The sequence below is a fragment of the Varanus komodoensis genome, unplaced genomic scaffold (genome assembly GCF_004798865.1).
Source record: "Varanus komodoensis strain SLA01 unplaced genomic scaffold, ASM479886v1 scaffold46_3, whole genome shotgun sequence".
NCBI lineage: Eukaryota > Metazoa > Chordata > Lepidosauria > Squamata > Varanidae > Varanus > Varanus komodoensis.
Genome location: NW_025336044.1, coordinates 1178557 through 1319342, shown reverse-complemented (window position 1 = coordinate 1319342; position 140786 = coordinate 1178557). Strand labels below are relative to the sequence as shown.

General features: G+C 48.8%; 4 protein-coding genes across 14 annotated transcripts in view; 2 read left to right on the top strand and 2 right to left on the bottom strand.

Annotated features, from left to right (window-relative positions):
- SV2B (synaptic vesicle glycoprotein 2B) overlaps window positions 1–45471 on the bottom strand; it is a 54530-nt gene extending 9059 nt beyond the window's left edge. The window contains exons 1-9 of the mRNA XM_044445023.1: window positions 45257–45471; window positions 15637–16522; window positions 6800–6980; window positions 5839–5990; window positions 4733–4866; window positions 3990–4079; window positions 3089–3199; window positions 1823–1911; window positions 1359–1523 (exon numbers count right to left, since the gene is read on the bottom strand). Of these exons, the coding sequence (XP_044300958.1) occupies window positions 1359–1523; window positions 1823–1911; window positions 3089–3199; window positions 3990–4079; window positions 4733–4866; window positions 5839–5990; window positions 6800–6980; window positions 15637–16129 (1415 nt within the window). The 5' untranslated portion in view covers window positions 16130–16522; window positions 45257–45471. The remainder of the gene's footprint in view (window positions 1–1358; window positions 1524–1822; window positions 1912–3088; window positions 3200–3989; window positions 4080–4732; window positions 4867–5838; window positions 5991–6799; window positions 6981–15636; window positions 16523–45256) is intronic.
- A 27184-nt stretch (window positions 45472–72655) lies between these two features.
- On the top strand, window positions 72656–92210 carry ANKDD1A (ankyrin repeat and death domain containing 1A). 3 transcript variants are annotated; one of them, XM_044445046.1, is made up of 15 exons: window positions 72656–72742; window positions 76274–76377; window positions 76775–76873; window positions 77557–77655; window positions 80402–80506; window positions 81926–82024; window positions 82853–82951; window positions 84755–84853; window positions 84986–85084; window positions 85831–85929; window positions 86423–86521; window positions 87858–87953; window positions 89323–89524; window positions 90383–90514; window positions 91965–92210. In XM_044445046.1, the coding sequence occupies exons 1-15, from the start codon at window positions 72709–72711 to the stop codon at window positions 92024–92026; spliced, it is 1527 nt and encodes a 508-aa protein (XP_044300981.1). In that variant the 5' UTR covers window positions 72656–72708; the 3' UTR covers window positions 92027–92210. The 3 variants fall into 3 exon arrangements, 2 of the variants coding, with proteins under 2 accessions (XP_044300981.1, XP_044300980.1); XR_006416169.1 differs by lacking the exon at window positions 89323–89524; XM_044445045.1 differs by lacking the exons at window positions 89323–89524; window positions 91965–92210 and having other exon boundaries at window positions 90383–90544.
- A 1916-nt stretch (window positions 92211–94126) lies between these two features.
- On the bottom strand, window positions 94127–107179 carry SPG21 (SPG21 abhydrolase domain containing, maspardin). 7 transcript variants are annotated; one of them, XM_044445051.1, is made up of 11 exons: window positions 107096–107179; window positions 106244–106339; window positions 105397–105431; window positions 103482–103573; window positions 99496–99657; window positions 98485–98565; window positions 97525–97670; window positions 97048–97156; window positions 96391–96498; window positions 95449–95589; window positions 94127–94827 (listed from the first exon to the last, which is right to left on the bottom strand). In XM_044445051.1, exons 4-11 carry the CDS (start codon window positions 103542–103544, stop codon window positions 94699–94701), a joined length of 939 nt encoding a protein of 312 aa, XP_044300986.1. In that variant the 5' UTR covers window positions 103545–103573; window positions 105397–105431; window positions 106244–106339; window positions 107096–107179; the 3' UTR covers window positions 94127–94698. The 7 variants fall into 7 exon arrangements, with proteins under 7 accessions (XP_044300986.1, XP_044300984.1, XP_044300982.1 ...); XM_044445049.1 differs by having other exon boundaries at window positions 106244–106351; window positions 107096–107164; XM_044445047.1 differs by lacking the exon at window positions 107096–107179 and adding an exon at window positions 106775–107088 and having other exon boundaries at window positions 106244–106351.
- A 215-nt stretch (window positions 107180–107394) lies between these two features.
- Window positions 107395–139351, top strand: CLPX (caseinolytic mitochondrial matrix peptidase chaperone subunit X). 3 transcript variants are annotated; one of them, XM_044444923.1, is made up of 14 exons: window positions 107395–107618; window positions 115067–115227; window positions 116810–116924; window positions 123386–123540; window positions 124224–124383; window positions 128391–128432; window positions 129699–129875; window positions 131467–131631; window positions 131929–132017; window positions 134124–134288; window positions 134933–135232; window positions 135511–135603; window positions 136374–136480; window positions 137588–139351. In XM_044444923.1, exons 1-14 carry the CDS (start codon window positions 107549–107551, stop codon window positions 137676–137678), a joined length of 1890 nt encoding a protein of 629 aa, XP_044300858.1. In that variant the 5' UTR covers window positions 107395–107548; the 3' UTR covers window positions 137679–139351. The 3 variants fall into 3 exon arrangements, with proteins under 3 accessions (XP_044300858.1, XP_044300857.1, XP_044300859.1); XM_044444922.1 differs by lacking the exon at window positions 107395–107618 and adding an exon at window positions 109643–109892; XM_044444924.1 differs by lacking the exons at window positions 107395–107618; window positions 128391–128432 and adding an exon at window positions 109643–109892.
- The last annotated feature ends 1435 nt before the right edge of the window (window positions 139352–140786 follow it).

Below are 140786 nucleotides of genomic sequence, written 5' to 3'. Positions count from 1 at the left end.
CACCAGATTTCTCTCTGCACTTGGCCCTGGCCAGGAAGTGCCCTGAGCCAAGAGCCAGTCTGTGAATGCTTCAGAATGCTAACAGCTTCTTTGCAGAAGGTATGTAATTCTTTGCACAGAAGCACACAATCATTTGCACTAAGTATACAAGTTCACAAAGCCCATGGGTCACAAGCGCGAAAGGAGAATTCCACCTGCGCAGCCATGGGCAGGGTGTCCACAAGGCAGACCTGCTGGGATGCACTTCCTGCTGGACGTCCGCAGGAACGCGCAGTGCAAGGACTTGCCTGGCCGCCATTCCGCCTGCAAAACGGCCAGACGGACGCTCGCTGTCAGGCATAGCGATCGTGTCTTTGCAGCCGTTGGCGGACCGGCTGCCTTCTCCACTGGCTGGCCTGAAATATTTAGCCTCCAGTTTATTTATTTTATTTATTTATTAAAACATTTTTATGCCGCCCCATTCGCCGAAGCCTCGGGGTGGCTTACAACAATAAATTAAAATAATTATAATCTTAAATTAAAAAATATAAACATTAGATTAAAAATACAAAAATACAGTATAAAATAAGCCGCCCTGGCCAGATAAAATCCAATAATATTAACAGTTAAAATGCTGCTTAAATAAAAAGGTCTTCGCCTTGTGCCGAAAAACAAATAACGACAGTGCCAGGCGGACCTCGCTGGGGAGCGCATTCCATAACTTAGGTACCACCGCAGAGAAGGCCCTCCTCCGAGTACCCACCCTCCTAATTCCTTTCACGGAGGGCTCCCGGAGAAGGGCCCCTCCCGCCGACCTCCCACCAACCAAATCGAGGTGGATGTTGCCCAAGGGCAACCAAGTTATTCAGCCACAAAGTCCACCAAGTCTACCTGCCACTAACTAATAGTTGGCCACGCTTTGAGCACATTCCAAAGATCCCCCTTGTCTAACAGTAGGGCCACCCGTCGATTCTTACGCGACGCACAGACTGCAAACTGGAATCCTGCAGTGATGTCCGCCATCTTTGGGCTGCCAAACACACGCTGAAACCCAAAGAAACGACCCCAAGAACCAGCAAGATGTTCGTGGTTTGCCCCATGTTATCCCATCTTTCCGCCAGGAGGCCCTCCTTGCTGTTCTACCCTCGCAACAGCCCAGCGGGCGAGGTGGGTGAGGCAGAGAGTCTGGGACTGCCCAACGTCACTGAGGGAGCTTCTTGGCTGAGCCAGGACCAGAACTCGACCTCCTGAGTCCCAGCCCAGCACCCTCACCACTTCGCCACACTGCCTCTCCTACACCAAGCGAGGAGATCGTGGCGAGGAGATCGCGGTCCTCGTGCGGTAGGCCAGGTGCGTGGGTTCTCGGCGGCATCTCTCACCTGTCATTATAATACGTCCCATTCCAGTGGATTTGATTTTCCAGGGTGAAATTGAAGGTGATATCTTTCACGCTTTTCCCATTAAAAATTTTCACATGGGACTTATACTCCAGCTCTTGGTAATAGCGAATCATGTCAGGAAACCAGACGATAAGGCCGTAGTAACTGCAGGAGAAACAGAATTAAAGGGGGGCGGGGTTCTGGGCCTTCTGTCAGGGGCTCTTCTTAGGCCTTTCATGATTCTGCTCGGGAGGCAGGGGCAGGGCCAGGCCTGACACAGAGAGCAAATCCTGGTGAGCACAGCGCAGGTTTAGCCAGTCACTGGTCTGAGGCCCTGAAGCCCTAAGCGATGCAACTGCGGCTGGACTCCCCCTTTACCCTGCACTCTTGCCCCCCCTGGGGGCAGGGGCGTTTCCAGACGCTCTAGAAGGGTAGTCCCAGGGAGAGGTGCTCGAGACACATACCTTAGGGCCATGGAAAACCACACGATTGCCAGGAACAGCGTGTTCATCCTGTGCTGGGCCGTCAAGCAGTACACCACGTTGTCTATCACCTGGGAAACCCAAAGGACTGGTCACCGAACAGCGGCGAGGCCGGCTCCTGAGCGCCGCGTGCTCCTGGCAACCACGCACCAAAGATAAGCATGCTGCCAATGGGCAGGAATGGGGAACTGTCACCACGGGAGGATCTGGGCGTTCCTTTTTATTTCATAGCACGTTTCGGAAGCGTTAAACTTTTACGGCGCATTTTATCACTTTGCATTTTATGGCTGTATTTGTTGTGAATGGCCTGGGGAGCCTCGCTTGTGCATAAATGCATTCCTATGGGAGTTTTCCATCAGAAGCTCAGTCTAGAACAAAAAAAGGAAGTTTTTCAGTCTGCGCTATGAAGCAGACTGAGAAACTCAGTCACTGGGCTTAGTTGTACACCAAGGACTTCCTAGAAGCCTGCACCTTGGGCTGAGTTTGTTCTCAAAATGCATTTCTTCGTTTTACTCAAGCGAAAGCGTCCTTGTGGTTGGAAGCAAAGCACCCCAGTGGCACGTTGCTTCGCAGTTGAATCCAGGAAGCTGGGTAGTGCACAGCCAGATGCTGCTGCTGTGCTGTTGCCCGTTTTGGGACAGCCCTCCTGGGGGGAATGAACTGGACAGTCCCCACCCTCGGGGGGCTCCAGAGGGGCCCCATCGCGGGGGCTGTGCGAGGAGGGCCGGGGGCATGGCTTCACCCAGGCAAGGTGGGCGCAGTGGCTGCCGTGCTGATGGCTAGTGCATTTGCTCGCAGGCAACATGGCGCCCAACGGCCTCGCTCCAGCCCAGGCACAGCTGGGTCCAGTCACTGCTGTGTTTCGCCCGTGTCTGGATTTTGGACCGACTTTTCCTGAGTTGCACGTTTTTTGCAGATTGTGGACCTGTTTTCCTTTACTTGCTCATTTTGCTTGTTTGTTTTCTTGCACTTCTATGCCACATCCCTTAACCAAAAATTGTAGCAAATTTACTCACAGGAAAACAATGATAACCACCCCCCCCCAAAAAAAAAGGACTGGCTGAAAATGTGCATTCTTCCACTCTCCGTAGATTAGAGCATTAAGATGTGATTGCAGGGAGATCTGCATGGCTTCAAAAGTGCATTCACATCTGCAGAAGACGCCATCAGATTCCATCGGTGAACAGAAGATGGATCAAAGGGTGCCTGAACACAGGCAACGGGGCTAGCAAAGCTCATGCACCCTACCTGTTTAAAGATTGTTGTAGCTCTGACTAGAAAACGCTGGTACCACGTCCCTGTGGAGCTCTGTATTTCGATGAATTCATCCAACTGCTTTGGAGTTTTAATGCTGGCCACCTGAGGGAGTCAAACCAAGCCAAAGTTTAGCCCTTCACATCTCTGAGGGCATCTCGGTGGGGTTTTAAGCCATTTCACTGACATGATCCAGTGCAGAACTGGGGCACCAGAGCCAGAAGTGACATGGCTAGAATCCTCTGGAAAGCAAAACTGCATGTGTGGCCCAAGGTTTGGCCATCTGTTCCGAAGCAGGTCACACCGTGTCTAAGTAAGTGGGCCAGAGGATGCCTCTGGGTGGAGCTCTCTGCGGGTTCGGGCTAAAATACTGCTAAAACACCAGTGGGTCAGCTGCCTATGTGCAAACTGATTAACTGATCCTGGGAGCAGCCTTCCAGCCACATAATGCCACCCAGTTGTGTTGGGCTCCAGTCCCATCATCGCTAGCTCATGAAGAGACAGGAGGTTTAGCATCCCTGCCTCGGACTCGGGCCTGTTTGGAAGAAAGCACGGATTCCAACCTGGCTCCTGAATGCCAATACCAACGAAGCACCCAGTCAAAGGTGGCCTGAGCATCCATTGTGCTGCACGAGTGTAAATGCATTCTAGCACAAGGCCAGTAGGGTCAGCTGAGCTGGTAAGTCTCCCTGCTGAGCACGCACATTGCTAAGCTGCAGCGAAGTTTGTGTGCCCTCGAGCAACGCCATTTAAGCCAGTGCTCGGGTCAGCTTGCCCCCATCCTTGCTTTTGGGGGCAACTTTGTGCAAGTCTTTCGAAGCAGTTGCCCTGAGAAGCCTTGGCCTGGTCCCACCGTGAAGGGGAAAGCATGTTTCCAGGACGTAACCGCACTTACCGTAAACACTCTCTCTGGCTCGCCTTTGGCTCTCATGTTGGTGTCATGGACTTGTTTGAGGACCATCCAGGCTTCATCGTGCTTCCCTATCTAGGAAAACCAAAAGAAGGGACCTCAAGAGCAGCGTGTCCTCCAGGACCTCAGGCCATGCCTGTTCCGTCAATCATGCCGTGACCCTCTTGGATGCCACATCCCCCGGAGCGCCAGGACAGCCTGACGGAGCAGAGCCGCGTCTCAGGACGCACACGCATTTCCTTGCCGTTCATTTCCCAGCAGAGCATCTCCTGTTCACCTCTGCACACCCAACACAAGCGCTTTTGGGGGGCTGAGCTTCCCGGGCGTGCGGTCCAATGTGCCAAATGCACGCTTCGGGGGCAAGCGCCCCTCAAAAGACGCACATTTGGGGGGAAGTGCGCGTGCTTTAAGCCAATGTGCACGTATCCCATTTGAGCCACAGCAGCTCACAGACAGCGATGGGGTGGACCAGCATGGGGAAACTCCAGCAACAGACCCCAGCGGTGGCTATTTTGCTTCCATTAGAAGCGTGGGTGAAATCCAGCACGCCCGTCCTGAAGGCAAGGACTCATCTGCTCAAGTGCCTTTCTTCATGCTGCGGGGCACAGAGGTTTTTCTCCCCACACTTGGAGAGAAGGAACGGACAGCTAATGTCCATCTGGTCCACCAGCTAATCCCGTTCTGCACAGCGGCACCGGTAAAACAAGCGCACCCTCCCCATTTCTTACCTCCAACAGAAAGCGTGGGCTCTCCGGCATGAACTTCAGGGCCACCAGAGACGCGATGCAGGGCAGGGAGCAGACCACCACAAAGACCCTCCAGCTGTGGAAGTGATAATTGGTCCCCATGCTGAAGCCCCATCCTGGCAACAGGAAAGGGGAATGGGTTAGCCTCAGGCTTGGGCTCGGGCACAGCTAGGGCTGCCTGAGGAGTTGCATCTCGGTTAACGACACGACACGACACACCCCGCCTGCGTGGGTGTAGCCACATGGGTCTCCCCACAGCTTGCTGCATGCTGAATATTTGGATGCGGTCCTTGGAGAGTCAAATGTATCTGAATATGCATTTAAAGACATCATTTGAGAGAGAATGCACATTGAATCCCGGGGATGGATGACTCTGCCAAGTTTGATTCTGCTCAGTTTGTTATTTGTCCCGAATTAAGTTCATTCCATCTCATTTCTGCATTCAAAAATTCTTCATTATCTTCCTAAAACAGTACGCAGGAAAATGTGTATATATTTTTACACATATTTCTCTCAATGTATGCATTTTTGTACATACATTTCTAAATATGTTCATTTCCCCAAACAAATCCCCCTAATATAATGCATTGTATATATACTTTCCTTCAATATATGCTACTTGTTGTGCTTGCTCCCTCCCTGTGATAGGTCTTTTTGTGACACATTTGTGAACTCCATCGCAGAGTTTGGAAAAGGGAGAAAAATGCTGTGTGGCTGCATCCCCCGTTTCCTCTTCCAGATGTGCAGATCTGGTAATTTTGCATGCAAATGCAAACCCAATAACCATCTCCCCAGTTTGAAGATATATATTTAGGGCAGTTTGTTTTTAAACATTCAGCTGAATGCAGAAATGGAATGAAATTATGGACAAAATTTCCATCATGCAGAAATGATTCAGGCTGGAAGCTGGAAGGTCGGGCCAACCCTGGACTTCGGTTTCCTCCAGTGAGAAGCCCCCAGACCACGAGAGCAACAGAAGCGCTCGCTCTTCCCACAACTCTGCTGGGCCTTTGCCTGGCCACACGGGCAGTGGAAAGTCTGTTAATCCCTCAAGCTGAATTAAAACTTGGACCCTGATCCAGGCTTACCATAATGCGGAATGATGCTCCAGGCCATGATGGAGGCATAGAGGCCGCCGATCATCCAAAACATGCAAAGCCAGCTCAGGTGCTCCCCTCGCTTCTCCCGCGAGAGGAATTCCGAGAAGTAGGCAAAGACAATGGGGAGGGAACCCCCAATCCTGAAGAAGAGAAGGGGCAGAGGGGAAAAGTATGACGATCAAGAACCCACAGTTCACCCTGGAGTATGGCAATGCCTGTGAAATTCAACAACCAGGAAATCAAAAGTTCCTCCACTTCTACAAGTTTAAGAGGAACAAAGCAACTTTCTAGTCCCTGGTGACCTTCCGGTCGGTCCTAGTAACGGAAGTGCTGGGTTTGCCAGATGTAGCTGCAATGTCCAGAACGTGGAGTGACATCCTCAGCCCTGAGGGACCAGAGAAATGGGTCAGCCGGATGGCACCTGGCCACACAACTTGGCTACGCCCGCCCAGCCGCAGGAAGGACGCCTGCTGGTGGGACTCTCAGCTGTCTCAGAAAATGCACGTGCGTGTCGGAAGGCGGGCTCCTCCAAGGTCATTCCCGCAAACGGAGCCCTGGGAGCTGGGGGGCTGATTCACAGGGTAAAAGTGGGGGTCTTTTCCATTAGGGGCAGCCTCACCCGGCATCCCACTCTGACTGCCCCCATCAGCCGTTCTCCCAGGATGGGGGGTGTGCTTCCGCGTTTGGATTTCTCCAGCCCCATTGGTTGTTTGGACGGCCACAGGCATGCGGATACAGCACCCGCGCACGCAACCATTTCTGTGCAGGCACAGATCCACACAGTGGCCTGCGGTTCTGGACTCTCCAGGCCGGGGGACTGCCAGGTATCCAAACTGAGCACTGCCCCTGGCCCGGGCATGCAAAGCGCATGGCGCCTGCTCGATCACAGCTGCCTGGCTCAGCGGCGCCCCACGGATCAGACACCCGGCCCAGGAGAGCCGCTACCCACCCGAAGCCGGAGATGAGGCGGCAGAAGAGGAAGGATCCGTATCCCTGAACGAAGGAGGAGAGGAAGGCAAAGGTGGCGTTGATGCTGAGCGACAGGAGGAGGCACTGCTTCCGGCCCGCTTTGTCAGCCAGGCCGCCCCACAGAATGGCTCCGAGCATCATGCCCATGTAGACGATCAGCCCTGTGGGAGAGACAGAGGCTGTTGCCGGGCGGCGAGGCAAGAGGCGACCGGAGCCCCCCCCCCCCCCCCGGCCTCCAGCCCCCTGGGAGCACAGGGCCAGGGGCCGACTCGTGGTCATCGACACCGCCTTGGGAGCCTTGGAGGCAAAGGCAGGCCAGAGATGCCCTCAAAACACCTGCCGATTCCGAGACGTCCAAATGCCGGCAATGAGTCTGCTCCTCGGCTAAGAAGTGTGCCAGGGCTCGGCGACCCGCATCCTTTTCCGACCATCTGTGGGGCCCTGCGGCTCTGGGAGGGAGTGGGTCCTGCTAATGGAGCGGCGCTTTGCACACGGAGGGGCCTGGATTAAAGGCGGCTTTTGCAGGACTGCACACCCAGCCTGAGCAAGAGCTCTGTTGAACGGCAAAGCTTGCCCTGTGCTAAGAAACCTCCTGCCCGGCTGCAGTTTGCCCCTTTGCACGCACCGATCCTGCAGGCAGTTGAGGCTCAAATACAGGTGCGTCATCTCCTCCGAAACACACAAGATGGCCTTGCCAGATAGGCCAGCCACCTCCAAGCTGGCTGGGGATGATGGGAGTTGTAGTCCAGCACATTAGGAGGGCGCCAGATCGGGGAAACCTGCAATCAAATTCTCAGCCTAACCTACTTCACAAGTTGTTGTGAGGATAAAAATGGAGTGAAAGATAACTATGCTGGCAAGCCTGGGTTCCTTGGGAAAGGAGAAGAGGAGGAAATCGAAGTAATGAACAGAATGGAACGGGACCAGATGGGACAGAACAGAAAGACAACATCAGCAAAGGCTTCAGCAAGACCACGAGTGCCTCCTCTCACCCACAGTTCCCTTAACTGCTGCCCCTTCTCCATGCCTTGCACTCAGGGAGCAGAAAAAGGTACGTGCGCCTGAGGACACCTTTGAGGTATGCATGGTTCCAGCACACACAGCTCACATCGGGTGAGACGTCACAGGGGGACAGACAAGCAGACGTGCGCGCAACCCTCTCCCATTTCAGCGGTGCCGAAGAGCTCCAGCTGCTGCCAGGAACTGCGGCGTGTGGAAATCGTTTCAGCTCAGCGATCGTCCGGACACGAGGGGGCAGTCGCTGCTGAGCTATCCTCTGAGGCTTGCTGGCCAGAATCTCCCAGTGGAGACGGGAACGGCACTGACCGTGTGACAGCCTAGGCAGTGCAAGCATGCACAGGTGTGCGGTGCCCGCCACTGGCCGCAGGGCTGGCCCTTGATGTCTTGGTGACGGATGCTGGGTTCCTGAAGGCCTACGACCCAGAAGAAAACGGAGAATCAAAAAGCTTTCCAGGACTGACCAGGACTGAGTTTTTTTCACAGCAAAACGGAGGGGCTGGGAGTGGTTGGAGAAAGGAACAGAACAAGATCAGCCTGCCCTGTACCATCCAGAGAGAACGGAATGTGAGGAAAACCAGCACATTCTGCATCAGCTCTGCTCAGAGGAGTTCACTGTTCGATCCAGTGGGACTAAGCGGATGACGGCAGCTTTAAGGTATAAGATGCTCAGGCTTTCCAGCTCCCGTGTGTTCCAGAACAGCACTGAACTGCTCACCCACAGTCCCGATGGATCACCGCCTGGAGAGGGTCTGCTGGCTGTATGAGTGGCATGAATGTGGGTGTGGATGAGGTCTCTTGATACTGTTGCTGATGACTGTTGAACTTACATTCTTATGCTTCTGCATTCTTTATATCATAGAATAAATGTCACATGCATGGTGTTTAAAGCCAGATCTGGCATTCAGTCTCTCTTTGATAAGGGCTCTCCTTGGAAACCTGATAGTCTCCTCTCTATTGAATCAAGGACCGCTTCGTTCCGGTCACAGGAAGCACCAGCAGGATGAGGAAGAAGGTCTGTGCCTCTCTGCTGAGAGCATGGAAGCTAAAGGACGTCTCTGTGAAGGTCTCACACTTGGCCTGCGTCTCACCTTGTGGGACGATTCAGGTGGAAAAGAAAGGTTAAGAACCTTTCAAGGTCTGGACCAGTTGCTTGGACAAAATAAAGAAAGGAACTTTTTCCAATAATAGCTTGGGCCACTCTGGAGAGCGAGAAGGCAAAATATTTGTTGTGACTGGACAGCAGGGCCAAAGGAGGGCAGAAAATGAGTGCCGGAGTGCAGGACACGGAATAATCAAGTTGCAGCAACCCAGGTTCAGGCTGGACATCAGGAAGAGCTTCCTCACGGCCAGAGCAACGCGACAGTGGGACCCGCTGCCTGGGGAGTTGTGGGGCTCTCCCACACTGGAGCCATTCAGAAGAAACTGGGCAGCCACCTGAGTGGGATGTTGAAAATTGGTGTCCTGCACCAGCAGGGGCTGGACCTGAGGGCCTTCAGGGCCCCTTCCAACTCTACAGTTCTACGTAGGATTCTATGAGGTGATGGGTGCGGAATTAAGCTTCCTGAGATCGCCAGCTTTCTTTTCATTTCCAAGCAAGTTGCGTGCACTTTGGGCTGCAATGCTACATTTGAAAGTGGGTGAACAGACCCTTATTTTGCCACAGAAGCATCCAAGGAAGGTTTGTGAAGCCAGGGGAGGGAGAGAAGTAAAGGGGATATGAATCCAGGCCTCCTCACATGCAGCCCCAGGCCCAGGAATATATTTGTTGGAGGACTCCTTTGGGGCGTGTGTGAGGGAGAGGGAGAGGGAGAGGGAGAGGGAGAGGGAGAGGGAGAGAAAGGCCTCTGCCCCACACAGCATGTACCCATCGCTCTGATTCTGGTCCCTCCCTGTTCTGACATGACTTCAGTTCACAGAACTAGTTAAATATTTTGCCATTTGGAGAATACAAAATGTCCCAAAGGAGCAAATGGTTGTGCACCTGGTTGTGTGTGTGTGTGCATGTGCGCATGGGTGTGTGTGCATGTGCGCATTGTGCACCATTCCACAACGTCCTCGATCAGCTCAGAAGACCAGTAAAAAATCATATTTCTCAGCTGGCTTGTTTATTTTACCCAATGGCAAACCGATTTATCTCCTCTGAACGCCACCAAAAGTGCTTCCCTAAATTAAAAGTCCATCCTCCATTACCAAAAGCAAAAACAAACACACTGGCTGACTTTGCAAGAAAAGCCTTTAAAGCTGCTGGCACGTCAGGCCTAGGAGCCCACGGATCCTGTCGTTTCTGCTAATCGGTATAGAAGCAAACCCTTCACAGCGAATCGAATCGTGCAGCATTTATCCTTGTTGAGCCCTTGGCTGCAGGCCAGCCCTGGTCCCTTTCATCGATTCATTATTCAATGTTTCACAAAGGGGATTATTATTCAATGGATTGATTGTGCCTGCAAATAATACATGCGCGTGTGCGCACACACACACACATGCATGCACGCAGAGGAGACTCCATAAATGAATCGTGAAATCCAATTAGCAGCATGTTCATCAGCTCTCCCCATAATAGGGCAGCCTACAGATCACTGCATAGATTTTCAGACTCTCCAGAGGGCTGAGGCTGCAAGGAGTCCTTCGAGTGTTACCATCTGTCATCGGTCTACCAGCGCCCCCTACAGGTGAAAACACTCACAACTATTGAGGGATTTCTGGATGGGTGAGAAGGGACAGGAGGGGCATGGAGAAGGGTGGAGTACCAGGAAATAGGTCCAGGGCCACGAACCCTCATGAATCAAAGAGGAAGACCTTGCTGTGCTTCTCCGCCACTTCCTCTAGCAGGATTCGACATTGTCCTCCCTCGATCTCTACCATCAGCCCTTCCAAACCAAGACCAAGATCTATCAGAGCCCCAGCAATGGAGCCCGCTGCCTGGAAGCATGGCCAGCATATCTCGCGCCTGCTCTTTATGAATCCTGCCTCAACTGTGAGGTCGCCTTAAGCAAAGGCAGCAGAAGGGAAGGACAGCATGGGTCAGACCCCGAGGGATGCAGAAGCCACCCGATTCAGCAAGCAGGGCTGGAAACGATCCGGGGAGAAGCCAAAGGCAGGGGTGGGTGGGCCAAGCTCTGACTCAGGACACGGCAGCTCCCTCGAGGGGCAGCCGTCGGCAAGAGCCTCGCGCCAGCATGACTGGCTTTCTCCACCACACCAAGTCACCCCAGGAGAAGGCCAGGCTCCCTGGAGAAGACCACCCTGCTGGGGAGGTGGAAGGCAGAAGAGGGGGAAGGCCGAACACAAGGTGGACGGACTCCACCAAGGAAGAGGCAGCCTTGAGTTCGCAAGAGCTGAGCAGGAGAGGACATTTTGGGGGCCCTGCCTTCACGGGGTCCCCAGAGGCTGGAGACAACCGCATGGAGACAGCAATGCACGATGTGGGTAATAATGCTGGCCCCTTGCGCAGGGCGGTTGCCACACGACAACGAGCCCACGTCTTTCGTAATCCCTTGGCTTCTCCCCAGAACCCGCCAACCCACCCCACCCTTCGCGGCGCTTTTGCGCCATCCCACCGGGCTTCACTCAACGCCGGCGCTGGCTGTGACCCGGCACTTCCCCCCTCCGCTCCGGTCCCCATCATTTCTCTCCCTCCTGCCAAAACAGGCTGGAAATCTCCCTGGGGCAGACGGGCACAGTTTGCTTCTGCCACTCTGCCAAGCGAGCCCTCCTTGGAACGGGACCTGTGACAGAGCGACATGCTCTGTTTCCCCCCCATCCTCGATCTGGAGGGCTGCCGCCTTTGAAGAGTCTCACAGTTGAACCCGGCTTCTCTGTGAAACTGAAGGACTGAGAAGAAGGGTGAGCAGGCCCAGATGTTGCCCCCAAGAGCATCTGACCAGCAGGCACGAACGTCCCCACTTTGGCGAGGCTGTACCAGTTCTTATTGCTGCTGCTCTCGCGTCTATGCTGCCCCGCAGTGGAAGGTCTGTGGGCACACCGCCTTTCACACGGAGGACTATAAGCAGTACAGTCTTCACTTCTACGTTTGCATGTATGCATGAAAACTATCCTTGCCAGTGAGCCTTTCAGGTGCTGCAGAGACGGCCGCAGTCCTGGGCCCTCCTTTACAGCGGAGAGTCCTCTGTTTGAAGGCCTGCCAGAGAACTGCCCCCTCCGCTCCCTGAGGGCCGCCCAGCCCAAAAGCACGAGCAAGGGCGCCCGTGGGGGGGAAGGAAGAGCTGGGCGCCCGTGGAAGTGCGCATGTGCCACGCTGGGGCTGGTGGGAGGGCAGGCACCCCATTTGTCGGGGCAGCACTTCCCATACCGTGGCGCAAAGGGTGGCATTGCCAGAGCGCATCAGTAGAACAGATACAGCAATGTATCGTTGGCTTGATGTATCACCCTGATGCCATCTTTTGGGGTGGCGATTCCTAGGTAGCCATCACGTAACTACAGAGTGTGAAAGAAATGATCGGTCATTCTTTAACATGGCAAGGTGGAGGGAGAGAGAAAGGAGGTCGAATTCCCCTGGATTCAGGGGACTGAGACTCTCAGGGCTGCAACTCTTCTAACAAGGTCAACTTGGGACAGGGGCAGTAATGCGTGGGAGCGTGTGTGCCGGCGCATCGGCTCTGGGTGGTATGGAAATGAAATGAATGAGAGTAAGTGGCCCAAAAGCGAGGGCCACCAGGAATGGCCCCGCCTCCTACTTGAACCCTGCTCCCCCTCCCAGATTAAGAACAAATGACGGACTGGGTAAATTGCTTTCTGCAAAGAAAACCCTCCTTACCAGCTGTTCATCTAAAGCTCCTTAAAAACTGAACACACACACACATCTGTGCAGCTCTTCCCATTCGCTCTCCCGCACGGGCTTCGGCTCAGCCGCAACTTCTCTAAACACAACAAGCCTGAAAATAAAACCGGGTCTGGCAATGGAATTCCTAGAGCCAAGCTAGGATCCTTGCCTCTGGCCCATCTTCCTCTGTTCCTGCCTCCTGAAATGGTTGGTGCACGCAGACACAGAAGGAAACGGCTTTCCTTCCCCGCATGAATATCTCCCCTCTTCTCACCCTCCAGGATGCTTGCCTCGCTCACAAATTAAAAGGGCAACTCTGAGCGTGCCCACACAGAACGAATGCTATGGCGCCCTCCATTCCTGCTGGGAGATGTGGGCCTTTCTGCTCCGTAAGAGTTCTCAGCGTGTGCACACACAAGCATAACATATTGAGGGGGACCATAGCAGCCCCCCAGACCAAATGCACCCAAATTCTCCAATGCACACGCTCTAGACAGGTAAGTCCAAATGGAATATGCATGCAGGTTTACTGCTGCCATCTAGGTGAGCTTTCCCCAGCCTGCAGAAAGCCTCCTCCGGCCACCTGGGAATTGTAGTCCCACATACCTGGTGGACACAAGGTTGACCTAGAGAAACCTGTAGACCCACAGGGCAGGTGTGCATAAAGAACTGTAAAAGGGCGGCGGGGGGGGGGGTGATTTTTCACTCAGACACCTTGATCCTTTTTGTTATTTTAACTGAGCGTGTGCAGCGGGTGTCTATAGGTTTAGTATTCATAGTAACAGACACTGGAAATCCAACCGTTTCCCTTTATCACTCTTTGCTGAGCCTCAGAAATCAAAGTCCCTCACTGGTACTTTGTCGCTTTTCAACGCAGTGTGTCTGTCCCAGCTGGGATTATTTTGGCTCCTGACTTTCAGATGTCTTCCTTAGCCGAATGATTGAATCGGGGCCACATTTGGCATTGTTTCAGAGGAGGCCTGTCTATGTACCATGTGAAGAAGCCCTTTCTTTCATCTGCCCCAAATCTCCCGCCAGCCAGTTTCAGGGGATGACTCCAGTTTGAGGTTTGTGGCAAACTGCACCTCATTTGCTCCCCTCTTTTAGGTCTCCTCTGCAGTCCCAGCTCCGAATTTTGGAGGCCCCCTGGGCAGGACCCCTCAGGGGGCCCAAGTCTAGAGGGCTCCTGCCGGGTCCGGCACCCAGCCATGCCTGCCCAAGGCACCGACTGGCCCTGCCAAGAGCCATGGGGGGCTGGTGCGTTCCCACATCACTTCTGGCTTTCCCAGGGACGTGCAGCTGGCCAGGGCATGAGGCAGGGCACTGGGCCATTTGCACCCGTGGCTGACGCCTTCTGCTTGCAAAACAGCCTTCTTCGGAGGATGGGTGTTCCTCCAAATGACTAGATCTGCCAACTTGTTTCACGGGGCCGTGGTAACGATAGAACACCAGTTTCACATTAAGAGATGTTAATGTTTAGCCATCAAAGGGACGGTGCAGCTAGAACTGTGTGCCGTGCACAATGGAAATGTTTACTGAGAAGTGTGTCTTTTTTTCGAGTGGAAAAAAATCTATTTGTAATACGGCCATCTGCTTTCTTGATGTATTCCTGGCCCTGATGCATTGCTTCCTATATGGTTTTCATGAAGGAGTCTGTAAGCTATGCCTTTTGCTGAGCTGAGCTGTCCAGTCATGATAAGGAGGGAGCATGGGGGAACATTACCCAAGATAACTTTGCTCAGCAGGGAAGGAAGCGTTTCCCAATTCCCCAGACTTGCCAGAAACTGCTCTTCAGACATCAGTGTTGCTCCTTCTTTCTCCACACGATTGTACAGCTGCTTGTTAGAACTGCGGAAAACAGTTTAGTTCGATAGACCAGCCCTAACTGCTGGAAATGCTTCAAATGTATTATCTCAATAATCCTCACAGACCACTTGGAAAGGTATTATGACGGCATTGCATTTATATTCCACTGTTTTTCCTCAGTGAGGAACTCTAAGTGGCTTACAGGGACCGCCTCTCCATTTTATCCTCACAACAACAGCCCTGTGGGGTAGGCTGGGCTGAGAGACAGTGACTGGGCCAGTCACGCAGGGACCTCGGAGCCTGAGCGGGGACTCGAACCCAGATCGCCTGAGTCTCAGTTCAGCCTTCTGACCATCACTTCGCACTGACGTTCGGACACTAGTAATAGACACGAAACCTGAGGCTGAAAGATGCAACACAGTCACGAGAGGAGGTTGTTCCGGCTCATAGCTCGTCCTTGCTACCAGCCCTGGCAGTGCCCGAAAGAGCAAGGGCCGGCAGAAAGTGCCTTTTGCACAGCCAAGATTCTTGAGATGCTGACTTGAAGCTTGGCTCCCTACATTTCCGGGGTTTACACTACTTTAATTTTGTTTCGCTCACACTGAAAATGGGCTTTTTTAAAAGAACAAGGGCAGAGGCACACTTGTCTTCCATAGAACACAGCATTCAAATGAGCATTAGGAAGACAAATGGGCATTTTTTAAAGTGCGTGTATCAAATGCGTGTTGCATAATTTACAAACGTTTTGGAGGACACACGCTCCTGCTCAGGTTCGGGATCGCATGTAGGGTGTGTTTGGATGATTCGCAAACACAGAGAAAGGAAATTCTCATTTCAGCAAATGTGTACTTAAAGCCTGAGCTTTACGTAAGTGGAAGTTCAGAGAAACAACCCACGGGGCTTTGCTCGTTCTGTTTGGATTCTGGTGGAGGTGCAGGATTAAGGTTTGAAAGCAGGGAGTGAAAAATATTCCTAGATGTGTCAGATTCCAAATTGCCTGCAAAATGAGCTGCCTAGAATCTTGCTCTCTGGAAACAGGCAGGATATGGATAAATTTAATAATAATACAAAAGAGTTCCCTAACCTGGTACCCAGCTTGGTACGTGGCATGGGGCTGATGGGAGCTGTAGTCCAACTCCAACACACCCAAGAGCACCTGGTCAGGAAGGGCTGTCCCTCCCTCCTTGCTCGGGAAGAGAAACGGAGCTCACCTAGCATCCCCTTGTTGGAGCTTGACAAGCACATGTCCTTTTCGGCGCTGGGCAGGACAAACCCAACCACGAACACCTCCACGCCATCTGCCATCAGCGCCAAGCCCAGGACAAAGAAGAGCAGCCACTGGAAACGCCCGTGGCTGCATTCCTCAATGATATTCTCGTACTGGTGAGCCAGCTGCTCCTCGTCTTCCATCTTCTCTGCCATGAGTTCGGCCTCATCTCTATACTCATCCGACATCCTCGGAGATTTCTTCTTCTTCTTGGCCTTGAGGTCGTCAGGATGGGGGATGCCCTGGTACTCCCCCTCATAGACTTCGTCATCTTCATCATGGCCTTCGGTGGCATCACTTTGAGCGTCTTCCTCTTGGCCATGATCCTCTGCATCTTGGTCGTAGCCATTGGTAGGGCCATAGCCTTCATAGCCGCCATCTTGGTACTGGTAGTCACTGGAAATCTGATTCACCCTGTTTCTATGTCCATCATCCATGTTGGTTTCTAGGTACACACGCCGATTTATTTCTCACCGGGTGTGTTTCTATGGTAAAGTATCGTGTTAAAGCATTAATTAAAAAATCTGCCCAATTTGTCCAGTCAATCATGCAAGCGTAACTGTTTCTTTAGAGACATGTGATGCACAAGGAATCCCAGAATTCTGTGCAGATATGGTGGTGCTTTTAATTTCAGTTGTATCCTCCCCCGCAAAGCATTGCATAATAGCTTTGATCTCAGCACTGCTTTTCCATCCCTTTTGTCCCCTTCAGCCAGGCAGGGACGTCAACAGTCGGTTCATGGAGGATCAGCAACTCTGTGTAAACAGGAGCTACTGTGGCTTGGCAGGTTGTTTGCTTTCCTGATTCATTCTGCTTCTGAAGGTCACACCCTGGGAAAGAAAGAGAAATGGCAATGAAATGACTCGAAATGCAGAGAAAAAGCCTTCACCGGGTCGCTGTTATGCTGGAAAGATGCATGCAGTGTATCTCTTACATTAAGGACAAACAACCTGAAACCCTGTTTTGGAGTACAGTTTCCATCATCCCTGGACAAAGACCTGTCTTGCTGGGCTGATGGGTGCAGTGGCCCCAGATATCTGGAGGGCGATAGGGTCTGAGCAGATCATTAGTGCATATTCAGTGTTTCTGCCATCATGCTGTGGGACGTGGAATTTTGCCTGGGAGGGAGCAGAATTTATCTCTCGAATGAAAAAAAATTCATTTAAAAAATCTCATTTAAAAAATAATCCATCTATAAGAACATCAGTTTGTCTGTGAAAAGAAACATGGATCTCACAAAGCAGAAGGCGGCTTGAGTAAGGTCTGAAGGAGTGTTGGAGGGGCAAGGGGCAGCCTCGGAACCCTTCCTGGCTTTGAGTGCCCCCCCCCATGAAAAAGAGAAATAAGAACATGATCAAAGCGACTCCATGCTCAGCTGTGGCTTCAAAGTCCTTCCTAGCTGCGTCCCCTTCTGCTCGTCCCCCACTTCCCCCTGACTGTGAGCTTCTCCCCACCCCCAGCTGTTCCTAAAGCCTTCTGAACCTCAGGCACTTCTCTGGCTCAGGCCGGCCAAGCTTGCTGGCTCCTGAGTCCACCCCGCTGTGGGTTTGAACTACACTTCAATTGATTCAACCTAAAACAGCCCTTGCCATTTTGGCAGCTGCATCACACGGCTGGCTCACATTCAGCTTGCGCTCAGCTTCTGTTGCCAAGCCAGGTATTTCCATCCTGTAACTTTGCATCTTATATCTTTTTCCTAAATAAAGAACTCTGCGCTTGTCTCCATTGCATGTCATTCTGTTGTTGTTGTTTTGTTTTGTTTTGCCCAGCCTATTTATTATTTGCCCTCCATTACATTTCGTTCTGTTATTTTTTTGACCAGCCTGCATGTTGGATTTTGTTTCTGCCTTCTTAGGTACTAGCTATTTGTCTTAAACCCCTGGCTACCACTCCACACCTTAAACTCCTTCTCCCGTTGGGTTTTCATTCCAGGGCATCCTGCTTACCAATGTTATCCATTCATTAAAATCAACTTTCCTGAACTCCGAGGGGTTGACAAAGGCGGTTTGGTGGTGCTCCCTTTCCAGGAGACGGAGGCAGCTCCTTGGCAGCTTCAAACGTGCTCTCAAAACAGAATCATTTGCATCGTTTGCAACGCCTTTCCCACACAGTCACAGGGCTGCCCACTAACCGGATTCATCTGCAGCAGTCAGGGCATTGCAGCGTTAAGTTATCCTTGTACCCTTAGCATGACTTCAGTAAGAAAGGAAGAAGGCTAATTAAGCAATCCCTCAGTTTTTAGATGCCAACATTTTCCGAAGCTGAAGATGTGCTAATTAGTTTGAGTGTGGAAGAATGAATTCTTCATCTGAATGTATCAGCATAATTTTGCCTGACTTTGGTCCATCACTGAACTATCAGGCATTTTAAAGAACTAGCGTTATTTAGTAATTGATTTCTTTCATTTCTTCATGGCCCAATAGCTGAAACTCTCTGGGTGCTATAAATCTGAGTGATAGTTTTAAAAAAAACAAGTGCAACTGTTCACATAAGTCAAAATATGCTGTTATCTCAGAGGTAGCCTCAACTGTATGTACTAACATCTGGGCAGATTCCACTACGGCTGTGCCCAGAAATAATAGCATTGACCTTGAAAGTGAAAAGCAAAACTATTTTTGTTGGTTTCCTAAAATTCCATAATAAATTCAATCCATAAAATTAAAAATAAAACAAAATAAAATACAAAACAAAAGAGAGGCAGGGTCCTTCCACCAACCCATGGCTAACCCTAACCCCTTCCATTTTTCCTCTCATGTTTAAAGGGATGATTACATCTTTTAGGAAGACCATTCAATGAACCAAACAACCCATCCATCACAGCAGAAATCCAGACCAAACCACAGACAAGAGACAATCAATCAGCCGGGAGGATGTAAGGGGAAAAAATGCACCCATTATCGATGGGTTTGTGAAAAAGAAACTAAGCCACACAATCTTCAACAAGTATTTCTCTCAGCTGCCACAGGTAAATTCTACACTTGGGGGTGTGAGGAGGAGAGGGAGAGAGAATGAGAGAGATCTACTCCAACTACGGTTCCAAAGCTGAATCAACCTGCAGGGCAAACTTATGAAGGATCGTAAAGGATGAAGTATCTCAGTGATGGAGACAGAAAATTGTTCCACAGAACCTGTAACTTCTTCCAGAAGTTCAAATGAAAGCAGCTGATCACTTACACCTTTCTTTCCGATGCACAATTTCTTTGCAACAGTTCCCAGATCAGCAGAAAGAAGCCCAGGCCTGCTTGTGGTGTGGCTGGCTGGGGTAGGTGAGACATCAAAGGTGACAAAGAGGAAGCTGCGACTCTGGCCCTCGGCACCTCCAAGAAGCCAGCCTGCTGTGCCCACCTGTCCCCCGCCGAAAATCACACAGTTGATTTGGTTTCTGTGGAGCATCCTAACCATGTAACAGAGCCGCAACTCCATTCTGCATCGCAGAACTTGGCCAGAACCAGGATGGGGGTTGGACTAGATGAGCTTCAAGGTTGCTTCCAACACTAGGATTCTGTGATCATTACCATTTAGCTATCTGTGTACTTGAGGCAGGGGGAGTGTTTGGGTTTTTCAAAGTTAACTAAATGAGAATCCCCCAGGGAAACTGCAGTTGAGCAAATGCTGGCTATGAATGTGGAGAAATGCTGTTTCAGATGTTTAGGATTAATTTTATCTTGGACTGAGGATAAAGCAACTTGGTCAGGGGGGTGGGGCAGGGCTTAAACCTGGAATTATGGGGTCTGTGGCTGGGACTTGGCTTCATTTGCAGGGTCTGTGCACTGGGGCGGATGAGTCTGTCGTTTTCAGCTTCTTTCAATTCAATTTTCCAACCAAAGTTTTGGTTCATTCCACACATTAAGAGGATTTTAAATATTGCATAAAACTAATACATTGCTGTGTGTACCTCTCCTCCAATACTTGTGTTTTTGTGGGCAATTTTGACTTAGACACACATTCTTGGCAGCACTTTCTAAGGCTAAGCATTTTAATGCCGTTTTCACTAATCAGCACACATTGTGTGCACTTCCCCTGATATATACATTTTTGTACACACTGCTTTAAAAAAAGGAGAGCTAAATTCTGAAAAATGCTGATTTGTAAGGATAAGTGGCTTTCAGTTCACTTATTGATTCAAAAGTGTGATAATCAAATGGGAGGGGAAAGCACACATGAGAAAGAGAAAATGACACGGACAAAACTGTTTTAAAGTCCCAACTGCCAAGGAAAATGGTTTTATTAATGCCCCAATGCATTTTGGGAATGTTAGTCTCCTCCTTCGGGGACCAAAAAGAAACCTTTTTCTTGATGCAGATGTGTGAAATGATGCATTTGCATCAAAATGCTAAACCAGTGACCCCCCCCCCCACCCTCCCAGTCCTGCTTCACGCACTGGCTGTATCTCCCCTTTGCGAGAGGCAGACAGAGGGAGCACAATTCACCTGGATTGCCCAGGCCAACCTAAATACGGAGGAAGAGCCTCCGCTTGAATGACTGACTTGCCATAAGAAAGAGGCACGTCTTGGCGGGCATTTCCACCTCGCAGCTGTTGGCTTTGTGGCAGCCCAAGGACACATAGCCTAGATCCGGTTGCAGTGCAGCCATCTACTGCCCTGGCCAGCCTGGCCCTGACATGTTCTGTGCAACACACACGAGATCCCTCTGATGTCCGAAAAGAGGCACCAAAGATGCGGCGTTTCTTTCCATCAGGTTGCTCAGCCAAGGGCCAGTCTGGACTCTGGCATCCCCCAACCAGGCCAACAGCTAGAAGACCAGCTGGGCACCCCAGGTACTGTCCACTTGAATTGATTTCTGAGCCAGCATCTTTCCTGCTGATGCCTTTGCATTCAATGCACACAACGGTCAATTACAGCTCCTATTTCATTAGCCCCATCCCAGCGGGCCTGGAAATCATGAATTTCAATCAGGCCCATGAACAATTCTAGAAAGCAAATTGCATGGAAAACTGATTAATAACAGCAAGTTCTCCATTGCAGAGGGGCGCCCGGAGGGACAGAAGGGCATGATTCAGCTCTGCGTTCCAAGCCCTCTTTGTGAAGAATGTAACATTAGTTAATGAGCTGAGTTTCCCTCCTTTGACTGCACTGGAAAAACCAATAATCTTCAGGATATTCCCGCAGTGCCTGGAGGACTCTATTTCACTTTGAAAAAATGAAAAAGCAACCTGCAGTGGAATTTTTTCACTTTGCATCTGCCATGTTTTCTGCTCTTGGTTCAAATGCAACCTGAGCTGTTTTCTGCCCCTGACATCCAGCCATGCAACTTGATTCAGTCTGCAGTTTTGAGAATGGATTGGATGGCGGAAAATAAAATAGCTCCAAGTGATAACATTTGAAAGAAAGAAAGAATGCTTGGTCGGATGAAGCAAAGGGACATTTATCCTGGCCTTTAAGGAGATACAGTTAACCTTTGCTGTTTTGTTCTTGAAAAACAGATGCTTTCGTAGATTTTAAAGGGATGACTTTGGTTTTTTAAAGTGAGACACTCAGTTTCTTCACACGCACATTCACACAGAGAGAGGGGGGTTGGGGGAGAGGGAGCGAGGGAAGAAAAAACTCTACAAAAGATCGGCTTTATTTCTGGAACCATTCGGGTCCTGTTTGGGCTAGTCTGCTGCGTTGTAGGAAAGGGAGCAGGTTGAAGCCGGCCTGTCCTGACCTGTTTGCTTAGTTAATTTGTGCTTTGGGTCTGGGGGTTTGAGCAGGGAGGGAATATAGCTGCATTCCATTCTTTAATATTATGCACCACATCATTGTCTTGAGTAACCTTGTTGGTTTCGCATTGCTATGTTGCAAATACTGTATTCAAACTTGCATTTGTTATGATTATAATACTGTATTTATATCAAGTTTGGTTTTTGCTATTGTAAACTTTTGATTATATCATATTTATTTTGTATCTTGCTTTGTCGTAAACCACCCAGAGAGTCCAATGGCTATGGGGTGGCATGCAAATGTAATAAATTAGAACCAAATCAATCAAATTATCTGCTCATTTTTTCTTTATTTACAACACTACCCCACCCACCCACTGAATTTACTAGGTTCTGCTATCATTTTTGGTTCCAACGCCGAAAGGGATTCCCAGGAGTTATAACACTTGTTAACACAGAGAACACAATCAAAGGCCAGTGCTGAAAAGAAGCAACAGGAGTCTGTATTCAGCAAGGACAAGTCCACTGGCTGTTCAGATTTAGGAATAGCCTGGCTTTTCCTAAGGGGTACCTCTCCATAGAAGGCTAGTTTCCTTGCAGTTCCTCCCTTTGGCTGGAATCAGTTGGCAGAACACACGTTGAATTCTGACTTGACATTCCTAACTCCCCCAAGCTTAGTGGCAGAGGGACTCTTTGCCCCCATGTTCACCCCTCAAAGCCCGGTTGTGTTGACCCAGAACAGTTGTGCAGGGCTTTAAAGTTGCCCTGAGATCCCAGCCTGTTCCAGCTTGTGGAAATTCTGAATCCTCTTCAGTCACCTCCTCCCTCGGCTGTTCTCGTGCAGTGTGCTCTGCCTCTCTCTGGAGATTAGCACAGATTACCTCCGCTGTGTGAATGCAAGGGCAACTCTTGAAACAGTCCTGCATTGACCCTCAGCATCACATCAGCCAATTCAGAGATCATGTCTCAAATGTTTATCCTTCCCAGTTCCTGAGAACTAGGATGCCCCAGTCTTCCAAATTCACAGCTGCCCGCACATACACACACTATATACTCGGACATCATTTTCATGCAGAACATCACATGGAAATGAATTCACATAAGCATCATGACATACCTGACTATTTTTTCCCTTTCTTTACAGCACTTGTTTATCCAGGCAGATCGATGAGCAATAAAATAATAAACAGATAAAAGCATAAAAGCAATGCATTAAAATGGTGGTCTGTGAGAAAAGCTTTGCAGAGCTAAGATGGTTTTGGCAGAGGCTGGAAACAACACTGCGCTGGTGTCTGCCTGACCTCCAGAGAAATGGAACTGCTCTTGACAGCCTCCTTTCCCGGAGGACTTCAGCCAGAGCATCAGTGCATGGGGAACACCAAGAGGAGGTCCTCTAAAGACCTCAGTGAGCTGTGCAAAGCCCCACAACAGCCTTCCCCAGCCTTGTGTCTTTCCGACACATTTGGCCTGCAGCACCCAGAATTCCCAGTCAATGGCCCTGCTGGATGGGGAACCTGGGAGTTGTGGTCCAAATGCCTCTGAAGGCCACCAGGTTGGAGAAGACTGTCCTACTGCGTAGGCAGCTTCATCCGCTGTGATGGAAACGAGGTTTTTGAGCTGGCAAGGTGAGGGCACCGTGCTGACTCCAGCAGATCAGGCTTCCTTGCAAAGATGGACTAGTTGCCCGCTGTGGGCATTTGGGGAGTGCAGGGAGTGACGAGCGATGATATAGGCGAAACACCTGCCTTTATGGTTGAAGCCAAAGTGCATGAGGCTGCACCTCCTCAGCTGTATCCCCTCTTTCTGTGGCATCCCCCTCCACCCTAAGTGATATTGTAAGCTCTCTGGAGCAGTGACCCACAGATGACGTGACAGAGGCATTTCTCTAACGAAGGAACTGCAGAGGAGGACTCCAGCGCGACTGACAACTTATCAAGTAGTTCAGCTGTTTGCTTGAATAAAGAGAATGGCTTTCAGTCCCACTGCAGGTGATAATTAATCAAGAAAGTCTAGGATGTTTATCACTAATAACTGCTGTTGTGAAAAGCATCTATTTGGCCCACCTTAAATGGAGTCTTCTCACAGTGTGCATTTTGCATCCTGTCGGCTCCCCCAATTGCACATCCCCTGCCCTTTTCATGTGAGGATGGGTTTTGCGGGATGTTTCATAATAATAAAAAATCAATTACTTGATAATATTATTGATCCAAAACAGTTCTCTGTTTTGTTGCACCCAAACTTGAAGGACAGTGACTGCTGCTGCCGTGCCTGTTTGCTTCCTGGTATGGCAAGAGAAAGGTGAGCTGGAGCAGGTGCCTTTTCTCCTAATATATATGGAATTCTGAAGAAAAATTAAGCCGCCCTCACATGACAACTCCATTCATTTCTGTGCCCCCCCCACCCCATGATGGATTGCCAGCAAGTGTCTCCACCAAGCAGGTGCCTGCCAGTCAGGTGGGATCGCAGCCAATGAGATTTTAAATACCCAGCTCAGCCCCGGTACTCATGCAGATGTACAGATTGCAAATTGTTACAGGCCATTCCTCATTTACCCTTCCAGGTTTCTGGGATAATATATTGTCAATGATCCAATTAATGGCCAAAGATCTCTATTTACCCTTATTTTGAACCTCAGAAGACCCCACTGTGCAAAAAAGGGCCAACGTTTTAATTTTCTATCCTGAATGTTTATTTTGCAGCAGCCACAAAATTGCACCTATAAATCATTATTCTTGCAAACTGCAGAGCTCTTTGGGTGGCTCTTGGTAGATGCAATCCGCACCAGCTTCTGGGTTATCGATCAAATAGCAGCAAACTTCCTAAGCCCATTACAGGCAGATTTATTATTAGGGCTGGTATTAGGGTCAGTGTCTGAGTAGCTCACTAAAACCCAGACCAGGGAATAGATTTTATACTTGCAGGCTGAAGCTTTGCATATATTTTCTAAGAGAGCCTTCTTTGGTCACCGTCAGACTCAAAATAAAACAAACCCCAAATATTCCAATGGTGTTTTGAAAAGAACAAAGAATCCAGGAAGTGAACAGATGGATGTGGTATCGCAAGAACTCTCAGTGGGACTTATTAAGTGAGCTGCATGTGCCATTTATCCTACTTGAGTAGCTGGGAGGTATTTCACAAGACCTGGAAGGCATTTGAAGGGTACGGAGATTAGGTGGGCGGCTTTCAGCACCATGGATAGCGTCTGAGAGCCACTATCCCACAAACCGGGCCAAACCAGGTGGGCGCACAAATTCTTTCCCCAAGTTGTTTTTCTAGAGACCCTGTTATCTCGCTAGAACGATGTTCGCATATCCATTCTGTTCAAATTTCAGACTGGCAGGAGGTCAAGAAAGATGCATCTTTGGCAAGGCAGCAAAGCAGCTCTGGGAGAGAAACCGCATCCAGCCCTGTTGGAACATATTAGCAAACAGACTCAATGAAATATTAAAGAAACCATTTTGCTACCAAATATATCACTGCAGTGATTATATTTCCTCCACTGATAGACCCAGGGAGGGTCAGGCTAAAACCTACATCTATTGATGGCCATTCTGGTGTTGTGTGCGTAAAATAAAATCCAAGGATAAAATTGTCTCATTCCAGTAAAGTGTTTTCATGGGGAACGAGTGATCCGAGCTGAGAGTGAAGGGTTCATCTGGACTGAGGCATTTCAGGCTTCAAGCAATCCAACAGCCTTGCTTCAGAAAGAAGCGTTTATCCCCCGCCCGCCCCACCCCTACAAGACCTGGGTTTACATAGGAAAAAGCATGATTCCCATTTCTGAGGACCCCACTGAAGTTTCTGTGCATTCATATCAAATAATTCTAAAAGCACGTAAAGCAGATGTGGATCATTAAAAAATAACAGTCCCATTCATTTATGAAATGGCATCCATCATTCTGGAAACTGCAGAACTGCTTGTTTTCTGGATTCCCACTGAAACCTCTCTCTCTCTCAAAAGGAGCTGTCAAATCCACTCAAGAAAAGCAAGTATGTTCTGAGTTTGCCCTGACCTTCCATATTGTAAATATCTGAGTCTGGCATTATTCGCAACAGTATGTAGACAGATGAAAAGGTCAACCGGTATATTTTGCAAGAGAATCGAGGGAAACCAGCATCATGAATTATCAAAAGCAGCTCCTCTATACGAACAGCCATTCCCATAATTATACTGCATCCCGCTAATGCTGCTAATATTCCACTGGCAGCGTGATCCATGCCTCAAAGTGCGCAGAACTATATTCCTGCAGTAAGTTTTGGCAAGTCCATTGTTGCCAAGGAAACTCCACTTGCCAATATATCTTTGCTGGTCAGATGCTCACGCTTTCAAATTTCCCCTAATGCTTTTCAGACATTAGAGCATTATATCACGATGAAAGAAGAGAGGTCACAGACAACCCGTAATTCTCAAAAGACCACAGGGGGGGTCGGGGAGGTGGAATCCACAGCATGCTCCTCCAAAGAGATTCTTTTAGTACTGGGGGGAAGCAGTACTCCTGAAATCCTATACTCATTGACTGGGGAGTGAATCCACTGGTGTCAAAAGACCTTCTGGGACTCAAGAAAATTGTGAAGAACAAACTATTTTAAAAGCCCTGACTTCAGCTGGATGAATACTGCAATACTACAAGCCATTGATCACATGTGGATAAATAGTACACCTTATTTCAAAGTGCTGGTTCTAGTGGAAGTCCTAAATGATTTCGGACGAGGACAGGTGAAGGACAACATATGTCTTGATAGTCTGCCTATGCACTGAGATCCTCAAAAAGGTCTGCTTGGCTTGACAGAGCCAGGACCACCTGAAGGCGTTTGGGTGGGTGCCTGAGGGGAGGTGCTCCAGTCTTGGAACCAAGCTGTACAACTCCCTCTTAGCTTGTTAGACACCAGGTAAATAGGATAGTCCTTCACATAACACGTGAATGACACGCTTGTGTTCTCTGCGTAAAGTGCAAGAGCTTGTTTGGTTCGGAGCAACAGACCTTTGGTGAGAAAAGGTGTTGACTTGGGGAAGAGACAGGGCTGGATTCATGGGGGGGGGGGATTAAAAAAAAAAGGACTGCCCTCCTTGGGGGGGGGGCTTCCCTCTCTCCTGGATCCAAGCCCGGGAGGGGAGAAGCATCAAGCCCTACAAGAGGAACATGTGGGCTCAGTGTCCAAAAAACAATACCGGGAACTTAAAATTGAAAAGTGGGTTAGTCAGATTTGCTTAAAAGTAGAAGAAAAACTGAATGGGGCGCAAAGAGGGGTCCCCTGTAGTGGAGACTGCAATGGAAGAGCATCATCCCCGAATTGGTATGTGTCATGCGCTGCTCATCCCCATGTGTCTTTTAATGTTGGGGGGGGGGGAAGCGGCAGCTCTTGTCTTGCAAGGGGAGCCCTCCACAAACCCCCACATTGCATTAATCTGTCTGTGCAAAGCCAAGCACACCGCCCCCCCCCCCCCCCCCCCCCCCCCCTAAGTAACGAATGCACACAACAAACCCTGGTCTGCCTTTCCTCATGGGTAGGGTGGCCATGATCCCTGCTTGGCATGGAAGACCCTCCCTAGCCTCTGTTTGTAGCATGGTCCCCCCCCACACCCGCGTTTAAGATAAGGAACCAGAAGGAGGGAGAGAAACTGAGGCCTTAAAGTCCTCAGTCGACTCTCGGTAGCCCACAAACAGCTGCACAAATCACTGGCCGCAATTATTGAAATGAAAGCGGGCCTGCCTAAATTGGCATATATGCATTTAAACTGGCATGTGTGACATGTGGCAAATCTGTGCCCCCTTTTGCCCTCTTACTGGTGATGCGCATCCTCTTTTACCCCACGGGAAGTAACCTGAAGCTTTGTGGAGAGTCTGATTCATGTTACGGAGCCACTGCAGGCTGTGGGGCGGGTCTTTCAGGAATGCAGCTATGAAGTTGGACCTTGTTTGGGTGAATTAGCTGGTGCATCTAAGCTATCGCCATGGACTGGGAGCAGCAGCCAAATTTCTTCTGTCCAGAAGCTGCATTTAAAGTGAACTGGTTTTCAAAAGATTTCTCACCCCACACCCTCCCAGAAAACCCATACAATAGGACAATCCAGTCAGAAGATGTTTCTGCACATAGCGAATGTCAAACAAGACGTAATCCTAAGGGTTGTGTGAGATATGATGTGCAGAAGAGTCTGATCTGAATGCCACTAGCAGCCACGGTCCCTTACAAATCTTCCTCTTTCAGTGTCTCTCCATTCCTCATTTTTCCAATATTAAGTTCGGTCCATCCTGAAATTAGAAACCTTTAAAAACTTTTCATGGAAATGTGCAAATATGGCCATTTCTTCTAATATATGCATGTTCGTACAAAATTTCACGCAATCAATGCATGTTTGCAAGTGATTTTCCTAATGGAATGCTCTTTGGAGCATTATTTTCATGTGTTTACGTCTGCATTTTTCCTGAATGCATTTTTGTATGTTTAGTTTGGATTGGAGAATCCCATTGCAAAAATCAGGGAGAGGCATGAATTTTGAAGGATAATTGCATTTTGTGTGTTGGTTGGAAAGCACACCGTTGAGCAATTAGGAGATTTTAATGCAAACTGAATGAACTTCGGCACCATCTCCACTCTCACCCCGTCCATGTTTCCTAATTAACACCACCAGCACCTGATTTTGCTATTTTCCTTCAGGGGGAAACATGGTGCAGCATCGCCTTTCTTTTAATTAGGAAAGCGACCAAGCGCAGAATGGGTTAACACGCCAACCAAACATCGGGCCATAGCTCCATCTCCCAGTGCATTCACGTATCCTCCCACCTCCTGGCAGTTTGCAGGTCGCCCGCGTTATGCCTTCGTGACCCCCACTTCAGTTGATTCGCCATGCCCATCTCTTTGTCCTTTGGAAGATGCCCAGCCCTGCCCCGCGCCCCCCCCCCCCCCCGCGGCGGCACACGAAGGAGAGCCGAGAGCAAGCGAGCCGGCGCTTTCCGTGGATTGCAAGACCCGCGGGTCCCTCGCGGGGCCTTCGAGCGCAAAGGCGACCGGAGGCGCAGGCCGGATCCGCGCGGCCCCGGCAACGACCCCTCGCGGCGCAGGCCGCCTCGCAGCTGCGCCCCCTTCCGCGGGCGCCACTGGTGAAAGGCAGGACAACGCGCAAGAGCCGCTAACTCGTTTTACGCGGAGCCTGCGAAGGCGGACGCTTTTCTCGCGGAGCGGAAGGGAGGCCATTGCAGCCCTGTGCGCACAGACAAAACTAGCACGCCGGAGAGGAGGAAGGAGGGGAGGAGGCGAGCCGGAGGCGCCCAAGCGCAGGGCTGGTTTCTGGCTTGGTTTGAGCTTGGAGTCTCTTAGTCAGGCCTTTGGCTGAGAGCAGTTTGGGAAGGAAAAGCTCCTTTGCCCCTGGCGAAAAGAAAGCACTGGGCGAAGCGCTCTGAAGGCCTGCGCCGAGCCAGGCAAGCGGCAGGACCTGCCAGCGCGTGCGCCTGCTCTGTGGAATACCCTCCCAGTGAAGCTCAGCAGGCGCCTTTGCCATAGTCTTTGTATCCTCGGGGCTTTTTAGGCCTTTGCTTCTTAAAAAAAAGGCAATACTGTTTAGTGTTGTTATAGGCCAAACTGATAATACCAACTGCTGTTTTTATGCTTTATTTATTTGTTTATTGGATTCTATTTCTATGCCACCCCAAAACCCACAGGTTCTCTGGGCAGCTAACAAAACTAGAACATAAAAACATGCATCAATTACAACAACGCAAGAATCAGTCCGATAAAAGATAAAACTATAAAATAATAGAACACCTCAAATAAAATACACTCACACACACAACCCATAAATTAGCCAAAATTAAATTAAGATTTTAAAAATCCATAACAAAATATAGAAGTATTAAATAAATTTAACTTAAATCCACCAAAAATTTAATTTTTAAAAAAAATTAAAAGCAATTTAAAACTAAAAGTTTAAATAAAAAAGCATTATTGTTCTTATTGTAATTTTATATATCATGCTTAAAATTTAATTCACATCCTAATGATCCAGGCACCCTGCACTGGCCAACAGAAAGAAATTCCTGTACATTTCCAATTCTGTCAATGGGAAGACGATGGGAAGGAAAACAGCAGCAACATGAGAAGCATGAGTAGAAAGGTGTTACAATATCCGTGCATGATGCCGAAGTGGAAGGCGCTTCCGGATTTATGGCACTGCATACAGTTTGCACTGATGTGCACTTGTTTAATTAGAAAGGGGTGGGCTACTTTGGAGGAGGTGGGGGCCATCCCCCCCCCCCACGACTCCCCACCGGGCTGCCCTCACAGTGCCATGCCAGTAACAACCTCTCCCCAGATTTTCTGGCCTTTGGTCAGAAAATCCTGCAGCCAAGCACGACAGAATGGCCAGTGGGTTAAACTGAATTTGCTTTCCAGCTAAACGTGATGCATTTACCACTCCCTAGCGGTAAACTACCATTTTTATTATTTTTCCTGCCAATACAATTTTACCAGCTCAGCAGCGATTGGAAGAATATGTAGGTATGATTCGATGGTATAATTCATTTTAGGGCTTTTCAGTAAAAACCTTTCCATACCATTCCAAGCATTTGTGAGTGTGTTGCCCATTTTCAGGGCCCACACACAATTAAGATAGCCCTAGCAAACGGATCTCTAAGGCAAACCACTATTATTATGCCCATATTCCAGTCAGTGCAACTGAGCCTGAGAAATGGGGGCTTTTGCCACCGAGCAAGCTTGTGGCCAAGGAAAGATTGAAACCAGAAACTCCCCAGTTCATATACTCTTGGCCACTGGTGCTGTACAAGCACTCAGGAAAGCTGTGGAAAATTAATCGTATTCATCCAGCAATACTTCAGCAAAATTGCTGCATGCGCTTAGATTAGTTCTACAGGCCAGTGCAAAATTCATGTCCTCTCAAGAGGGCAGCTGGGGCCAGTTTTGGCCGCATGCACTCATCTGCTGCTCAGGAACACCCTCGCCACCCCGCTCCTTCCCATCGATATTTCATGAAGGCCAGGGAAGGAGGGGTGGCAAATGGGGAGCTGAACACCCGTTCCGGCAGCAGTGCCTTTGAAGGGTTTGTCAACAGCAGGAGGGTGCTAAGTGGATTAGGTACGATCTCTAGTGAGGACTGGATGAACCGTTTTCTTGTGCATAAATATTTGCCAGCTTTCACACATGTCTTCAGCAATGGGATGGAAAGGACTTAAGACTGGAAAAAATACTCCATGTGGGGGAAAGCAAAACCTGTACATTCGCCCATCCGTGGCTAACGCACACAGTGGCATTTCTGTGCTGCTTCCCCCTTCATCTAAGGAGCTGAAGCTGGATAGCACCCATCATCCTCCCTGTCTGCATCTTATCTTCAGCAGAGCCCAGTGAGGTAGGCCAGGCTAGACTGGGAGACAGTCTAGCACAAGGCCCCCTGCGGCCCAAAGGGCTCCCCCTGTTGTGCTGGTGGGAGGCTGCAACCCCGACCGAATCCTGCCACCCGGCGTCCCACAGAAGCCCCCTGGTGGGACGCTAGCTGAGCTGTGCCAACGCGCACAGCACAAAACTACATTTCCCCCCTAATTTTGCATTGTTACCCCTCTTTTAGGAGGCTATTTTCCAGGGACCCTAAGATTTGACTCAAGGGAGCCCCAGCACAGAAAGTGCAAGGGAGAGAAAGGCCCACTCCGTGCCTTACAGTTCGGGGAGTGAAGGGCCCCTTTTCCGTCAGAGGCTGCAGTCTGCCAGGGGACTTGATGACAAAATGAGTGGGCCACTCCTCTCTCTCCCCCCCTTCCTGCCACCCTGTTTCTCTCTCCTTTTCTGCCATTTGCTGTCTCCCTGTCTCTTTTGCTCGCTCGCTCGCGCTCTCTCTCTCTCTCTCTCTCTCTCTCTCTCTCTCTCGCTCTTTTTTCCTCCTGACCCAGATGAACCAGCCAAAGTCCAGGGACAAACAGTTCATAGAATCCTAGAACTGTAGAGCTGGAAGGGGCCAGAAGGCCCTCAGGTCCAGCCCCTGCTGGTGTGGGATACCCAGTTACACCAACCCACTCAGATGCCTGTCCAGTTTCTTTTGAATGTCTCCGGTGTGGGAGAGCCCCCCACCTCCCCAGGTAAGAGGCTCCATTGTCGTACTGCTCTGACAGTGAGGAAGTTCTTCCTGGTGTCCATCTAAACCTGGCTTCCTGTAACTTGAGTCCCTTATTCCGTCTTCTGCAGGCTGGGATGGTCAAGAAGAGAACTTGTCCTTCCTCTTTGTGACAGCCTTTCAGGTACTTGTCGTGTGTTATCCTTTCTCCCCTCAGTCTTCTCTTCCTGAGGCTCAGCATGTCCAGTTCCCTCAATCTTTCCTTATAGGGCTTTGCTTCCAGTCCCTGAACCATCCTTGTTCCCCTCCTCTGGATCGTTTCTAGCTTTTCTGTGTCTTTTTTAAGCTGAGTTGCCCAGAACTGGGCACAGGACTCCAGGTGAGGTCTGACTGGTGCTAGTGCAACTAGTACTTCACGCGTTTCGGAAGTGATGCTTCTCTTAATTCAGCCTCAAATAGCATCTGCTCTGTTTGCAGCTGCATTACATTGTTAGCTACTATTTCGCTTGTGATCTACAGCAACCCCGAGGTCCTTCTCCTGTGCAGTATGGTTGAGCCAAGTATTTTCCATCTTGTAGTGATGCGTTAGGTTTCTTGTGCCAAAGTGGAGGACTCGGCATTTGTCCCTAGTCGATTTCATTCTGTTGTTCTCTGCCCAGCGTTCTAACCTATCAAGAACTCCCTGTATCTTCCCTCGGTATTCCCGGGCATTTGCTTTCCATCCAGCTTTGTGTCGTCTGCAAATTTAATTATTTTTACTTGTGCTTCCTCATCTAAGTCATTAATAACAATTTTGAAGAGTACCGGTCCCAGGACAGATGCCTGTGGCACCTATTTGACACCTCCCCCCAGTTTGAGAAGGTGCCATTGATGGGCACTCTTGAAGTTCGGTCTTTTTTGCAGGGGATCCAAAGTGGCCTCTCTCTCGAGGCAGGCTTAGAAAATGGGCTGGAAGTGGGCGTGGCCACTCCGTGGGCTAGGACTGTGAGTGATGGGTAAAAATCAGAAATGAGAGCCAGTGTGGCGTAGTGGTTAAGAGCACGGGACTGGGACTCAGGCGATCCGGGTTCGAGTCCCCACTCGGCCATGGAGCCAACTGGGTGACAGTCAGACTCTCAGCCCAACCTACCTCACAGGGTTGTTGTTGTGGGGATATGATGGAGGTGGAGAATGATGTGAGCTGCCTTGAGCCCTCTGTAGGAAAAAGGCAGGATATAAACCGGGAAATAAATAAATCAGTGGGCCTAAGGGCACCTGCTCTGTGCTCAGGGCCCCTCCCACCATCAGCTTTCTCCTGTAGTTTTACCTTTGCCCCTTGCCTAAGGGGTCAGCAACTGGATCTGACCACCTATGTCCTCTCCCCCGCAACATGAAAATAATACTTTAAAAGATCAAACGTGAAGGATTTCAGCACCCATGCAGAAAAGAGGGATCCTCTTTCCAGGTCTCTCCTCTAATTCATGCACAACGATTCTGATCAAAAAAGAGTCAGTGAAACTTATCCCGCTTCTCTTCGACTCATTGCCGCCCCCAAGACCACAGTGGCGTTGTTGTTGTTTTTTGCCAGCCTGCTGCTAATTAATACTGTGCAACTGAGCAAGGAAGATAATTACAGAAGCTGCTATTCCATCGCACTTAACCTTTCGGCATCCAAGGTGGGGCCAGCAATGGGACAAAGCCGAACACACTGGAAAGGGGGTGCATTTTGTCGCCCATTACTCATTCCTTCCTCAACAAAAGGGGCACGAAGGGGGCAGGTTGAACCATCCTTTTGCCAGGGACCACTCGGACAAGGGTGACAATTGTCCCAGGGCTTCCAAGCCAGATTTGGCTTGCAAGCCGCCTCTTCTCCATGCCCAGGGGAGCAGAATTTGCCTGCCCGCCCGCCCTGTGAGTCCTTCTCCTTTCCCTGTCCTCTCACAGTTCTGCAGCTGAACATTTTGCTCTGCAGTATACAGAAACAGAAGGGGGGTCTCACAAGCAGTACCCTCAAAGCTAAGAGTGTATTAACGATCCGCCCCAAGTGTGTCCATGGACGTGTTCTCAGGCAAACACATCCATTCCATGGCACCAGCTAAGAAAAAATACCTCCTGCCAAATTCTGATTTGTACTTACTACTTTCCCAGAGCCGAAGCGGTTCTGCAGGAAGCTTTTTACTCCCTGCTCAGAGAAACACAAACCATGGCTTCAGTCGGAAGGGCTTTGCGCTGCTTCCTGCCAATGTGCTCACTTTCTACATGCAAGAGGGGGATTTGCACAAATGCACAAACCTGCTGGTTTGTGCATTAGTGTGAGTGAAACAAAATTTGCATGTGTCCCTAAAAATCTGATCCTGCCCACGTGAGGAAAGCAGGGTGAGGGAAGCCTGGCAAGATCTGCCGAAAACCAGGCAGACCGGAGTTCGCAAAATCGGTGCATGCCCCGCAAAGCCCAGGGAGGGGAGGGGAGGGGAGGGGAGGGGAGGGGGGATGGGTGGGTGGCTGAGGCATCCCAGCACGGCTGGCTTCTCCGCCCGCCCTGGCTGATGGGACCGCCGCCGAGGGCTGCAGGTTCCCAGAAGTCAGGAGTGCTGAGCAAGGCAGAAGGCTGCCAAGGTGAGCCTTCTGGAGACCTGCCCACGAGCCGCAGTGCCCTTCCCCTCTTCGGTTTTCCGGGGAGGCTGCAGCAGAAGGAGAATGCTGTGCTCCCTTCCCCAAGGAAAAGCTTCATTAGGAAAGTGCATCCGAGTGGCCCCTGCCAGCGAGCCTCCCCCGCCCCCCTGTCCCTGCCTGCACGGCCGAGCCAGCTGGTGCCTCCCATCCTGTGGTGCTCTTTAAATATTGAAAGGATGTCTCATCTGGCGCTGGCCGCCCGCTGGGTGGGGGGCTGCCGGAGGGCGCGTCGCAGAAGTTGCCACACTGCAGCCTGGAAACAGGCTTTCCTGGCCAGCCCCACGGCTGCAAGGCAAAAGCACTGCTTTCTGCCTCGGAGGCTTGGTCCAGCCAGTGCTGGCAGCTCTGGCTGGCAGCGATGCTTCTCCAGGGCTCCAGGCCGCATTTTCCAGCCCTGCTTGGAGGTGCTCTCAGGGGTGCGGCTTCAGACTCATTCTGCCAGCAAAGCAGGTGCGCTTCAGGGGAGCCCCTTTCCCAGCCTCAAAGATGAGAAGCATAGCTGGGCAACCCTACACCTGCCTCCTCAGGAATAAGCCCCACTGCACCCACTGGCTCTCCGGGGATTTGGGCAGGCGTTTCCCCAGCTCTGCCTGAAGGGGTGAGGGTGGAGTCTGGGCCATCTGCTGCAAGGGGTTAGGGATCGGGGGCCACACCAGAGCTGCTGCCATGTCACTCGCCCCCTTGGCCCCAGCTGGCCGGAGCAAGGCATTCGAAGTGCCTCTGCGTGGCTCAATAAAACAAGGCAGGGTTTTTGTGCAAGGATGCCCTGCCCTGCCCCGCCCTGCCCTGCCCTGCCCTGCCCCAGTAATTCCCAAGGAAATTCAAAGGCTGTGCTCCCAAACACCGGAAGGTACCAGGGTGGAGAAAAATTGTAAGGTTGCTGGGGCCTTGCTTAGCTTAGAAAGCAAGTCAGGAGCAGGCGGTGTGCAAAATGGTGCTTGGTGCAAAGGAAATGGAGAGGGAGGCTTTTTTCTTGTCCCGAATGCTAGAATCCGGTGGGGCATCCCAGGAAGCTGCTTGGAACGAGATGCCCAGCACAGAAAGGGAAGAATTCTTCTCACAGCACAAGTAAGCCATGGAATTCGAGAGGGAGCGGTGGCCACCAAACTGGTTGGCTTTAAAGGGGGTTGAACACATTCTTGGAGGAGGAGGAGGAGATTGATGCTGCTAGTCCTGATGGCTAACTGCCACCGCCAGTATGGGAGGGCAACGGCCCATGCAGCACTAGGAATATGGCTCAGCATTGTGATAATTTATTCCCCCTCAGAAGGAATCCAAAGGAGGAGTAAAAGAGAGGCAGGTGAGTTGAAAAGGTGGAGTGGAAAGTTCACGATGTAGTAGAGAAAGAGGATATTAATGAGAAGCCCGAATCTCATGGCAGGATGGGCTGGAGGAAGAACGGAAGTGAGAGAAGCACAGCGTTGTGCAGAACTACATGCTGGAGAAACTCACTGGGGAGTTGGACAAATTCGTTTTTTGGTGAATTTGACCTGCAGATTCCACAGCAGCCCAGCTTTTTCAAATCACGTAAATCTCATGTGATTTGAAAAATTTAAGCATTCTTTTAAAACTTTTTTCGGGGGTGTCACACAAATACTTGTGCAAATTTGCACTAGTGCACAGTCATGCAAACTGACACTTCTGCACATTTGTACTAAAATGAATCAGGACCACTGAGCACTGGCAGTAATGGGCACTTGTGCAAATGGAATGAAATTCCTGGAACATTCTTAAAAAACAAACCCTCCAATTCCTTCCAGGAGTAAACAGCAGAATAAAAGACTCCCGACGATCCAGGAAAACTGTGATCCAATTTTTGAGATCCCCCTCGGCAGCCCTTCTCATCAGCCTGCCAGTGAGATCCATTTGGCGGACAAGCATAAGATACATGGCTTTTTCCACAGCAGCCGCATCACAAGACAGGTTTCAATGTATTTTTGTGGGCTTGCAGGTTTTAGAGGATTTAATGTCTGTTGGCGTCGTTGGGCTTATGGAGCTGATTATTTTGTACAATAATATATTGCTTTTTTATAATACTTGTAGTACATCTTTAAACTTTAAGTATTTTCCTTACATAAGGTGCCTTTGGGAAACATTATAATTAACCAGTGAATTAGTCACAAGTGTGTTCCAGGTGGAGTCAACTCTCTATTCTTCTTCCTAGGTTTGTTCAGTTTTCCAGGAGCACCCTTGTGCCCATAGCAGGAACGTGCAAAATGGCAAACCTTTCTCCTTCTTAGAGAGATTTTGCTGCAAGATGGAATGAGCAAACCTCCTTCAGCAAGCACAGAAGGCTCGCGCTCGCGCTCTCTCTCTCTCTCTCTCTCTCTCTCTCTCTCTCTCTCTCTCTCTCTCTCTGCTCCTGGAAGTGTGATCTAGTTGGGCAGGTTCCACATCAAGACAGGGGACAGGATGCTGCAACTCAGGCTCCCTAAATCTGTCTCATGTATGAATAATACAGGAGGCTGCTTGCAAAAAGGAATGGTTTTAATTAGTCCACCAGCTTTCTCAAGATGTTTCTAATTAAAAAGGAAATATCGAGCCTCCTCCATGGTGTAAATCTGTCCAACAATGAATTTTGAAAACCCAGTTCCTGCAGTTCCTGTCCTAAGCGAAAACATTAGGGGCACAGGGGTTCAGGGCAGAGGCTGAATTGGGGGGCCATGATGCTTTGCTCAGCTCTAACTTAGACTATTGAGACATGCCTACCTCAAGTTTCCGTAAAAGAGCATTCAGAAATTACACTTGGAGCCTTGTATAGTCCAATGAGATCCATTCAAGTTAGCCCCCAGTTTGTTTCCAAACTTTGAGTCGTTTGCTTGGGTTGTTGGTTTCCAAGGCCTTCAGGTCTAGGATATCTAAAGCCAGAAGGTATTTAAAGCTGGCCAGAAGGCAGCTCTGCGAGCAATTTTCAGTAAATCAGCAACAGTTCCCAGCTCCCAATGATTTAGCATGAGTGCCAACAGCACGAATATTTAGGGAGCAGTCTTAGGCAAGTTTTGACAAAAGGAAGTCCTGTAATTCACAGCATTCCCCAACGTGATGGGTCTATCAAAGAACATTCAGAGGTTGTACATCAGATTTTGGCTCAGATGGAGAGGAGGAGCAGAATCTGCAGCCAAACTGCCAGGGGCAAGGGACCCAGAGAAAAGCCAGGTGGTTGATGAGAATCAGACAGTTTCAAGTTCTGCAGGAAAGTTCGGTGGGCATGCCGGGGGGAGCAGGGCAGAGCTAGCATCGTGCGCCTGAGGGTGCCACATCAGGTTAAAGGGGTGGGCTGCCTGGAAGTCCCAGATATTTAGTCCTGAAACAGGAATCATAGAACCAAAGAATCCTAGAAGAGTAGAGTTGGGAGGGGCCCTGAAGGCCATTGAGTCCAGCCCCCTGCTCTTGCAGGACACCATGTTACACCATCCCACCCAGACAGCTGTCCAGTTTCTTTTTGAATATATCCAGTGTGGAGGAGCCCACCACCTCCAAGGAAGACCCACCTTGAAAGTGCTGACTCTTTCAGTTTGGAAGGTTGGAGGGGTGTTCGGTTGGGAACCCATCTTTAAGCCACATTTTCCTAAAGGCCAAAACTCTGACTTCACTTGTCTCTTTTCTTATTGGCATCTGCAATGCCCATCTTAGCAACCCCAATGTGAGTTTCTCTGATCCACTTTAACATGATGAAGCCTTTTAGTTAGAAAACCCCCTGTCCTGGTCTGTGTGGAGAAAAATGGCCATGAGTGTGTTTGTTTCTCTGAATCTTATACCACCCCATAGCCTGAAGGATCTCTTGGCGGTTTGCATCTCTCTTCTCCTGCTCTCAATCTTATTGCCACAACAGCGACTCTGCGAGGTAGAGAGTCTTGGCTGAGCGTCACCCGGTGGGCTCCATGGCTGAGCGGGAACTCGAACCCAGATCGCCTGAGTCCCAGTCCTGCACTCTTCACCACGACACCACACTGGCTCTCATGACTTGCATGGGTTTCATGCCATCCAGTCCTGGACAACTGACCCCTTTGTGGGCTATTGGGCAACAGCAGCAAGACCTCCTTGCTGCTCTTGCTGAGCTTGCTCAGACAACCGCAAGTGACAGCTGTCCTGCCAGTGCCCAAGCTGCACGGTGGAACAGCCGTCACTGGCCCAGCATCCCCCTCGCCAGCCACACCCCCATTTTCCAGAGGATGCTTTTCACACCCGGGCTGACTGCCAGTGACGACCCCACCGAGACACCCAAGCACCGCGGCTGCACACCCGGGAAACTGGGCTTGGGCGAGCGCCAGGGCACCCGGTTGCAGGGGGCCAAAATGGGAAGCCTCACCCAAGCCTTGACCCAGGATGCGTCTGCTTCAAAGATCCGTGGGTGCCAACCCCAGAGAGGCCATAACCAGGGTTACTTTTTACTTTGTTTTCTCCAGAAAGCAAAGCTTCAGGTGCTCTTTCCTCATGAAAGAGGGAGGCATAGAGTACCCCCTTTGTAGTCAGAAGCCGTTACCCATTCATGGATGGACCCACCTCTTCTCAGAGTTCTGCATCTTCTCTACCTGTTCCCAAGACTCTAGAAAGGCAAAAAAGCAAAAGCAATCCTGTTTCCAGCAGCAAAGAGTTTTGGTCACTATAAAAGCTCACTTCTTTTAAAATGGGGGTTTTGACTAATTAGGTATTCTAGGCAAGGATGTATGCTTGTAGGTCCTTGCCCAAAACCCATGGGGTGGGTGTGGGGGAGACTTTTTAAACAGAGCTCCAAGTTTCAGTAGCTGAAAACTTGCCTTCAGAATGCAGGATGATATTGGAAAGCCTGTACAAAACTCAGAAAAGGCCCACGCAAAACGCATCTGTTGGGGAAGGTTGCGTACAAAAATAAAAGTAAGTGTTCCTACAACTTTATCTGAAAATATGATTCATGGAATGAGGCAAGAATTTGACAGAATGGACTTGCAGGAGCTGCCAAGGGGCCGATGGGGCCGATTCACGCAGCCCTAATGAACTTCTGCGGGCGTGAGATTTTGCACGCTGTCAGGCATCACCCCTTCTCAACATGTCCTGCGCCCCCTCCCTTTCTGCTGTCTTTCTTTGGCAGGACTATTCCTCCCACCAGTGAGAACAGAAGCCATCTGTTGAAGCCAGACCAAGCGGGTGCCTTAAGTCAGCCCCTGCTTCCAAAGAACCAAGCAGGAGAGCCCATTTTGAGAAGTCTCCTGTTGACTTCATCGCATTGACACAGGCAGGGGCACTTTAGAAACAGAGAAACGGAGCGAGTCAGAAGGGGTCTCCAGGGCCATCTAGTCTGACCCCGGCTCCAGCCGGCTCCGCTCACGACATGTCTACCTTCTGTATGTCTAGCCTATCCTTGAACACCCTCACCGATGGGGCCTCAACCGCCTCTTTGATGCTTGCCCCCTCCCATTCCTCACATGGCAAAGGACACCCGGCCCCCCAGCTATGCAGGAGTAGCTTCCTTAAAAGACGAAGAGCCCCAATCCAAGCCGACTCCCCCAAGATCTCCCACAAGTGACCAATTCCTCTATTGCATGGCAAAAGCTGCCAAGAGCAAAGAGAAACTAATTTCAAGCCAAAAGGCAGTGCATATGTTCAAGCCACAAATACGGCTGTTCTTCCTATCAAAAGTGGGCTGCCAGATTTTGCCCATGGGCTAGTAAAAGAAAGTCAGTTTATCTGCTGTGGGAAAAATGTTATGTTTTGGCAATATGGGAGAAGGCGAAAAACGTCTCCCTACCTGACCTTCAACCCTGTTTTTCCAGTATGAGCGCATTCTTTCCCAAGCCAACATGTTCCAGGTTTATCAAGAAAGTTGGCGATCTCTCATTCTAAATCAAGGGCACTCTTTCCTTCCCTTTCTGACCGCATGATTTATGACAGTGTGTCCTAATGGTTAAAGGTGATTCTGCATTCATAGAGGATGTGATATTTTGTTTTCATCTTGAACCTCGGCCTTATGACTGCTGCCCACGTGCCTTGCTTCTTCCGCGATCTGTTTCCCATCCCGTGGTGGTGGAGAGCAGTTCTTCAGTCCACCGCCTTCAACAAAAACTGACCTGCACAGCCCTCTGGAAGGTTTTCAACCAGAGAAACTTCACTAAAAGAGGACCCAGGACTACCTTGCAGGACACATCATTGCCCGCATGTGTCTGCAGAGAAGTTCCTGTGAACAGAGGTCCAGGAAAAATTGGCCACCCTATTTTGAGTACACCCTCAGGGAGCCAGAATAAAGCTGGAATGGGACACGTCTTTAAAAAGACTGTGCTGAATCACATGCCCTGCTGTTGAGCTTCTTTTCCGTGGCACCTTTAATGTACGGGTTAATTCTGAGATGGATTCTGTTGGGATCGAGGGGAAGAGGGAAATGGCCCTCTGAGACTGAAATCCACTTATTCAATGAGAATTAAAAACAGGAATTGTTAAGAGTGCTTTTTAAAAATCTAAGCTAGCTGGACTCTTGGCTGCTTCTGCAAGACCCACGGTCCCTCTGACTGTCATTCTGCCTCTGCAAGGAAGGGCAGCGTGCCCAGCAAAAGGAGAAGAAGAAATGGGAGTTTCTGAATGCTGGACTCTCACATTTCCTCTAATAGCACTGCCTGCTCTCCCCATTAAAGGTGGAATTGGCCATAGAGGTGAGCCGAGAGCTGGATGCAGCATATTGCTGAGGGCACAGCTTTGATTTTTCTGCTGGTGCAAGGATTCCCTGCTCCCTCACTCCCAAGAAGGCGAGCCAGAGTTTGACCACGGGAAATTAGCTCAGTGCTGAGCCAGAGTTCACATGTGCCCCACTCCCAAGGGGGCTGCCAACCCAGCGTCCGGAGTCTGCCTTCCAGTGATGCCGACGGAGGTGATGCCCCTGTTTGGCTGCAATGCCAGAAGGTACTTCTCAAAGGAGGCTGAAGGATGGCGGGCGAGAGAGGGACAGACACTCCAAAGCCCCTCCATGAAGGCCTTTCACTGGTGGCACTTGACGCTTTTCCCCGAGCTTCGTTACAAAGGGAGCAGAGACAGTGACGTGCCTATCTTTTAACCCTTAGCAGCCACTCCTCTTCTGAGCGTGCCATTTCCCCCATGCCTTGCAAATGAAGAATAACCCTGGATTAGGATGATCTGGGCTTGGGATGCGAACTGAAGAACTGGTTTTATTTGGTATGATTTGGATGTGAAAGTAAAGGAGTGGCTTTGCCTTCTGTGAGAGTTAAACGAATCCTAGTCACTGTCTCTAATGCAGGCGTGTGTACATGCAAAGGACCCTATGGAAATGGAATATAGATTGGTGCCCCATGGGCACATGGGTACAGCCGGGGAGCCCCACCTAAGCACGCTACACCTCTGCACCCCCCGGGTCTCAGAAACTGAATTCCACCAGGACTCCCACAGCCGTTCGTGGGCCGGGTGCCTGCTGGGACGGGAAGCGTTCGTGAAAGGAGACGGGGCATTTTGGGGCCAGGGTGTGGTCCTAGGCAGAACTGCCGGCTGCCTGGCCAGGGATCGTCCGGCGCAGCAGGAGTGGAGGCAGGCATGACACACCTGGGCAATGCCTGCCCCAGGCCTCCCTGTGGAGCAGAGCTATTATTCTGCCTGTGAACGAAAGCACCGGCAAGCAAGCAGGAGAATTCGCTGAGCGTGCTTCTTCAGCAACTGGGCAGTGTCTCCCATGGGGGGAACATATAAATAGCCTACACGAAACAGAGTTCTGCCTTTTCTCTAAATATAGCCCTTCTCCTGAGAGAGACCTTTTCTTCCAGCTAGCCCAGAGGTCCAGACTGGTCCCCAAACCACCATTAATCCACAAGCTCACACGGTCCACAGAAAAGCTGCAAGACGTTGAGTATATATCTGTGGCTGGCCATGCATGCATTCATTCGTCCATTCATTTTTATTTAAAGTTTTTAATACGCTGTCCCATTACTAAAAGCCTCTGGATGGCTTACGAATTTCTCTTTGGGAGTCCCAGTGTCCCTGGCCGCTGCATCCAGCCCTCCTGCGAGCCCTAGGAGAAAGGGGTGCTGAAGGCGCATTTTGATCCACCCAGGAGGTGCACAGAGGGAAAGGGGCCTTTGCTTAAGGTGTGGGGGGGGGCAGTAAAGCTGGGAAGAGCATCTAAAGCTGGCCTGAGCTGCTGGCTCCCCAGAGCGATGCAGGCCGGCCAAGGGTGTGCCATCCCCACCAGCCCCAGCCTGAATGAGGCTGCAGCTGCAAACAATGACACCCCCCCCCAAAGCTGCTCCACCCCACCTTAAAAGCACCCGCAGGCTCCACTGGGGAGTGCCAGTGGCTGGGGGACGGAAGAGCAGAAGACCTTCCTCACACGTCCCCAAGGCTCCGCCTGCTCCGCAGCGGCAAAAGTCCAGCTCTGCCCTAGGATCCCACAGCCCTAATCCCAGAAACGTGCCCGGGGGGGGGGGGGGGATTGTGAGGCTGTGATGTCCCACTCCTGCCTGCTCTCTACAGAATTGAAGACGGAAGCCGACTCATTATTCTCACTATTTTAAGCACAGCTGGATGCAAAACGGGTCTCCTGCTGAAACACCTATTGTAGATAGAGGGGTGGCCCTCTTTGTCTCCAGACACACGGTTTCTCTTACTGAGCACCCGGAAAGTCTCCCTCTGCTTGGCTCCGTTCGAACTGAGAGCATCGCAACCCTCGTTGTTCCCTATGGGGATACCAAACAATCTGAGATGTGTCTACCCAGCTGTAAAACCCACTGAATTCAGTGGGGCTGGCACATAGGTCTTTGTGGGTGGATTGGACCCTCAGCCCTGAACTGCCGCTGAGGAACACACCTGGTATCCCAGACGTGTGAGAAGCATCCTGGAAAGAAAGCGTGTCAGAAAACCCACTAAAGTGCAGCACCAGGTTGCTTCCATTTTGTATCCATAACTCCAGAGTCAACCCCAGTGCAGGCCGTGGGCCTTCAATGACTTCAGTCTGTGACAGCTTCCCGGCACAAGAAAATGCTGCTTTAATTGCCTTAGCAAACTGGACAATGTAAACCCGCAGGTGAATTCAGCGTTAAAATAAACAGAGGTACATCTTTTTGATTGCCTCTAAATGACAGAAGGCACACCTGCACGTATAATAAAGGCAAAAACAATAGCAGCCGCTCGCAAAATGTTGGTTTACCTATGAAATGGGTGGCTAATACTTGTGCCTGGGGCAAATGACTCCAATGCCAGAGCTGGCATTTACGCAGGTGAACAAGCTCCTAAGTGGCCCACGGACTTGGTCATGTGTGGCATGGAAAAATCTTCTCTAGGCAGCCAGACAGGGCTGTTTAACAGTGTGGGTATGCCCAATCCATCCCTTGCAGGCCACAGAAATATTTGCAGATGGTTTTGTGGACTAGTAATTCAGTGGACTTTCTATAGGGCCGAAGCATAGTAAAAAAGAACCAGAAATAAAGCACCAAGGACTGAAAAGATTCTATCCGCAACCCCAGACCTCCAGCCTCCGACATGCGTGCTTTGGATCAAACCAACAGCTGTACTTCTTTAAAATGACCGATTCAGAAACAGGCACGATGCTTTCCTCCGCACGTATGTGCTTCCTTGGAATCCCCCACATATATTTCTTTCCTTGGAGTCCACACGATTTTTTCAAGGATCCGTTTGGCTCTTTCCATTAGGATGCACAGATGTCAACCCCTCCCCACCATTTCTGCCCCCAAAGCAGCTTAATCAAATGGATCGAATCTCTCCCCCTTCCGCCCATCCTCTGTCTCATACCATAATTCATCTCGGGTATGAAGTTCTTGGATGGGTTTCCCTTTTTATTTTTCATTATTGTTATTGTTTTGCCAACATAAATGCAAAGACTAGAACCCGATCTTAAGGGACCACTCAAGGGTCAAAGCCCAGAAGGATGAGGGTTCTCATTACGCTTTAATGTAATTGCCTGTGCGCATTTCAGGATGATGTGAAAATCGCGGAGTGAGACCCGCATCCTGCACATTTTCTCCTGCATGTTAAACCATCACAAAGGTGTGTGTGCTTTACTACAAGAGACATTCATTTGGGTTTGACAGGTTGGTTATTTTGGAAATAAATTCTCTCTCTCTCTCTCACACACACACACCCTTTGCCATAGCACAGACTAGAAAGACTATGTAATATAACGAGACTAAAAAGATCAGCACTCTGGCACCTTCGAAGGAAGACAGGCCTGATCCATGAGTTACTGCATTTATTTGGCTAAGGCCTAAGCAAAGGTCCTTGTGGGCAGACTGGGTTGCAGAATCAAGTCACAAGACAATTCCAGGATTTGGGAGATGAGATTCTTGGAGTCCAGCCGAGGGACTGAAGCTTCCCACTTGGCTGATGTGTGGAAAAGCAAACCTTGGGAAAGCTGTCGCCAGCCCATTTCCCACATTTTGACACTCACTCCACTTTGGGAAAATTAGCTCACCACGCCAAAGTTCATCTTTGATGACACTGCAAAATATCCGTGGCAGGCTCCCCAGAGGCCAGCTTGGCTCACGAGCCTTTTCCCAGCGCAAATCTAACGGCTAACCCTTTGCTGTTCGAAGAACTGAGAGTCGAAGACAAAATCTCTCTCCCACCCGCCATCTGTCCCTGGTTCATTGGACATTTCATTAAATTTACGATGCTACATGCACATTACTGTCTCCAGCTTCCCCAGGATGCTTTCCTTTGTCTCTTAAATTCACGCTGTGGAAATTTAATCTACAGAAAATACAAACCAGCCCGCGCGGCAGAAAGTTTATCACACTAGGTGCAGAAATGCAGCTATTTCCCCCAGCCCTAAATGCGTATTCACTGCTGAGCCTTTTCCGAGACCAACCTGAAACAAACCACCAGCCAGCTAAACACACCCAACTGGAACTCTCGCAGCGTGGAATCGAGTGTGGGTATTCAGATGTACTAGGTCTCGTGGCGGGTGGGGGGAGTAACGCGGCCACCTACAGCCCCGCTTGCAATCTAGAGAGACCCCAAAGCTCTTTCGCTGTCTTCCTGAAGCGTCCTTCCACCATATCTTAGCTACAGGCACTGCGGAACCTCGGCCCCCCGATCGGATCCCGGGACTTCGCGGTCTCTCTCTCGCCTCCTCCACCGCTGTGCCTCCCTAGCCCTGGTCCCTGCCTTCTCTTGGCCAGCATCTCTCCTGCGCTGGGTAGGCGAAAAGTAGGAGCGGACACCCCAGACACGAGCAGCGAAGAGAGGGGTGACAAGAGGACCGTCTCTTACCAGAAGTAGAGGACGCTTCACGCCAGAGCTGCCGAGGATTCGCGTCTTCCTTCGCCCACTCTTTCTCGCTTCTTGGCCGCCGCGATGTTGCAGCCCGGGGGGATTAGGCGAAGCGAGCGGCCTGGCCAGCCAAGCGGATCATTCTGCTGGGAACAAGCATCCAGGTGAGGGGAGCTCAGCCGCGAGAGAGCCCATCAGCGGGAGCAGGACGGAGGGAGACTGCCTCTTGCACGCACAAGCACGCACACCCCTACAACAAAGCTGGGGGGGGGGGGGGGGGGGTGCCAAACAGATGGGAGGGGGGAGGGAGGGGCCGCGAGCACAACAGATGTGTTGACTTTAACTTATCCAGGAAATGGATGGTGCTCAGCATGGGGCGGGGGGGTGGCGGGGGAGGCAGGAGGCAATGTTAAACGGCGAGGGCGCGCCGGTGCCCCGGCGTCACTGGCCCCTTCGCCTCCCGCGCTCCAGCATGAAAAAGCCGCAACTGCACGGGCAAACTCCTTGCTCGGGAGGAAGCGCCGCGCCGGGGGACCTCCCGCAGCCCCTCTCCAGGTGGGCAGCCTGAGCCCGGTCTGGGGCAGGGTTTCAGCAGGTGGGGGCACAGGCAGCCGGGAGGGGTCGCGCCAGACGCTCTGGCGCACCTCCCCGGCCACACCCGGCGATGGCGGGGCCCAAGCGCCGCTGCACGGGGCTGAAGCGCCCGAAGGCGGAGGGCTTGGTACCCCGTTCTCCCCCTGCCTGAGCTGCCTCCTCCCCTTCAGGAGGGACGGACCTTGGGGCTCCGGACAGTCTGCCCTGCAACGTCGGAGTCCGCTCCCCTCCAGGCGGATGGGGCCGATGCCCAGACCCCAGGCCCGGCTCCCGCAGGTCTCCCAGCGCCAGAGGCGGGTGGAGCGAGAGCCCGCTTGAGGCGAAACCGGTTACGGATCTGCCTGACCAGGCACAGAACCGGCTGGAGCGCAGTGCCCGCTTTCCCCTGCCCTGTCGTTGCAAAACGCTCTGGGCAATCCGTGGCCCTGGTTTTCTCTCTGCGGGAAACAGAGGCAGCCTCTTTGGCACCAGCAAAGATGGGAACGCGCATCGGCATGACACGAGCGCTGTGCTGATTTGCCTAAGCAGAAACGCACGTTTAGCCATAACGGCTGCAATGACAACTGTACAACTTCCCAGAGAGCTTCGGATGTGGGGCACTGTGGAAATGCAATAATTAATTCAACACAGTGAGCCCAGCTACAGCCAGAGCTGTGCCCCTTCCCAGCTATTGCAGTCCAGCTGTTGGTGGGCAACTTCCTGGCTACTACAGCTCTCCCTTCTTGTGGTTCCTTATCTTCAGAATGAACCAGGACTAGATAACCCATCAAAAAAGGATTCAAGTCCTCTAATACAAGTCCTTTACTTAGAGAACTGTCCTCTGTAAAGTCAAACACACGGCCACCCTGTGGGAAATACCTCCATTTCCATTTCAGCCCAATATCTGGGGATTTCCTCCCCATGTCAGAGGAATCGGGAGTAAATCTAGGCTCCAGACCATTCCCACTGACTGTCAGAAGCCCCTTTAAACCTTACTGTTACCTGGTGATACTCAAGGGCCCCCATACTTCAGGGAGAGGTGGGCAAGGTACTTTTCTGGGAAGAGTAATGCTCTTCTCGTCCACTTTGGTCCTCTTTATATTGCTCCAGCAAGCAGTGAGCCTTAAGTAGGAGGCTGGCTTGAGTTAGATGGGAAGGGACCGAGTCTGCTTGAGCAATCAGACTTGGGTAGTGGGTTTGGACAGTTCGCATCTTCATAGCTGAGTCTCCACAGCTGCACAGGGTAATGCAACCTGCCCTGGATGCAGGAAGCCTTCTGCAGAGACTCGATTCTGAGAAGCTGGAAGCCTTTTGCAAGCAACGCCTCCTCCTGAACCACCGAGTCAGAAGCCTCTGAGGAAACATCTCTGTAAGCCTTGAACAGCTTGGCTGGCATCCTGATCCTGTTTGTGTGAAACCTCCAGAGAACACACAATGCCAAACCCAGCATCTCTGAGTGTGGAATCGGGGTTTATTTGGGGGGGTGGGCCTTGAATCCTTGCAGCATTGCTTTCCTTCACCCTTTCTCCAGATGGCTGTTCTTTTTACCAACCACCCACATGTTTTTACACAAACATCCCTCTGGACCAGACCAATACTTCCATCCAGGAAGCTGCCAATGGCCCATCCCTGCCCGTTTTGCCCTCTGGGAGAAGTTTTGGGATGCATCCATAAAATGTGGCATAACAAAATAATCTGGCAGGTTTATGTTGCTGGGGGGCCTGAGGAGCTGTCTGTCAGGAAGGAAGTCCCGCCTCCATGACAGAACTGGGGGCAGGGGTGAGGTTAGCAGCCTCACCAGGAGCTGGAACTTGTCAGTTAAGAGCAGGAATTTAGCCTGAGAAAAAGAGAAAGGGGTGGATCAGATCTATGACTCCCTGTTGCAAACATGCGTAGTTGTCCTTCTAGATACCCCAATTTTGAGTTTGTTTAGGGAGAAAAAGGTGTTTCCCAGCCAGCCATTGAAGTCAGCGAAGGATTGTGCCCCAAGCCCGTTTTGAATATTGAATAAGTCCTGTGGTGTGTGATTTTAGAACTCCCTTCCTCACAAAGGAGAGTGCCTGCGAAACTCGTTGCAGTTCATTTTTTAGCAGAATTAGCCCAGCCTGCACTTCCTGAACCCCAAAGGATGGATTTGCATCAATCTGCAAAGAGAATGGGCATTTCCACCCTTGCACTGCGTTTTGTACCCCTTTCCAAACAAACAAAAAAGAGAGAGCGAGAGAGATTTTGACTACACATGTACATTTGAGAATTGCATGCGAAAAAATGCATACATTTGACAAATTCACAAAAGATGCTTTAATCAGTGGGAAAAGAATAACCAAAGCAGGCTTTTGGAGCAGTTTGGTGTGCATTTTCATTCTAAAGATCGTAATCTGACATGGACCCGATTCAGAACTGCTCTTCAAGACGGGACTTGAAGACACATTCTGCTGATTTGCCCAGACTTCCATGGGATGCATTATCCCTGGTTCGACTTGTTGTGTTCAGATGTACACCAGTTCATGGTGCTCACTGATATTAGCACACCTTTCTCCCTCCTGTAGATCTCCCAAAACTGAATATTATGTCTCTGGTCCATGCACATGTGAAATGTACATTATGTGAACAGTAAGACTAGGAGCACTTAAAGAATTTGATATTTTCCCTGCCTGTAGACTTTTCTGATCCAATGATCCCAAACCATTACTGAATTATGGGAAAAAAGAGGTAGTAGAAGATGCTTAACAACAGACTAATAATTTATTCTATATGTAATATAGAAATACGATTGCGGGAATAAAAGAAGTATTGTGAATTAAACAAAATGTGTCATGTTCTTGTTTTGGGATTGCTCGCTTCAAGATTTCCAAGCCCATTCTTGGAACTGCATTTGATTTTTTTTGGCTAAAATCTATTGTTAATCTACTAAAATTGCTTTTCAAGACTTTTAAAATGCTTAGTACAGAAATGGAATAGAACAACAGGTCAAACCCTAACACAGATGGGTCGGTCCATCCATAATTAGGCCCTGGGCCACACAGACCCATCCAAGAATTCGTATTGTTCTAGAAAATGTAATGGGCTTAACAGGAAGAGAAATTGCTCTCTTTGTTTTGAGATTAGTGGAGGACCACCGTGAGGGTTCGTGCGGCAGGGAGAAGGACCAGCTGAACCTTCGCAAGGCAGAAGGGAGGAATGGGGCCAAGGGGTCTGATCCGCAGTGGGAGAACCGGAACGTGTTACAAGTATGCCTGGAGGTCCCCACTGCCCTCCAGTCTGCCGCTTGGCCTGCCTCGCCTCTGCCCCGGGGTGGAAGAGGCACGGAAGAAGCCACGGGGAAAGAGCTCCCTGGATCTTTCCAAGCAAGCAGGAAGCGTCCATGGAGGGTGCCCGCTGCAGGACGTGGGGGCAGCAGGGGTGTCCAGTGCTGCCACGAGCCCCCACCTGCCCCTCCGGCTGCTTGGCCGGGGCCTCCCACCTGCCAGGGTTCCATTTCCAGACACCCGCCTCCCCCAGGCCAGCCTGCAGCACGTGGGCTGGCGTGGTGAGGAGTTTAAGGGCCTAATCCCTCAAGCTTGATAATTCAGTGAAAGAGGATTAGCGCCCCCGCGCACGGCCCTCACCTAAATATAGACTGGCACTGCTGCTTCATTTTCTCTCTTCGAGGCCAGAGAGTTTCCAGCGGGCGCAGTTGCCTGTGTGCCGCTTCCCCTCCTTGTTCTCGGCCGCTTCTAAATCCGAGCCCAGATGTGACCTGTGGGATCGGCCCTCCCGGTGCAAGTTCCTCTGCCCTTTGGCAACGCAGAGTATTTTAAGCCAAGAGTTCAGCCAAAGCACAAAGGAAAAGAGGGGTGAGCTTGCAACTCCCCGTATGAATCCCCATTAAGAACCGTCTTGCATGCCTGCTGCCCGGAAGGGAGGGACCTGGGGCAACGGGCAGTGGAGAGCAGGACGCGCTGCAGTGGAGCCAAGCGCAGGCAGCCAAGATTTAGGGTGGATGCCAGGAAGCACTCCCTGACAGTCAGGACCCCGAGGGAGTGGAATGGGCTTCCCCGGGAGGTGGTTGAGGCCCCATCGGTGAGGGTGTTCAAGGACAGGCTGGACGTGCACATGGTGGGCATGTTGTGAGCGGAGCCGGCTAGAGACTAGATGGTCCAGGAGGCCCCTTGTGACTCGCTCTGTTTCTGTGTCTCCATGCTTCAGGACCGAGGGGAGACGCCCACCTTTCCCACCTCCCATCCATCTTACCTGCCACAAGGCTCCCCAAGCTCTGGCACATGGGCCCTTGTAGGGGGCAGCGACAGGCCCCTCCACCTCCCACCTGCCTCAGAACCCCTGAGCCTAACCCTTCCCCAACCCAGACGTGGTGGGCCACAACCCCCATCACTCCCAGCCAGCCAGCATGACAAATAAGAACCACCAGGACGCTACCAAAATTCTCTGAGCTTGCACTTAAAAGCTTTACAAGCCCCCTGCATGTTTTTCTGGATGAGTTTCACTGCAGCAGCTCTTGGGAAAACTGCAAAGAGAAAGGGCATTGCATGTTGGAGTCTCTGCCCTGCCCACAAAGCCCATGCCTGAGGCCAGAGCTGAGCTTCCAGCCTCTCCTGTGGCCAGCTAGACTCTGCTCCATAGCCATGCAATCGTGCCCCATGGCAGCCTCCGATGCACCCCCTAAAATGGAAGCCTCTTCTGCTGTGCCACCAGCTTAATTCCCCTACCAGAGGGGGGCAGGGGGGTGCAAGGCCATAATGCCAGCCTGAGGACTCCTCCTTGGAGAAAATCCCGCTACTAGGGAGCCACGCAGTCCCCGTACCCATAAGCACAGGATGCCTGAAAAGTGGGGAGCCTCCAAGTCCTCCTACTTCCTGCCCCACATTGTTTCTCGCAAGATTTTTAACCCACCATCACATCAAACTGCTCATTAGCACTGGAGTAATTCTATAAGCTCTTTTGCAGCGGGGAAATGCTCTCAGAGCATTCGGTTCACAACCTGGAAAATTAATTTCGGATGCTGCCAACATACAAGCGCCGGAATCCCGCCCTGCCTCTCCGCTGGATTGCCGAGCAGCTCTGGGACTTGATGCCAGACAAGAAAGGATGAGTGACACAGAGAAGGAGGAATGCTGCTCTAGTCATGCCCAGATTCACACGCCGTTCCTTTTCGTGCTTAATCCAGGCCATCCTCCACCTTCCACACGGCTTTCCCCATCAACTGCAGCAGGGCAGCACAGCTGCTTCGGAAGGGTGAATTCCAGAGCTCCAAGAGGAGCTGCGCTTCCTCCTCCAGGGATGGGGAGTGTTTCCCCATGCGGAGCCCCAGCCTGGCACCACCGCTGGGGCTGCCGGCTGCACTAGTGCCATCGCGCCGGCTCTCCCCGCGTCGGCTTTCTCTGCCACTGCCCCGACTCTCCCCTCCGTTCCTGCTGCCCTCTCTGCCACCCCGTCTCCCACTCTCTGTGCTGCCCCATCTCACTCCATCTGGGCTGCCCCGCAGGAGCCTAGGGTGGGGGCCACACGTGGGCCACAGATCTCAGGTCCCAGCTCCAGAGCACCCAGACAAAACCGGTGTCGCTTGCCTGCCCACGTTTCCAGATTGCCTCCCATGCTCCCCTCGCTCCTGCCCCTAAATTGGGGAGGACTGGTGCATACAAACCGTAACTCCCCTCCCAGCCCAGTAACGCGACAACAGGAGGGATGGGAGCTGCAAAAGTAAGTTTCACTTCGGGCCATCCAACTGGCGGAGCTGTATCTTCAGGAGACGGCGGGGAGGTACAAGGGGAGACGTTTTCCGGGGAACGTGGGACTCATAAGCGGCGGAATGGGGTTGCTCCCTTTGGCTGGGCTTCAGGCAGCACCACTTGGGTGGGGGAGCTGCCCGCCAGCCCCCAAGACCACTCTGTTTGGGGCAGGGCATTTCCCACCCACAAAGGCTCCGGGCCCAGCTGCCCAGACGCCTCCTCCAGAAAAGCACAGCCTCCCGGTCCTCGGCAGTCCCGGCGAAAGCAGGCAGCAGCGGAGGAGACGCCCCCCCACCTCCCCACGGCCGGCAGGCCCTTGGGCAGCTCCGGCAGAGGAAAAGGAAGGCGCTCTGGGGCATGTGGGGTGCCAGGATCGGCAGAAGCATGCGGGAGCCCCAATCTGGGCTCCTGGGCTGGCATCCCCCTGCCACTGCCACGCCTCGGCTGACGCCCACTCCTGACATCCACACCTGCCCTGGCCTCTGGCTCTGCCCGCCCCCTGCCAGCCCCTGCCTGCCATTGCTCTGGGCTTCACCCCTGCCGCTGTGGCTTCTACACATTGCTGGTACCTCGCCCAGGCTTGGCTTCTCTTTGCCTCTGCAACATCGCGGCAAGACCCCCTGCATGCATGCCCCCGGTGTCCCGTTGCAGCCGCCTGTCCCGCATGGCTGCAGGGAAGGCTAAGGAAAGCCAGCAGCCCCAGCGGTGGTGCCAGGCTAGGCCTCTGCATGGGGAAACATTCCCCATCCCTGGAGAAGGAAGTGCAGCTCCTCTTGGAACTCTGGAATTCACCTTTCCGAAGCAGCTGTGCTGCCCTGCTGCAGTTTATGGGGAAAGCCGTGTGGAAGGTGGAGGACGGCCTGGATTAAGCACCCTCCCTGAAACCCTGCAGTAGGGGTGGCAGAAACCCTCGCGGAATCCCTTCCGCTGCAGTTTGTGGCCTTCCGCCTGGTTTGAAAGTGAGCCAAGCCGCGAAAAAGTCTGCGGATGCTCAAGCACAGAATGAAGGTGGTGCAGCCAGCAACCCTCTTCCGTGCCAGGTGCAGCAGCACGAGGGGCTGCGGGAGGGGGATGCGGCTGGCATGGCGTGTCGGGCTCGGGTCCCGGCGAGCAGCTCAGAGCTGAGGCGGCTGCACAGTGAACTGGTTCTGGGAAGCCAAGCCCAGGGAATCAAGGTAATGGGCTGGATGAGGGCCAATAAACTGAAGCTCAGTCCAGACAAGACGGAGGTCCTGTTGGTGGGCGGCTCGGGCCTCGGGGTGGGGGACCTGGACCTTGTCCTAAATGAGGGTTGCACTCCCTCTAAGGGACAGGGTCCGCAGCTTGGGAGTGCTCCTCGGCCCTGAGCTGTCACTGGAAGCTCAGGTGACGGCGGTGGCGAGGAGCGCCTTTCTTCAGCTTCGGCTGATCCATCAGCTGCGTCCCTATCTGGAGAACGATTGCCTGGCGACAGTGACACATGTATTGGTTACTTCCCGATTAGACTTCTGTAACGCGCTCTATGTGGGGCTACCCTTGAAGACGGTCCGGATACTTCAATTGGTGCAGAATAGAGCTGCCAGGTTGCTGACAGGGACTGGGCGTTGTTCTCATATGACCCCAGTTCTCCGTCAGCTTCACTGGCTCCCTATTGAAGTCCAGGTCCAATTCAAGGTGTTGGTTATGACCTATAAAGCCCTTAACAGCTTGGGACCTGGTTATCTAAAGGAGCGCTTGCGTCCATATCTGCTCTCCCACCCCCTGAGATCGGCGGCAGAGGCCATTCTCCGGGAACCCTCCGTGAAGGATATTAGGAGGGTGAGCACCCGGAAGAGGGCCTTCTCTGCGGTGGCGCCCAACCTATGGAATGTGCTCCCCAGAGAGGTCCGCCTGGCACCGTCATTATTTGCTTTTCGGCGCCAGGCGAAGACCTTTTTATTTAAAAGTTATTTTAACTGTTAATTTATTATTATTGTACTTATAGATTTTAATATATATAGCTGAGGTGGTACCAGTTTTTACATTATTAATTGTAGCTTTTATGAATGTTGTGAGCCGCCCTGAGGCTTTGTTGCGATGGGGCAGCATAGAAATGTTTTAAATCAAGCAAGCGAGCAAGCAGAGTCTCTGCCTCAGTGCGGATTCCTCCACGCCCCGAGCTACAGAGTCACGGCTGCCAGTCCGTGTTGATGCCATCGAGGTAGAGGGACTGAGGCTCTCCTTCACTATGAGCCAGACCCGCAGAAGGCTTCTGTGAATTCCACTGTGCCGCCCCCCCAAAAAATAAGAGTCCGTGGCCACAAAACCTGGGGTGCCATTTCATATGGCTTACTGAATTTATAGAACTTATGGAAATGACAAGCCCACAAAATGCAGTGAGGACTAGTAACATAGAGAGATCTTAGAAAGGAGTAGAAGAATGTATCATGGTTACCTCTGAGAATGTCTATTAGGCTTCCTGTTCAGAAGCAGCATATTTTAATGACCCTTTCAAGACCTGTTTGTGCACTTCGTAGAGACAAACAGGGCCAGACATACAATCTCGGACTCAAAAGAGCCTGATGTCCCGCCCAGCAAGGCAGTTGTTCTGTGCTTACAGAGGAAACATCCAGAAAGGCATTATTTGTCCTGTTCTGTCAGGCTTCCCTAATCTTGCACCTTTTAGATATGTTGGACTACAACTCCCAGCTAACACTGGCCATGATGGAGGAAGATGGAAACACTATTGCACACTTCCGGAAAGTGATAGGTTTTCTAAACACACTCATATGATTTGCTCTGAAAGTAAGATGTAGTCATGAAAAATTATTCTGATTGATGTAAGGTGTGTGAGCTCTCTCTCTCTCTCTCTCTCTCTCTCTCTCACACACACACACACACACATGTTCATTGGAGATCAGGGCATAAGAATTGCTTTTGCACAGCTGCTAAGCTGCTGTTGCCCAAATGTGTGTATCCAACTAGCCCTGCCTATCAGTCTGTCTCTTCACCATTCACACGTCTCGCAGTTTGGGCAAGAATGACAAAGGATTATCAAGGACACGATCCCACCTCATGCTTAGACGGACAACAGTCCTGCAATTTCAGCTCACCTGTGCTGGCTGGGAAGTGCTGGAGTTTCAGGACTGTTGTCCGACTAAGCACGAACTGGATCATGCCACACACCAGAAAGAGAGACTGCACCACAATCCCTCCAAGCTACGAAGTGGCGCCTGATTCTCAGCACCGCCATTTCCTCTCTGCTGGCCCACCTGCCATCTCCGTCGTTGCTACGTGTTCTAACCCACCCGCTGCGGTGAAGGAGCAATTTTCCGAAACACAGGTTGAGCAAGGAGATGGGCAGAGAAGAACGTGTCCAGAGCGCCATTCCATGGACCCAGCAATCTCATTCACATCAAAGCGAACGCTGTCATTGGCCCTCACTAAGAGGATGCGTCAAGCTGAGATTTTCCGCACCCACACACTCCCACGCACAGCCTGTCTGGGCACTGTTTTCCCACCAGAAAACCCTTCTGGAGTTCTCAGCTAAATACTTTGGAATATGCTTGTAAGATCAGCACAAACTCGTCGCCTGACTGATAAACCCGAGACAGATAAAACTTCTTGGTCTAAATAGTTCCAATATTCTGGAAATGTTGAGCTGCTATTTTAACTCTTCTGCAGTCGCAAATGCATTGATTCATCTGACTCTGAAAATGACCCATGCTATTTTCGTGTGGAGTCTCAACCTTCCTTAAAAGGCATTGCGGCATCACCTGGGCACTTAAGACAGCCACGGACCAGCAGGTATAGCAGCAAAGGTGTGGACCAACAGGTATGCCAGCATCTCAACACACCACCCTACTGCACAGATTGCAGGGAACAGGGGTTAGGGTTAGGGGTACATAGGTCAGAGTGATCCCCTCTTCCAGCTAACAATCTGTTATGCAAATGCATGTTTTGGAGATATCATCTCATTTGCCGCTAGCCCTTGAATGTGTTTGAGCCCTCGAAAGCCTTTTAAAAGAACTAGTTCTTTCTTACCTGCTGCCCGAGCTATTCTGTTTGCCTGTTTTGTTCAGCTCCAGAATGTCAAGCCACAGGAGGGAATCACGACATCGGAATCTCCCCTCCAGGCCGTGACGCAGCCCCAGCTGGTGTTGCATGTTAATGATATGCTGGGGGAGGGGGAGGAGGTCCTAGCAGAGGAAGTGCGGAGCCGCGGATCCGGCCTTCCCCACCGGCACGCAAGAAAGCGAGAGAGCAAGCACGAGCAAAGGAAGAACGGACACAGAGCAGGTAAGATGGAGGGAGCATGTATATTTTAATCAGGGTGATGTACACCATGCAGTCCTTTGCCCCAGTGATGATGCCTTTCCAGAAAAGAAAAGAAAAGAAAAGAAAAGAAAGGAAAGGAAAGGAAAGGAAAGGAAAGGAAAGGAAAGGAAAGAAAAGAAAACCACCTGACAACAAGAGTGGTGTCATGGTTCCAAGAGGACGCCTCATCTGTTCCTCGGGGCTATTTTGCGATCCTTTCAAGACAATCTTCTACTTCTTCCAGATTGGTTAGCCTCAACTGGCCAGCCAACTGAGTGGGATGCTGTAAACTGATGTCCTGCCATGGCAGGGGGTTGCACCCGATGGCCTTCATGGCCCCGTCCAACTCTACTCTTCTCCGATTCTAAGGGTCATCACATCTGGCCTGCTGAAGGGTTCCACAGAACTCAAGACGATGGCCCATCTCAAGCACTCCAGCTTAGGGGATGCTGCCTTAGAACAAAGGTGGGCCACACCTGGGCACCATTACCCTGAGGACTTTGAACAAATACAGCAACTGGGAGAGGTGAGCATGAAAGTGAGAGGAGGCACAGGTTCCTCTCATCTATTTGTACTATTCCATGATGTCACCTAGAGGTTATATGGAGGGAAAGCAGGAAAGAAAAGCTTCTCAGCCAGTTAACAGACTCTCAGCCAATTAAAATGCCAAGAAGCTCTTAAAGAAAGTATTTCCCATGAGACTCTGATTCCCAGGGACAGAGTGAGATTTAAATCCAATTGTTTGTTTGAGCCTTTATTAGGTTTCTATTTTCTTTGAGGGTTCCCCTTTTTTCTCCCATTTTGGAATGACCTTTGGCTTTAAGCAAGACTGGGCCCAACTTGAGGTTTCCTTCGTCCATCTGGAACCATTCATAGCCAGACTAGATCATGGTGGCAATCCTGGGAGGACCCAGGGTAGTAATGCAGTTCTCCCGCTTCTACTTGCTCGTTAGGGCAAAGACGGGGAGCTTGGTGGTTTCCACTACACCCACCATATTCCTGATTATTAGCTATGCAACAGTTGTACTCCAAGCACCTAGAGTGCACCGGATTGCCTAGTCCTGGGCTGCGGGAGTCCAGACCACTTCCATGAGGAGGCAAACCCTGGAGGGAAGCTCTGAGCCATGGAAGCAGCTTGAAGGGTGCTGCCCTGACCCAGCTGATGGGTGCAACTGACTGCCCCCTTTTCCTTAACTGAGAAACACTGGTCTTCTGTTCCAGGGCTGCCAAAGAGAGCAGACCGTGCTGGTCGCAGATGCATGGCCGCGCGGATGTCAGTGCCAGCAAGCTCAGCATCACTAGCCGCTTTTAAACCTAAGCCACGGTCATCCCATCAGCAATCCAGCCATCTCACACTGGCAGGGATCCTGGCTGAAATCGGTCCAGGAATTGCTGCATCAGCACGGGCACAGATAATGTATCGAAGGCGAAGTTAAACAGCAAGCAGGAGGGGTGGAAGGAGAGGAAAGAAGAGGAGGGGACAGGAGCGAGATGCCGGGTGGCTTTCTTTGTTGGGGTGAGGCCTCAGGCTCCCCAAAGTGCAGGGAGACAAGGCAGTCCGGTAGGAGACAAGTGCCAGAGGGCACGATCCCCCGAGGAACACGCCCGGGGACTGTGTGAGTTGGGTGTCCACCAACATGTATTTCTGCACTCTCATGGCCACCACGAATGATGCAATGCTAAGATTGCTCTCCAGATGCTGTGAAAAGGCCTGCCTTGAGTCACGAGACACCTCAGGGGGACAGGGCAGCTGCTTGGTTTTTATTAAAACTCAGCGGCTGTGGCTGCCAGCCACATCCCTTGCCAGCTGCTCCCCTGGAAACGGGGAGCCAATTTAATCTCCGGGCAGTTTCCAGATATTAGCAGCAAGAGGGTTGCATTGTAAAGAACATGGCACAAAAGGAAATAGGGGAGGGGAGGGAGAAGGAAAAATGTGCTCGGGCACTGGTTCTTTCTGTTACGATTCTTATACAGGCCAGGTGTGATGGAGACAGTAAAGGCAACCCAGAAAATGGCTCTCCAGGGACGACTGGAGGCAGCTCAAGGGCAGCTGTTGTCTCAGCAGGGCAGTGCTCCCTTTCATCCCTCTGCCTGTCCTCAGGCTATTCCCTGCAGATGCTTGTCCTTCTTTTCTCCCCTCCTTCCAGTGGGAGGGAGGGGGCAAGCATGTGGGGGCCACAGCAGCATTTTGGGGAACAGAAAAGGGAGAAAGCCAGGAGGATTATTTGGCCGAATGTCCCTGTTTGGGGTGCAAGACTTCCTTTCTGGGAGTCCCATGAAAGACTGTGGATTTGGGGTGAGCTTCTCTGCCTGGCTTATATATTTGTAAATAAACCCAAATATTGCAAAAAGGCCTCAGGCTTCCAGCCATCTCTCCTTCAGAACCAGACTTGCTTTTCTTTTCTCCAGCTGCCAGTAAGAAATGTGTGAATTAAGAAAAGACGCGTGGGAAGGGTTGGGCACCTGGGCAGATGCCTGAAACGCAGGGGTCCCCTGTTGCCAGCTCCTGCTTCATATCTTAGGAAAGGCATTTTGGTTGGCTGGGGAGCGATTTATTACCTGGCTGGCTGTTCATAGTTCTGCAGCAGAAGCCCGGCTCCTGTGCAAGCATTCCCGCCAGCCCTGCTCAGAGGTATGTCCCCGGGCCACAGGTCCAGACCCCTCCTTGCCCCCTGGCAGCCATTTCCTAAAATCCCCCAGGACCTCTGAATTGCTTGGCTCACCATCCTTTGCTCTCCTTTGTCAACCGGTTCTCCCCATTGGTACAAATCAGGTTCCCGTGCTTCTTTTCCATTCTGGGGAAGAAGAAACAGCCAGCAAGTCAAATCAGGAATTTACTGGCCAGTCCAGAGATGGGTTATGGATTCCCACTGGCCCACCAGCCTCCTGGACTGAGATTCTGTGGGTGGGGGGGTTGCATGACTTAAGCACGGCTAGAGAATGTGCTCACGTCACACAACTCGAGTCCCTCCTGGTTCCTGGAAGCAAGTTGCAATAAGTCGATCTGTTCACTTGCTTGTGCTCTCCCCGAGCCCCCAGTTCTGCCCTCTCTGAAGCTGGGCAGAGAACGGTCAAGGTCCTCTCCCTCTGAATGCCGAGCTGCCGCAGCGGAGGGCAGAAGGCGGCAGCCGGATGCAGATGCCAAGGAGGTGATGTAAGGCCTCAGGGGCCTTGCCAGGCTTGTTCTGATGTATTTTTTAATCTTTTGCTCTGAGACTGGAGCAAGGGATAAAGGCGATTTATTAACCTCTTCCTGTTCTCCTTCGAAGCACCAGTGCCTCCAGCATAGAAACAAAGAGACAGAGTGAGTCAGAAGGGGTCTCCCAGGCCATCTAGTCTGACCCCTGGCTCCAGCCGGCTCCACTCACGACATGCCCATCCTTGGACACCCTCACCGATGGGGCCTCAACGACATCATGGGTGCTCAGGGAGATCCAGCCTGAGGGTCTGCCTCTCCCAACCCCAAGTGTGGCAAAATGCCCGGGGGGTGGGGCTTTAGAAGAGCGCTTCCATCGGTGCTGTTGCACTTCATTGCCACGCAGGGGGTGGAAAGGGCAGTGGGTGCACTTTGGGAGAAAACGGTGAAGTCTCCTCTCCCTCTGGACAACGAGCTCACAAAATCACCCCCACGTGGCGGCAAACTCGGCGGAAGGTGATGCTCCTGTCAGCTGGAAAACATTCCACGGATTTCCCAAACAGAGCTTTGGGGAAGGTTTTCTCCTCAGCTTGTTGTGACCCTGTGCTAGGACCGAACCTCGGAGTGACATCCCCATCTTACACGGATTTCCAAACGGCCGACTTCTGGGGGGTCTTTCTGCCCATCTCATTGTTTCAGCCCATTCTAAGGATGTTCCAAGCCTTGGATGCTTCATAGGAACCCTGGTTTTTCAAAACCTAACCCTAACCCAGCTTTTAACCCTAACCCTAACATGGGGCTGAACTATCCACGCCTCACACAGAAATTAATTTGGATGGGTTGAGAAGCCTAATGGAATCCTAGTACTGATTTCTGCATTTCATGCATACATGTAAATTGAGATATTACAATTTTATACAGATTTCTCTCCTGGGGCTTGAATCCCTGATAGTCCGAGTACCTCGGAAAGCCCTCATGCGTCAAGTGTCCTAGAATTCTGAAGCTGAGGGAAAGTCCACGCTGAGCAATTTGATCGACCTGGACTGCAAGGGTCCCTGGGAGGCTGCGCTCCCCTCCCCCCCCAGAGAAACATCTGGGCAAGAGAGTGACCACAGCTGTGCTTCATGGACCTGCCCCATCCGTTTCACACCCCCTTCCTGCTGCTGTCACTCTGCAGCAACTGGACTGGAAGGAACCTTCCCCTTCCAGCCCTACCTGCCTACACAAAAAAAACCTAGTGGACTGCAACTCCCATCATCCCCACCGGCATGGCCAGCAGCCACGTTGCAGCCCAGCCCGTGTGAAGCGACTAGGTTGCAGGTCGGCTGTGGTGCTCTGTCTTGCGCCAGGGTCTTCTGGGGTTTGCATCTAAGCGCACGGGGCCGCCGTGGCTTCCTAGCAGGGGAAGGGGAAGCACAGCAAAGCCCTCTGCTCTGGGGAAGCAACGCCAGGCTCTCGCTGGCCAGCTCAGGGCCGCTCCACTCTCCTTCCTCCCCACCTCTGGACTCCCTGGTCTCTGAATCTCAGTCATGCCACCAGTGCACAAGATCTGCGGCCGTGAGTCAGCGTCACCTGCAATTCTTACTTTCCTGCTCCACTTCCCACTCTTGGCTGACAGTCACCTCAGGAGGAGAAGGGGCCAGAGGTGAATAGATCCCCGCCCCCCCCGCCCCGCTACTCCTTCCCCTGAGTGTCCAATGAGCCTTCCTGCGTCCTGACTTGCGCATCCCCTGCAGGTGACATGGAAGAGCTGCGCGTGTTGCTCCCAGGCCTGTCACCTACCTGCCTTGGCACACGGAAGGTGAGCGCAGCCGTGCGACGGCCACCGCGCTCTTCAGCCCAGCTCCGGCGCTCGGATGGCACAGCTGCGCACCTGGCCAACACAGTGTGATTCGCATCGCACGTGTTGGGAAAATTTGGATAAACCCTGCCTGAAAAGCATTGCTCCTGTGTGCCTTTGCATTGTGGGATCAAATCCTGTACTCCTTCTCAAAATCAAGCTGTCACTGTTTAAAATGGCATCCCCCCACCCCGCTCCTTTCTCTCACCTTTAGCTGTAGGCTACAGTAGGCAGGCCATTTTAGCCCAAATATACATTGTATACCTTCACAACCATTAAATACTCATTGTTGGAATTCAAGGAAGTATCTTTTGATAGCCCAGAGGCTCCATGGGCCCTGGCCAATTCAGAATGTCTAGAGTCTAGATAAGAGTCTTGAGTTCATGCATAGTTTCAGTAGCTTGAATTTACATGTCTAAGCAGACCTGGAGATGGGTTCAAGCTACTGAACTAAAGTGTCAATACAGGCAATTAGAAATATTGTAATCTCATTGTTACTGTGTGATTGACTGACATTTCTTTATCTGTTCTGTATGTGATGACCTCAGAATCTTATTGTAATCTCTTCATTCTGTCATCAATTGCCCCATTCCTGGGAGTGTATAAAAACTCTGTAGTTGTGTTGAAGCTTTGCAGCAGAGTTTACCTCTACCTGCCAGGTAATGCATGCATTATGTGGGAACCCTGGGTAAATACAATAAAGCCTAGATGGTCTGGACGCTTGGTCTTTCCCACGAACCCGAGTTTTATTCCCTCTTCTCAAATTGAGATTCCGGGATTCTGACACATGCAGTATGCAAATATCACATCCCAAGACCTAATTAGGCCATCAAAGTCCGGCACACATTTTCCTTTGCATATACACCCGCATTTTCTACATATTCCCCTCAATTCCATGCTTGTTTTTGTGCACACTTTTGCAAATGAATGTATCTTCCCTATTGGATAAGGTGTTTTGTGTGCTATGGCAAATGGTTACATTTTGTGCACATTTTTTCAAAAGTACAAATTTTGCATATGCATTGGCTTGCAAACTGCATTGCAAACTTCAGCAATACACCGCTTTTAAAAGCACTCTGTATTCTGGTTGTGTTCTAGTTCAGACAATGCAGATTTGATAAGGCCATACTGTGATATGGACTGACCCAATTTTTCACCCATCATTATTCACTGCTCAGTGACTTATCACATCCAGTGTCCCTGCCTAAGCCTAAAAATTTGCAGCCTCTTCTTTTGAAGAGGGAAATAAAGCACAACAATAAGAAAAGCTCTTCTTTATCAGCACCATTCATTTGAATCCTTTATTCCTCTCCAGTAGGAAGCGAGCAATGTAATAAGAACTTAAGAGAGCCAGCTTGCTATGGTGGTTAGGAGTGCAGAGCTGGGACTCAGGCGATCCGGGTTCAAGTCCCTGCTTGGCCATGGAGCCCACTGGATGACTTCAGGCCAATCGCAGACTCTCGGTCCTACCTACCTCGCAGGGTTTTTGTTGTGAGAATAAGACTGAGAAGGAGAATTACGTAAGCTGCCTTGAGTTCCTTGAAAGGAAAAAAGCCAGAAAATACGTATAATCAACAAATAAAATAAATAAGAGTCCTGCTAGATCAAATCAAAAGTCCATCTAGTCCAGCATAAATGGCCGCTCATTTCCACCCTGACTTCTGCTCTTCAGCTGGTCAGAAGACCTCCTCTCATTTCATTCCATTGCTGCTAAGCTGGACAAAGAGTCTTATGGCGGGGCTTGTAAAAACATTTTGAATTTACTGTTCATATATTTACTGACTCTCCCAAAGAACTCTAAAAAGTTGGGGAGATAAGACTTACCTTGGTGGAAGCCATGCTGATTCTTTCAGCAGGGTTTATCCTTCTCTATCACTATCTTTGATTACGCTTTTGACCAATCTACTCCAATGTTAAGCTATCCAGCCAGTAATTTCCCAGATTCCTTTAAAAAAAATGACACTGCATTGACTATCCTCCAGTTCTCTGGTAATGTTAGGGTAGCATTCAATATTTTTGCCAGAAGACCAGCAATTTTCTATTTCAGTTTTTAATTTCTCTAAAAATAAAAACATTTCAATAAACCTGTAAGCAAAGTTCCAACATGGAACCTAAGCATCAAGGCAGTCAATGAACTGAGATATCATGCATATGCTGAACAAGCCTGGGGTTAACAGAATATTTTGTAAAAGAAGACCTTCCTTTGGGGCAGGGGCAGGGGGGCTCTCCAGGGTGCACTTCATGAAGGTTAAATTATACTCAGTCCAGACTGAAATTGCTTAAAATAGTTCTAAACGGTCTTTAAATGATATGGATTGTAATCGTATATACACACACTTCCCAAGGAATAAGTGCACTGAACCCGGTCACATTTCCTTCTGAGTGGGCTTTCCTCGCATCCCCTGCGTTGCCACACTCACAGACTGACTCCTTTTCTGAGACCCTCTGCCTGGTTAAGAGCAGATTCTTTGGCGGGAGCCCCCCGTGAATGACCCCGACCCATCCGAGCACAGGCAGGAGAGCTTCCGGGGTTTTCAGGCCACTGGGAAGGGACATGCCCCGCTACAGCTGTCTGAGAGCCATCCCAGGATTCCTCTTTCCCTCTCTTATTCGGGGCTGGGGCAGGCAGGTCTTTGGGAGGGTTCCGTCCATCCCGTCAGTCAAATGTCCAATGCTTCTCTGGCAGCCTGACAACAGAAAAGAAAATGGAGTTCAGCTTTCAGCTACAGCGGCGTGAACGGCCGTGGAGTCTGCTGTGCGTCAGCTGAGAAGAGGGGCAATTAGAGCAAAAACACGAATTGGAAAACACACAAACAATGCATATTTCATGACCATGCCAGAGCAGAGCTGGGCTGCCCTCCGATGCATGAAATTCGGTGAAGGAAGCCTCCCTCTGAGCCAGTGAGTAGTACGCAGACAGCCTCTGAAGCAAAGAAGTTTATAACATCCACAGAAAAAGAGCTTGACTTTCATTCCCGGTTTGTGGAAAGGAATTGATGCATGGCCCACCCAAGCACCCCCTGGCCCATCCAGGGAGCCTGCATCGCCACGGAGAAGGGGGGTGCAAGCCGTCTTCCCCTTGGGCACCCCTGCCTCTACATTTCATTAATAAACCATAAATCACATTTGGCTTCATTTCTTACTAATTATCCTTGAATCTAAAAGGTGCCTTGACTGGACCAGGCTGCACGGCTGCTCCAACATGATATCATTTATATATGAGAAGCGTTATTAAGTGCCCGTTCCATCCAGCCACATCAGAGGAAGTGACAAGCCAGGAAAACCTGACATTGGATAGTTACATGTTACGTTTATAGAAACCCTGGTCCCCGAAGCTCCACATTTCATTCTTTCCTCTCACCCTCCATTACCCTTTTGTACCTTGACTCCCAGGTTCTAAGTTCTTATTTTGAGCTGAGAACTACCCAAAGGGGGCTGACACAAAGATGGCATGTACATGCAGCGATGATCCAATAAGTAACTCAAAGCAGAGCATCCCTTACCGTTCATTCTACCGTCTGGGCATCAGACTGCCTTCCCTCATTCTGCTGCAGCTAAGTACTGGAGAGAAGCGCCTCGGAGGTCCATAATGTGGTTCCCAAACATGGACAATATGGGAGCCACATTGTTGTTGTTGTTGTTAGCCACAAAGTCATGTCCGACCCATTGCGACCCCACGGACAACATTCCTCCAGGCCCTCCTGTCCTCCACCATCCCCTGGAGTCCACTTAAGCTCACGCCAACTGCTTCAGTGACTCCGTCTAGCCACCTCATCCTCTGCCTTCCCCTTCTCCTCTTGCCATCTATTGTTCCCAGCATCAGGCTCTTCTCCAGGGAGTCCTTCCTTCTCATTAGGTGGCCAAAGTATTTGAGTTGCATCTTCAGTGTCTGGCCTTCCAAAGAGCAGTCAGGGTTGATCTCCTCTAGGACTGACCGGTTTGATCGCCTTGCAGTCCAAGGGACTCGCAGAGTCTCCTCCAGCGCCACAATTCAAAGGCCTCAATTCTTCAGCGCTCAGCCTTCCTTATGGTCCAGCTTTCACAGCCATACATTGCAACTGGGAAAACCATAGCCTTGATTATACGCATTTTGTTGGCAGGGTGATGTCTGCTTTTTAGTATGCTGTCTAGATTTGCCATAGCTTTCCTCCCCAGGAGCAAGCGTCTTTTAATTTCTTGGCTGCAGTCCCTGTCTGCAGTGATCTGGGAGCCCAGGAAAATAAAATCTGTCACTACCTCCATTTCTTCCCCATCTATTTGCCAGGAAGTGAGAGGACCAGATGCCATGATCTTAGTTTTCTTAATGTTGAGTTTCAAGCCAACTTTTGCGCTCTCCTCCTTCACCCGCATCAAGAGGCTCTTTAGTTCCTCTTCACTTTCTGCCATGAGAGTGGTATCATCTGCATATCTGAGGTTGTTGATATTTCTCCCGGCAATCTTAATTCCAACTGGTGATTCATCTAGCCCTGCCTTTCTCATGATGTGCTCTGCATATAAGTTGAATAGGTAGGGCAACAGTATACAGCATTGCCAAACTCCTTTCTCAGTTTTGAACCAATCAGTGGTTCCGTGTCCAGTTCTCACTGTCACTTCTTGACCCGCATACAGGTTTCTCAAGAGACAAGTAAGACGGTCTGGTACTCCCATCTCTTGAAGAATTTGCCACAATTTGTTGTGATCCACACAATCAAAGGCTTTAGCATAGTCAATGAAGCAGAAGTAGATGTTTTTCTGGAACTCCCTAGCATTCTCCATGATCCAGTGTATGTTGGAAATTGAACTCTAGTTCCTCTCCCTCTTCGAAATCCTGCCTGTATTTCTGGTAGTTCTTGGTCCACATACTGCTGGACCCTACCTAAGGCCCATTTGACTTCACATTCCAGGATGTCTGGCTCAAGGTCAGTGACCACCCCATCGTGGTTATCAGGGATATTAAGCTTTTTCTTGTATAGTTCTTCTGTGTAATCTTGTCACCTCTTCTTAATCTCTTCTCCCTCTGTTAGGTCCCTGCCATTTTGGTCCTTTATTATGCCCATCATTGAGTGAAACTTCCCTTCATATCTCCAGTTTTCTTGAAGAGATCTCTGGTCCTCCCTATTCTATTGTTTCCTTCTATTTCTTTGCACTGTTCATTTAAGAAGGCCTTCTTATCTCTTCTAGCCATTCTCTGGAATTCTGTATTCAGTTGGGTGCATCTTTCTATTTCTCCCTTGCCTTTCACTTCCCTTCTTTCCTCAGCTATTTGTAAAGTTTCCTCAGACAGCCATTTTGCTTTCTTGCATTTCTTTTTCTTTGCGATGGCTTTAGTTGCTGCCTCTTGTACAATGTTGTAAACCTCCATCCATAGTTCTTCAGGCACTCTGTCTATCAGATCTAATTCCTAAATCTATTCGTCACCTCTACTGTATATTCATCAGGGATATGATTTAGGTCATACCTGAGTGGCCTAGTGCTTTTCCCCACTTTCTTCAATTTAAGCCTAAATTTTGCAACAAGAAGCTCATGATCTGAGCCACAGTCAGCTCCTGGTCTAGTTTTTACTGACTGTATAGAGCTTCTCCATCTGTGGCTACAGAGCACATAGTCAATCCAATTCCTGTGTTGACTGTTTGGTGATGTCCATGTGTAGAGTCGTCTCTTGGGCTGTTGGAAAAGAGTGTTTGCTATGAGCATCGTATTCTCTTGACAAAATTCTACCAGCCTGTGCCCTGCTTCATTTTGTACTCCAAGGCCAAACTTGCCTGTTATTCCGGTTATCTTTCGACTTCTTACTTTAGTATTCCAATCCCCCATGATGATGAAGACATCATTTTTTGGTGTTAATTCTAGAAGGTGTTGTAGGCCTTCATAGAACTGGTCAGCTTCAGCCTCTTCAGCACCAGTGGTTGGGGCAAAGACTTGGACTACTGTGATGTTGAATGGTTTGCCCTGGATTCGAACTGAGATCATTCTGTCATTTTGGAGATTGCATCCCAGTACTGCTTTTCCTACTCTTTTATAGACTATGAAGGCTACTCCATTTCTTCTGAGGGATTCTTGCCCGCAGTAGCATACCTGATGGTCATCTGAATTAAATTCCCCCATTCCTGTCCATTTTAGTTCACTGATTCCTAAGATGTCGATGTTCAGTCTTGTCATCTCTTGATTGACCACGTCCCGCTTGCCTTGATTCGTGGATCTTACATTCCAGTTTCCTGTGGAGTATAGATCTTTGCAGCATCGGACTCCCCTTTCACCACCAGATGCATCTGCAACCGAGTGTCCTTTCGGCTTTGACCCAGTCGCTTCACTCTTTCTGGCGCTACTAGTACTAGCCCTCTGCTCTTCCCCAGTAGCATTGGATACCTTCTGACCTGAGGGGCTCATCTTCCGGCGTCATATCTTTTTGCCTTTTGGTACTGTCCATGGGGATTTCATGGCAGGGGTCCTGGAGTGGGTTGCCATTTCCTTCTCCAGTGGATCAGCTTCTGTCAGAGCTCTCTGCTATGGCCTGTCCGTCCTGGCTGGCCCTGCACGGCATGGCTCACAGCTTCACTGCGCTACGCCAGCCCCTTCGCCACGGCAAGGCAGTGACCCACGAAGGGGGGAGCCACATTACAGCAGTCCAATCACGTGGAATGTCCTACAAGACCCAATTCCGCCTCCTGCGGCTTCCCGTCTCAAAACCGGGACTTGCAGACTTTCCTGCCACCTGCTGGGAAGACAACAGATGCAGCCGCGGGAATGGGCTGGGGGGAAGAGAAACCGTTCCTGAGAAGCTCCACCATGATTACGTTGTGCGTGTCTTTTGCTGGCATCACATTAGCAAGTCGTCTTTTGCCACAAGCGGCTGAGGGGCAAAGGACCTTTTGCAGCCAGGGGCAAAAAGACCCAGGTGGTGTAATGCGAGCCGCCTGTCTTTATTATAATGGAAGGTCCTATGATTGCCACACCCTCTATGGCAGCTAAATCAACAGGAGATTCCAGCAGTGGGAACTCCAAATAATGCGAATCTCTTCCTGAGTTTCGACCTCCACCAAGTGACCCACAAAAGCGCCCTCAGCTGCCCGTTGAGAGCATCAGGCCACGGTGGCCTGGAGAGCCTTCACGTAACATGAGCAGATACTGTGCTCTTTGCACGTTGGAGATTTGTGGCAACGGTGCACGGAGCAAGACTCCACCGTGCCACCGGCATCTGCTGGCATCTGCTAACTTCGTGTCTCTGCATCATGTTTTGGTCATTCCCACAAGATTTCAAACTTTTCCATTATTGTTCTATTTGCTGTGGTGATCTGTGGTCAGTGATCTTTGACATCACTACTGAAAATGTTTTGGGGCGCCACAAGTCACATCCGTGTAAGACAGAGAACTTAAAACACGTTTCTTTAGACATAATGTCTTTGCACTTAATAGATTACAGCAGGGGTCCTCAAACTCTTTAAACAGGGGGCCAGTTCACTGTCCCTCAGACTGTTGCGGAGGGCGGACTATAGTTTGAAAAAAATATGAACGAATTCCTAGGCCGACCGCACCTTAAAACAATTAAAATTAATTAAAAATTAATTAAAGTAAAAATTAAAAAGATGTTTGCTCTGCTCCCTCAGGCTGCAGCAGAAGCCCAAGATGAGGTGGGGAAGAGCATGTCCATATTCGAGGGACAGAGCTACAACACAACCAAGGCACCAAATATGGTATTTTTGCATAATGCAGCTGATGACTGCAACTGGCATTTACAAAGAATGAAGCAAAAATACTAAGGATAAATATTGCTAATGCCACTCTTAATATTGGAAGCAAGTCAGCCCAGAACAATTCCCACAATACACAATGGCTGTATTTGGCTGCAGAGCTAATGACTCTCATATTTCAAGTGCAACCTTGCCAAAACTGGCACTGCCCAGGTGAGTTGGATTGCAACTTTCATTGGCCAAGCTGGTTGGGCATGATGAAAATTATTTATTTATTTAAACGACTTATAACAATTATAGTCCTCGCCACCGCCCCGCTTCCGAGGGAGCGGAAGGCTGGAGAGGCGAGGGTGGGGCGGCTCCCCCAGCCAGGAGGAGGGCGGGAGAGGCTGCTTTCCGAGGCAAGGGGAGGCGAGGGACCGGGACGCAGCCGGCCGAGCAGGGCGCCTCCCAGTTCTCCCCACCGCAGGGGGAAGAAGCATGGCAGCCACTCGAGGATGGCAGCGGCTTGCCCAGAGAAGGCCGTGGAGGAGGCGCAGGAGCTGCAGCCCCGCTCCACCTCAGCCTGTCCACCCCCAGGCTCGGCGAGGCAGCCGCAGCTTGGCCCGCAGACTAGGGAAGTGGCTCACATAATTAAAAATAGATTTAGAAAGTTGTATTTTTCTTACCTTCAATCCTTTTTTAGTGTCTTCGTCATTCTCCCTTTCTCTTCTGCCCTCCTCTCTTCTCTTTCCCACTCTGTATTCAGTGAGCGCATGCATGCAATAGGGGGAAGAGCCGGCACACACGCAGTTGAAGGGAGCTGTCACAATTTGGCGTGTGCGCCGGCTCTCTACTCAGTTTCAGAGAATGCCTACACCGGCTCAGAGTTTTTGGACTCACTACGCCATAGGCTGGGTAAATGACCATGGCCCATGGGCTGTAGTTCGAGGACCCATGAACTACAGTATAGGTAAACATTACTTTTATAAGAGCTGGGAAACCAAAAACTGTGTGTGACTCACTTTATTGCAACGGTCTGGAACCGAGACCGGAATCTTTCCGAGGTGTGCCTGTACCTGGTATGCTTCAGGTAGTTCTCAGGGCACCATGAAAGAGAGTGGACACAAAACTCACGCGCCTCCTCCAGCACTTCCCTCCCAATCTGAACAGTCCACCAAGTCCCTCCTTCAAGGTGGGTGCCTCCACAGACACACAGGTAAAGGGAGGACATTGCACCTCCCTGTACATCCAACACCTCCCTCTGACTTCATGTCCCTGCCCCTCCTCCTCCTCCTCGTTAGAAGCTTGCATCCGCCTGGGTCCAGGGGGCCCAGTGTGCCTGGAACCCCCCTTTCCGTCCCTGCTGTTCCCCTGGGTCTTCTGCTCTCACCTTCCACTGCCCCTTCTCTGTGTGACAAGTTCCCCTGTCTTCTTGGGGTGCATGTGTTGAACTTTAATTCCCGTCATCCCCTGAGTTGTAGCATGACACAACTGCACCGGGTTGGGACAGCTGCAGTAGTCCGACTGCAGAAGCCAATTCCAGTGGCTCAGGACCTTCTTCCTTAGCTGAGATTTCAGCAAGAAAGGCAGAATGGCCAATCTGTGATTTCCACCTATAGTAGCCACAGAATAGGGCCCCTTGGCTCTGCCTAGCCAGTCTCCCTCAAGTAGATCCCTCCAGAGCCTTTTCAGGGATGGCTAGGAAACATCACACAGACACTGAGCAGCGATCTTCCCGTAAAGCACAGGATAACTTGCACAGAGGTCTGCTCATCTGCATAATAAAGCACCACCCAAATGCAAATCTGCTCCTTACATAGTAGTCCAAAATCTGTATTGGGCCATCCCTTTCTGAGGCCAACCAAAATATGGCAGAAATATTAAAAATATGTTGCTTTTGGCCATCACAGCTGTTTTCTTCCTACCAATGGAGCTCTTAGAATGATAATGCAAAGCCTGGTTTCACTATGGGGTGACTACCCCATAAATTGTCCAAACTTCCTACGGGAATGGGAAACCACCTTTTGGTTAACTGAGATCTTTCTACTTGCCCCAGAGAGAACAGGTAGCAGCCTCGGCAAGCAGAAATTGCAACCAGCCTGTCAGAAAATACTGCTCAGCTTTTGCTGCCATGGAATAGGTTCCAGTGAAGCAGCCATTTCAGACCAGCAGGCCGTCCAGACCCAAACGGAGCGAGTTTCCGTATTCCAAAGGCCAAGAGGGTAGCAACAAGGGAAAGGGCTTTCTTTGTGGTGGCTCCCAGTCTCAGGAACAGCCTCCCCACGGTGGACGGCCTGGCCCCAAATTTGTCAGACCCTTTGAAGATGTATTTGAATTCCCAGGGGGCTGAGGGAGCCATTGCTTTCCGGGAGCCATTCTTTCCTGTTCGCTTTAGCTGTTGGAAAGTTATTTTTGTTACATTTTATTGTCTTCTTTTTAAGGATGGTTGAAAGCGATCCAGTCTGCTCGGCTAAGGGACAGTATAGCAATGTAATGAACAGCAACAGTAACTCTCTGCGGTGGCTCCCTGATTGTGGAATCCGCTCCCTGGGAAGGTTCGCCTGGCACCGTCATTTTATTCTTTTTGTCGCCAGGCTAAAACCCCTTTTTATTTTCCCAATGTTTTAAGATCCGATTGTTTTAACTGGGGTTTTATTGTCAGCTGAATTTTTAGGACACTGTGTTTTATTTTACATTTCGTATTGTTGAACTGTTCCAAGACTTCAGAAAGGGACAGTCTAGAAAAGCTTTAAATAAATAAATAAATCACTATAGCCCTCAAGATTGGTGAGTTTGCAATCCTAGGCATGTTTAGGCAGGAACAGACAGTCCTGCAACTCCAACATGGTGGCTGGAGGCATGCTAGGAACGGTAAGGTGTTTTTTCTCCCTAAACGAACATAGGATCGTGCCCCGCATGTTCAGAAGAAAACAACTAGAAGACAATCCAGCCATCCAAAAATGCTGCCCATGAGAGTTCTCTTGCCTCAGGCTAAGGAGGAAGGGAAACTCCCAGGTGAACATGCTGGGAAGACAGCCCTGCTTCCCACAGCAGGAAGGGAGAGGCCTCCAAGCCCACTAGAGGTGCCGTCCAGTCCTCGGGAGCCCTGCAGCGTGGCCAGGATGGCTGAGAACCGGGGACTGGAGGCCAGTGCATCTGAAGGGCATCGCCTGGGCTATGCTCAGTTCTCATGTGCGCTACAGCCTGGACCCAGCCAGAGCCCGCGACTGACGCTGGAGATGCAGGCACGAGTGTTAACACAGCCCGGGACTCGGAAGTGTTGTGCCTTCACTAGGGCAACGCGTCCCTTTCTTTGTCCTGCTTTCGTCCTGCAAGGAACCCCAAGGCCACCCGTATAATCCTCCTCACCATTTTACCTTCAGAACTGCCCTGCGGGGTAGGTCATGCTGAGAGTCCGCAACTGGCTCCAAGTTACCACCCCCCCCCCAGCTTCACGGCCGCGTGGGGACTAGAACGTGGCCCTTCCCAGTCCAGCATGCTAACCACTAGGCTTCACGGGCACCCCCAGTGGGAACGATTACACCGACAGAGGCAGCAGGGAGGGAGGCCAGGGCGTGCTCGGGGGCGCCCCCCCCAACCCCCAGGCTGCAGAAATGCAGTTCTGCGGACGCAATCGCGGCCACCCTTCCTCGCGCCGCTCCCCCCACACCCCCGCCGTTCCCACGGCCCGGTTCAGCAAGGTCTTCTCGAGCCCAGCGGGTGGATTTCGGCTGCTGAGGTCGCGCTGGCTCCCGGAACTTCCTCCGCGTTTCCCCGCAGCCTCCTTGGGGTTTTGTGTCCCACCTGGGTATCCGCGGCCATCTCCGTGTGCCACGCGCCCGGGGAAGCGCCTCGCGACACGGCGGACCCCCGACAGCCCCGGATCGCCCCCGGTGCGGAGCCTCGCCCCCCGCCCCGCGTTTGGAGCCCCGCGTCCTGCCCGCAGCCGGTGCCCCTCCAGGCGGCGGCGTGTGCGCAGCTGCGCCCTTACGCAAACGCGGCGGGGTCTCCAAGCGGGCGCGGTGCTGGGCAATGGCTCCGAGGCTATTTTTAGCAAATTTCCCACAAGCCCGGCCTGGAAGAGGAGGAGGAGGAGGAGGAGGGCGGAGGGAAAACGCGGCGGCGGCGGAGCAGGCGATGGTGGGGTGACTGGGCACGCTCCCCGCCGCAGCCTGCCTGCCTGCCTGCCTGCCTGTTCGGGTCACCGCCCCGTCCCGGCAAAGATGCTCCGTCGGTGAGAGGCGGCGGAGAGCATGGAGGACGACCTGGCTTCCGAGGACGATACGCGTAAGAGGGGGGAGCCCGCCCACGGAGGACAGGGAGGGGTGGGAAGACCCCCCCCCCCCGGGAGCTGCGCTGGGGCGCGTTCCCGGCGCCTGCCAAGTCTGCCCCGAGGCGCTTCCAGTCCGCGGTGTGCGCGTGGGCAGATCGGGGCTTCCCTCGGCTTCGCCGGGAGCCTCGCTCGTGCCCGAGGCTTCCCGTGGGGGCGAGGGGTGTATGCGCGTTGCGAAGAGCGAGCAGCGCGCAGGCGAAAGCGTTGGGGAGGGGCTGCAGGCCAGGCCAGGCCAGGAGGGAGGGAGGGTCGGGGACCTGCGCCCCCCTCATGTTTCTCTGCCCCTTAGTTTTGTTCTGAGGGGGAAATTTTTTTACAGACAGTTCACGCACACTTCGCAGCGATGTCTCTGAAAGTTTTTGCCCCCGCCCCACTCTTCGGCCACCTCGCGGGCTTCTAGGCTGGCCCCGGGTCTCCCCCCGACGCCCCTCGCTCGTTCCACCGCCAGGAAAGTAGCTGGAAGCTTCCCCCGCCGCCCGCAGGCAGTGAGGGCGCACCAGTCCAACAAGTGTCTGCAGGGAGCAGCTTCCAGGTGTTCCCAGCTTCACCTCGATTTCCTTCAGCACGGGGAATGCTCAGGAATACTGAGAGCCTTGGGTTGGGGGGGGGGGGGGTCTGGAGGGCATCTGCATCTGCAATGATGGCAGAGGTGAGCAGAAAGCAACCCTCCAGGTGTTGGGATTTCAGCTCCCAGAAAACACCTGGAAAGCCCACCTGGCTTTGGACTTCACCAGGGTGACTCAATGGCAAAAGATGGTGCATCTCAGGCCTCCTTCTCAGGGTGCAGGACAACTTTGCACACTCTTTGAGCCCGAATTTTGATTTCCACAGCTTTCTCCTTTCGTTTTGAACTTGTACTCTGAGAATGTGGAGCTTTGCTGGGCTCTTACACAGATTCAGGACTAGGGAGTGAATCTACTCACCCAACAAGTTTGGGTCCAGGTAGATGAACCGCTGAGGGTACAGTCTCATGCCTCTTTGGACCACGTGGCAGGCTGGCTGCAGACGTTCCCAGCTGCAGGACTTTTTCCAGCCTGGACCTGCATCGGATTCCACCTGGATGTGTGCTGCATTTGATGCTGGGTATTAGAATGGCAGTGAAGTGGTACTTTTTGAAAGTCAGATCCTGAAGATGAAGCTCAAATACTTTGGCCACCTAACGAGAAGGAAGGACTCACTAGAGAAGCCCCTGATGCTGGGAATGATGGAAGGCAAAAGGAGAAGGGGGCGGCAGAGGATGAGGTGGCTGGATGGGGTCACTGGGGCGGTGAGGGTGGGCTTGGGGGGACTCCGAGGAGGACAGGAGAGCCTGGGGGAAATGCTGTCCATGGGGTTGTGAAGAGTCGAACACAACTTAGCAACTAAACAAAACAATATGAAGCAAAAAAGAAGTAGTTCCTGGGTGGGCAGGGGGATTGACCCCTTTCCTCCCTCTGAAGCAATTCACCATTTTCAGATTCTCATCAGGGCCATGAAAAGGGGGGGGGGGTAATCTCCCTCCCCCCACTCCTGGCAGGCTGCAGTCCCAGCCCTGGCTGTCCATTCTGATCTAGGCATCATCTGGCTAGATCCCTTGACTTCAGTGGAACCTAAGTTAGCTGTGGCTAAGAAGTCCCATTGATTTTAATGGCTCTGCTCTAAGTCTGTGTAGATTTACACACATGCACACACTGCCCCACAACTACCATTTAAATAGCAAATATCAAATACGTAAATGTGTATGTGCCATTATCATTTTGGCTGGCTTGGTCTTTAGCTACACAGAGCACTGCAATATGTTTAGGCATTGGTGGGGAAGGATGTATTCACGAGAACACTCAAATCAGGCAAGACTAGCTCACATTTTCACTGTATGTGAAAATCTCTGGGATCCAAATAAAATCAGAAGGTTCCTGATTCTGCTTGGAGTATTCCTGGTTTTATGCTTGTGGTATTTTGTGCATCACTTTGAACCACTCCTTTTTTGAAGAGGAAAAGCAGAGTATAAATCTCTTGTGTGAAAGACATACAAGTGAGTGTTTTCCCCCTCTCTTTAATTCCTCTCTGCCCTTACCCTGTCTGCTTTAGAAATTCTGTCAATGTGAATTTAAATCCCATGGATTGAAATTGTAGAAATTCAGTCCCATTGACTGAATTTCTACCAGCCCTGCAGCTGGTTTAAAAACAAAACCTTCACAGTAATCTTGTCCAGGAAGTAAAAGTAGAAAAAAACCTGTTCTGCTATGTGAATCTACTCAGATCCCTGCTTTATCATTCCACGTGATTATCTTTATGGCCAGTGCTGTTTATGCTAGACAAAGTTCATGACGCTATATAAGTATTTCCCTCCGAAGGTGTCAGTTGTGGAAATAATGCTCTACCAATAAACAGGAAGCAGCGATAGCCTGGGGTCTCTACCCCTGGCCAGCCTGGCCACGCTCCCCACTGGCCCAGCTTTTCATTTCTTGGTTTGGAGTGCTTTTAATGCAACAAATGGGCACGCCAGCTTTCATGGCAGGTTAAGGCGGATCACAGTATGAACCAGTATGATGTAGTGGTTAGACTGGGGAGCCGGGAGATCCGGGTTCCAGTTCGCACGCAGCCATGAAGCTCACTGGGTGACTTTGGACCAGTCGCTCACCCTCAGCCTAACCCACCTGAACACCTGGAGAAGAACCCCTCGGCTTCTCCCATCCGAAGGTGCCGGTTCCCACCTCTTCCTCCTCATCTGCCTGACCTGGGAATGTGCCCCTTTCATTCCCGGCAAGACCTTCCCAAGCGAGGCCGACCTGGCTGCCACGAGTGCTGAGTGCCGGCCATCTACTCTCATTTCTTGGAAGGGTTTCCAAAAGTGGAAGATGGAAGCGTTGGCTCTGCCTGTACCTCTCCTGACTTTACGGTGTCTTTCTGCTAATATCGCTCTTGGAGCTTTACCTCCCAGTGTGCTGACTGTCTGGATCTGCCCAGAAAAGAGGTATGGCTGCTGGCAGAACATTGCTTCCTGGCATGCAGGCTGAAGGAAGAGAACGTACGCAGACATCCAGTCCCTCAGTAACATTGTTTTGGAAACAGATTGCAGGCTGTATCCTTCGGAGTGCAAAAATCCGTTTTCTCCTGGCAGCAGAGATGTTCCGAACAAGCTGTGCTCTCCGCCTGAGCCCAGATTGCATGGAGACGGCGTGGGCATCGCAAGGGAACGGCTAGCACTGGCACCTGCTGCCGTTTCAGTGCCGCCCGCAGGCTCAGAAATGGGTGTTTTGCACACACCCAGTCCAAGCTTTTCATCTACAACAGGCATGGAAGTAACTCCAGGCTGTCTCTGTGCAACCCCATCCATGCCGAAGCTTCTTCGCGCACCCCTGTACAGTCGGAAAAGGCACAGAAAAGGATCAAACAAAAATGATGACGCAAAACTAAAACCAAGGAGCGACACGGTAGAAGTGTGCGAAATTAGCTGTTTGGCACACCGGCATTAATGCGCTGCCATGTTCTCTTCCTCCTCCCAGTGCTTCTTTCGGAAAAGGAGTTCCATGATGCAGCCAGACGAAATGACACGGCGCGCATGGCTGAGCTAATCGAGAGAGGCGTGGACGTCAAAGCCAAGAACAATGTGAGTGCATTTTGACTGGGCTCAGGCAACACCATACCTCTAGTTCAGCAGCTGAATGTGGGTTGCGTGTGGGTTGCCACGGGCTGTCCAAGTGTGGGTTATCGTGTCGTCTGAACCCAACTGAGATGACAAGTCATGGGGAATAAGCGAGTGGTCTGAGTTAGCGGGGCTGTTCTGATGTTCCTGGTTATGCCAGCCCTGCCCCTTGGCAGACGGCTGCCCGAAGCATGTTTCAGAGGGTCGTGGAAGCAAAGGGAGCTCACCTTGGTGCTCTCACAGCAAGTGTCCCTGCAGACCACTTCTCTGGCTGAGCAGTTGCCCCACGCCAGGACCTGGAGGAGGCCTGCTCACCTCCCCTTTCCCTGCTTAATCCCTCCCTCCCTTCCTTCCTTTCCAGCTAGACCGGACCGCTCTCCACTGGGCCGCGGGAGCCGGGCACGTGCAGGCGGTGCGGCTCCTCCTGGCACACGATGCCGCCGTGAACGATGAGGATAATGTAAGCCACGGGAGAGCAGAATCTGCATACCGGGTGTCCAGGGCCTTCTCTGCTGTGGCACCCCAGCTTCCAACCTGGCTGCCCAGAGAGGCCTGCCCACCTCAGGGCCTCAGACAGCTCTTTCTTTTATTCCCCAGTACATTTAGATCTCCAATGCAACTGTTTTTACCCTGCTGTGTAACTGTTTTGTTTATGCATGTTTTGTTGACATTGAAGATTGCCCTGTCTTTATTCTTTTAACATTGTGAGCCGCCCTGGAAGTACCGTAAAATGAAGCCGGGGGTCCATACTTCCTGAGCCGCTCCTCCTCCCTAGAGTGGGGGAGGCGATGCCATTCTCGCTGCCTGCCAAGCTGCCCCCGCACCCTTTCTCAAGCAGCTTATTTTTGTCCCAGCCCCGAGGATTGCTGCAAAATGAGCTCCTTTAGTGCCAAAGACTGCAGCTTGGAGGGCATTTATCGCATAGTGGCTCGGACCCCAGTGCTGCTTTGCACGCTTTATTTTGGGCAGTTGACTCCCATGGCAGGTATTTCATGGTGGCGCCCACCTCAAAACTGCCACGTGTGCCCACGGTCCAGAGGGACATCCTACCCCCGCCCAGGAGAATGCCTCCCCAACGTCTGGGGCCCGTGAGGCTGGGCACTGGCTGCCACACGCTCTCCCTTCTGTCTCTTGCCTTCCCAGTTTGGGATGAACGCGCTGCTCTTGTCGGCTTGGTTCGGCCACCTGCGCATCGTTCAGATCCTCGTCAACGCCGGTGCCAAAACCAACTGCGTGAACAAGGTACGCCCCTGTCCTCAGACTCCCGGGTTTAGCAGCTCAGAGTCCTGCTGGCTTTGGCCTGCCACAGCCCTTCGCTGCGTGTCCGGCTGGCTCCCTTTGTGAGCGAAGTCCTTGGAATGCAGGGTGGAGGTGGGTGACTTGGCTCCGGCTCCTGATGCACTCAGTCCAAAGTTCACGTGCGGCTGTGCTAGGAAGCGGCCGTGCGGAAGACGGAAGGCCACCGGTGGAGGTCGCTGTTGTCCAGACACCGCCCAATAGTCTGTGAATGGGGCCAGGAGGGCCTGCTGGACCACACCGGGTCTCCTCCAGTCCCGCGTCTGCTCGTGCTGTGCAACCAGCCCCCCGTCGGATCGTAGGCAGAGCAGGGACCGTGGGGTGCCAAAGAGACGCCCATATTTCTGTTTCTGTTACAGGCCTTTCTGTGTGTGCCTCTAGATCAGGGGTCCTCAAACTATGGCCTGGGGACCAGCTCCAGCCCACCATGCGCATTTGGACCTGCCGCGCACATGCCCACATGCGCGCCCGCCGCCACCCACCTCACCCCGTGCGCGGGGAGGCAGCGGTTCGCTCGCCTGGAGAAAACGATCTCGTGCACCCGCCTTGAGGCACGTGCTGCCCCCGCCTGCGCCTCGCCGCCCCTTGCTGTGCGCGTGCCTCCCCACCTCCCCTCCCCTCCCCTCCCCTCACTGCGTGCCCGCCCCCGCCTCAGCGCTGGCCCACACACCCCACCGGCACCGCCTTTCTGGCCCACGCCCAGCACCAGCGGCTTTCAGCTGGCGCCTTGGAGAAGGAGTTTGAGGACCCCTGCTCTGGACAGATTCATCAGCACAGCCAGATTTCGTGCGAGCGCGTGCCCTCGTTTGTGCCCCCAGTTGTGCACAAGGCCCTTGGGGAATGCTTCTTGAAAAGAACATCCCACCCCCTTTGATGGCAGTCCCCGAGGCCACCCTCACCCTGCCCGGACGCATAGAGTGCCGCTACCAATCTGTGTAAACCGAGGGCAGGAGAGCTGGCACCCTCCCGGTATTTGCAACTAAAACTCCCATCAGCCCAGCCAGCACGCCTGACAGCTGGGCTGAGGGGCTTGTGTTCCAAAACATCTGGGGCAGTCGCCCCGCTACAGACAGTCCTGAACCAGCTGGACCAACGGTGTGAGTGGGCCAGTGCCTCCATTCTTGCATATCTCCATTTAACCTGCCTGTGTAGAGCCCCGCCAAAGGCCTGGCCTAGGCCCAGGCCCAACGCCACACTGGTCAGGGCCTAGGGAGCTTCTGGGATAGCAATGTGGATGGCACTGGCAGGCAGCTACGCGCTCGGCAAAGGTTCCCCCGCACACCAGCGTTCACCGCGGCACGCCAAGCCCGCAGGCACGTGCGCAAAACCGTCTCGGCGTTGGCAGGAGCCGCCCGGGGGTGACGCGTGGCCCAGGCATGCGGAAGCAGCCCGGCAGTGCGGATGCACAGCGCTTCCTGCTGAGCAGCGTGCTTGCTCGTGGGTGTGCCCGTCACCCTTGCACAACAAGCACCCACAGCTGGGTGTGCAAGTCTGCCTTGTTTGGATGGGCAACACCCTTCAAAGGCGGGCGTAAAAGAGGTGTGAACGGGACAGGCGCTTCCTTCAGGAGGGGTTTCCCGCACTCAGATCGGCCCAGGCGGCTGCAGGAAGCAGGAGGACATTTGTGCGAGTCCTGCAGAGAGCAGCTGAACCCACTCGATCGGCTCTGGAATGCGGTTGCGCCAGGATCCAGACCGCAGCAGCTGGCCCCTTTCTGGCGGACTGGGGAGGAAGGGTGTTGCCCCGAGAGAGGCAAGCCGTGACCCAGCCTGGCCGTGGCTTCCACAGGGAGGAGACGAGTCCCTTGGCAAGGGATCCATGTTTGCAGCCCCACCTCTTGCCGTTACCTAGTTGCATAGATGCTCCGCATTCTCATCTTTAAGTCAGTGCCATTCAAGGGGCTGCCTTTGCCCCAGGGCCAATTGCTGACTGCTATTCTGCCCTGCAGTGAGCCCAAGAGGTTTCTTGTCCATGAGGAAACCAGGGCTGGGCACAGGGTTGACAAGAATCTACTGATGGATTCACTGGGTGATGTGCAGAACGTCCGCAAGGTTTTCTGAGGCCCGATTCAAGGGAATGATGGCCCTTGAGCAAGGGAATGATGGCCCTTGCCCTAAATTATGCTGCTGAAATGAGGAAAGCATGCTGGGATGACAGGCAACCAGGACTGGCTGTTTTGCAGGACTGTGAGCTTCGTTCCAGGCTGCTCCTCAAAGCAACTTCCTGGAATGAGAATCATTTAATTCGAAGTACACAAGGTTTGTTGTTGTTCAGTCACACAGTTGTGCCTGACTCCTCATGACCCTATGGACAACTCTTCTCCAGCGAGTCCTTCCTTCTCATTAGGTGCCCAAAGTATTTGAGCTTCAGCTTCAGTATCTGTCCTTTTAAAGAAAGTCAAGGTTGATTTCCTTTAGGACTGACTGATTTGAGCTCTTTGCAGTCCAAGGAACTCAGGAGCCTTCTCCAACACTTCGAAAGTGTCAATCCTTCGGCGCTCAGCCTTCCTTCTGGTCCAACTCTCACAGCCATACGCTACACCTGGAAAACCATAGCCTTGCCTATACAGTGCACGAGGTTCGTACAGGGCTCCAAACAGTTTTCGCTTAAGATGAAGACAAAGACGCTGCTGCCTGCGAAACTGACGTCCGCCCACCCTATGCTAAACTCACAGGACCCCTTTCTTTTCCAGAATGGGCGCGGCCTCTTGCACTGTGCGGCCCAGAGAGGTCACATCAACGTGATCGAGTTTCTCATAGAAGACCTAGAGGATGTGCGGCTGGATAAGAAAGACAAGGTGGGCACAATGCCTCCCGTGCCATGGGGGCGGGTTCGCCAGGCCACCCACCCAGCAGGCCTGGAGTTCATCAGGGAGATGTTTAGGAAGATTTCTGCAGTGACCCTGCCCTTCCTATTGATCTTCGAAGCATAGAATCCTAGAATAGGAGAGTCGGGAGGGACCCTGAAGGCCATCGAGTCCACCCCCTGCTGGTGCAGGACACCACATTACACCCTCCCACTCAGAGGGCTGCCCAGTTTCACCTTGAATGTCTCCAGGGTGGGAGAGCCCCCCACCTCTCCAGGCAGCGGGTCCCACTGCCGTATCGCTCTGACCGTGGGGAAGCTTTTCCTGATGTCCAGCCTGACTCTGGGTTGTCGCAGCTTGAATTGACTATTCCGTGTCCTGCACTCTGGAATCAGTGAGAAGAGACCTTGGCCTTCCTCTTTGTGGCAGCCTTTGAGGGACTTCTAGAGGGACATCATGTCCCCCCTCAGCCTTCCCTCCTCAAGGCTGAACATGCCCAGTTCTCTCAGCCTCTCCTCACAGGGCAGTGTTTCCAAACCCTGGATCATTTCTGTTGCCCTCTGCTGGACCCTTTCTCATTTTCCTGCTTCTCTCAAACCTTGGTGTCCAGAACGGGACACAGTATTCCAGGTGAGGTCTGCCTAGTGAGGAGCATAGGGGAAGTGCTACTTCTTGTGATTTGGAAGTTACACTTCTGTTAGTGCATCCCAAAATAGCATTTGCCCTTTTGGCAGCTGCATCACATCTTGCCCCAAGGAAGCTGAAGGCATGAGAGCGTACCTAGAACCAGCATCCCCAGCATTTGGGGCCTGAGGACACATCGAGCATTTGGAGGCGTGCTGTGGGCACTCCCACAAAATAACTGCCATGGAGGGCTTGTCCATTCACAAAATGGCTGCCCTTTTGAGCATGGCTGGTCGCAAAACATGCATTTCTCAGAAGGTATGTCGTGAGACTAAAAGGAAAGTAACTTTACCAGGAATCTAATCAAGGCAGAGGAAGGGTCTGAGTGCCAAAAGGCCAGACCACCCTTAAGAACCCAAATAAACATGACCATAGAGGACCACCCTTCACTTTGTAACATACCAGCCTCCCAGTCAATTTTTTCATTAAAATATCTTAAGAAATTAAAATCAGGCAGGGAGCGGGCACCAAGCAAGGTGTGTCTTAGAGTACAGGACGGGCCGATGGGCAATCCAGGTCCCAGTCCCTTCCCAGCCATGGAGCTCGCTTGGTGACTGGACCAGTCACAGGCTCCTAGTCCAACCTACCTTGCAGGGTTGTTGTGGGGATAAAATTGGGAGCAAGAGGAGGAGAATGATCTAAGCCGTCTTGTGTTCCTTGAGAGGAAAAAAGGCAGGCTAGAAATATAACAACGGTTTAGCCCATTTACTCTTTCTCTCTTTAAAGATGGAGAGAACTGCATTTCATTTGGCTGCAGAGAATGGACAGCTGGAGGTGGTGAAGTTCCTGATTTTGGCTGGCTGCAAATGCAGCATCAAGGACAAGGTGGGTCAAGGGACTGGCGTCGAGCATGCCGTGTTCAAGGCTCTGCTGCACCCGTCCCTCTTAATCCCGCTGTCGGTGGAAAGAATAGCAGCACTAATCGGAGATCAAGGGGGAATGTTCCCCAGGGAACCCACACGAGTAAATACCCAGCGCCATGTAATAAGCATAATATGATTCGTAGTTTTTTAAAAAAAAATAGGTCTGGATCTAGAGCTTCCGTAAAATAATGCAATTGCTCGTAAGTCATGGGAATCAACAATGCACCAGAACACAGCATATAAAAGCTACAGAGACGGTGTGCAACCGCACTGACTTTCTAGCAAGTATGTATATTTATTACTGTGCCTTTGCTATTTCTAAGTCAGTGAGGTACAGCTGAAAGTCTTGTGGGTGAGAATGTGAACAGTTGTTTGCCAGTTACAGAAAGAAAGTATTGTTCACTCTCTGTGCTTCTGTTTCACATGAAAAGATAACGGCTCTGAGCTGAACAGCTCCTGGACTGATGAATAACTTAGCCAACATTTTGCAGACCTGCTTAGACCTCTCCCACTTGTGAGCATATGTCAGTTTTCACTCAGTTGAGGAGCGGGAGGTCGAAATGCAAATGCGGCATATGCAATTCGCACCTCATTGCTGAGGCCATGGTCAAGCCCTTGCTTTTGTAAGCACTCTTTTCCAGATGGTTAGGTTGTGCTGATCCCACTGTCAGCAGAGGGTTCAGCAGACTGGCCCGCAGTTTCTTAGTGCTTTAGAAAGACCCCCCCCCCGGTCCCCCCAAGGTTTGTTCTCCTTTCTTCTCACCTTGGTACATCTTGCATTGATTTGCAGGACAAGAACACGGCAATGCATTTAGCTGCCAAGAACGGGCATGCAGAGGTGCTGCAGAAGCTTATAGAAGCTGGCATGAGCCTTGATGAGAAGAACAGGGTGAGTAAATGACGTCCGAAGGAGGAGTCTCCTCTTGCGACCACCCACTGCAAGCACAGGCCCAGCTTTTTAACAATGTAAGCCTGCCTTCTCCCACCTGGCGTCCTCTAGATGTGTTGGACTACAGTGTCCATCATTCCCATTTGGGCTGGGGAAGAATGACTTCAGCCACCGAATGGCCAGGGCAGGTCACCACGTGGGCCCGTTCCCCTTGCCGTGCAAGACCCCCGCATGCAACGGCTCCGGACTCCCCGCGTCCCCTCTGCGGAGCCCTGGGCCCCGGCTCCCGAAGGGCGCTTGTGAGAAATGGGGCGGGGGAAGTGGGGTGGGAGACACGCGGAGGGGGCTGCTCTCCTCCCGTGGCGGAGGGGTCATCCCACGAAGCGACTGGGGAGAGATTCGGGGCAGGCCAAAGGAGGGCTCCGGCGCACAGCCCGTGGCAGGTCGCGTCGGCCACCACCTTGGCGCCCCGGAAAGGGGGTGGAAGCCATCCACGCACTGCTTCAGCCACCCGGGGGGCTGCCTGGCGGCGGAGTGCTGTGGCGCTCCCGTCTCGCCGGATCTTTTTTGAGCTGATCAGGAGAGCTGCTCCATCATTACTCCAAACCCACCTTTTAGTTTCCCTGTTTACGGTCTTGCCTCGGTTGCAGCGAAGCCCCAAGTATGTGCAGCCATATCCATCTCATGTAATTTTTTATTCTTCTGTGCGTTGTTTGATACCTTGCTTTTCCTTTCCTTCTGCTTCATCTTGTATATCACGCCATCACATGATAAGATCCACAGGGCCTTGGCTTCTTTTTTGTATAAAATATTATTTATTTATTTAAAACTTTTCTATAGCATTCTTCTACTTAATCTTGTATATTCCACCATCACAGTTTAGATAATAAAATCCACAGGGCTTTGGCTTCTTTTTAAATATTTTTATATAAAATGTTTGTTTAAAACTTTTCCATACCTTCCCTTACCAAAGACTCAGGATGGTTTAACAATACAAAATGTAAAATAAAGCACAGCATCCTAAAATTTCAACTAACAATAAAACCCAATTAAAACATGTGGTTTTAACATTAAAAAATAAATGCTCAGTTTGGTAGCAGCACCCATGAGAAGTACACAGTCTTGCCTCTAATCCACATTTGTTACAGACATGGCCCACTTTTCCGCCAAAGAGCACACGGGCTCATAATCATTCCTAATCCACCCCTGACCGTATCCTCACAACAATCCTGTGATTGTTAGTTTAAATGCTGTGGAGCTTCATTAATAATAGCATTACATGATGCTTATACTCTTTGCAAGGAACTCAAGGCGGCTTGCAAGAATGCTCCTCCACTTTATGTTCAGAACAACAACCCTGCGAGGTGGGTCGGGCTGTCAGTCACCCAGTAAAGAGAGGACTTCGATGCCATGTGAGGACTAGAATCTTGGTATTCTGCATCCCTGTCCAACCCTCTCAGAACTACACTAAGCCGAGAACAGGGACAGGGAATCTTCAGCCTTCCATATATTGTTGGGTTGTATCTCCCGTCATTCCTGACCATGGGCATATTGGCTGGGGCTGATGGGTTCCCTTGCCCGGAGAGTGATGACTATCCAAGACTTGCAAAATGCCTAAAACGTTCTAAGCACTGGACTTGCATTGTGGAAGATGTACGCGAGACAAAAAGAAAATGGCGCAGGGAGGGGAGGATCAGACGGTCCCGGAGCATCCGCCTGTCTGCAGGTGGACGGGCCTCTCCTGCCTGTGACAACTGCCCCCCAGAGCACAGCAGGGGTGCTCATGACCCGCTCCCTTGCCAGGAGGGGCTGACTGCGCTGCACCTGGCTGCCGAGGGAGGCCACCACGGATGCCTGAGGCTGCTGCTCGAGGCCGGCTGCGATGTCCGTGCCCAAACCCAGGTGAGCCGGTCCCGCCGGAAGGTGATCTCCACCTCAGCTGAGAAACGGGGTGGCCAGGAGGAGGTCGAGCAGCCACGGGGCACTGATTTGGCCGGGTGCTTCAAGGCGTCTTGCAATGTGTCTCTTGCCCAGAAAAAGATGACTTGTCTTCATTACGCCGCGCTGAATGGCTTCGAGGACGCGGCCAGAATGCTCATTGCCGCGGGAGTCCAGACAGACGCCCTGAATTTCGTAAGTGTCTCCCTTCGACAGGCCGTGCCTTGCGCCTCTGGAGGGAAGGGAGAGCGTGTCCGTGTGTCGGGCACTTCCTTGCTGCCGCTCCTCTTGCCGTCTTCCTCGCAGCTGAATACGTCTGCAGGGCCCTGCAGCCAAAGCTCTGGCTGCTTCGTGCACACCAGAAAGTGAAACCCCAGCTCCCTTCCCACAAATAACCACAGGGCCCAATGGCACACGAGGCAGGCACATTTCTGAAGCTAAACAGGTTCAAGTTGGGCTGGTGCCTGGATGGGAGACCTCAGGGGAAATGCACGTGCATCTCACATTCCACGAGAGATGAAAGCAGGGCTGGGGGGAATATGAATGGGCTACAGGGACCGGGAAGGCCTCGAACGCAGTGGCAGGGAGCTGGCTTTGCATGCGGAAGGCGGCAGCAGCCCATTCGTGGCACCCTCTGTGTCAAAGGCTGGGCAAGATCGTGGCCTAAGAGCGAGGAGGAGACCAAGGGGTGGGAAAGATGAACACCTGCCATCTGTCCCTTTGTTGACCGCTCTCTGCCTCTGCTCTCAGCCCTAAAGCATGCCCCTTTCTGGTACCCATGGTCTAACTCTTCTTTCCAAATCCCACGAGTCAGGGCAGGGGTGTGATGAAAACCTCACCTTGGAAGCATCTTTGCATGCAGAGACGGCTTCCATGGTAGCAGTACGGAAGCCGACCTGCCCTTTCGGTTCTCTGCACAACAATGATGCTTCTTTCCACAGCAAAACGCCTCAGCTATGCACATCGCGGTGCTACAGAACCATCCAGCCCTCGTTAGGCTCCTAATCGATGCCGAATGTGACTTGGACATCCTTGATAACGTAAGGAGTTTCACTGGGGTTCTCAGAATTTAATACATACCACCAATGGCTAATTATTAGAGATACAGTGCAATCCATGCAGGCATTTTACATTGCTAAGGGCCTTGTAAGAGGATTTAAAAGTCTCTGAAAGAATGCCTTACTAAAGGAATTTCAAGACAAATCTTGGATTATGTGCTATAGATGGTTTAATGAAATGAGAAGTTGGGTCAAAGGGAGATACGCGCTCCTGGGTAGTAATCCTAGGAAAAGTAAAACTGCCAGGAACAAGATTCCGCCTTGGAGCACGGGAAGGACCACGAGCCCCATTCCGTTCTGGTGCTAAGGCCTGTGTAATAGGCACGTGCCTCTTTGTGTGGTCTCAGCCGGTGGGTCCTGGAGTTCCAGTGAAAGAAACGAGCGGATTCTGCAAGCCAAGGCTTCTCTCCCATTGTGCAATCGGCCCTTCCCTCGACTTGTTCCAACTAGCTTAACCTCCACTGTTTGTGCCCAGAGACAGCAGAGTCCTCTCCATATCGCTGCCGAACATGGGAGACAAGAAATTGCTGAGATGATCCTAATCGCCGGTGTAAACTTGAAACTGACGGACAAGGCAAGTTTCTGACATCCAGCCAGGGAAGAACTTCTAGCAGGAGACTTGACCTGGTTTTCTGCCTCCCCTTCCTGCCAGCCACAAGGAGAGGTGTCTGGAATAAGGGGGCACGTGGGTGTCTGCAGGGGGGTTTCCGTGATTCAGAGCAGGCAAACAGAGCCAGCAGAGTTCGTCACCAAGAGCTAAGCAAGTGTGGTTATTCATTTATTTATTTTTGCATGTGTATGCCACCCACTAATCCAGATGGATTCTCTAGGCAGCTTACAGTTAAATACTACTAAATAATACTACAATAAAATCAAATAAAATCACAATTAAAGGAGATCACACAGTGATACCAGTAAGCACTAACAAATTCAAGGCTGTCCTTGAAAATATTCAGAAAAAAGAAATGTCTTTGCCTGGCACAAGATTAATAAACACAAGATTGGCACCAGGACAACTTTTTTGGGGAGCCTGTTCCACAAGGGGTCGTCACTGAGAAGGCCCTCCTTTTACTTACTGACCCTTTATCTTCTTAAGGGGCAGCTCTTTTAGAAGGACCTCTTGCCTAGACCTTAATGGGTGGATAGGTATAACTGGGAAGTTCCAGAAGTCTGGATCCATCCTCTCGTCTTTAAGCAGGATAGAGGTGATTAACAAAACAGACAGGAAGTCCCGGTTCACGGACTCAGATTGGCTCATCACTCAATTGGGCAGGACTCTTGGCTGTCCCCAAATATCTGGACTGACTCGGTGGTGTTGGAAGGGGAGGAGGTGGTGGAGAAGTTTTGATGGTGCCATTTGTGACGGCCCCTTCCGTGCAGATGCCACGGCTTGCTCCGCTCCGTATCGGCGTCGGTGGACACATCAGAGTGCCTGGTGATCCGCAGGATTCAAGAGCTTAGGCTGCATTTGGGGGACACGGACGAAGGGGCGGATCGGGGAAGTGAGGGCCGGGTGCTTGCCTTGCATGCACTCAGTCTCGCTTGCAGGAGGGAACAGGAGCAAGGGGTTATGGCAGAGGCTTTGTAGAAGAGGGGGCTTTTGAGAGCCCCCGAAGGATGTCCGAGGGGGCCTCGTGCAGGCGTCCTGCGAGGCAGCTCCAAGCCTCTCGGCTGGCAAGGGAGGAAAGGTGGAGCAGAAGAGTGGGGTCGATGGAGGAGGGCGGGCTTGGAGGGCGATGGCCACCGGAAGGGATGGATCGGGATGTATTTATTTGTTACATTTGGGAGGGGAGAGGATCAGGGCTAGATTAGAGGAAACTGGAAAGATAACCTGAGATAAACACTTGTCTTTTCAATTTTATTTTGCTTCCATGATCATAGTGTTTATTTCCTTCTCTTTTTGGTTACAGCAAGGAAAAACATCCCTAGATATTGCTGCCCGTGGGAACCACATCAACTTAGCCGATATGATCATCAAAGCCGATCGGTTTTACAAGTGGGAAAAGGTACCTGCACCTCCGACTTACTCAGAAAGGCGAGCCATCACACAGTATTCACCAACAATGCTTGCCTGGCATTTCCAGGGCCACTGTCTCTGTAGCTGCTGCTCTCGCCCAGCTGGAACATCGTGCCCCACTGCCATTTTTTAAATTTAAAAAATCTTGGGGAGGAATGGAAAGCAGTCGTTGCAGCAGAATCCCTGGGGTTGTTTGGGATGCTTGTGGGTTCAGATAACACACCTACCCATTGTGGCTTATAAGCCACACTGGCTTGCGAAGCTGTGTGAACCCAGTAAGTGTTGTCAGTGGCAGGTGCTGCAAAGCAGAGGCCTGTTTGATTCAGAAAAGCCTTACGTGGAGGGTAGAGATGAGGAATGTGCTGTTGACAGAAAGGGGGAATGGGGTGGAAGCGATGGTGTGAACGTGCTATTCATTCATTCATTCATTCATTCATTCATTCATGCCGTCCCAATACTAAAAGTCTCTGGATGGCTTACAAAAACCAAAAAGCAAAGCAAGCATATACAACTATCAACACACAGCACACTGCATCTGATAAATGGTGATAAAAACAAGGATAAAACCAATTAACTGTTAAAATGTTGGGAAAATAAGAGGGTAAACATTGACTAGGTAAATGTTACAAGGAAGGTTGCAGGCAGTTGGGCTCAAGAAAGGAGGGGTAAAACAGCAATCTGGGAAGAGGCCTGGAACATGCCTCCCACTGAGAGGAGTGGAGAGGGGGGCCGTGGTGAAGTGGCAGAGGTCTGAGGACGGAGGGGCTGCCCGGAGATGCGCAAAGGCGGGCCAGAGAAGAGTGGGGCCGCAGGAGACCTCCGCCACAACAGAGGCAGTGCCTGCTGGAGCGGGGTGAGCAACCTTCAGCTTCGTGGCCTCTGCGCTTGTCTTTCACTAGAACTCCTTGGCCCCCCAGCTGGCGCATGGTGCAAGGCAGCTAGATGTAGAGATTTGTGAGGCCAGCGATTTCTTCTGGCAGCTGCACACACAAGGCCACTGCTGGCTACTCCAGGCTTTCTTGATTTCAGCCAGATGCCTCAGGTTGTGCTGGGAGGGGAGGAGTCACTCGCTTGTTGCTGCTGTTAAACGACTAAGTCAGAGATCCTTGCTGATCTACTGCCCATGTATCGCCAGTAAATCTGAATCTGCCTTCCCTTTCGCCCGGTAGAAACAGGTGAAGGTGTGGAGTTGGGAATTGTTGTCTCGGAGGTGGTTCGTGACACATGGAGTGGGTGTGGGTGGAGCTGTGGCAGCAAAGAACCCACGCACAGCCTGGGGCCCACTCTTTCCCAGATGCAGTTCGGACCACAAAGGCCTTTCTCTCTTTGTGGCTTAAAACTGCTTGATGTTTTTACAGGATAATTTGAACAGTGACTCCGACTCCTGGGTAGCCAAGCACTTAACCTTCAGGCAGGACCACCGGCTGGAGACTCAGCACATCCGCTCGGTCCTGTGGCGGCTCGCCACCAAATACCTCAAACCCAGCGAGTGGAAGAAGCTAGCACATTACTGGAAATTCACCGAGGGACATATCAGAGCGATTGAACACCAGTGGGCGGGTGAGGCCGAGGCACACGCCGTTTCGCACTGATGATCTCTAACCAGATCATCTGCAAACGGGAAGAACTGCAAAAACGAGCCAGTGCCTAGACTTGGCCCCGCACTTACGGAGACTTGTTCTGAAGGTGGAAAGCAAGGCCATTTCACCCAGCCAGTTCAGATGACCTTACAGGCTGACCCAGCAATGGCTCTGGGCTCAGGATTTGCATAATACTGGTGCAGTCGACTGATTTTTCCTAAAAGTGTGCCATTAAAGGAATCCTACTTCGCAGCCTGGCCCAGGGCCCTTTTTAACAGATTCTTTTAAGGAAAAGATAGTAGACTGTTTGAGCACTGTATGATAAAACTCATTCATAATGCAGTACTGATTTCGACAATGCTAAAATAGAATACAAAGGTTGGCTAGAGATAAACAAAAACAAAAAAGGCCAAACAGATTTCAACAAACGATCCATGTTTTATCTTGTGTTGTGAATCACCCAGAGGTGCTGTGGCACACAAATGTTTTAAATAAACAAAATAAATAAAAATCAGTGGCCTAAAAAAGTCATTTAGCCTAAACTCTGATTTGACTGGAAGATTCAATACATCTATTTACTCAATGTAAAAGTTATTATTTATTCAGTATTAAAGTACTTAAGGAGGTTAACTACAGCTGACGACCTGTCAGAGCTATCTTTCTCTTCCACTTTTCTGGAACAATTCCAAGGTCACGTGTCCAAAGAGGTGTATTTTTTCCTTAATTTTTCGTTGCTGAAAACGTTAAAAGCAGCTGGTCATCCCCGTCAATGCACTCATAACCCCAACCACTATCACATCCCCACAAAGCAACATTTCATTCTGCTTTTATTTTTCAGGTGGCAAAAGCTACAGGGAGCACGGCCACAGGGTCTTGCTGATCTGGCTCCATGGTGTGATCATGGCAGGCGAAAACCCTGTCAAAGGACTCTACGAAGGCCTGGTCGGCATTGGGAGGCGCGATCTGGCAGGTGAGGCAATTCCTTGGACTCCCGTCTCGCTTTGGACATTAGCTTTCTCCTGTATATACAGGCCGACTGTCCAGGTAGTTTGTGACGGTTACGTTGCCCATCTAGCCCAGTGTGGGATAAATGGAAGCTGACAGATCTGCTGTGCGAACTAGTGGGATGGTGAGGGTGCTGGACTGGGGCCCGGGCTCTGCTCCCCATTACGGCCCAACCTTCCCTGGGGGACTGGGCCAGTCAGAGATGTTTAGTCTATCTAACTTAGCTCCCAGGGCTACTGGTGTGAGGAGAAAATGGAGCTAGGGAAGGTGCCTTGGGTTCCTCTCAAGGAAAAAGGCAGGATATAAATGTGATCACCTTTAAAATCGAGGCACACTTCAGTCCCACTGACTGTGATGTTTCCAAAGTGACACAGGTTCACATCGTGGCAAGACTTACTGTGTGCCTTTGGAAAAACCCTTGGACTCTTCGGTTGGTCCAAAATGTAGGAACAAATCTGGATCACTAGTGCTACTTGTGACTGATTAAACCCTAAACGGCCAGGTCCCAGAAGATGTGAGAACTCCCACGATCCTGACACTTGCCTTCTACCTGCTTAGGCCTTCCTTCAGCTCCTCATTCCACCTGAGGACTAGTTCTGTGTCCTTTGGAACTTTCTTTCCTGGGAAATTTTGTATTTTATATTGTTATTTTTTACATTTTAACTTAATGTTTGTATTCTACAAACATTTTAATTTAATGTTATAATTTAATGTTTGTATATTTTTTAACTTAATGTTGTAAGCCGCCCCGAGGCTTCGGCGAATGGGGCGGCATAAAAATGTTTTAATAAATAAATAAATCCACACTGATAGCATTTAAAAGGCACCCAGGAAAGAGAATTATTTCTTCATTAATTTGTTCAGCTCCAGAACCTATTTCTAGGTACCATGTTATTTTTAAACATGATCTCCTTGCAAGTAATGTAACTCGCTTTGGACATGGTTTTAGCAGTAGTGGACTTGGTATATTGTGACAAATCAGCTGGAACTGTGGGGCCTAATATAAGCTGTCTTAAGCTCCCCACATAGGCAATCTAAGCAAAGAGAAGCCTCAGTCGACCAGGAAAAGCCTGTTGCATTCCGGATGTCGTATGTCACACGGCTCCTGCCCTTTGACATTCATGCAACGAGCAGGGTGTCTGAAAAGAGGTACCTACTCACAGAAGTCAGATCCCTTGCATGCACCCCACCCCCATGCACAGAAGTAGGCACCCCTTCCCAGATACTGGGCCAGGTCCCACCAGGGCTCGTTTAAGCCATGGATGCATTGCAAATGTGCCAGCAGCCATTCCAAGCCAGGGGGTTGCCATGACTTGCAAGAATTTAAACCTGCTCTTGGAAAGACCCTTTGCTGAAGCCTGGTCTAACCTGGGTGGCTCTTGAGAAATGTACAGGACCATCTTCTTTTTCAACAGAAAGCATCAGGAAACAGGCAAACGCAGAATCTATGTCTCCAAGGAGGTGTACTGCGATGTGAACGCAAGAGGGAAAAGAAGACGCTGCTGCGTGTGTTAACTTTTGAAAGTTTTACTCAGGACTGGCATCAAGGGGACTGAAGCATTTTTAACTATTGGCCAAAACATTTCTATGACCTCTAAGGGCTTCTTGCCATAGTAAGTGGCAACGTTTTCCACTGACCAAATTGCATAATTTATTCAATGTCAGGTAAATGCAAGTTGCAGAGCAGCTGTTTCTTGTTACAACAATGCATTCTTAAAGAAAAAAAGGAGAAGAAAATACTTGATTTATTATTTCTTCAACATGGCAACTAAGAAAGATGTATATGTCTTATTTTCCAAGCCTGAAGCTAAAGCTGCACTCTTAAGTTTACTTACAAGTAAATTCCATCAAAGAGAATTTATTCTTAAATAACTGTGGTTAGAATATTTATTTATTTATTTATTTATTTATTTAGGAGACTTCTATGCCGCCCCATTTGCCGAAGCCTTTATATTCGCCGAATATAAAGGCCAAACTAGAAAAGATCACTGTAAAGTACAGAATCTGCAGCTTTTCTGTTCTTCTAAATACATTGTGGAAGCACAGCTACAGAAAACATTTGATTTTCATAGAAAATGATTGCACCTCAAGTTTTACCATCCAAGGATGCATTTATACAAGACATTTCATAAGCTCATCTCTTGCCAATCAGGTGCTAGTACTCCATGTTTATTTTCCCAGTGTTACTTGTTTCCATCCTATTAAGTATAGCTTATTTTAAAAAAAACTGTCATGAAGATATACTTTCTCCTATATACCAAGCCACTTTCCCTAACCACATACTCCTTGTGCACACTCTGTGGGATGCTTCGCTTACTCAATTTCTCCCTTTGTCCCACCCACCCCCAAAAAAAGCCCACACAAAAACGACCAGGAATACAATCCAGCTAAGGAAAAACATCCAAGCCCCACTCTGTCCAGTGAGACAGAGCCGGCTAGCGACTTGGCCTTGGCTGGGCTGTGCCCAAGGCTCTGCACTGTCCTTCCCAGGTCCCTTCAATTAAAGTTTGGCTTACTGCAGAGAGAGTTCTCGGAGGTTAGAGCATGCACTCAAGTACAGACTGACCTCCAGGCTTGTCCTGCGTCTCTTGAATGCAACTCTTGAATGGCTCGAAGCATGTGCAATACAAGATGCCACTGCACACCCATCCCAGGGGCGTATTCCCTGCTTGTTTTCAGATACAGGCACACCTGTCCGATGTCACAGGGAGATACAGCTGGCCAGAATATTCCCCACAACATGTGATACAGCATCCGTGCTGAGCCAGGCTCTGTCTCGGTACGAGAACGTCACGTGCCGCATTTTGTGGAGGAGGTGCTCCCTCAGTCCATGTGCAGATTAGCAGGGCTGGGCTGCTTTAGGCTTCCGTGTGGAGGACAAACCATTTATGACCAATACTTTTGCAATCCATGCTGACTACTTGTTTTATACACCTCAGCTATGCGCATGGAGATAAGCTAGAAGGCCGGCCTCTTCTTTACCATATAGGGAGTTACAGATTCACTGCAGGGAAGTGCGCCAACTTTGGAGGCTATACAGGTTGGCGACTCACCTTCAAACCAACAGGGGGATTTCAGTCAACAGGGACAGAACAGCGACTTGTTTGTATCCAACGGCGGTATACTTTTCTTACCTTTGTCATGAACTTTTGTACTGTTGAACCGTGTTGGAGCACCTGATTTTCAAATAAACAACTTTTCCTGTAAGTAGTTCATTTTCTTCCCCAATGAAGCAAAATCACATCAGTTTCTGAAATAACTGGTACACAGAAAACGCAGGGCCGATGGAAGTGCTGGCACCAAAGAACCTACAAAAAGCCCCGCTGGTTCAGCACCCTGTCCGGCAGCTCACAGGAACTCCCTGGCAGGCCAGGAGTGCCACTGCCCCCTCCCGCCCATGCTCCCCAGCAACTGGGGTGCACAGGCCTAATGAGGGTAAGTCTACAGCCATCAGGACCAATAGCTGTTGGCAGCCGCCGCCCCCATTAATTTGTTCCAACCCCTTCTAAAGCCACCCAAGGTAGTAGCCATCTCCGTGCAGCTACTGGGACAGAGCAATTTTCCTGCACAGCCTTAATGGAGCTTTTTCCAACTTAACTTTTATTCAAAAAGTTTAGATAGCAATGCAATCTTACAAAAAAAAAAAAAGAATGCTCTGATCTCAAATGAAGTCACTAACTGGCAACAGTATATAAAGAAAAGTAATAGCATTATTGGCACTTAATATAATTTTCCAAAGTAAACATTCAAATTATAAATGAACTTTCAGACATCCATGACTTGATCATGATATATACCCATGCAGAGGATAGAGGATTTATTTATATTAAAAAAGGATTATTCTCTTTAAGAACACAGTCGTGTACAGACTTTGGTAGCAAAAGCTTGTTTCAGCTTTTTTAAATGAGTCTTCTCAAGTTGCATTCTTAGCTATTGTCACCTCAATTTAGCTCATGACAAGGATGTGACCAGTGTCCATACTGCGTTCCATTTAATGAAATTGGTCCAGTTTAGTTTAAGGACTTAGTTCTAACCAGTTTACGTTCTATGGAAAACACAGCGTGGAAAGCTGCAATTGTAAAGGAAGAATGCAAGAAACAAAAGAAATGGTACAACCCTCTGGACGAAGTGAGGCTACAAGTCCAAGAACTACAATTGCTGCGGCTCTGGCTCACTGCTGGCTTGGAGCTTGGCCTTCTGGACTTCGAGTTCCTCCGCACTGACCATGGAGGGGTCAATTGCAGCGTACCTGGTACCGTGGAACTGGAGTAAGTGTACCTGCGGAAAGAACAGGCCAAGTTAGGCTTTGCCGTAAGCTCCACAGCAAGTTCAAAATCTTTCCCCTGGGTAAGATAAGCAGGACTCCACCTCCAGGGAGCGACAGTCCAAATGCAGCATGCTGCACTCGGCAAGAAGCGCTGGACCAGTGGGCACAGGCATAAAAAGCTGTGCCCGCTGGCCCAGGTGGGCTTGCCTATTGATAAAAGGGCTGCCGGGCAAGTCACAAAGCTCACCTTTCCCAGACAGCAGTAACTGGCCCAAGAGAAGTACAAACCAGGGGAGGGTCTGAGCTCCAAAACCCCCAAACTGAAGCTTATTGAAAGCGTATTATCTCTTTATGGTGCAGGTAGAAAGACATCCGTGTCCCCAGAACCCTGTCACTGCTTGCAGCCCAGCTGGAAAAAGTCCTCCTGCCCACTCTTTCCCACCATTTATGCAACTCACATCGTAGGGGGCGGGGCAGGAAAGGCCCTCTGCTTTGCTCATCTGGTCCTCCACCACTAGTGTAACGCTACCATTTTTGCACAAACCCCGTTCCGCCCCCGCCACCCGACAGTGCAGATACAGGGCCTCCCAACCTCGTGCCAACAGGAGAGAAGAAATGAGCAGCAAACTTACCTGGATATAGAGATTTACTTCAGCGCTTCTGCAGAGATAAGGAAAATTGCCCCCCGTCTTGAGGTGGGCTCTCCGGGCGCTCGGGTACAACTTATACATCTCTTCCTTTGCTTCAGTGGAAAGAGCACTCTGGTCGAACACCTAGAACACAGACAGCTCATCAGCTCTCGCAACCTAGTGCTGAGCCCCTTCTCTTTGGAAGCTTGGCTGTGGAATCCCGTTTGAGGACTTCGTTTCTCTCCCTGCCTGCAACAGCTCAGTGTGAATGGTGCCTCTGCTTAGCTTTCTCGTCCATTATAGATTCTGGCCATGTTCCCCCAAAGCTGAGGTCACTGCCAGAGTAAGAAACCTGAAGATATCCATAGCAGCTGCATAACTGGATTGGGACACACCTAAGCCGTGCCTCCCCAACTTGGTTTACTACAGAGATGCGTTGGATTCTGGCTCCCAGCATTCCCCATCACTGGTCATGCTGGCTGGAGAAGATGGGAACTGATGCCCAGAACATCTAGAGGCAACTAGGATGACGTGCTGTAAGTAATGGACCTCCAACCCGTGGCCGCAGTAAATGGCTGAGTAATCTGAAATGGCTGCTGATAGTTCACTCACATCTCATGGGACAACTACTTAATCCAAGGCTGAGTTTCGTCATCCATGAAAGCATGTATGCGTGACTCACCAAGCAGCAGCAGGAACTGCTGTAGCAACTCAGATATAAATCTTTTATCAGTACAGGCAGGTCATTCCAGCATCATGGGATGCACCAGGTGATCTGAAGTGCAGCCGGCTCTGCCTGGTGGACCTCAGGGCTCCAGCAGAGAAAAGGCAGTGGGTCTGCCTGCAGTCTTTTACTTTCTCCTTCATGGGACCCTTGGATTTTGCCCAACCGGTGCTCTTTCCCCAATTCCACATCAGCCAAAAGCTAAGAAAGATTGTACTTACATCCATGATAGTGACAGGAATGTCTCTGATTTTATGCGGTTCCACATAAGAATTCTGGCAATTGAGAGTAAGTCTTGAAGCAAGCTCGCTCTGACCCAGGCTTTCCAGCTTTCAAAAATTAGAAACAAAGAAAAACGTCAGAAGATGATGGTATTGGTTTGAGGTGGGGCAGTCAAGAAATAACCAAAGCGAGCAACAAGTTCACTTATGTAAAACATTTTAGCATCTATTAAAGCTGAAAAGCCTTCCAGAACAGGTTACGGAATGAGTTCAACCATGACTGCAAGTCCAGGTTGTCTCTCTCACAGCAACCAAGGGATCTGGGCTTGGGCATCTCAGTAAAACAGGCCAGGAATGGAGCACCCTGGGCTGTTTATCTTCACAGGACTAGGTGGTCAGCCAAGAAACTTCCATGCTTCCACTTGCCTTTTTAAGAAGCCACATCTTGTTAAGCTGTGGATTTCTGCAACATGCAAACTGGCTGAACAGAAACGAGACTGGCCCTGCCTGCAGGCTTATACAGTAAAAGACAAGGCACAGAAGTAAAACGGAACGAGAAGAGGAAGTGCGGAAATTATCCATCATTAGATGTTTCTAGCATGCAAAAGTTGAGAAGGAAACCGAACAAATATTTGTCTTTCACTTGAGAATCCTTACCCTATCGACCATGAAATCAATTCCATCAGCCATTTCAGGATCTACAGGACCAGATGCAAAGTTCCCAAGAACAATTTTCTTGAGCATAAAAGCAGGCAACAGCCAAAAACTGAAAAGAGATTAATACAGGGCAGTTTTAGTTGCTTTCCCCTGCCTCCAAGAGAAGCTGTCATGCAAAGCTGTTTGTATTTACTGTTTGCAGACTCATAGCACTTTAGATATTAAAGCCTGTACTTGTTAACTGTTTGCACTAAAGTGACAAGAGGCCCCATTTTGTTAAAATGCAGAGGACATTTATGGATTCTGAAAGCTAATTCTGAGAAATGCAGGACTTCTTGGTTTAAGAAACAAAACACCTTTTTTCAAAGACTAAGACTTGTTTGCCACTTGTTCCCCTACTAAGCATTCTTAAACATAGGACAAGGAATATTTATACTCCTCTAAAAAGCTAACAGGTTTATTTTGTCTGCATCTCACCTGTTTGCTGTCCAGGTCTGGTTGAAAATTGAGGTATCACTGAAAGAGTTGCACAAAATCAGAGACTGGACTCTCGGAGATTTATGGGTGTATTCGGCAAACTTCTGAGCAAGGAAGCCTCCCAAAGAAGCACCAAACAGATGAACCTAATTTAAAAGTAAAGATGCCTTAGAAGAATACTCATATTTACTATTGTTCTGCTATTGCTAGTATTATTGCTTTATTGTAGATGGAAAGCCGAGAGGGTCAGGCTTGCTTTTGATGACACAGAGTCCATGGCAGAAGGGAGATTCAGATCAGGGACCTACTGATTCATGCATCACTCTTAGCAAGTGAATTCTACCAGCTCCTCATATTTAGACATAAAGTAATGGTTCCAAAGCGAATAATTTTCTCTCTCACCACCTGACACCTGCCCATTATAATTTTACTCACAGAAAAAGCAAGCTATATTTGATGGAAATCCACTTGCTTTGCTCTGTAAACCAAGCTGGGATCCCTTTTTGAAGAAGGCTGATATAAAAGCACCGTAGCAGCACAATCCATGCATGTCTCGACAAAAAATGGCCTACAAATTGCAGCAGGACCCAGCCAGCCTTGCACACCCCTATGCCACGCTTCCAGCCATTACTATAAATTATTTCAGAGAATGATGGCAAGTTTTAATATTTGACTAAAAGCAAGTTTAAAATTAGCACAAGGGTGCAATCCTATGTATGCTCAGCAGAAATAACTATTACAACTTCCAGCATGTCCCAGCCACCCAAGCTTAGGATTGCGCCCTAAGTTATATATTTCAAGTAGTCCTGAACAAGCAAAAACACATGAATCTGAAAGGGGAACAAAAAGACATACTCCCTATTTGTGGGAGCAGTTAATGTTACTCTTAATAAACTCTAGGCTTTTTACCTAACATTTTTACGGTAAGCACAGGCTATTTGTCAATCTCAGGGCACTAACTTTATCCAGCTGTAGATGGTCTAACAGTTTTCTGAATCCATCGCAGAACTCAAAAATTTCCCAGTAAACTGGATACTGCAACTAAAATAATTAGAAAGGTACATTAAAAATATATTCCAGGATATAAATATACAATTTCAGCCTCCTGCACCTTCTGGCATCTGTGTCAGTGGTAACTTAAAAGCCAGCTAGCACTTTTAAGCACAGATGCATTTGCATCCTGGCTGGGGAAATGAATCCTATCTTGTGCTGGGTTGCAGCATGCTATAATCCAAGCTTAACTGAAATCCTATTATTCTCTAAATGGAAACTAATGCATAACACGTGCTTGCAAAGTCAGTCCCACTTTACATTTTCAAAATCCTGTTCAAGTTCTACACTGTGATCATCATTGTGACAGCTCGGGGCTGGCTGTTGCAGCCCGGAGATTACAATACAATAGTCTGCGCTTCAAAATGCAGCCCAGCCAAGGTTTTCCCAATGTTACTCAGGCCTAGTTAGTCTTCAGGGGAAGACAGTTACAATGAGCTTTACTCCGATATATGAAATTGTGCAGTTGTGCAAGGGTGTCCTTGATTGGTCACTTATCATCACAAACCAAAGAGAACTCTCGCAAGATATAGTGGCCCAAACTTTTCTGCCTTGAGTCTTAAGCCAGCCTACATACTTCACTGTTATAAACATATTGCCTGAATTCATAACCTGGGGGGAGGATTAGATGGTGATTCAGAGGAATGATTTTCCACTGAAAAGAACATCAAGGTTAATATTTAGCAAACTGAAAACCTGGCATCAGATTCAAAGTAAGTTTGAAAGACAAATACATATAAGAGCAAGATGGATCTTTTTTCCTGTTGTCTCTATGAGCAGCTTTCCAAGAAAGGCAAGCAGGGAGCCTGAAACAAACTGTGGCTCACTAGCCAGCCTTACAAAAACATAAAAGGTGTGAGTTTTAGCTTGGGCATTTGCTCAGCTGCTGAGGGTTGTACTGGCGGTGCTGAAGATACTCACAGCAATGACTCTGTAGCCCCACCCAGAGAGGGCTAAAATCTGCTGAAAGAACACATCTGCAGTTCCACTGACAGGCGGGAGAAATATAAGGGGGCACCGGATATTCCGGGGCCCTGCATCATAAAGTGACCAAACTTTACTGTCATCATCATCTACTATGATCTGCAAAAGAAATGGAGAGGAGGCAAGATTATAATTCCTTACCAGCAGCTACTTTTGATGCATGTAATACTACTTCTGGGAAAGATGCTGCATGCACATTAGGTTTTCCTTGAACTAAGTCCTCCCTGAGTTCTTCTCTCAAAAAGCAGTTTTTAATAAAGCACAAAGCAGTTTGTTTTTCAAGGGAAGCTGCTCTTTGGATTCAGGCCTCCAGTCTTTCACCGACTATTCCAAGTTGCTTTGAGCCATTATACATAGAACTGGAACTGTACAACAAGATTCTTTGGGCCAGTCACAGACTCTCAGCCCAACCTACCTCACAGGGTTGTTGTTGTGGGGATAAGATGGAGGAGAAGATGTAAGCTGCCTTGAGCCCTTTGTGGGAAAAAGGCAGGATATAAATCAATCAATCAATCAATCAATCAAAATTCTTCTGACAAGAACACAGCCAAGTGTTGTGGGGAAAGTGCTGATCTGACATGCATCAATGTGTTTCCCCACGCCAGGGAAATCTTCTGAAACATGTGCTCACAAGTGTACAGATCCTGAGAGAGCTCTCAGCAGGTATTCCCCAACATCACACAGTAAAGCAGGTCTCCATTTTAGCCTCACAACATCCCTGTGAGGCAGCTTGGGCTGAGAGTCTATGGCTGGCCTAAAAGTCACCCAGTGAATTCCATGGCTGAGCAGGGACGAGATCTGCTCAGTCCCAGCTCCACTCTTAACCGCTGCACCACGCAGGCTCACTCGCTTGCACATGCGCGCGCTCTCCCTTTCTGAAAATTACCCGTAAGATCTCATATCTCTAGACATTCCAGGGCCTCCCACAAGTCTCTCTCTTCCCATTCCCACATTTAACATTTTGAGGGTCAACATAGCTAGTGTGGGAAAACTGCATGGGAAATTCCTGAGAGGTCTAAGAACATAACTCTGGACCCCAACCACCTACAGTTCCTTAAAGCACAGAACATTAGCTTGCTTCTTCAATACACAAACCTCAGAGAGGTTCCCAAGGTGACCCTGCAGCTGAGGTTTTGGCTGTGTGTCAGTATACAAGTTGTGATGTATGCATGTAGCCCACCATCACGAATGAGCTAGAATGGTTAAATAAGAATCAGTCACCCATTATCTGAATTAGAAACTGATCCAAGTAAAGCAGCTACAAAAGAGCATAATGTGGTTTTTAAAAAAACAAGAAGAAAAATTATAAAATGTGTCTCTTTAAGAGAAAACAAAGGATAGAAAAGTTCCCTAAACACAGACAGGGATTTAGAGTTAGAAAAAGCCTTCTCTTCCTGGAAAGATCCAACTCAAATGTACTTGGGAGAGCAGAAACAATCAAGTCCCCATTTTAAATAGTTAGGCACTGCCAGATTATGGTTTTAGGAAAGAGATATCAGCGCAGTAACACCCTTAGGGGCCTAAGGAAGGATGTCATAGGCAGCTTCTCTCTCTTCCATCCCTACCCATATTAGACATAGATTTGGTCCGGATCCGATTGCACAGCTCAGTGGCTGAATGCGTTCAAGAGCTGAAGAGGAAAAATAAGCAATGGAACACAGACTCAAATGGAGGGAATGACACAACTAACCTGGGGCAAACAAGGGAGGGATATGTAATGTCTGTGTATTTCTAATCTTCTACCATTAGGGCTTTTGGAAGAGTGAGGTGGTTAAAAAAACTGTGAGAAATAAGCAGCCAGGATATCCTCCGGAAACTACCTGAAGATGAGAAAATGAATTTGCTTTGAGGGCGACTCTCTCTTATGAAGTTTGTTATCTTTATAAAAAGAACCCTCCTTGCAGAAACACACAGCCTTTTCTAACCAAAAGTAAACTAATTATCTTCTCTGCCCACCCCTAAATATCTGGGGTGAAAAAGAGCTATGTGGGGTCTAATCAGACCTGCTGCTGGATAAATTTTCCCCTCACAAACAAAGCATAGCAATTTCACAGTATGATTGCTGTGTGGGCTCAAGCAAATCAGATGATGCCACCCCAGGCCTCCTATTTACCACAATGAACTCTTTCACCCAGATGAAGAGATCACGAGAAAGTTAGCTCAATGCTTTCGACAAGGTTGCAGTGGTCATTCAACCAAGCAGCAGCTATTTGAATTGTTGCAATTCATGTCAGTGAACAGCTTATCAGAAAGGAAGCGAAGTTTAAAAGAAACAGAATGAAGCTGAATTTTTTTTTTGTGGGCGGTCCAAATCTGCACTTTCAGTGTATGGGCACTTTCATCCTTTCACTGCAAGATGAAACGTTGAAGTGGCTGTGCTGTTTTCCCTTATTAAAGCCTCTCCTTTGTTCATGGGATTAAATTTAAATTACTTGAAGGACTGCCTTAATTTAATTATAATATCTATATTCCATCCTTCAACTTTATCAGCCAGCACTTTAAAAATCAGTAAGAAAGGGCCTTTTCATTTTCCCACATGTGATGACAATTAGGAGGATAGATATACAAGACAGGGCCTTTTCAATACTGGCCCCACATCTCTGGAATCCTCCAAGCTCCATCCAATTGGCTTTCAGTAAGGCTCTAAAGACCGACTTCTTCACTCTGGCCTTCTCCTGATTATGTTTCATCAAACTGGGTCATAGCAGAAATTGTGCTGTAGGTCCTTTCTTATGCTGATGTTTGGTGTTTTGTGAAACTTCTGCTGCTTTTATTACCTTATAGGTTTACTTTGAATTTTAAAATAGGTAGTATGTTATATATGGTATCTCAAGGGCTCCTGCCCCAAAAGACAGCCTATAAATATTTTGAATAAGTTAATGAAGAACCAGGTTGGAGCAGATCAAAACTTTATCTAGCCCTGCATTCTGTTCCTGCAGTACTCAACCGGATAGCCAGAGGAAGCCCACAAGTGCGCCATCCCTGATTAGGGGTGTATTATAGGAAACATCATTTGCAGCCACTAATGGCCTTATCTTCCATCCAAACTAATAGCTATATTCTCTGGTAGCAACCTCCATGGTTTGGGGTCCTGCTTACTATGCAGCAGTTTTCATATGTCAATTCCAGGGCACCAGAGGCTCATTTACAGCAGGGCCCCTGATTCCAAGTCCCACAACAGGTGCTTGATACTGAAGATAACAACAAACACTGTTCTATACTATGTATACAGTGGTATCTTGGCTCATGAACTTAATCCGTTCCAGGACTCTGGTTGTGACCAAAACTGGTCGTGAACCAAGCCAAATTTCCCCATAATGGTCAATGTAAATAAGGTTAATCCGTTTTGTAACTATTTTTTTCTAATCACAAAAATTTGAAGCAAAGTGACAAAGAGCAACAAAGATCACGGCCATCTTCCCCCCTCCCCACCGCCCAGCGATCGTGTGGGGGGGGGTGGGGGGAGATGGGAGTGATCGCGGGTGCACTGGGGGGACAGGCATGGGTGCGCTCAGACAGGGAACACGGGTGCAATCGTGGCCACCCCCCCCCCAGCACGACCGCGATTGCGCCCATGTAGGAAACGCAGGCACGCTCGCGATCATCACCCGATGCAGAGTTCGTGACCTGCGGCAAAATTTTTATGAAATTTCTGTTCGCAATCCAATCTGGTTGTGAACTGAGGCGTTCATGAGCCAAGGTACCACTGTACATTTATTCTTCACAATTTTGTTTGTTCTTACCTCAGCATACATTTTTTTCTTTCCCTATTAAATCAAGAATTTCTGCTTACAGAAAGCACTTTAGGCCAAGGGCAACCGTGGCTAACTGAAAACACAGTAACTGAGCCAGTGGATATGGGTGCCCTGTTCTACGTCCTAGAGCTGGGTCAATGTCAGAGGGCAAATAGAAGACAGACCTACCTTTTTAAGGGGAACTGTACTTCTGAACCAGTTATAGTCTGGAGAGATTTTAATCTCTCCCATGATGGTAGTGAACCCAAGGCAAGAAATCCCTGAAACACACAGAAGAAATGTTTCAGATGAAGAATGCAAGCTTAAAACTAAAAACACAGACATATTTACATACGGAAAAGATTCAAGATAAGCCTGCTTTCAGCTCCCGTCTATTTTTTCCCCTTCAGATCTGTTTTACTCAATTATAACCCACACAGGGCAAAGAAAAAACCTACAACTCCCAACATGCCTCATCCGGCAATACTGGCTTAGGCTACGTTGCGGGCTGCTGGCCTTTCCTCTGTCTAAACTTGAGTAGAACTACACTTAGTACAAAAAATGGGAGGGGAAATGAGGAGAGAGAAGAAAAGCAGAAGTTTTAAATGGTGAATTAAAATGTGCTTCTGAGGCTGAAAGTAGAACCTTACAAAGCGGTCAACTCTCTTCCAAACAATAAAGGGTAACTTCTACGAAGGGAACAGCACATAACAGATGATGAACCCCTGCTGCGGCTTTGCGTAACAAATAAGTCAGCCAACCAAGACAACACATTCTGGTTATGATTATGAGTCAAAGACTGGCAAATGCTAACAACAAACAAAACGCCACGACAAAAACCTTAATATAGTCTGCATCTTCTAACAAGAGCTCTGTATCTTTTATGATTCCACATGAGCAAAGGTCTGCATGGAATGGATAATGAACTTCCTGAGAATCCAGCCTAAATGTTTCACTCAATAAATGATTACACTTGGGATTATAGAAGTGCATTTAAAACCCTGTTACAGCAAACTCCACGTTCAGGATAATTAGGGAACTGCTAATGTCACATTGATGGCAAAAGAAGAAGGGAACGGCAGAGGATGAGGTGGCTGGATGGAGTCACTGAAGCAGTCGGCGTGAGCCTAAGTGGACTCCGGGGGATGGAGGAGGACAGGGAGGCCTGGAGGAGTGCATTCCATGAGGTTGCAATGGGTTGGACACGACTTCGCAACTAACAACAATGTCACATTTCCTTTATACAACTCTATGGTCAATCACATTTAGAATATTGTGTAGAGTTCTGGGTGTCACAGCTGCTCTGTTTCTCCTGAGCTATTTCGCTTAGTGCTCCTATTTGCCAGACTATGACACAGAATTGAAAACAGAATGTGTGCTGAATATGAAGACTTATTTTCAATACAAGGTCACTTTAGATGGAAGTTACCTTTTGTTGGTAAATAAATCCAGGGAGCTATTAAGCCCAGAGTGTGAATTAAACAAATATTTTCACAAAATTAGCATAACCTATACGGCTACAAAGTTTTCTAGAAATAGTGACTTACTTTTCTGGCCACAATTACAACAGACATTGAATTTATCTGTAGCACAGCTAAGAAAAATGCAGAGGGCAAAACCTGGCACTTGATGTAAAACATTACAAGGAAATGCCTCAAAAAGAGGAAGAAGCTGTTTACCCACTCTAGGGAAAGCAAGAAAAATGAATCTGTAGCAAAACAAAGGAGCTAGGTTCTAGCTACCACCTCACAATTTCCATCTCTCAACACTACTGAATCTAAACTCTTCAAGTTGGATTCAGTAGCATTCTATTAAATGTCCCACTTGCAACCCCTTCTTTACCGATATGCCATGAACCAACTAATTCAGCCAGCCTTGACCCCTCAAGCTCAATCTTGATAAACCAATGACATGATCCTAGAGAATTTAGAAAACCAAGAGTGAGCCCTATGGGAAGTTAGCCAGCGTCTCTACTAAAATCATCAAGAAAATTCCAAACATTGTTTCCTATAAGGAAAAGTATACTAAATTTGAGCTAGGAAACACTAGGAGAAAAATAATGTGACATATGAACCACAATTACAGAAATGTGCCTTCCACTTACCTGCTAGCTCTAGTCATAAAGTCGCTGTTGATCACCTAAGTATGGAGTGAAGCACAGTCAGCTGTTCTGAATTATGAAAAATTCATTCTCACAATTCAATTGCTTGGGACTTCTATTTCAGAGGAACAGCTCCAAGTCCCACCAGGTACTGCTTAGAACCCTACATTCCATCCTTCTGCATACATTCATCATAATCCGCTCTGAACATTCTGCAGACTCAATATTTCTGCTTCTTTAACCCATGCATTCCAGACTTCCATTCGGAGAGTGAAATCCAAAGGATTCTACATCGAGATGCTTCAGGCTATTCACACACTTTAATCATTACAACTAGAAGTGATGCACACCTTTGTGCAGGCCTTTACTATTTCAGAAAGGCCTTCCTGGCTGAGTGAGGGAGCACATCTTTGTAAAGGGAAGGCCTACAGTCTAGTTTGTGTGTTAGCCTTCCACACATGTTGGATCCAGCCCTACTAGCTGGGAATGAGGAGCGCTGAACTGGAAGGCTATGCAGGATTAAATCCTTCAACTTGCTGGCTGGGGAAAGCTAGGATTTGCAGAACTTATTTCTGCCTAATGTGCATAAAGTCGTGTCCTTAAAGTTGCAATTGGCCACAGTGCTATAAGCAATTATAGTTGAAGAAAATTTCTTAAGCTGACTCATAATTCTTAAACACCCTTTCAGAGTACCTGTACACTCTTACTACAGCACCAGTGTAAGGTGTTTTACAATGTAATGGGAAGAAAAGCACAGGTCTTTGCCCCACAAAATTTACAATCTAGAATTCTGGCAGATGGCAAAAACAGTAAGGAAGGAAAAAACAGAGGAAGGTGTAGGAAAGCAGACCTGTATTCTCCACCTGAGTTTCAGCTTGAAATGAGAACCAAGGGGTCAAGCCAGGATCTAATGGTGCACGTTAAGATACAGGAGAGCAGACATGATCTACATGAAAGACTCAACAAAGCAAAACAAAATGAATACTCATTGCACTAGAAATGAATCCCCACTGAACACAGCACACCTTGCTTCTTCATAAACATGCACTACTAAGTTTGCTTCGCACACACACACAATATGCATACATTTAGCACTCTACACAGTTAAGATTTTCCATGTAGGCGCCCACCAGTGGGAGGGAGAAAAGGCACATTCATTAACTTGACATGCAAGCCAAAATCTGCGTTCTCGCATCTCATCTGCAACCAGGTCCTGTGACGCCTTCTGTTCGCCTCTGAGGGTCCTGCACGTCCTTCCTCAGAGTGCAAACTTCCTACGACCACCCCCAAATGACTCAGGCACCCTTCACACGGACCCCCTGGCCCTCACTGAGGTACACCAGCAAACTGCTGATTTACACACGCACGTGCATGCACGCACTTCTCACGGCAGGTTACGTCGAAGCACGCCGCGCCCGTCATCCTCGCAACCAACCGGTGAGGCAGGGCAGGCTGAGAGACGACGAGCAGCCCCGGCTTACCCAGTTCTTAAGCCCAGGTCACCCCACAGTAACGGGGCGCCTCATGTGCCAGGCCTTCCTTGCCCCACCCCCCGCGTCGCTTTCAAGGCCTCGCAACAGACCCCCAGCCCCACGCCCTGTCTGGGGCGAACTTCTTCGCTCAGCGGGGCGAAGCAACGTGCCTCGGGGGAGCCGGCGGCCCCGAGCCCCCCAGGTACGACGCCCCCGCGCGGGGCACGTACCTCTCCCTCAGGCACGGGACAGCCCGGAGGACGGACCGAGCCGAGCCCCTCCCCCGGCAAGAGCGTCCCAACCGCCACTTCCCCGTCTCGCGGCGCGCCGAAGCCCCGCCCCGCACTTCCTGGAATGGGCGGGCCTCAACCACGCGCACGCCAATCCTGTGAAGCTACGCGCAAAGGGATTGGACGGAAGGAGGAACAACGGCTTGTGTTGTGTCACGTGGCTTAAACCCTCCGCACATGCGCGGCGAGCCTCCCCAGGCTTGAGGGGCCGCTTGCGAGGCAGCGCTCCTCCCAACTGAGGACCTTGGTGGTGGTGGTGGTGGACAACCATGCCCAGCCGCCTCGCCTTCGCCCCCGCTTAGCTGGGGATGCTGGGAATTGAAGTCCAGCTCATCTGGAGGACACTCGGCTTGCGGGAAGGCTGCCTAAAAGACCGAAGGTGAAGAGCTTTGGATGTTGTGTGATCCAGAAATGAAGCAATACCGAGTCCCTTCATTCTGGTTTAAGCCTTCTGGTGTTGACGGTGAGAACTGTAGGATAAAACTGTGGAGGGCCACAAGCTACCCACTCCAGGGCCTGAAAAGTCCTGTGAGGAAAGTGTGGAAGGAACTGAGTATGCTTAGCCTGGAGATGATCTAGCAGTCTTCAAGTATTTGGAGGAAAGCCTTGCAGATGATGGACCAAATTATATTTTCTGTCTGCTCTGAGACAAGACCCACACCACCAGGCTCAAATTACAAAAAAGGGGCTCTTGACTAAGTATTAATAAGAGTTATCTGGCATTTGAGCAGTTTGATGGTAGCCCACTTTTCAGGATGAGCATCCTCAAAACGTTTGGCCTGATTAAATAGGTTAAGGTGTATTCATGTCTGAGCAGCAAAAAAGGGGAGGGCGGGGAGGAGAAGCCCTGCAACCTTAAGAGTGCATGCTTGGTCTTTAATGTGCTGGGAGTTGTGTTTTTCCTGCAATAGAATAGAGCTGCCAGGCTGCTGACGGGGACTGGGCGTTGTGTTCACATGACTCCAGTTCTCCGTCAGCTTCACTGGCTTCCCATTGAAGTCCGGGCCCAATTCAAGGTGTTGGTGATGACCTATAAAGCCCTAAACGGCTTGGGTCCTGGTTACCTGAAGGAGCGCCTACATCCATATCTGCCCGCCTGCCCCTTGAGATCAGTGGGAGGGACCCTTCTCCAGGAACCCTCCGTGAAGGATATTAGGAGGGTAAGTACTCGGAGGAGAGCTTTCTCAGCGGTGGCGCCCAATCTGTGGAATGCGCTCCCCAGAGAGGTCCGCCTGGCGCTGTCGTTATTTGTTTTTCAGCGCCAGGCGAAGACCTTTTTATTCAAGTGGCATTTTAACTGTTAATATTATTGGATTTTATCTGGCCAGGGCGGCTTATTTTATACTGTATTGTTGTATTTTTAATTTAATATTTATATTTTAATTTATATTATTATTATTTAACTTAGTGATATAAGCCGCCCCGAGGCTTCGGCGAATGGGGCGGCATAAAAATGTTTTAATAAAATAATAAATAAATAATAAATAAATACATTTAACACTATGATCATCTGTCTAGGAACAATAAAGTTTTTCCGTTACACAATTTTTATTGTGTAATTTTTTATCTTGATGCATATCTTGCCTTTCCTCCAAAGAGCTTGGGGGATTTTCCCAACAGCATTGCACTCCCCATTTTTTAATACGCTCTTATTACTTTTTTAGTACAGAGACAACTACTGTTTTACTTACATATTAACTTCTTCGATTGTAGTTTTTCCAAAAAGCAGATCAGTAAGTTTATGTGGTGGTATAGGATGCATTTGACTTATTACTGTAGTGTATGATCTTTCTGGGTAATCTATGTATATTGTATCCGATTTATTTATGGACTCTCATGTCACCAGTGATCTATATAACTTTGTAAATGTAACTGCACATCTAACATTATTTGCTCCAGGATCATTCTCTTGCAAAACTGGTGCTTCGGATTTTATTAGGGATATTGTGAAGAATCTTTCCAAAGCAATAGTTCTTTTATTTGTCCACCCTTGTTATAACTCATAACTCATTTCTTCTGCAAAACCAAGGCTCTCCTTGCTCCGACGGTATACCTCTTTTTACACTGATTTTTATACATTTATTATTTAAAAATATTTCTTCTGGTTACACTGCACCCACCACCTGCGCGTGGAAAACCCATAAGCGGAACAGGGCAGCTTAAATTAGGCTCCAAGGGAGTTCGGTTGATTCCATTTAACGACGGCATTTCAAAACACATTTGCAACCAGTTCACTAGTCCTGTTGGAGGAGGGCGTTCAAGCTAGCTCGCGATACCTGACGCACCTTCCGACGACTCCGCCCCCCCACGCACTACAGTTCCCAGCATGCATTTCTACTACGGAAGGCCCCGCGTCCCGTCTTCTTTTTCTTTCCTCTCTTCCCCCGCCCTTCCCCTTTCTTTTTTCCTGGACTGCCAATCCCAGGAGGCTGCGCGCGCGCGGGCCGGCCCAAGCAACCTGGGAGCTGGCGCGGTGCAGGCCGGGAGGGCGAGTTCTTAGGGCGCGCGTGGGGGGCAGTCTGTGACGCTACCCAGGGCGTCGAGCGCTCGGGAGGTGACAGTCGGCGGTGTCGGGCCAAGGCCGAGCAGAGGCGGCGGCTGTTTGCTCGACGCCAGGCGCGCTCGTTCCGTGGCCGCGCGTGGGCCAGGCGCGAGGGGAGCACGGCCATGGCCGCCTGTAGCACCTGCGCGGCGGCTGCGCGGCTCCTCAGCTCCTCTCTGCCCACGGCGCGCAGAGGTAACGACGGGGGCGGGTGGGCGCGCCTGGCTCGGATCGGGGCCGGGCCGGGCCCGGATCCCTCCCCTCAGGCAGGGAGGCCTCGCCGTCGCAGGCCTGGGCGACCCCCGCCCGCAGGCTCGACCTCCGCGGGCCTTCCCCTCTCGCTAAGGGGGACCGTGCGCGGCGAGCGATGCAAAGTGCAAGTCTCGCCCCAGAGGCCGGTGTGGGGAGGCTTCCTGCGAGGAGGCGAGTTCCGGTGGCGCTGGAGGCGACGCGGGTGCCGCCGCCCTGCCTTCGGGGCAGCAGCCTCGGTGGACGGGGGCCGCCGCGACGAAGGCCCTCGGGGGTGGGGATCCCATCGGCCGTGCTCCAGCGGGGCCACCGGAGGGGCGCCCTCCCCCCAGCACTGTGGCGTGTGGCCTGGGAGGCTCAGGGGCCCCTATCGCAAACCGCCTCCGTGGCTCCAGGGAGGCCCAAAGCAGCGTTTTCTCCCCTTTCCTGAAGATCACCCAAAGGTGGCTTAAGTTGATGGTCTCTCTCTGTCTGTCTTTCTTTTTCTTTGTGCTGAATATAAGCCAAAAGAAATCCACCTCGCCCCTTCCTCCCAAATTGGCAGCATAATATTAGTTTGTCGGACAGGCTTTGTGTTTAGGAGGGCCTGCGACCCACGATGCAATGTGGTTGCAATGAGGGCCAGTAGCTCTCCCATTTCAGGGGATTAAGGGCATCCTATCGAGGATGGCAGAATGCAGAGGCACGGGTGGCCCGCTCGCACTACAAAATCCATCTTTTGTACCAGCTTGGGAGAAAGGCAGGAGAAGACACTCCTGGCCCTTCTCTCCCCTCGATTTCCCCCATACACACCAGCTCCGAGGTCAGTCTCAGGAGCTTGGACCTGCCCCCCCCCCCGCAAAAAAACTGCCATCCGCCAGAATTCCAGCTGCAAAGCATGTGTCCGAGGTCCAGAGGTGGGAATTTGTAAGACCATCCAATCAATGTCTAGCATCTGTAGGTTCATTCAAGGGAGAAAAGTTCTACAACTTCTGGCATTTCCCAGCCAATGGAGGACTTTTTTTTTTTTTTTTTTTGGTCTAAAGGTGTGTAGGATTGCACCCTAAGCTACCTACTGGAGAATCCTGAGTTGCTTGCTTGTTCTGTACTAAACGTATTTAGCATTACAGTTGCGTACACATTTACCTTGGATTAAGCTGCATTGGACATGTAGCAGCTCCAGAAAATCCAAGGCCTAGGGCTGGGGACTGGATGTTTCTCTCTGCTAGGTAGAAGTGTGGCAGGCACAACTGTTGTGAGGTGTCATTTAGTATTGTTTTGTTTGTTTGTTTTGACTGTGTTGCTTCACTATAATTGTGTTTTGTTTTAATAGTTTTTTTTTAAATTTGTTCATAGACTCCCTTTAGTCTAGCAAACCTTCTCATGCTGTAGCTTTTTTGATTTTTGGAAGGTTCTCTGTCTACAACCTGTTCTTGCTGATTAATCAACTGGCCTTGCTGATTAAACTTTAAAAAAATGGAGTCCTAAATGCTGTTTCAATGTCCTCCTCCTGCATCTTTTATCTTCCTTTCAATGGCAACTCCAGCCTGATATTCCAATCCTGTAAATGTCAACTCAGGGATAGATCCAGCTGAGTTCAGGAAGGCACCTCCCATGCAAGCATGTAGGACTGCAGCATAAAGCATGCTTGAGTTCAAGATAGTCCTGCAAATATGCCTCCCAGTGGGGTGCTGTGAGGAGAAGGCACACAGGGGACTTTGTAATATTGCTTCATGTAGGCCAGGGGTCATATTCGGTACAGTGAAATTTCCAGTCCCAAGCCCTAGGCCTTGCTTCTTCAGAAGTTGTTATATAACTTCAACCTGATGTGCTGATGCATGATTTCTGGGCAAAAAGGTAGCTTCTGCTACCATCACTGTGGCCAGACATTAGTCAGGCATTGCTGTGAACTAATAGCAACGCTTGAGTAATGTACAACTCCTGATTTTCTTCCTTGACCTGGAACATCTCAGAGAAGATAGTAAACTAATCAAAAACCTTTGCATGAAAATCTTGCTTGCATTTGATTTGGTCAGCTATTGCAAGCTGAAAAGTACTGTTTGTATTTCTACCTCAATTCACAGGTGATGAAATAGCAGATGTTCCTGCTGTATATAATGGAGAAGGGAGTTGAGAATCTAGGTTCTTCATCACAAAGGAGTACATGCAGTTGAACATGCACATGGAGACTGTACAAATCCCCTATAGCCCCCACCCCAGTGTTCAGCATAGGAAGTCTGAGTATCTCCATAGGTTGCAGTATGTCCCCAGCTTCTATAGGCTTCACGGGCCAATTCTGTGGCTCTCCTTGAATCTTTCTGTAATTCTTCATTAGCCCTATCCCTACTTTTGCCAGTTCCTTAGAATGTCAGCTTGAAATGAGATTTCTGTCTATGCAGATAACAGTCCTTTGACTGCTCGCTTGTGAATTTTTGACTGGATCTTCCCCAAAATAATTCAACAATAGATCATCCTTACAGCCAGGTTAAGAGTCAGTGCAGCGTAGGGCCACAAGGCTGGTGGCTGGTTTGCAGGGGATGGGGTATGGGGCAAGACTGAGGGAACTGGGTCTCTTCAGCCTGGAGAAGAGGAGACTCAGAGGGGATCTGTTGGCGACAGACAGGTATGTGAGGAGTTGTCACACGGAGGTGGGTCGAGACCTGTTCTCCCCTGCAGAGGAAGGCAGGATGCGCTCCAACGGAGCAAAGCTCAGGGAACCAGGTTCCATTTGGATGCCAGGAAGCACTTCCTGACAGTCAGGACCCCAAGGGTGTGGAATGGGCATCCACGGGAGGTCGTTGAGGCCCCATCGGTGCGGGTGTTCAAGGATAGGCTGGATGTGCACATGTTGCACATGCTGGAGCCAGGGGTCAGACTAGATGGCCCGAGAGATCCCTTCTGACTCACTCTGTTTCTGTGTTTCTTACTTTAAAAAATTCTTGCTGTGGCTTCCAACCTAACACCCACCATTCATTAACAGATTTCCTATGGAATGTTTACAGGAAGACTATAAAATGAAGCTGTGCCTAAGTATTTTCTCTTAGATTTTTGTCTGAACTAAAACCTCAGCTGAAAATGAACAACGTTCCGCACAGAGGCCCTATCCTTACTTCCAGCTTTATATATAGGTAGACATTGTTTACAGGTTTCCCACCTAGATTTAGCTTGCATTCCGAGGATGAATGCTGCCTGAGATTGAACATATCATCATTAGTCTTCCCATAATTATATACTAATCGTAATCTTAAGTGTTATGCATAACTACAGCTAAAGTGCAGACATGCAGTTCCCGAACAAACCTTTCTGGTTTGACTTGCCAGCTGTGCCCTCCACTGATTGGAACATTTTTAAACTCTTAAGTTTGATTACTCCTTCTGTTACAAAGCTGCAGAGAGGGAAAACTTTTGGAAAATAAAGTTGAAACACCCGAAGTGGCATCTTCTGTAAATGACTGATCTTGTGCTGCAAATCGCAAATGCAGATACGCATTGAAGTACAAGAATTGGTGGGTGAAGTGAAACTAAGCTTATTTCCTCTCTGGTGGGATAGTGTGGTACATACTTCCCCAGACTGCTGCCAACCAGATGTTTGGGCTCCAATTCATCAGTTCTAGCCAACATGGCCAATGGTCAGGAATGCTGAGACATCCAGAAGTTTGCACCAGGTTATGAAGACCTGTGTGGGAGATTGGTTGTTCAGTTCAGAGGTCAGCTGTCCTTTGCCAGTATTAAACAGCAGGATGGTTTACATTTTACAAATCCGAATTGCAAGCTATAGGCTGCAAAGTATGGCAGGAAAGAAAAACCATAGTTTGCTCAAGTGTGATCTCAAGCTTTGGTTTGTGCTGAACAGGAGGTAAAGAGTCTAAGCTTCATTTGACCTATGGTATTTAGAAGAAGCCCAAACATTCTTTGCATGGTATACATAAACATTGTAAAGCTAGAGTAAAACAATAAACCTTCAGTTAAACTGAAAAACTAGAGAATTCAGTAACATCAGCAAGTACATTCTTAGCCAAACCCAATGAATGATTCCTGGTAGAGAACGGCCTCTGCTGAACTGGCACTCATTCCTGTACCCAAAACAGATGTCGCACTCATTTTGGCAAAACTTGGTTGCTTTGCCTTGCCTTGGTACATGTGGGTTGAGTTTTCAATGCAATGATCTGTGGCCTAGCCCTCTCTGAATGTGGGCCGGGGTATCGCGCTGATGTCAGACCTCCAACCTTGTTGCAAGGTCACATCTTGGAAAACCATGATAAGCCTGGTGTATTTTCTGTGTTGATCAGAAAACATATCTGTGCTGACTTTCTTCAGGCCAATGAACTATCATTCTGCTGGCCTCATAATTTATATTTGTGTGCATGTGGGTTGTCTTTTGTTTGGTTGGCTTTATTGTTTTGGAAATCACTTCCCAATTTGTTTCCAATGACAAGATAACTGTTGTAAATTTTTAAAAATGTTCCCCTCCTATGCCTGTGTACAGATGCAGCAGACTGTATGCTGTGGCAACAAATCTGCTCAAATCCAACTACAGGCAGTCCCTGGGTTACAAGTTCCTGAGAAAATGGAAGTTCATCTTTAAGCCGAATTTGTATGTAAGTTGAATTACGTACAGTCGGCCCTCCGCATTTGTGGGGGTTGGGATGCAGGACCTCATGAAAGTGGAAAAACTGCAAATATCTCTAGCCCTCCCCTCCACCCAAACTCTCAGCACCTCCTCTTCCCAGCAAGTCAGTGCCAGAGGATTTCCCTCCAGATGGGCAGGGCAGGAGGGGATGCTTTGGAGGCCTTCCTCTCTGCCCTTCCACTTCCCCTCTCTCTATGGTGAAGATGATTTTCTGCAGTTTTTTTTTTTAATAGTAGGCATTATGGCAGTTTGTTCATAAGTATGGGTTGTTCTTCACTCAGACATTTGAAACTTGGGGACTGCCTGTATAACCCATTCATAAAGCAGCATTCCACCTCCTGTGCCACATTGCAGAGGCTTGCTCGCATGTTGTCTTTATGCTGATTGGGAAATAGTCCTTGGTGGAAGTAAGATTCAGGGACTTGACTAAAACAATGTTCCAAATAGTTGGTTATCTGTAATTCAAAGTTGTTGTTGTTGTACAAAACAAAGGATTTTTTTTTCATTTTCAGGTATTACATGTGGCCGTTCCTGCCTTCCTGTTTTAGGAATAATTGGGACTTTTGAAACCCAGTCTCTAAGATCTGTTCCCATTAGAACTTTTTCAGAAACACCAACATACTTTGCTTCAAAAGACAGTGCAAGCAAAGATGGTTCAGGAGATAGTGGAAAGGTATGTAAATATTTTTAAGTAGACTGTACTTCAGATTTGCATTAACTTTTGCTTTATTTAACCTATCATTTGTTCCCCTACCCAGGGCGAGTTTGGCAGATGATCATGTAGAGGATCGTGTAGTTTGTTTTCTTGATTCCTAGGTTATTTGTTTCCCCCCTCCTTTGTCTGCTTTCTCCCTGTATTCCAACATGCCTTTATGATTCTGTAGTATTGGTATGTGGAGTAACTGGTGCTTTTACCACCCTTGCTTACCACTCCTGTAGCTGGTGAAACAAGCCATGAACAATCCATAGTTGCAGGTTCACACAGAACACTCATGGTTTAACCAGCCTATTGTTCACAGCCTATTAACAAATCATGACTTCTTTTCTGGGTTATTTGGGGTTAAAAAAAACCCCAGATTGTTAGTTCTGCTGTGTTTGTACTTCATGATAAGCCCAAACTAACAACACATCCATTAAATAAACCATAAATTAGTGTTATCTGTATTAAGTCTGAATGTTCAAACTACCCAAAACATGCATGAAATGGTGTAGGGATTTTGTAGCCCATTGTAGGGTAGGAATGTAGGAATTTTAAAGTTCATGTTGAATCCATGCTGTCTTCCCACTGAATGATGCCTCATGCAGCTGCAGAGGAAATGAGACAATGCAGGCTTAGGTCAGGCAGAAGCCACACCATGGGTAAGGAGGCTGAACTATAAGCTGCCCAGGAAGGCCTCAGCAGTTATAGGCGGCCTATAAATACATAAATAAATAAATATAAACTGTGACTTGGTGTGAGACTGTTGTCTGAACTGATAAACCATGTTTGAGCATACCACAGGAGAAAGCGTAATGACCTTATACAGCTAAGTGGGTGGAAAACAGAAGCAGGCAAGAAGCTATGAAGTTTGAAGTCTGAACCTAATTTGCTGCTTGTATGTTTGGAAGCTCAGATCAGCATTTGGCCTCTAAATTATGAGATGGAATTCAGTGTGACATAGGACCAGATAAGTCCAGTTTAAAGTTGTAAAAATTGCTACCTCTTTAAATTCAGCATTTTGTTAGTTTTCCAATTTAAAATACTTCAACTCTGTTTTTATAGCAAAGTCACCTTACCTGTTGTAGGCAGGGCTAGTATCAGCATTGGTGTCATGAGCACCTGCCTCCCAACACCGACAGAGCTTCTGCAGGCCAACTGCCAGTCACGGGAGTTTCCTGGCCTTGGTCTCCCTGCTGAGGCCTCTCCACCACCACCTTGGCACCATTTAGAATATGAAGGGTTGCAGCTCATTTAACCATTTTCTTCCGCCATGTAAATGAGAAATTCCCAGTTAATAATTACTAGTAATCTTTTAGAGAATTAGCCAGGATCTACGCAGCTGAATACTTATCTTGACGCTAAACATTTGGCTGGAATTTGGCATGTCTGAGTGGACACAGCACAAGGAACAATTTTGGAGAGAAAGAGAAGGTGAAGTCCGAGCGGAGATTCAGACTGTTTCTACTCCATGCATTGTTGATGGGATGGGGTTAATGTGAAGTGTAGCAAATCAGCTGCTTGCTTCTAACATGAAATTTTTATTTCTTTCCCTTAGAAAAATGTTGAAGGCAGCAGTAAAAAGTCAGGTTCTGGGGGTTCTGGCAAAGGTGGAAACCAGCTGCGTTGCCCGAAGTGTGGTGACTTGTGCACGCATGTGGAGACCTTTGTGTGTAAGTTGCCCTAGGAGTGTCCTCTATAGAGTGACTTTCACAATTTCTGTAAAACAGTAACTGCATTGACTATATTAGATGTGTTTAGGTCAGTGCTCCCTGAATTGCAAATGCCATTCGTAAATGTGGGAGTAGATCCTGGAACAGCTTGGGGTAACATCCTAAAAAGTAAAGTGTTGTAAACCCATATGTTGTGGATTCATTATGAGCCTCATCACCCCTTGCATTGTTTACCCTTCTGTTCCATTTGTTGCATCAGCCCAATCCTGAGCAGAGAGCTTAATGATGGGTGAAATGCTTCTAAAAATATCTGTCGTTCATTTTTCCCTACAGCTGGTTGCTGCAGTTATGGTTTTGAATGTATTAGAAAATAAGCTCTGGGAAGTTCCTGTACTGGGTAGCTTTTTGCGATGGGTAAAGATTATATTCTTCCTAACCCATTTCTACATACTTCAGAGAAATCTTGTTATACTTGCTGTGCATTATCTGCATTTCTTCATCTCTCAAGGTCCATTTGATGGTGTGGTGGGTGTTAAAAGCATGTAACTCATTTTGCTCATTATAATTGCTAAGCGATGAATGGCCTCCTATTTTCTTCTTTGGCATCCTCTTTGTCTACTATGGAGGGGTGGGGCAAATAAAAGGACATGGCGAAGTTTTGAATGGCAGATATTGCATCTTATTACGGATTCTTGCAGGAAGCAGCTTTCAACCTAACCAGGAAGCAGAGTCAGAATGGGACTTAAAACAAGCGTTGCATCATGGATAGGGGTTTATTTCCTCCTAGCAGTCAGCCTTGGCATGATTGGGCATAACGAATGTCAGTTATTAGAAAGAGCCTCTTGGTGTGGCACCCTTAGGCTTGCACAAGCAGCTAGTGGTTTTTAAGGCAGACTCGATGTGATAAGGCCTCGCTGTGTGATAATTGCTTCCATCATGGGTTATCCCACTGTATCTTTGCTACCTTCCTGTGCGGTAGTTGCAGGGAGGGAGACTGTCCTAAAATCACCTGGTTTAGTTGTTGGAATATTTGCAACCCATTCTTAATCTGTTTTAATAAAACATGTAAAACATGTCAAGTATGTTTGGGCCTGATGACCTTTTGGCCCTTTCCAAATCTGCTATTCTGTGATTTTATTGAAAATGTTGTATAAATACTTAACAGCATTGATCAGAACAGCATAAATATGTCAGAGCAACACAAAGATATTCAGTCAAAGGCCAAGGTGACCCTCATTCTGTTTAAAAGCCAATGCAGATGGGACTTTTGGGTTTTAAGTATCATGGCTAAATAGGGAATAAAATGGAAATCTCCCTAATGCAAACCAACAGTAACAACTCATCCACACTGACTGCATAGCATAGAAAAGATGTTTTCTGATTAGATATAGCTGTGTGGCATTATACCAGAATGTAATGTAAATGGAAGCTCTCCAGGAAAATTTCTGCATAAACTTCTTGGTTTCTGTAGTCTCCTTAATATGGAGTTGCTCCATGTGGATAGAGAATTTTGGGTGTGCAGGGCCAAAAAAATCCAGCACCAGACCCATGGTTCTTAGAGAAAAAAGAATAGGAAGGCAATTAGGAAATTGGAGGTTTTGCCATTCTGTGCAGCACATGGCACCACAATGTTTAATGCTGGCTGTTAAGAAATTGAACTGTCCGTCAAGCCCTGCATGCATTTTGCAAGTGTTCTATTGGAACAAGGGACAAAACAAAATGATTTCTTGATGTGTGCTTTGCACATGCTATTGCAGTCACGGTAATAGTGGTAATGACACGAAAAACTAGAAGACTTGTATCAATAATTCTAAAAGCTATTTCTGATCTTCTGAAAGTGATTTGGTCCACTCTTTATTTAATTATATCCCCATATTTACATCCCATCTTTTTTTCCTTTCAAGGAACTCAAGGTGGCTTACATAGTCCTCCTCTCAGCCCTACCCTCACAACAACAACCCTGTGAGGTAGGTTGGGTTGAGAGTATGTGACTGGCCCAGAGACAGCCAGTGACCTCCATGGCTAAGTGGGGACTTGAACCCGGATCTCCTGAGTCTCAGTTCAGCGCTCTTAACCACTATACCACACTGTTTTGAATGCAGGGTTGTTGAAATGGGCTCACCCACCATAATTATTCCTAATCCCTTCTACTGAAACCATCTTTTCATACCACATATTCATTCAACCAGGGGCGGCACCTTCAGGGATTGTGAGGATTAATTTCCACCCCTGGGGTCTCGTTGAGGACTGTGCTTCTACCCCTGCTGAAATTTGGCAGCAACACACCATTTTTTAAAATACCGACAACAGTGGCAGGGGACACAGTAAAAGCCAACAGAGATATATATGACTCAGATTGGCCACCCCTGCGTTAAACCATATACATAATAAATTAAAGATGCCAATATGTGGTTTAATTTTAAAAAATAATACAAGATACAGTCAACACCTAAAACAAAACACATCCCACATGGTAGCTGCAGAAGATGCTGTATGGTAAAAACAACCACAATAAGACTGGATGTTCCTGTTGGAAAGTCCATTGAGATAAACATGCCCGCAATTTCTGGCAAAAGACACACAGAGAATACCCACTGGGGGGCATCACAGACTTGTTCTACTGCCACAGCAGAGGCTTATTTATTGCTCTCCCTCACCTGTTCTCCCGAGATGGCACCAGAGGGTCCAGGGAAAGAGAAGAGTCCAGGAGTTTCCCTGCCCTACAAAGTGATACATCTGAAGGAATGCAGCACAATGAATTATCTCACCCAGTTCATCAGCTTCTTGACTGAATCTCCTCTGGATTAAGTTTCAGCCTGTTACATTTCCTCACTGAGTTTCAGTTCCTTCTGAACAGACTCCAGACATTAGTTTATTTTTAAAGAAATGTATTAGCAAATAAAAGGGGGAACCATAAAAGAGGGGAGAAGATGAAGGAAGAGAAAGAACATATAATAGCCACAACTTGCATTTTCCATAATTCTTTAAAAGAGTAATTGAGGGATTTAATTGTTTCCTTTGAAATAGATGCATGCCATATCTAAATAAGCACCTGCTAAATAAGAGCTGTAAGAGATACTTCAAATGTAGCAAGAACAGTAAGATTTTCATTCCACTGAACAATAGTTTGTGAGTGTTTGGCCTTCATTGTTTTATCTCTCTCATTGCCTCCCTGGGATCAGATGATATGAATAAGAGAGAGAGTTCTGTTTTGTCCTCATACTGGCGACATCTCAACTCAAATTTTTGGATGACCTCTCTGAGCGGTTTGATGTAGATACGAAAGAGCATGAGAGACAAGACAGAACCTTGTGGTACCCTGTGGCCAAAAGCCATGGGAGAGAACATGAGGTTTCAAGCACCACCTTGTCTGGTCTTCCAGATAAGAATGGAACCACTGAAAGGAGATGTCAAGATACCCACCCCAGCCTGTTGGCATAGAAGGGAACTGTTGCCATTGGCATCGAAATCTACTGTGTGATGGGCTGCATATTTGTATGCTTTGCAAATCTACTGACATCGTTAATAAACGATGCTGCAGGTTCACCAAGTGCAGCAGGTGATCATGTCGTGTGAACCCAGTCTCTGTCTCTTTGTTGACTGAGGATCCCCTGTCTGTGCGGCGCAGCACACACAAAGATGTTGTAAGTAAACAGTGTGTGGGTTTCAGTAGGTCAAAACCAACTTTGTTTGGCATTTTGTTATGTGATCCTAAGCCATTAAAGGTGCAAAGGTCTGAAACAGACATTTTTCACATGACTGGTCTTTTATGTGGAGCAAATCATGTACCGTCCGCATGGGCCTGAGAGCATTCCAGGACAGTGGCAGGAGTTTGGACTGTCTTGCTGGAAGTTAGTTTTGTGTATGGTTAGAGCTCCATGGAGTGTAGCCTGATATTGATTCTGAGGGGAACAGTGGTACTTGAATACAGAGTTTTGTTTGTCTTTTATTGCCCTGGCTTTGAAAGATTTTTTTAAAAGTTGAACCTTCTTGGCAGGACCCGTCTGCAGCACCTGACTAATTGCGGTCTAATTAACTTATTATCTGCTGCAGTTTTATGCAGACTTGTTTGGAAAACTATCAGGCTGGGCTGTCAAAATTACAGCTTTCTTAATGAGGTAATGATGTGCCCAATTCGAGAGATTCTACACACAACAGAAAATAAAGTGCTGGTGGCAAAGGCTTGGTTCATGCGGTTTGTGCTACTGCACTTCAGTCATGGGCACATAAAGGGCCACTCCAAAATCCAAATGTGTTTTTAACTACACTGAGCAGAGCCAGGCCAGGGCTCACTTTCAGGGGCCTTGGTTGTGTGTATAGGACAGCTGGATCGTCTGCAAAGAAGCCATGGGGCCACCAGGTCAGTGAGGATAAAATGAAAGGGAAGATTATGTAAGCAGCCCCGGTTCCTCTGGAAAAGAGGGTGGGACCTGAATGTAAGCGATCAGTTGTGTTCATGTGTCTTTCAGGGGATTGGCGTCTCATTTTGGTATCAGAGCTGGCTGAGAATTAAATGCTTCAAGGGACAGAAAAGTGTGATGGTGGTGCTGGAATTTCCCTCTATGCTGACACCATGGACAGAACCCAGCCTGAAAAACCCCTTGGCTGTCTCACTGCTGGTGGTCAGGGGAAGGTTATTCTGAACCCCACTGATCAGATGCCTCCCTTGAGCCGTCCTTAGAAAGGTTTTTTTAAACAGGATCTTTAAATTTGTTTTCCCAAGCCCAGAGAGCACACAGATTTCCAGAACTTTGTTAAATACTCCTATATATGGGAGAGAATGTATTTGGGAAAGGTTGTTGAAGCGGTCGGAGGAAAGGAAGGTCATACATAGACTTTGAATAAAATAATACAGTCAGTGGACTTAGTTATCCCTCTGTACTTGAATAGACTCTTAGGTGTTAGTTCCAGCCTCCTTAAAGGTTTTGTATTTCATACCAAACAAAATAGCCAGGTCCGACAGGAGGCTATTGTGAAAGGAGGATTAAAAAGAGAATGTGGGTTGGAGGTAAATCCAAGTATATTAGTCATGCTCTCAGCAGGGGTGGAATCCTGGCTACTAGACAGTGCTGTTTGTTTTCATTTGAGTCCAAAAGCTTACCACAGAAGGGCTCAGGTTTCTGTGCACTTTTTATTGTGCAAATTAGATTGTGCAGCTAATTAAATTGGTGGAACCTGAAGCTCCAAGACCAATTGGCATAAGCGTTTGACTTCCCTGTCATCCCATGATATTAAACAACAAAACTGAAAATGTAATTTGAGAGCATAATTATTATGACTTAAAGTGTTTTTCCTTTGCTTTCCTTTGCTTTTTCCTTCTTGCTTTTCCTTTGCTTTTGAAACTCAACCACACATAGCCTATAAGAATATAAATTGTGCAACAGCACAGCTGGAAGCTGAAAGCCCCTCATGAGCCTTTGCTTGATTTTGGTAACACATTTAAAATAGTATCAGAAATAAGAAAATGAAATGTCAGAAAAGTTATTGGTAGACATACAGTGCGACCGTTTTGCTGAATAAAAGGCCGTTGGTTCTGAGATGCTGTCCCTGAGCCCTCCCCCCCCCCGCCCCCCACTAAGCACCTTCAAAGTTAATTCTATATTAGGAAGCACATGTAAAGGGGCTGGTGTAGAATTTCTTCCTGGAAAACAGAAAGCAATTGCTGTCCTCCTGTCAGAGTGTTTTGGATCTAGTTATGCATCACCTGTCCAAAAGATCTCCCAACAAGCTAGTGTTCTTGGAGTAAGTTTGGGCTATTCTAGTTCTGGAGTATTCATTGTTCAGTCAGTATAAGCAGTTGCGGGGGCTGGGGGGAGTTTGTCCTCTTGGATTGAGACCAGAAATTGATGAGAGCTTGCATGTGTTTAATAATTTGCCACCAGTACTTTCCTTTTTATTAATGCCTTTTTAGACAAGGAAGAGAAAACCCTGATGTTGATTCTTTGTATTTTGGGAATATCTTGTAAAGTAATTTTATTTATCTATTTCTATTTTCCAATTTATTTCCTGCCTTTTTCCTACAAAGGGCTCAAGGCAGCTTACATCATTCTCCTCCTCCATCTTATCCCCACAACAACAACCCTGTGAGGTAGTTTGGGCTGAGAGTCTGGCCCAAAGTCACCCAGTTGGCTCCATGGCTGAACCCAGATCGTCTGAGTCCCAGTCCCATGCTCTTAACCACTACACAGCACTGGCTCTAAGTTGAATTTAAAATAGAACAGTTTGCTGAAGAGAGAAAGAGAGAATGTGAGTGATTAGCCTACACACAGAACTAAGTGTAACGATTATTTTATTGTAAACAAACAGGGCATTTGGTGCTCTGTGTTAGAGAATGAACTGCCACCCACAAATCTCTAGACCATTTAAATTGGTTTGTCAGTATGACTAACATTGGTCCACTTTAGCTCTGAATCAGTTGTTGTGAGATGCCACTTAAAGCCTTTCTCTTGTTTTCTTTACAGCTTCCACTCGCTTTGTAAAATGTGAAAAGTGCCACCACTTCTTTGTGGTGTTGTCAGAAGCAGACTCCAAAAAGAGCATCGTTAAAGAACCGGAGTCCGCGGCCGAGGCTGTGAAGTTGGCCTTCCAACAGAAGCCGCCACCTCCACCAAAAAAAGTACCATCTCTTAATCTGCTTGGCTTCTGCTGCTTTGAGAGGGAAGGGACAGCCACGTAGCATACACTTTGCATGACGACGTTTCCTACCTCTCTCCCCAGTCTTCCCAGCCAGGGCAGGAAAATCTTCCTGAAGCCACTGCTAGTTAATTTCAACAGTATTTGGCTAGACAAGCCAAGGCGCTTACTCGGTCTAAGGCAGCCTCCTGTGTTTTGTGTGGCCCCATTGTGCATAACTTTTAATGTTACAATATAAATTATAGTTTGCAAGCTGGAAGATTAAAGGAGAATTCCTGTTTTGATACTCTGTTTCCTCAGCCCCCAGCAGAATTCTATTTCATAGGTTTTATTTGTCCCCTCCAGTTTGTCCAAAGGCTAGGAAGGGAAACTTTTAGAACGCACCTCTAGCAAAAGTTCATGCAGGCGCAGTGCACACAAATGGGTCCTTAAATCCCTAATTTGTGAGCTCCTCTGAACAAGGGGCGAAATCGTAAGAGGTTTCTGCCCTAAAGGCAAGACGGGGGTTGTGGGACGACTTTTTGATAGAGGCTCACCTGCAGATCCCTGCAGTGAGGCCTGAGCCATGGATTCTTCCATCATCTCACTAGAATAGAGCTTTAATTGGTCACCTGCATTGACAAAGCGCCTCTGATACTGAGGATCTGTTGACTTTCTCTTTGCCAGATCTATAACTACCTCGACAAGTATGTTGTAGGCCAGTGTTTTGCCAAGAAGGTGCTTTCAGTTGCTGTGTACAATCACTATAAGAGAATCTACAACAATATCCCTGCCAATCTGAGACAACAAGCTGAAGTTGAAAAGCAAACCTCCTTAACGCCGAGAGGTTTGTGTATCTTTTTATATTTTCTGTGCGGATTCCCTGGCATTGTCACACTTGTGGTTTCCTCATAGGATCCTGGTGGAAGTGTCAGTTCAACAGTATGGGTTCCACTGTAATTATAGCATTCATTGCTGGTTAGTCTACCAGAAGAACAGAGCATTGGCACCAAAATTGATTTCCTAGTTTTTGCCTGAATTTTTGCATGAGCACAGTTGTGCTTTAACAGCATAATATATATTTCCTTTGTTCCTTGAAAGCATTTTTCTCTGTCCACCTGGAAAGGAGCCCAGGAAAGTTTACATATCATTGACAAAACAAGATAGTCAACGCAAAATGAAGAAATGATGGGGAGGGAACTGGAAAAAGCAAGCCCTGGCAACAGTTCTTAAAGTCAAATTATTGTTCTTTGAGGTCTCTGGGACTCACACATAAGGGTTATTCATCTGTGCAAGGTAGTCATTCAGAACAGAGCTTTAGGTGAGAACCTTGCCCATTTCCCCAGTGCATGCTCCAGGCTTGGTTCTTGCTTGCCTCTCAGTTTTTTTTCTCATTTACTAGAACACTCACAGCATTTAGAAAGTTCTTTTGCTGAAATCACTGTTGAAATCGGCAAAAAACAAAAACAACCCCCCCACACCTCTTTCTGTCCCCTTCTGGGACACTGAACAGGGTTTCCCCCCCTTTTCTTTCCTCCCTATATCCTCTGAGGTTTTCCTCTCTTTCTGCCCTTTAGGGGCATGGGATCGCCAAGTCTTTCTTCAAAAAATGCACCTGCTGGAGTGGGAAGGGACCATCTACCACCAGAGAAGAGTGTAAGGAGGATTCATGCCCCACTACCAGGCTCTTACTAAAGCAGGCCCCAAAAGGCAGAGCAACACACCTTCAGGCACGGCCACGTTGAACAGGCCCCTGCATGTCACTTTGGGGCCACCTCCAAAGTGCAAGAAACCACCCCCAGCTGCTTCTCAGTTTTTCACAGCTTGTACACCATGGAAAGACGCTCACATTACCACTGTCCAGAATCCTCTGTGAAGGTACAGGTCACCTCGGTACCAGCGGCCCCCTCAGGCTCTATTAGCATCCCCCAGAAGTTTCCTCTGCCCTCAACGGAATATGCTGCAGAGCTGTCAGTGTTACAGAGTTCCTTCTTACTGCAAAGGCCATTCAGGTTCTAGATGGCATCATTATGAACACAGGGAGACCAGCTACCCATGTACTATCCTCCCTGGCAGTGCTTTTCTTCCCTGCACCGCTTGGAGTAAGCACACTGCACAATGCCCTCTCATTCAGTAGCTCAGCCACTTGGGGCTCAGTTACCTAAGTCTAGGATGGTACCAGATCTCACAAGTTTGCCCCCACTCTCTGTCTTCCTCTTTTGTCCAACTTCTCCCAGGACACCATCCTGAGAAGGCTGCTGAAATCAGACTAACAACTAACCAACTAACAACCCTTTCAGGCCTGTGTTCAAAGAATCCCTTTGGCAGCCAACAAACTCCGTGCTCCTGCAAATTAGGTGGGATGCACATCTTCTGCAGTCTCAAGCACTTAAAAGCCTGGGGAGCTGGGTGGAAAAGGTGGAAGACGCTTGAGAGCTGTCAGGTGCACACTTCAGACTGGAGGATCTCACAGCAAAGGGGCTGATGTAGCCACCAGCCCTCTCCGCAAGCAGAAGGTGTTGCGCCATGGCACTCGGGCACTTCGGAGGACTGTCACTGGAAGACATTGCAAAAAGGGTGCAAAGGGGGAAATTACTGTTTCGTTTTATTTCTGCGCTGCCCCACAGCTGGAGCTGCCTGGGCAGCTTACGACAGCTGTGGTGGTACCCAAAAAGGGGTTGTGAGTGGGGAGAAGAGGCAAGGTGCTTTCGGCCTGCTAGAGGACCAAGGGGAATGGAGTGAGGGACAACCCCTGGCGCCAGATGCGAGCTCCTGTACTTTGTCAGGAAATGCAAGGCTATTGACCAGGCAAGACTTTGGTCTTGCCTAGTTGGAGTTACGTACTTAAGCATCTTCCACAACTCCGTAATGCACCAGTGCAGGCTCGACCATCCACATTAACTAGGCACTGTCACCTGGATATCAGAGGAACCCACCCAGAGCATGCACAGAGGATGTAGGGGGAGCTTATATCAAAAACTCTGGCTCTAGAATGTCCCACAAGTCTGTGCAGGCACATAACCCATATGTGTGAGTTTGCAGATGACCATTCGAAGAACAGTTACAGGTAAGCAACTTGTCCTTCTGAGAAGACCAGCTGGGATTCAAAGAGTTTGAGAAAAGGAGCCCAACAAAACAGATCTTTCTGCAAAACTAATGGAACAACTCCGCTTCCCCTCTCCCTCTCCCAAATTCTAATAGAGATACTCATTTCCAGATACTTCTGTCTCTTTGAAAATCTGGCTTTACTTAAATACTGCCTACCTCAGTGTTCAGTAGACAGAAACCAAAAGGTGGAATTCTTTTTGGCAGCGTGCTGGAGGAAATTACCTTAATGTAAGGCATCTTTGAATCCAAATGTTAAATGTGTATCCATGCATTTTTATTGCCTTTGGCTATGGGTTATAACAAAGTACCTACACAAAAACCAAGGGCGCAGTCACTAGCAGGACACCGTTACTCTTACTAGCAAGTAAATGCAGACCAATAAAACCATCTGTTCAACCACAAGGAAAGACGAACAATAACTCAGTGTTATGCATGAAACAAATTGAAAGCGTTAACCCTCTGGTGATAGGATTGGTGGCTATATTTCAGTGTCAGTGCAAATAAACCCTAGTTTTTAAAAGTGTGATTTGTGATAATAAATCTAACTCGCTGTTAAAATTTATTCAGGATTCTTACTGTAGTACCGGAATGCTGCCCTTGATTGTAGCTGAGGCCTGTAAGGACCCCAGTATTAACATTTCTGTGCAGTCTTGCACACCCCGTTACATTCCTGGGGCTTCCTCGTCACATGGCAAGCTGTTTTCAAAGCTGAATTGGAGCAGTTGCATTATGATTCAGCCAGAAAGTACCAAATATTCTCGTGGTTCCTGATATGTATGTATGTATGTATGTATGGAATTTATAGGCCATCCATTACTGTCATCTCTGGATGGCTTACAATATATTATAAATCCTAAACAAAATAAATTAGCTACACCGCGACTGAGTATAAAATGACATGGTTAAAATAAATGAATGAATATACAGTTAAAATTAATTAACTTTAAAATATTGGTCAAATAAAAAGGTCTTGACCTGGTGCGAAAAGCATATAATGACGATGCCAGGCAGACTTCTCTAGGGAGGTCCATTTAATAATGTTCAATGTCAGCAAAGGTTGTGCCAAGTGAAGAAATGCCTGTAGTAGAAAAGAGCACCATTCCCTTGGATTCTGAAACAGGATTAAATGGGTGCTCCTACAAATGATCTGACACATGGGTGTGGCTTTTTAGGGGGGGTTCTTTATTGATTATATCCCAAGGTGGCTTACAGAAAATTCTCAATTTCATCCATACCCCTGTGAGGTAGGTTAAGCTACGAGTCAGTGACTGGTCCAGCACCACCAAGGGAGCTTCACAGTCAGGTGGGGACTAGATCCCAAGTCCAGTCTTGTGACCACCTGACCGCATGCACTTCCACAGTTCAGTGTCCAAGGCTACAGTCAATCCTGGGAGCGTGGCCCTTTGAACCCTGGGACTGTTCTCCTGAATTGGCATGTATCGTATCGTCCAAAATGTAGGGTTTTTGTCGCATTAGCTTTTCTTATTCAGTATCAACTTTAAAAGTATAAATGCTTCTCTTATTCTTTGACCTACTTATTTTAATACAAGCTTCTATTCCTTTGCTTTTCGTGAAAAGGTCAGACCAATGGGGGAGGCTTTTTAAATTACGCTGATGTGGCTTTTCTCTCATCAGAAGAGAAGCCTATTTTTCTGTAAACCTGTATTCAGAAGAGGGCAAGAGGGGAAGAAAATGCAATGGTTTTTAATCTCTATATTGTATTGCTGTTTTCATCCTCTCTCTTAGAATTAGAAATAAGAAGACGGGAGGATGAGTACAGATTTACAAGTAAGTGATCTCTCCTCGTGTCCTCCTCTGTAATATCCTTTTTTCTGCATTGTAGCTGTATGAGGATCAGTTCAGTCTGCATCCATTTTGTACATAGCCCCTTGGGCCTGGATCTCACTGAAGTGGTAAACTTGCTGCTGAAAGTTGGACTGTGACAGGATGCCCCCTTCAGGGGAAAGATTCCCACACATAGAAAACTGCCAAGTGAGATGCCCGGACTGGGACCCTTCCCCTTGGCATACAGTTTTCTGAGTGTGAGGAAATTTTGTGGGGGCAGAAGAGCATTTCTTCACATGAGACCCAGACTCCAGACACAGGTTACCACTTCAGTGAGAATTAGCTCTCCCTTTGCTTGGGAGTGTCATGTGCCCAGAATTTGGTCCCGTGTCTACAGTAGGTGGAAGGAGGATAGCATGCTGATTCAGATCTCCAGTTGTAAATGAAAGCTTGTACTTTCTGTAGATCTGTTTATGATCGATCTGAATGTACATCCCACAAGCTTTACGTCTGCTGGGATCCAAATTGCCCTTTTCTATGCATGTCTGAAGTGTTTCTACCGGGAGATTCCCTGCCCGTTGGATGCCACTACAGGCCCCCAGCTTATGAGGTGCTAGAGTTTGGAAAGACCTTGAGCAGCCATCCCTAGCCTTTGGAATGATTTTCATTTATTTTTAATGAAAGCTTAAAGCTCAGTAGAGTAAAACATCTGCTGTGTGCAGTGTAAAAAATTACTTAAGTTGGCATTACAAAAGAAGCAAGTAAGAGGTCTCTAAGAAGATTATTTTCCTTTCTTGCTGGCCATGAAAGTAAAGGAATGGAGAAAAGTTCTTGCTAGTAACTTTCTGTTTCTTCTGGTTAATTGCTTCCAGAATTAGGACCCTAATTGTTTCACTAATATTAATTAAGCAACACTTTAAAATGTTTGGCTGTTATTGTGTAACCAAGCATTTCTAATTACCTTCAGAATAATTATTTAGACCTGTTTTGTAACACAGAAAAATGATTGTGGAAATTGAAGTTTCTCACTCCTCAGTTGAAATAAATCTTCCTGAGTTTATTTCAAAATATTTGTTGGAACGTGACAGGCTGTATGCAGCACGGTCGTCCTCAAATACTCTGATCTCATTCATCTTCCTCACAGGTGAAACGATACTTGAAGCCGCAATTTAAAAAATCTGTTAATCTGTTCATTTCCTGCAGGCTGTCTCAAACCATTGTAAGTTGAGTTAATTAGGATCTCAAGTTGGAACTTTTTGTACATTTCAGAACTTCTCCAGATCGCCGGCATTAGTCCCCATGGCAATGCTTTAGGCGCATCAATGCAGCAGCAGGTGAATCAACAGATGCCCCAGGAGAAGCGAGGAGGTGAAGTACTTGATTCGACTCACGATGACATCAAGCTTGAGAAAAGCAATATTTTGCTGCTTGGGCCAACTGGTTCAGGTGAGTGGGACATGTTTCCCCTCGTGTAAAGTTCAGGTGGACTTTTAAGGAAGTGTCGCTTAAAGTGTCAATGAAATAAGGAAGGATGGAGTAGAGGTGTATGAAATGACACACGGTGTGGAGAGAATAGGTAGGAAGACATGTTTCTCCCTCTTCCATAATGCCAGAACACAGGGTCCTACTATTAAGCTGATCGCTGGGAGATTTGGGACAAATAAAACGAAGGAATTCTTCACCCAGCACATAGTTAAAACTATAGAATTCAATTCCACAAGATGTTGTAAAGCCCACCAGTTTGGGTCAAGGGCTGCTTGACCTAATGGTTATATGCTTCCTCCCAGATCAGGGCAGTAGAAGGCTTTCTTGTGAGCAACTGGTTGGCCACTGAACATACTACTGAATTAGATGGACCCTAAAGTGATTGTGTTTGTGCAAACTGGTGCAAGAATGCAGGATCTAAAAATGGTAACGGCACATCCTTTAAATGGGTCCAAGTGCCTTGGGCAAGGTAGCTAGTTTCCAAGTTGACCGAGATCTCTCTTTCGGCAAGAATACAGAGTGCAGTTATCATCTCTGCCTCACACAGAATTCTGCACAACTCTGTTGCTACTGTTACCCGAACAATTCTTCCCATTTCAGCAATGTTTCGATCCCCTCTGTCTCCATAACCAAGGAAAACTGCAGAAGTTTGTCCCAAATGCATCTTGCTGGTCCTGTCTGCATTCTGAGTAACAACTACCATTAGAGAGGGACTTGGTGTTTTCAGTACAGTGTTCTTTCAGTTCTGTAATGAATCTGCACCATCTCTTTTTAAAGCTTTCCATCTGAACACATTGTGTTCCTAGACCAAAATAGAATCTGCTTCTCTAAGAGCTGATAATGGATTACATAGAGTGAAGCCTGTGAGGCCTGTAATACGAGGAACTAACCTGTTTCCAGTTAATCGTAAATGAGCAGGTCATGGCCGGCTAGTGAGAGAGGCGGGATGCCAGAGCATCGTGAGAGCTGAAAAGCAAATGTGCTAGCCTCTTGTTCCCACGTGCCCCTTTGTGTGTGTGCAAGTCTGTCTTGTAAACCGGGTGCTATAATGCCTTAAACTACTTTTCAAGCCGAATGCAAGCCAGCATTGTATCACACCCTTTATATCAGCCAGAAAATGGTGGTGGTCACGTTCTTTATCCTGGCATGCCTCCTTTGGGCTACCAGCATTATTTGAAAATTTAACCATAGGCTTGGAGTAGTTTATGAAAAAATGTAACGAGTGCAGTTTGAAATGTGTGCAGCTACTGGATGCTCTTCAGAGGGCTGGGCTGGGCCGGGCAGGAGTTGCAGTCCGGAGCAGCGAGAGGGCATAAGTTAGAAAAGGTTGGAGCGGCAGCGTTTCTTACGTGCCTTGCTAGTTTATAATAAAAATCAGTGGGTGAAGAAGTGTTCACATGCCAGATTCCCAGAACTTCTCCATGTGCTGGAGTTTTTTCTCTTGGTACAAAAGCAGAACACATTGGTACTACTTCTCTGGTAAAAATAAAGTGTATTTTAAAAGCCAGCTCTGTGATTTCTTACTAACAGCTTTTTCTAAACTAAAATGTAGGCAAAACCTTGCTGGCTCAGACGCTGGCTAAATGCCTGGATGTCCCTTTTGCAATCTGCGATTGTACCACTTTGACTCAAGCCGGCTACGTGGGCGAAGATATCGAGTCTGTCATTGCAAAACTACTGCAGGATGCGAACTACAATGTAGAAAAAGCTCAGCAAGGTAACTGAGGCCGTTCCAGCAGCCCGCTTCCACAAATGCAACTGAACAAAGCAGGCTTTCACTCTTCTGGATGCCTAATTGCTTTGGAAGCCTCTGTTCGTATCCTGGAACACAGCCTGGCAGTCTTGTTAATTTGTTTGGCCTGTTCTTTCCTACCTGATTTATGAAATTGCCAACATTGCATAATACAGTCGCAACAGCGAGTTCCGTTTTATAAGATGTGGCCTTTGCTTGTGTACAGATCGTACTTCTCGCACAATCCAAATGTTCCTCTTATCAATTGCCTCTAATTCACAGGAATCGTTTTTTTGGATGAGGTGGACAAGATTGGCAGTGTGCCGGGCATTCATCAGTTGCGAGATGTGGGAGGCGAAGGTGTTCAGCAAGTAAGTATTTTTTCACAGTGTCTCATTTTTATGAAGCACTCTCAGAAATGCAGTTGTCGATGCTGCCCCAGTTTACTCGCGATGACATAAATTCCCGTTGATCGCTCAGAGCCACACAGGAACAAGGGAGCCTGTTCCCTCCTGCCTCCCCACTCTCCACATCTTCATCTGGTTTGGAAAACAGCCCAGAGATTAAAATGAATGTGGGAAAGAGGATGTAGCTGCTGTACCGAAACCCTGTGATGGAAATTCTGCCCTGTTAGAGTCTTAGTGGAACATGGCTAAAACCCCCAAAGCACACGACCCACCGCTACTTTTGCTTCACGGATTTCCCGTGCAGCTTCTTGCACCTCTTCCTGGGAGCCTCATGACTCGGTCCTGCATCTCCCAGGGCTCGCAGGAGTTCCCTGTCACACCGAATCTGGCAGCCTGCACTGCCCCTCGTTCTCATTCGCTCAGCTGGTGCTCCCTCCTTCCTATCTTTGCCCGCCTCTTATGCCCACTCACCCCTCGCTTGCGCGCGCACACACACACACACGCACACACACCGTGTGGCATTGGTGCCACCTTTGTGTCCAAGCTTCCTTTCTGCCGGCCTCACCTGTGCATGCCTCTTTGCGCACACAGAGCCCTTCTTTGCTTGGCTTTCTTGAGAGGCTCCGGAATGGCGCGCCTCCCAAGTCGCTTCGTTGACCTCAATGCAGTGTGACCTGACCACAGACACCAGCAATGTTTCTCAGGCTCCGGCCTGCAAAGAAGCCTCAGTTAATACTGTGCACAGAGGAAATCCAAATACAATGATACCTCTGCTCACAAATGCCTCAGTGACCAAATCGGGTCACGGGCAAAATTTCATAAAAAATTTGACTCGGGTCGCAAGCACCGCATTGGATGGCAACCGGGATTGCAGCCATCTCCCCACCCCACCCCCGAGTAGGGAGATGGCCACGGTTGTGCCCCTCTTTCCTGCACGAGCACGCCCGTGATTGCACCCGTCTTTCCTGCACGCGCGCAACCATCTCCCCCTGAGCGAACCTGTGTTCGAGCCCGTCTCTCCCCCCGCCCCCCCCAGCATGCTGGGATGGCAGGCATGTGCAGGGATGACGGGTGTGATTGTGCTCATGCAGGGGAGAGGAGATGGCCATGCTCGGGGTGGGGTTGGGGGGAGATGGCCGCGATCTTTGTTGTTCTTTGTCACTTTGCTTCCATTTTTTGTGACTAGAAAAAAATAGTTACAGAATGGATTAATCTTATTTACACTGAACCTTATGGGGAAATTTAACTTGGCTCACAACCAATTTGGGTCACGACCAGAGTCCTGGAACGGATGTAGTTCATGAGCCAAGGTACCACTGTATTAAAAGCTTCCGGATTCTTCCCTGGTTTGAATTAAAATCTGAAGCAAGAGAGTCCCGCATGGGAGTGGAGGCTTTTACCACCAGTCCTTTTTTTCAGGAGCAGTTATTCACCGCAGCCCCTTTGGCAAAGAAGGGCAGTAAAGTTTCCCTTGCTTGGCCTAGAGGGTTGAATGGAAAAGCCCCCACCAGAAAAACTGGGGGTGGGGGGGACAAGAGCCACCCTTGCAAGGACCCTGACCCTTGGTTGGCTCAGGCACTGATTGGGGTTCTTCCTGGTTGTGGCAAGGCTACATCCTGGGTAATTTCTTAGTTTGTTCAAAGTGAACTGGGAAAGGCTTACGCACCTGTAGTCCTCCAATTATCTCTGAGATTCCTGTGGATTTTGGTACAACTTCATTTTCAAATAATGATGCAGCTGCTTTGCTGCGTTGCACCGAGCGCAAGGAAGCACCAGGAATGTGCAGTGAGCTGGCTTGCCTTGAAAAGGACATTGTGGAGCTGGGGAAGGTGCAGAGAGTACAGCCAAAGTGACCAAGGGCCTGGAGCAGCTCCCCTGTGAGGAAGGCTCACAAGGCTCAGGTCCCTTGCCTTAGGAGGGAAAAGGTGATCTGTGGGCCGGCAAGATAACGGTGTAACAAAACTGCACATGACTTGAAGGAAGTGGATAGGGAGGGTGGATTAAACAGGTCTTTGGTCTTCCACTCTAAAGGGTGGAAGCATTACTCACCCACCTTCCGCTTTCCCATAGGGTTTGTTAAAGTTACTGGAAGGTACAATCGTGAACGTTCCGGAAAAGAATTCCCGCAAGTTACGTGGTGAGACCGTGCAAGTTGATACCACCAACATCCTCTTTGTAGCCTCTGGTGCTTTTAACGGTCTCGATAGAATCATCAGCCGGAGGAAAAACGAAAAGGTAAGGGAACAGGAGACTCGGCAGCACATTTTAGCTGCATGGGGTGCGTTTGGTTTTAGCTGCTGCCAAATCCTTCAGCAAAGGAGCAGGGTGAATGTGCCGTGAGATACTCGAGAAGAGAGCTGTGAGTGGTATTATTGCCTGTGGCAGTCCCGGGGTGGGAGGCATTGCCTCTTGTTCGACTGAATGGCTGCCTACCTCTCGCTGAGGCCGTTTCCTCAGAGGAGCACTACTCCTCGTACCAGGAGGAGCCCCAAAACTTCAGCCACTGCTGTTTCCCTTATATGAGCCAAATAGGGTAGTGATTTTGCCCAGGGTGGAACTCGGACTGCCAGGCCTTGGGCCTGCAGTGGCTGTAGTGTTGGATTCCAGTAGTGTCGGTGGAAGTGAGAGTAAGACATGATACATGCCATTCCGCATAGTTCACCGTTCTGCGCCGTTTGCCTAAAAAGCCAGTCTAAACAAATTGGAATGGATGCGTGACGAATCATACTTTGCAGCTTTAAAATGGATTTGGGGTGACAAGCTGGTCAAGAATTCCACCATGGACTGGTGTGCCGTAAATCCCATGCAGTGCTGTGTTTATATAAAGCAAAAACTCAAATGTGAGCTCCTCCTCAAATGCAAGATGTTTTGTCTTGTAGTATCTTGGCTTTGGAACGCCATCAAATCTGGGTAAAGGCAGAAGAGCGGCTGCGGCTGCAGACCTGGCTAATTTGGGCGGAGAGTCCAGCACACAGCAAGACATGGAAGAAAAAGACCGTTTGCTACGGCATGTTGAAGCGAGAGATCTTATTGAGTTTGGCATGATCCCCGAGTTTGTGGGGCGCTTGCCAGTGGTGGTTCCCCTGCACAGCCTTGACGAGAAGACCCTTGTACGGATCCTCACTGAGCCCCGGAATGCTGTGATTCCCCAGTACCAAGCACTATTCAGCATGGACAAGGTTTGGAAGCTGTTCTTCCATTTTTGCACTCTAGCATCCATTTCCAAGAGAACAGGACTCTCACGCAGCCTTGTTAAACAGCAGATCAATTCTTAATGCTAGTTGTAAAATGAGTATCTTTTAAAAGGTGCTTATGACCAGCACTTTCCTCAACATCCAAAGGATTTGTTAGAAGTCCTTCGCAGTTGCCTGAAAGTAGCAGAAATCTCCATGGGGGAAAAGCAGATGTTAGAAAGTTGACTATCTGGCGAAGTGTAATTTTGCCTTCTGTCTTCCAGTGTGAACTGAGTGTTACTGCAGATGCTCTAAAGGCAATAGCCAGGCTGGCTTTAGATCGCAAGACTGGTGCTAGAGGTCTTCGCTCCATAATGGTAAGGGTTGGGTCTTTCCTCACTGTTACGGATCACAGAGGATTTGGTACATAACAATTCCACTTGCTGCACTGGGGATACATGAAGGCTGGCACAAGAGGTTTTAAAATTGGATCACCAATAATTGGGCAACATGGTTTTAAAAAAAACCCTCATACAGCAGGAAGAACATTTCCAAACTAGCTCGCTCCCTGATGTACTTTTCTTCTGGGGAACTTTTTCTGACAAAGGAACGTCTCACCAGTCTGAAGTTCTAAAGTCTCCAAGAGGTTGTCAGACTCTTAACTAGTCTGAAGTAGTAAAGTCCCACAGAGGTTGTGGCACGTGATATCTAAAGAAAACAGAGCAGAGCAGAACAAAGCCTAATGGAATAACAAAGGTGGGGCAAGATTCATGTGTAACCTAAAATATAGAGAAGCAAGGCTTTGCACAAGAAATGTCTTGAAAGCAAGGCTAGCCTTTGATGTAGGATGCATAGCTGTATCATGGAAATGGAGTAGATTCCAAACTCCTGAGTAGATTTTATATTCTTAATTTTATATTGTTATTTTTGTATTTTATTGTATTTTGTGTTGTGAGCCGCCCCGAGGCTTCGGCAAGGGGCGGCATAGAAATGTTTTAATAAATAAATAATAAAATAAATAAATTATAAAGCTTATTAGATTGGGTTTAAACACAGGAGTAGTTTTCATGTACCTTCTACGATGAGGTATGTTCTGGACCAGAAATTGTATGGATTTGGCTGACTAATCACCCTCCCCCCTTATTAGGAGAAGTTATTACTGGAGCCAATGTTTGAAGTGCCCAATTCTGACATTGTATGCGTGGAGGTTGACAAAGAGGTTGTGGAAGGAAAAAAAGAGCCAGGATATGTCAGGTAATGTTGGGTTTCCAGGACTACATTGAATCCGTTGCAGAAGTAGACAGTGTTTTTTTCATTTAGGATCTTTTGACAATGTTCTTTTAGATAATTTTTTACTGCCTGGTTCCATTTTATACCTGCCTCTCACAGTAGATGAATACTGAACATTTAATGCAGAATCTGTATTCAGACTAGTAAAGATTAACATGTTTATATTTTCATAATTAAGTGTTCTGTGTTACACTCTCTGTCATGAAAATGTCCTTTTCAACAGTATCTTTCTTACAAATATTTGTATTTGTTTGATACCATCCACCAAGGTTGCTTCTGGTGTGAACCAGTTGGAAGTTGCACAGTAATAGTTTGTTTCTGTAGGAAGAAATGTCCTGGTCATGTTTGTTTTTTTAAGAGGTATTGGTGTGTTTGCTTCTGGAACAGGCTGGAGGACTGTATTGCTGCAGTCGAAAAGGGAATTCATTGGTACACCTGAAGCAGAAGAAATCTTACCTAAAGCGCTTTGTCAAAGAGTGCAAGTAGCACTGCAAAACAAAGCAGTGGATCTTGAAAAAGCAGCATAGCTTTATTTCCATGAGTGAATACCCTTTATATGGAGAGCTGGACTATCGCAGGTCATCCAGTCATTCTTCAGGGACCGAGCCCACTTTCCATATTCGTTTTCTCAGCTAACAGTTACACAAAATGAAGACTTCTAAGTAGGCTTTTCTTTATTTCACTGAATTTAAAATGCAAATTTACAGAAATTTGGGGTGCAAAATTCCAATAAATCTTAAATCTCAACTGCCAGATAGGAGTGCTTTGGATAATACATTTCTGTTATCAGACTGTTCTATTCCTAAGTATCCAGAGCAAAACAACACAATCATAAAATCACATCATATAATTGGAGAGTTTAAGAACCAAGATGATATGGCAGTTGGTGTCAGAAATTGCTAACAAAAGCTTGTTGTTGTGAGCCTAAGTACCTGTTTCAGTGCAAGTGCAACTGTCTGCAAGAATCCATTCCATGGTTAAAATTCAACATTTATGACTTTTCCTTTCTCAAATGACTGTCTCTTTTGTTCACTACTTAAAATATTTGACCCTATTTTCATTTACTCCTAGAGCTCCAAGGAAAGAATCTTCTGAAGAAGAGTATGACTCAGGAGTAGAAGAGGAAAGCTGGGCTCGCCAGGCAGATGCTGCAAACCATTAAAACCTGTCGGAATGTTCTGCAGAAAATGCACTTAAAAGTTTTCGTTTTTATTTTTTGAGACCACACCTGGATTTGCAGCCTACTAATAATAATTGGATCTCTCCTGAAGATGATACATGATCAGAAAATGTTGACAACACTAATGAAAATCAGATCATGTATTTCTTGTAACATCATATTGATTTGTGCAGTGGACACTTGGACTTCAATGATATAATGTTCAAAAAATTAATTGTATATTACATTTTGCTCAGTTAAAAAAACATTTTTGTTGCATAAATACTTTCTCCCTGCAAAATTCCCACTTTGGCTCTCCTGGGGAGGAGATTTTCTGGGCATTCTTTCTCCACTGGGCATGCCGCACAGATGAGGCCCAGACCTGTGCGTGCATGAACGGCAGCGGGTCACCCCTCGGCCATACCCAGCGCTTGGACACCTGCAGCAGTGCTCCACTGTGAGTCAGTTGCCCTTCTTCCTAGTAACAGTGACTTCGTCGTGCAGTCAGAGCAATCTGGCCACATGAGAACAGTCTCTCGGAACCAACAAAGCTAGTTGGGAGGGAGGGCGTTGTTCTCATGGCAAAAATCTGATTGGCTGTTCCTGTTACTAGGATCAAGGTGTTCTGCTTTTCCAACAAAAATGGTAAAGTAGTATGAAAAAGTAAGATTTTTAGAATGTTTAGGGCAACACTGCCCCCCCTTGCAATGAAATATGTACTGAACATTTTTCAGTTCAACCTTAGCCTTTTCAGTTCTAGAATGCAATGCAGTATTTGCCAATAGTTAAGAAATTTTACAGTAATTATACTTTACAAATTGGGTATGGAAACTAACATACATAAAAATAAAGATAAGCTGTTTTGAATATATTTCTCTCCTTTGGTTTGGAGATCATTCAGTATTTGTTAAATATTTTCTTCTGCTTGAAATGCAGTGGGTGCTAGAGGTAATTGTTACATTTATTATGGAAACTGCTCTTCAAAAAACTGGATATCAGAGGCTTAAAACAAGGACTGTACAAGGACTGGTCCATGTAAACGTGGTAATTATTTCAAGCCAGTGCGATTGCTCTAAATAGGCTGTGGAGGGCAACCATATTTTAGGGCATCTTGCACCAATTACTAAGCAACATAATGCAGTGCATTAAATAATTGGATGTAATACCAAAGGTTTCATTAATATTTAGTTACATTAATTAAATACCGTAAGTTGGTTTTGAGAACTTGGGTATTAGAACAGGTGAACCAGGAACTTGCTGCACCTTTCTTTGGAGGAATAAAGGTTTACAGGCAGAAAAAGACCATAGAATATTTAAAATTCTATGCCAATATTTTAATATAGTACATTTTATTGAACGTGCTGGAACCATCATGCATCAATTTTTTGGTGCCAGATATTTTTCCCAGCCTACTTTCTTATAACATTAAGAACAAGAAAGTCACGTATAATTGTATAATATTTTTCATGTAAGCAGTAGTCACTGTTTCACAAAATTCTTATTTAAGTTATAAGCTTAAAATGCTAGTCCTGCATCTTTTTAATTTTAAATCTTTTTAGCAAAGCAAAGAGCGCTTTGTTTTAGAGTTAACTTGATCCTTTCATAAAGTATTTGTAAAAACCCAAAAGGACTTGTATGTTTTTGATTCACTTCAGATTAAAATATATACCTACAAACATGGTGATTTTCCTTTACGATGTGTCTTATGTGTTGCAGGATTCCTGTTAAACATTAGTTTGAGCAGGTTTGGTTTTAAACTAGCAACATGGCCACAGTGAGGAGGGAACGTATATAGAGCTGTGCCAATTGATTCTTTCTAGGGCTTTCCTTGCCCTTTTTCTTAGCGTGAAATTGTGGATTGCTAGGTAGTGGAAGCAGCTCTGAACCAAGTAATACCTTCCAATTTGTTGGAAATTCAAGAATGGCTCCCCGTGACAGGGCAGCTATTCCCCACTGATGTAGTTAAGTCCATGTAGTTAAGAGCTGAAGCGGAACTGAGACGGCACTCTCCAGTGCCGTATCAGAACTGAGTGGCATGTTCACTAACAAAATTTTCAGCCTAATTATAGCTGAGCACAATTTCAGCTTGGAAGCTGTGTGTCTTCTGCTGTGGTGGAAACTGGTGACAGGGTGAGGGTTGGGGAATTTAAAAAGCCTTCTACTGGAACTGAAAGGGCAATGTCATCCTAGCTAACTCTGCCAACCATGTTGTTTCATAATAGACCAGCTACTTTGATCCAGAAATCAAAATGGGAGCTTGCTTGAAACCGTAGGGACTAGTGTAAAACAGGCCTGCTGGTGCACATTCTAATGCAAATGTAGTTCATTTTTGCAGGTTGAAGAGAGCTGTAGCTGCGAAGAAATGCCAGGCATTCACTCAAGGTAAGCCTGAGAGTGGGTCACAACAACCCTGCAATGCAGTTCTTTATTCATATTGCTGGTTAAATGTGAGATTGAAATTCTTTGGCTTTACCATAAGTTACATCAAGCCAGTTGATATAATTGGTGCTATTCGTTACCAGGCCAGGTTTAAGATGCTGGCACTGTATAAAGTCCTAAACAAGCTGGGGCCAGGAGACGAGAGAGAGCACCCTCTCCCTTGCCAACCTGACCTGGTACCGAGGTTTCTAGCTGGCTTCTCCCTTGTTATTACAGGAGGAAATTCCTAAACTAACCAGCCACAGCTGAGTTGTTTTTAACGCAGTGTTGTATTTGTGGGTTTTTATTGGACATTGCAATGAAATCTTCATACTGGGACAGGGAGCACTATATAAATGGTGTAGATAAAAAAAAAATGAATTCCCCTCTCAATCCCCTTCCCAGGCCAAATTCAGTATTCAGTTCTATGCAGCAGCTTTTCCCTTTTTTGTTCCATTCACTTACATTCAGCTACACTTTATTAAAGCCTTTCACAACTATATATTTTTATTAAGTACCCAAGCGCAAGCTTTCCTGCTTCCCAGAAATATGCCTCTCTCCAGCTTAATCAGCTCAGAATACAGTGCTGTACATGTCTAGCTAGACAGCTCGGAAAAGAGCAGATACACAGCCTGTCCTGTCCTACACAAGCCTTCCCCCTAACCCGGTGCCCTGCAGATGGACTACACCTTC

What these genes read in the sequence shown, in the direction of transcription:
- ANKDD1A (XM_044445046.1), top strand. Translation starts at nt 72,709, where the DNA reads ATGGAGGACGACCTGGCTTCCGAGGACGATACGC. An exon ending in AGACAGACGCCCTGAATTTC is followed by an intron (nt 85,085 to 85,830) that starts GTAAGTGTCTCC and finishes TTCTTTCCACAG; the next exon opens with CAAAACGCCTCAGCTATGCA. An exon ending in ACTTGAAACTGACGGACAAG is followed by an intron (nt 86,522 to 87,857) that starts GCAAGTTTCTGA and finishes TTTTGGTTACAG; the next exon opens with CAAGGAAAAACATCCCTAGA.
- SPG21 (XM_044445051.1), bottom strand. Translation starts at nt 103,544, where the DNA reads ATGGGAGAGATTAAAATCTCTCCAGACTATAACTGGTTCAGAAGTACA. An exon ending in CAGACCTGGACAGCAAACAG is followed by an intron (nt 97,157 to 97,524) that starts GTGAGATGCAGA and finishes ATCTCTTTTCAG; the next exon opens with TTTTTGGCTGTTGCCTGCTT. An exon ending in TTGATTTCATGGTCGATAGG is followed by an intron (nt 96,499 to 97,047) that starts GTAAGGATTCTC and finishes AATTTTTGAAAG; the next exon opens with CTGGAAAGCCTGGGTCAGAG.
- CLPX (XM_044444923.1), top strand. Translation starts at nt 107,549, where the DNA reads ATGTTGTGTGATCCAGAAATGAAGCAATACCGAGTCCCTTCATTCTGG. An exon ending in TGTAGAAAAAGCTCAGCAAG is followed by an intron (nt 131,632 to 131,928) that starts GTAACTGAGGCC and finishes TCTAATTCACAG; the next exon opens with GAATCGTTTTTTTGGATGAG. An exon ending in GAGGTCTTCGCTCCATAATG is followed by an intron (nt 135,604 to 136,373) that starts GTAAGGGTTGGG and finishes CCCCCTTATTAG; the next exon opens with GAGAAGTTATTACTGGAGCC.